Source organism: Equus asinus, chromosome 15 (assembly GCF_041296235.1).
Source record: "Equus asinus isolate D_3611 breed Donkey chromosome 15, EquAss-T2T_v2, whole genome shotgun sequence".
Taxonomy (NCBI): Eukaryota; Metazoa; Chordata; class Mammalia; order Perissodactyla; family Equidae; genus Equus; species Equus asinus.
Window position 1 is genome coordinate 49886659 of NC_091804.1, and position 140306 is coordinate 50026964.

At 52.0% G+C, this 140306-nt stretch overlaps 4 protein-coding genes across 16 annotated transcripts; 2 read left to right on the forward strand and 2 right to left on the reverse strand.

The window, feature by feature from the left end:
- Positions 1-15217: 15217 nt before the first annotated feature.
- Positions 15218-72841, reverse strand: DIDO1 (death inducer-obliterator 1). 7 transcript variants are annotated; one of them, XM_070486246.1, is made up of 17 exons: positions 72704-72841; positions 51171-51348; positions 50526-50609; positions 48690-49530; positions 47604-47925; positions 45032-45244; positions 43668-43881; positions 33763-34231; positions 33470-33629; positions 32283-32399; positions 32064-32168; positions 31434-31569; positions 30642-31173; positions 30059-30212; positions 29291-29380; positions 28216-28411; positions 15218-20012 (listed from the first exon to the last, which is right to left on the reverse strand). In XM_070486246.1, the coding sequence occupies exons 4-17, from the start codon at positions 49526-49528 to the stop codon at positions 16747-16749; spliced, it is 6813 nt and encodes a 2270-aa protein (XP_070342347.1). In that variant the 5' UTR covers positions 49529-49530; positions 50526-50609; positions 51171-51348; positions 72704-72841; the 3' UTR covers positions 15218-16746. The 7 variants fall into 7 exon arrangements, with proteins under 7 accessions (XP_070342347.1, XP_070342344.1, XP_070342346.1 ...); XM_070486243.1 differs by having other exon boundaries at positions 50526-50621; XM_070486245.1 differs by having other exon boundaries at positions 50526-50621; positions 72684-72820.
- GID8 (GID complex subunit 8 homolog) lies at positions 72494-79479 on the forward strand. Of its 2 annotated transcripts, none has more exons than XM_044748645.2 (5): positions 72494-73159; positions 75919-76048; positions 77098-77294; positions 77796-77993; positions 78806-79479. In XM_044748645.2, the coding sequence occupies exons 2-5, from the start codon at positions 75931-75933 to the stop codon at positions 78977-78979; spliced, it is 687 nt and encodes a 228-aa protein (XP_044604580.1). In that variant the 5' UTR covers positions 72494-73159; positions 75919-75930; the 3' UTR covers positions 78980-79479. The 2 variants fall into 2 exon arrangements, with proteins under 2 accessions (XP_044604580.1, XP_014704639.1); XM_014849153.3 differs by lacking the exon at positions 72494-73159 and adding an exon at positions 73226-73503.
- A 7901-nt stretch (positions 79480-87380) lies between these two features.
- SLC17A9 (solute carrier family 17 member 9) lies at positions 87381-104029 on the forward strand. 6 transcript variants are annotated; one of them, XM_070486250.1, is made up of 14 exons: positions 87451-87586; positions 90046-90188; positions 93852-94049; positions 94504-94643; positions 96725-96824; positions 98102-98232; positions 98782-98878; positions 99099-99195; positions 99872-99959; positions 100824-100858; positions 101293-101408; positions 102057-102112; positions 102281-102310; positions 102908-104029. In XM_070486250.1, exons 2-14 carry the CDS (start codon positions 90076-90078, stop codon positions 103069-103071), a joined length of 1365 nt encoding a protein of 454 aa, XP_070342351.1. In that variant the 5' UTR covers positions 87451-87586; positions 90046-90075; the 3' UTR covers positions 103072-104029. The 6 variants fall into 6 exon arrangements, 5 of the variants coding, with proteins under 5 accessions (XP_044604265.1, XP_044604267.1, XP_044604266.1 ...); XR_011494725.1 differs by lacking the exon at positions 90046-90188 and having other exon boundaries at positions 87381-87586; positions 101293-101538; XM_044748330.2 differs by lacking the exon at positions 90046-90188 and having other exon boundaries at positions 87381-87586; positions 99099-99225; positions 102800-104029.
- A 34279-nt stretch (positions 104030-138308) lies between these two features.
- BHLHE23 (basic helix-loop-helix family member e23) lies at positions 138309-139522 on the reverse strand. The gene has a single exon (XM_044748324.2). The coding sequence runs from the start codon at positions 139352-139354 to the stop codon at positions 138626-138628; it is 729 nt and encodes a 242-aa protein (XP_044604259.2). The 5' UTR covers positions 139355-139522; the 3' UTR covers positions 138309-138625.
- Between the last annotated feature and the right edge of the window lie 784 nt (positions 139523-140306).

A 140306-nucleotide genomic window follows, 5' to 3' on the forward strand; every position in this document is an offset into this window, starting at 1 on the left:
CCCGGATGGCGGGTCGCACGCCAGAGGCGCCCGTCCACGTGGTGGAGGTAACGCTCCCCCACGAGGGGTGCTGTGGGCCCCCAGCAGCGTGCGGGGACGCGCCGTCTGGTGCGCCCTGCAGTGGACGGCTGAAACTGCCCCGAAGGCCGGTGTGCCGAGGCAGCCTGCAGGCTAGGGGAAAAGTCGGATGAATGCATCTCGTGTTTTAGAGTTTATCCTAGAAGAGCGCAGGGCGCGTATAATTAATGCGCTTAGCAAATGCTGGCCAAGGATTAAGAGATTCTTTTAAACAGCTTTATTGAGATATAATGCACATGCCATACATTCATGCATTTTAAGTGTGCGATTCGGTGGTTGTGAGTGTATTCGTGGTGCTGCCGATCCATCACCACGGGTCAATCTTAGAATATTTTCATCACCCCAAAAGAACATCCCCATACCCCATCCCCGACGCAGGCAACCACTAATCTCCTTTCTGTCTCTGGGTTTGCCTATTCCAGGCATTTCACATAAATGGTATCACAGGACATGTGGTCTTTAAGAGAATTATTTTTGCAGGCTCAAGATAATTGCTGGGCCCACCTCTCATCTCTACCTCATCTCAACCAGAGGTTGGTTGTTTTCGTGTAGGAAGTGGGACGTTTGAAGGGCTGTGACTTAGGCACAGTTTTTTTCCCAACGGCTCTGAATCTTTGGCTTATTCTATCACAGCTCAGACAACATTTATCTTTGGAGTGCTATTCATTTCTTTTGTATTATCTTTTTTTTGAACAAATGTAAGATCATACTATGTATGTGATTTTATAATTTGCTTTTCTTTTTCCCCACTTAATATGTCCCCAATAGGGACTTAATGGATACTCAATAAAAGATATCAGGACAGTTTATTAATTATTTAGGAAAAAATTAAGTTAGAGCACTTTTTTTCACACCTAACATAAAAATTAGTTCCAGATAATTGAAATACCTACATTTAAAAAGCAAAATTCTGGGGCCGGCCCGGTGGTGCAGCGGTTAAGTTCGCATGTTCCGCTTCTCAGCGGCCCAGGGTTCTCTGGTTCAGATCCCAGGTGCGGACATGGCACCGCTTGGCAAGCCATGCTGTGGTAGGCATCCCACAGATAAAGTAGAGGAAGATGGGCACGGATGTTAGCTCGGGGCCAGTCTTCCTCAGCAAAAAAAGGAGGATTGGCAGCAGTTAGCTCAGGGCTAATCTTCCTAAAAAATAAGCAAAATTGTATAGAATTATATGGGTAAATTATTTGACTGAGAGGAGTCTAAGCATGGCACCAACACAGACCATTTGTGCACAGAATCACCCTAGGGATCTTGTTAAAACACAGATTCAAGTTTAGCAGGCCTAGGGTGGGACCAGGAACCCTGCCTTTCAAAGGAGCCCCCCACTGATGTGTGTGCTGCTGGCCCGTGGACCCTACTTTGAATAGCAAAAGCACAGAGTACAAGGAAATTTACAACGTTTAAAAAGAAAAAATAAAATCAAGATTATATCCAATTTGGCTTCTCATTTATCAGAAACTGACATTGTTTCTTGTTTTGGGTAGAGTTCTGGTGGATAGCAGTTTTTGAGCCTTCTTTTATTTAAACATGAAACATGATCATGACCTGGCTTTGCTGGGGCTTGCATTATAAATAAATAAAATACGAGGAGAACCGAACATGCTTTTCCAAACTCTCAACGTGGCTCCCAGAGGTTCTGGTCTGCCCCTCGGGAGGCAGCCCTCCTTAGTTGAGAATGCTGACGAGGAGTCAGGTGGAGCTCTAGTGAGCAGTTTGCGAGAGAGAAAGGCTTCTGCCATGGCTCCCTTGAGCAAATAGCAGGCCCTGCTCCAAACATGCAGAAGAAAAAGAAAAAGCGGTAGATAGCAAGCACAGACCCATGCCAAATTCGACAGGCACCACGAAGGAAGGATGGGCTTTCAAGGACAGAAGGGGCAGCACTGTGGACAGGGACAGGGACAGGGTCGTTTTCTAGGGGAAGACCCAGAGCGGGTGGCACAGTTGGTTTAGTGGCTCTGGACCACAAAGCACACCATCGTGTGAATCATGTGGAACGAGGATGAGGGTTGAGGAAACTCATACAGAGCTGTGCATTCTGTGAAGCCCCAAGACTCGAGGTCAAAATTAGATATCACAGGAAAATAAAGCTACAGAACAATATGACATGAACAGATATGCAAAAGTTTTTAACAAAATCTAGTACATTGAATCCGACAAGACTTTAAAAAAAGAATTATACATTGTGACCAACTGGAGTTCATTCCAGTGAATCGTTTTGTTCACATTTGAAAATCAACCAATGTAAATTACTATATTAACAGACGAAAAAGAGGAATCCTACAATTACCTCAAAAATGCAAAGATAAAAAAGTGTTTGACAAATCCAACATCCATTCCTGGTAAAAACTCTGCAAAGCAGGACTGGAAGGGAACTTCCCCAACCTGATAAAGGGCATCTATGAAATAACGACCGCCAACATCACATGTGATGGTAAAAGACTGAATGTTTTCTCCCAGATTAGGAAAAAAGCGAAGATATCCACCATCACCACTTGTCTTCCACATTGTACTGCAGGTTCTACTCAGTGTAACAAAGCAAGAAAAAGAAAAGGCTTTCAGATCGGAAAAAAGGAAGTAGAACTCTCTTGCAGACAGCATGATGATTTATGTAGGAAATTCTATGGAATCTATAAAAAATAATAAGTGAATTCAGCAAGGTCACAGAATATAAGAACAGCATACAAATGTCAATTGTATTCCTATGTACGAGCAATGAGCGCATGTACATTAAAATTAAAATATAGGCCGGCCCCGTGGCCAAGTGGTTGGGTTCACGTGCTCCACTTCGGCAGCCCAGGGTTTCCCGGGTTCGGATCCTGGGCGTGGACATGGCACCGCTCATCAGGCCGTGCTGAGGTGGCGTCCCACATGCCAAAACTAGAAGGACCTACAACTGAAATATATAACTATGTACTGGGGGTATTGGGGGATAAAAAGCAGAAAAAATTTAAACATAATACCATTTACAACCACTCAAAAAATATGCTTAGGCATAGATTTAACAAAACGTGTATAGGACATATATGTGGGATATCATACAAGTACTTTCACTGCCCTAAGAATCCTCTGTGCTCTGCCTGTTCAGTCGCCCCTCCCTCCACCCCCAGATGCAACTGATTTTTCATGCTCTCCAAGTTTTGCCCTTTCCAGCATGTCACACAGTTGGAATCACGCAGTATGTAGCCTTTCAATGGCTTCTTTCACTTAGTAACATGCATTGAAGTTTCCTCTGTGTCTTCATAGGTTGACAGCTCATTTCTTTGTTGTTGTTGTTAGTGTAGAAACAGCACATTAAAAATTGACCACCTTAAACTGGTTTTGCTTCCTTAAAACAGGTAATTGAGTAATCAAACCATGCTCAATGACAGAGGGGGGACTGCCCATGTGCCAGGCGGGAACCCATAGTCCCAGGATGACCCTCACCTTCAATGAGGAAAATCTGGCTTCCAGCAGCCCAAGCAGCTTGATCACCATAGATGGGCTGATTTGAGGTTAGCCTGTCAGCTCACACGGGCCCAGCTGCAGCTTAGTAGCCCCTATTTCCTTACATTTTACCCTAAACCTTGGATAAAGGAGACAGGTTTGCTTCTGTCTTCTTACCAGTCAACCTCACAAAAAAACTCTTTTCTCAAAAGCCAATGCCATAGTATTGGCTCTCTGTATGTTGGGTAACAAGCCCTTACTTGGTAACAATTTCTGGTGACCATTAAGGGACCAACGTCTTGTGACCGCCTGCCTGAGGCACTGTGGCCCCCAGTGGGATGAGGGCCCTCACCACTGACCCTAAGTGGCCACCTAGATTGAATTTGCCTAGAGGCTCATGGTTGGGTTCCTGCTCCCCTGCTGTGGCACTCCAGGCTCCTTGGGGCTTCTTTCACTTTTACAAAATGAAACTGCTTCTGGATCAAGATGTCTCTGGGCGCTGGGTTAGTAACCTTATAAAGCGACTGTCCTCACATCGTCTCTCTTGTCTGGACCCCTGGAATATAAGTTTGCCGTGTATTCTAGGGAATCCTGGTGGGCTGAGTCTGGGATGTTGGGACTGGACCACCAGAGCTAATTAGAGACAGGATAAGATGTTCACTCGCAGGTTACTCCTGGTCATCTGGGCCTGAGCACTCCTGGTGGTCTGGTTCTAAGCACTCCTGTAGTCTAGCTAGCATTCTGATTTCTGTTATATGTGGAATCGTATTGTGTGTAAATGGTATATTTTCTTTGGAAATGTGGCCTGGCCCCAGTACTCTCTAGGGACAGATGAGGTGTGGCCTGAGAAGGGGTCTTTGAACTATAATACCATCTTGCACTTAGGTCTACTATGTAAAAGGAAGGATGGCTATAGAAGCACCCTAGCCCCCAAAGCTAGCATATTAATCAAAAATTTAACAGGAGTTGTAAGGTGTGTGTCTGTATTTGTCTGTGTTCATATATGTCTATATGTATGTCTTGTAAATGTGAGATTTTTCTACCCCTGGGTGGCATAATTTCTCAAAGATCTCTATTACTTGGCTTAAAGTAAATGTCACAATAACTAACTGAAATGTCTTTCAAGTTAATGTGAAATAAAACAATCTTTGGTCAGTGAAAACTTGTTTAAGTTTGTTGGTTTGATTAAAGTAAATGTTTCCAGAGTTATCGGCATTGGGAATGATACAGACATGTTATCTCCATTACAAAATTTCTCAGCAAAGAAAATAACTTAAAATAATAGCCGATTTTGCCTAATGTCTCAGGAAGTTTTGTAGGCAATCTAAACAATTATTGAGAACAAGTAAACTAAATAGATGTGAAAAAGATGCAAGTTCTGGGTGAACTTTTTAACAATAAATATGTACTTAAGTTCAAAACCTTTTGGTAACTTGAAACCTTATACTAAATTAAATGCTCTAGCTCATTGCCACATAGGGTGAAATATTAGATATTGATTACTAAAATAGATTTATCTATATCTGACTTCTTATTACAGAGAAAGTAAATGTTATGTTTGGATCTATTAGGAAACACGTCTTGTATTTTATTGAAAGATTGTATATGAAGTAGCATATTTCTAGAAATTATAAAAAGTATTTTTAAATTTGGCTAATGTTAAAGTCAGTTCATAATTGCTTACTTCTTAGTTTTCACTAAAATTTAAGGTTTCTAAGGATTAAGAATTCTAATAACATGTGATTAAAGCTATTACAAATTAATAAGGAAAATATCTTTGTATTCAGGGAGAGTAAGATGTACATTTTCAGTAAAGAAGGTATAAAGAATGGAGATATATTTGTTTTGTTAAGAAAGGTAAATTTGTCCTAAAGTACTAGGAAGGAGGGAAGACATGGAACAAATTCTGAATGTAAAAAAAGAGTTATAGAAGTTTTGTAGAAGAGGAACCTTGAGAAAAGAGTTTTGTGCATGGTCAGTTTGGCTAAGATTAAAATGAATTTAATTAAGTAAGTTTTAATATGAAAAGTAAGCTGCTGCAAAATTAGAATTTGTTTTTCTCTCTCTTGAAAGGATAATTTTCTTGAACTTTTAGTCTGCTCTTGATAAATAATTATAAAAGCTTTCTTTACCTTTGCATAAATCGACCTAAAAGACAAAGATTCTATGTTTCGTCACAATAATTTCGTATGTTCAAAAAGGCTGAGATCTCTCTATTAAATTTTTTTAAGCTGTTTAATAACTCTCTCTGTCTTTAACATCTCCTGTTGTCACTTTGTTAACTGGATAACTAAGCATCGTTTATGTTCCTATTTGACCAAGTGTTTTAAAAGCTTCTGATGTTAAAATTGCATTGGAAGCATCGTCAAGTAGATAATAATAAACCTTCTTAGGTTATATTGTGTGGGTAAATGTTATTAATATAACTGCTTTAAAAATTATATAACATTCCTAAAATTTTGATCTATCCTGATTATAAAATGTTATATGTCAGAGAAATAACCAAATTTCTTTGTCAACTGTCATTTTTAAACCTTTTGTTATTTACAGACAGTTATTGTTTCACTCTGATGCTTTTTCAAGTATGTTTCATCTTCAGGGAGATTCATGGAAAGGACTCTGACCCTTAATCTAGAATCAGGTTTCTGATAAACTCTCAGATCATAAAACTGAACTGAGTAAGAAATTACACAACTCCAGTGGAGAAACTGATAGCTCACAAAAGAGCAAGATCAATAGTTGATTACACAGAGCTGAATGAACTCATGAGGATGATTATAATTTTTTTATGACTTTTTGTTTGAAATATTGCTGACTTTTTTCTTTCTTTTTTTTTTTAAAGATTTTATTTTTTCTTTTTCTCCCCAAAGCCCCCCAGTACATAGTTGTATATTTTTAGTCGTGGGCCCTTCTAGTTGTGGCATGTGGGATGCCTCCTTAGCGTGGCCTGATAAGCAGTATCATGTCCGTGCCCATGATCCGAACCAGCAAAACCCTGAGCCGCTGAAGCAGAGTGCGCGAACTTAACCACTAGGCCACAGGGGCAGCCCCTGACTTTTTTCTTTCTTTTTTATTGTTAAAGATTGGCACCTGAGCTAACAACTGTTGCCAATATTTTTTCTTTTTTCTGCTTTTGCTCCCCAAATCCCCCGAGTACATAGTTGTATATATTTTAGTTGTGGGGCCTTCTAGTTGTGGCATGTGGGATGCTGCCTCAGCATGGCCTGATGAGCAGTGACATGTCCATGCCCAGGATCCAAACCAGCGAAACCCTGGGCCACCGAAGCGGAACGCACGGACTTAACTACTTGGCCACCGGGCTGGCCCCTGCTGAATTTTTTAATGTTTTGTTTTTCCAGATTTAAGGCAAAATTAAAACGTTTATCTTTTTCTCCCTACCTGTTCTCTTCAGAATTGAGAATGACTGAATATTCTCATTTTCGTAGCAATATGGTTATTTGCATAAGTTCAATAGGAATTTGTTCTCCTTATAACAGGACACAATTGGAAACGTTATATTACCAAGGCTTTGACTGGAATGTCATATTTGGGAAAGACATTCATAGACTCAGATATGATCAGACAGCTTTAAGGAACAAAGTTTGACTTTATGGACCAAATAAAGCCAGTTGGAAATATTGGCCTGGTACCTTGCTTACAGGGTTCCCAATAACCTTACCAGGTGAGTAAAGAAGGTCACTTCCGGGCAGGTGCAAGAACCTCAGGATACTTGGGGGACCTCGAGAAGAGAGGATTGCACCCAAATCTATGGGTATTGCTGGCGGAGTCTGATGGCAAGTCCTTGGCTTGGCTTTCCTGGCCTTGAGAGGGCTTTAAAGTTCAATTTGAGATCCCTTATGAGAAGTTCCAGCAAAGCAGACTTAAAAGAGCCTGTATGATCACTTGCCATTCTTGCTGTACTTATGTAAATAATTGGTCCAGGTCTCTTGAAACTAGACTTATTTTGCAAGCCAATGAGTGTTAATTTGGCTATCTTTGATAAAAATGAGGATGATTTTAGAGAGAAAAGTTATGTTTCAGTAGAAACTATAATACACATTCTAGTTCTGCTAATTGTCTTTGGGGTTTTTGTTTTCTACCTGTAAACTGGACTGGATCCTGAATTCTTCTAGTTGCCTGAAATATCTGTCTACAAATCTCCAAACTAACGTTTTGCCTGATTGCTTGCTTACATGACACGGGACTAACTTTGGGAGCCCACCTGCATCCCCACCTCATGAAATGAATTTAACTGGATGGACCTATTGTGAGGACTAAGAGACTGGTTGGTGTATTCAGTGAGATGGAACAATCTACCAATTCAGCTTCTGGACTGTGAAACTTCTTGAAGTTTCAAAGTAGGGGACCAGAATTTGACACCCCAAAATGTGTCTCTTTGGCTTGATTATTTTTAAGAACAAAAGGCTCAGGAACTTCCCCCTAAAAGAATTAAGATAGCAGGTCTGTTCCAGGAAGTAACTGGAATGGTTGTCACCCTATTTCCCTCAAGATTGAGGAATGTACAAAGCAAAGGAGGAAATTGAAACAATACATAAAACATTGACCAGCTCAAACTAGTTTTGCTTCCTTAAAAAAGGTAATTGGGTAATCAAACCTTTCTCAATAATAGAGATGGCACTGTGCATGTGCCAGGTGGGAACCCATAGCCCCGGGATGACCCAGGCCTTCGATAAGAAAAATCTGGCTTCCAGTAGCCCAAGAAGCTTGAATACCATATATGGACTGATTTGACACTAGCCAACTGGCTTATATGGGCCTGGCAGAAGCTTGGTAGCTTCTAACTCCTAACATTTTGCCCAAAACCTTGGATCAGGAGACAGACTTGAGAGCTTGCCTCCTGTCTCCTGGCCAGTCAACCTTGCAATAAAGCTCTTTCTTTTCTCAGAGGTCAGTGCCATAGTATTGGCTTCTGTGAGTGTTGGGTATGAGCCCTTGCTCAGGAACAGTGCTGTCAAGTCAATTCTGACTCCTGGTGCTGCCATGGACAGCTGAGTGGAGCCCTGCCTGGTCTTTTCGCACCATCCTCATATCTTCCTGCACTATATCAGGCATTGCTCTGCTGTTATTCACAGTGTTTTCATGGCCAATTTTTTTTTGGAAGTGTGTGGCCAGGTCCTTCTTCCTAGTATATCTAGGCTGGAGGCTCTACTGAAGCCTGTCCACCATGGGTGACCCTGCTGGTATTTGAAATACTGGTGGCAGAGCTTTCAGCATCACAGCAACACAAAGCTGCCACAGTATGGCAACCGACAGAGGAGTGGTGTGGTTCCCTAACTGGGAAAAAAACCTGGGCCACAGTGGTGAGAACACCAAATCTTAACCACTGGAACTCCAGCACTGACTCATTTCTTTTTAGTGTTGAATATTATTCTACTGTCTGGATGTACCCCAGTTTATTTATCCATTCACCTACTGAAGGGCATCTTAGTTGCTTCTGAGTTTTGCCAATTATGAATAAAGCTGCCATAAACATCCATGTGCAGGTTTTGTGTGGACATAAGTTTTCAACTCCTTTGGGTAAATACCAAGGAGCATGATTACTGGATCATGTGGTAAGAGTGTGTTTAGTTTTGAAGAAACCACCAAACTGTCTTTCAAAGTGGCTGCACCATTTTGTATTCCCACCAGCAAAGAATGAGAGCTCCTGTTGCTCCACATCCTTGCCCACATTTGAGTGGTCAGTGTCCTGGATTTTGGACATTCTAATAGATGTACTTGATGGCAGTGCCAGATGGGTGATAACACCGTGTGGGGCTGGTGCGATGTCTTCCGGGATACAGTACATGCTCTAAGTGAGCAACCAATCAATGGTGCTCTTTCTCCACAGTCAGGATTCATGGACCTGGGAATCAAGATGTGGAAATGGATGCAGCTCCTCTCACTGTCACCTCTACTGGCCACTTGCAAAATCGGTGCTTCCTGCTCCTGAAACTTTTTCTTCTAGAGGGTTCAGTCCCAAGGGCAAGAGTGCTTCCTTCAGAGGACACGGGATGACTTCCATAGGCTGTCAGTCGAGGCTGTTGCCTGGCCACTCTGGACTCCTCATGCCAGTGAGTCAACGGGCAAAGATGGGAGGCTGCTGTGGCTGGGGTGACCGGGCGGGCCTGACTATCGAGGGGAAGTGGGGCTGCTGCTTCCAGCGAGGGTAAGGAGGAGCATGTGTGGGATGCAGGAGAACCCAGGCACCTCTCAGTCCTCCCCAGCCCTGTGATTAAAGTCAGGGCAAAACCCTCATGATGCAGTTCAGGCAGGACTGCCGATAGCTCAGACCCATCAGGGTGAAGGTTTGGGTCTCCCAGCAGGCAGGGAATCTTGACCAGCTGAGGAGTGTGGACTGCACAGTGGAAGAAGGTCATTACAAATACCAGCTCGACCACATGACCAGCTGCAGAAGTGTCTCTTCTACTTTTGAGATGAGCATGCTTGTGTGTTTGTTAACCACACGCTTTTGTTTTCTTCTCCTCTCTTGTGTGCTCTCATATAACATAAGATGTGTGAAGAGTGGCTGCAGGACCAGGCAACACTGGGAAGTGCGAGCCAGTGGAGGAGACTAAACACGGCCTAAAGAAGGGGGAAGGGGCTGAGTGTTTTCAGGACGGTTGTGTTGTGTTAGGAGGGAAAATGACTGTGTTATGTCTTCATTTGGAAATTATGGCTTAAAGAGCATTGTAAGCAAGGCTGGTGTGCTGGAGGCCACGGTGACAGGGCAGGATGGCTGTGTGGCTTGGCTGGACCACTTTTCTCAGAATCCCCTCTCCTGCATATTCCTGGTTATGGGCATCACCAGAGACATTTCTGCATGAGATCTGGAGGCCAGAAGAGAAGCAGCAGCCACATCGCTGTTTATACTTGGAGAGTTGAGCTGGGGTCATGCGCATGGTGCTGGCACAGCTCCCCACTCCCGGAACTGCCCAGCCTCCTGGACTTGGGCCAGATGCGTGTCTACCTTTCTGACAAAGTGCACCAACTTCTCAGGCAGGACACCTGTCTCATCAGGGTTGGAGGTGGAGAGGAATGCGTGAGTGCTCGTCCATCCCGGTGTTTTCTGGCTGTATGCTCTTCCTCCCACTCACCCCTTCCCTCTGCCCATCCTGCAGACCTCAAGCTCCTGCCTCAGAGGCAAAGACAGTAGCCTCCCAGCAGCAATTGTTCAGCCAGCTCCCATGATGCCCAGGGCAGATGCCTGTAAACAAAGTCTGGAGGCATCTCTCTTCCTGCTGTTTCTCCTGCTGTGTCTCTCTGTCTCTGCCTCTCTCTCCTCTCTCCCTCTCTCTCATCTGTCTGATCTCCTGGATGGTCCTCCTTCTCAGCTGCACCCTGAGTGACCCGAAACAGAAGAGAGAGAATGAAGAAACAAGTCGTGCCCATGGCACCAGCAGTCTGGACTCCATTTGCTACACATCTTGTTGTGGCTGTGATTTGTGAGTTTCACTGGCCCTTTGAGGTGTACAAGTACTACATGAAATCTGATAAACTTTTGTTATATATGTGATTTAAATTAGCTGCTTAGGAGAATTTGATTAAATACCCTTTCATCGATACCTAAATATTTAGAAAGTTTAACTTCGTTAAATATTTAATTTGGTGTTTAAGTGTTTCATATGCAATGTTTAAATACTTAAAGAAATATCATTTGATAGATTTATAGGACTGAGAAATGGGACACTGAAAAAAGTAGAGTTCCTCAGCTATTAAAGAATTGATTAATAATATATATATTATATACACACATACACACAAGGAAAGACAAACCAAAGGAAGGTTTTAGGCAACTGCTTTGAACTTCCAAGTCAATTAAAGTGAGCACGAGCTCACAGAAGCACAAGATCAACACCGCTGTGATAAAGGGCAGGTAACAGGCAGGGACAGAGTTGAGTCTTCAGTCAAAACCTGCAAAATTACAACAACACATTACAAGCAGCAAGTGGTAGACCTAATGCTGAAGAAAATCCAGGGTGGAGAAATTCCAGAACAGCCCTGGGGAAAGGCAGAGCAACCAAGTAGGATGCCGCAGTGGGGGACCGACAATGAGACTGAGAACAAAGGAATTAAAATTTCCCTCAGTTAGAGCAAAGAAAAAGGAAAAAGAAAATCAAGACAAGCTTTGCTAACTGCGGCTGTGCATACTCAGCTAAAACCAACCATATCTTTCTGTCTGTTTTTCCCAGGAAACCAACGTCCACACCGTCAAGAAGAAAGGAGACAGCCTCACGGGGCCAAATGCAGGGGTGGGAAGGCGCCAACAGCCAGGCCCCATGCCCCTCCCCTACCTAGAACCCCAGATAGAAACCCCTGCCTTTTTCCCTTCGAGGAGGCGGATCTGAGATTCAACTCCCATCTCCTCGTCTGGCTGCCTTTTGATAATCAACCTCTTTCCTTGTCTCAAGATCGACATTTCAGTGATTGGCCCCACTGTGTGTCGGGTAAACAAACTTGCATTTCTGTTTGGTAACAACAGAGGTGTCCGAAGATTGGCCGTCTACGTAGTGGAGAAAGACAGAAACAAAGGGCGGAGGAGAATCTGAGATCTAGGCCGGAGGGTCTGTGGGTCATCTGCCATGTTTCTCTCCCCTCCCTCCACCTCTCCCCCTTCTCTTTGTTTTTTTTAAACAAAAAGAAAATATTCATTTATTACTTAGGTAATTACAAATATGTGTAATTGCTAACTGTGGCTTTTCTGAAAATACAGATGAGCCTGTCGTTGCAGAATGAAAGAACTTGCTGTGTTCCAGAAGAAAGCGTGATCGACGTGTTCACCTTCCAGAGCTGAACTTGTTTCCTTCTGTTCCTGATTGGGGTGTGTGTGTGTGTGTGTGCTCACATGTGCTGCATGTGCTTGTGTGTGCATGTATGGGGGGGTACCTGGTAGCTGCCAACCCAGCACCCAGCCTCCCCTCCATGTCTGGATTCCTGGGGTGTCACTCACATAGTAAAAGTCACCTTTTGGGGGCATCACTGTATGAGTTTTAACAAACGCAAGCAGCCGTGCAGCCAACACTGCCCTATGTGCCCCAGTGACTCCCACATGCTGCCCTCCCCACACCCTGGCCCCACACCCCGTCCGCTTTCTGTCCCGAGTTTTGTCTTATCCAGCATGTCATGTGATGGGATCCCATGGCTGGCGGCCTTTGGTCTGGTGCCTTTCCCTCATACGATGCCTCTGAGACTCAGGGGGCCGTCATCCCTATGGCGCTTGCTCCCTTCTTGCTGCTGGGCTGTACTCTGCTGTATGGCGGGGCCATGGTTTATCCACACACTGATTGAAGGGCATTTAGGTGGTTTCCTGGTTTGGGCAATTGTAAACAAATCACTATAAATATTTCCTTACAGATTTTTATGTGAGCAAGTCTTCATCTGTTTAGGGCAGTTTCTCAACCTTTTTAAAATTACTACTCCTTGAGAAGCCTCTTTAGACGTATTTTTCTTAACGGTCCTCCTCTGCCACGATGCTTTAATACCGCAGACGCACTGTGCACCTGCCTGTGCATGTTTTGAACAATGGGAAGATGTAAGTAATGCTTTTGATGAATATTTGATGCCTTTGGGAATTGCCTAGGATATAACAAACGAAAAAAAGATACAAGAATGTATAGAATCCCGATTTGGGGAAAGAAAGTTTAAGGGAAAATGTACAAATGTTAGCAGCAATTCCTGCTGGATATGAGGTATGGGTGGCCTTGGTGTTCTCGCTTTTCCTAACCGTCCCGCAGTGAGCATGGATTCAGCCATTTGCAGCCACAAGCCCCAGCAGCTCCGGCCTCCGTCCCTGCCACTCAGGCCCAGTTGGCTGCCTGACCTGTACACACTGGCGCCTGCCTCTCCTCCCCTTGTGCTCAGGCCCCTTCAAGGGCATGGCCACAGTATGGGCCCTGCTGCTGTGACCTCCTTGGGGCACTGTCATTGGCCTGTCCCTGGACTCACTGGTGTGGGGTGAAGAGGGAGAGTGCCCAGCCCTTTGGGGGCTGCCCTCCATTGGAGGTCCCAGCCCCTTCGAGCTCCCTGGTGAAATGCCTCCTTTCCTTCTCCCTAGAAATGCCCCTGCAGCCACAGCCGAGATCCCTGAAGTGCAGGGACTGGAGTCACAGCTGAGTGGCAGCCCCCGCTGGGTGCTGCGGCTCTCGCACCCTGAGAGGCGAGCCAGTTGCTGGGAGCCAGGCTGTGTCCTCAAGCTGGTCTCCTCACCAGGCAGGTCTGTAGAGAGCCGAGCACAGCACGGTGCTCCCTGTATGGTGGATAACATTGACTAAATGGGGTCACGGCTGGAGTTGTCAGCCTTGGTTCTGGAAGAAAGCCGGGGGTGACAGGGGCGATAGGGGTGATGGGGGTGGGGCAGGATGAGGACAGAGCTGCCTGGTGCTGCAGGAGGGTTTCGTGAAGCATGGAAAGAACAGACTTCAGGGTGAATGTGAATGAGACTAGACACTCGCAGAGCACATGGAGGCCGGAGGGTTTTCAATGGGGGCATACTTCGCCTATGTTTTGCAGAAACTGCTCTGACAGCAGTCTGCAGGCAAGAAGGGCTCACGCACTTTGGAGCCAGGTGCCATGCCCAGTGCTCCTTAGCATATGTCCTGCCAAACTTGGGGTTTACTGTCTGGTGGACCCTCAGCTACCAGGAGCTCTCTGTAGAGCGGCTTCCACAAGGTCAGGGCTAGCCCTTGGGGTTACCCGCAAACAGGCGGCCCGCTTCTGTGGGCCTTTGTGGGTCATGTGCATGCTCAGCTGGCGCGTTTCTGAGATGACAGTAGTCTGCATAGGGCGGCCCCACCCTGGGGTCCCCTTGTGGATCTCTGCTTTGTTGCACTTGGGTTCAGGAGCTCTTCCCTGGTTTGCTGTACACTCGGCCGGAAACCAGTCAGTTCGTGTTGAACTGACCCAACAAGAGTCAAGCCTGTCCTGCCCGAGGAGCGTTTTCTCTGTGTTTCTGCTCATAGTGGAGTCGTGAAAGCACGTGCTTGTTGAGAAGCTAAATTCCAGCACGAGGTTCCCCAGGTTGAGGTCAGTCACACATAGCCACTGACAAGCTGGAGTTCAGGGGCAAGGCTCACCCTGTCTTCTCAAGTGGCCAGGCATAGGTCCGGGAGAAGCTGCTCCCCTCAACCCAAAAGCTCTGTGTCTGCCCGCTGGCTTGGCCACCGCCAACCCCCACCCTCGGCACCCATGCCACCAACCCCACCTTACCACATGCTCCCTAACCAGCCTGCTGGGCAGCCAGATGCTCCTTTAAACGAGTCAGCAGCTGGAACTTCGGGGTTAACTCCTGATGAAGCCTTCCCCCACCCCATGCCCGCCCACCCCCATGCACCCACCACTTGGCATCCTCTAACCACACACTTCTTGGTTCTTTGTGTGGTGGCCTTGGGCTTCCTGCTCTGACAGCCCCAGACCTGCACACAGAGCTGTAGGGTATGGGTCACCTAACCCAAGGAGGTCGGCTGCACGGGGCAGGCAAGAGAAACATCTGCTGTGTGAAGGGAAGGACGTGGAGACCTGCACGGGGCAGTGACTGACACCGTCCCCTAAAGCAGGTGCACCACCCACCTCGGGTTCATCCCCAGCTCAGGGAGGGGTCTGTGGGCCAGATGGCACCCCCTGCTTATGCCATGTCCACTGGCAAGAAGTGGGTAGCTGAGGCATCGCTGTCCAGCTCCAACTTTCCAACATAGAAGAGGTCAGTGAGGACACGAGGCAGACAACCTTCCGTAGATGTTTATTCTACTTCAAGTAACAAAACCTATGAAGTTCCACGTTTTAATGTACAGTGATATACTTTGCAATATAAAATACAATTTACAGAAATTTCTATCAAGTAAAACTAAAGAAACACACTTGATTTTTACATTTGTGTATTTAAATTAGAAAAATTTGTTTTACATGTAAAAAACCTTCACATCATATTAAATGTTGGGACTTGACACCACCTTAATGTAATTTAACCTACTGACACTTGGTTTATAAACCGATCATCCCAAATTGCTACGTTCTCGTTTCATAACTTAAACATTTGTGCTAGGAAGTGAAAAATCTGTAGTGATGTACAATGGAATAATAGACTCCAAACAACAAATGAAATTCTCTAATTTTACATTTGTAAAAGTAAGTTTATGAAAATATAAAAAATTATCAAAGTGTATTTGTACAGTCAAATAAATTAGCAAGGTTTTCTCCATCTCACACTTCAGAAGTACTTGAAAAATGCATGACAAGAAGCAGTGCACTGCATGTCACAGTGAAAAGCTTTCTAGTTTGTAGTTCTTGAACTAATATCACTATTTTTCATCTCATTTTATACAAATATTGTTCCATTTTCAATGACAAACTTTAAAATTTACCACCTGACACATAGAACGGTCTGGAGCTGTGCACTTTCCCGGGACACAGGAAGAACTGCTGAGATGGTGGAGTTCCACGAACACGTTCCTGATATTCAGATCAAAGAAACCCACCCCCGCCTTTTAAAGTACGCTTAATTGGTTTATTTCCTCACTTTCTTTAGGCTGGTAAAATTTGAACTTCTTTCAATAAATTGTTATTTAAAATGCAACAATTTCTACTCTAGCAGATGTTGCTTTTAATCATGTTTTTGAAAAAAATGTATGAGGTGATAATAAAAACGGAACAAAACTAAGAAATGTGTTTTGTTTCCTGGATGAAATTTGTCATTCAAATTTATGGCAAAAGAAAAAAGCATTTGTAAGTTTTGTGTTTCTCACCATTCCAGGGACGAGCTGACATGGTTCTCCCACAGCCACAGCACACTGCCCTCTGGGAGAGCCTGTCAGACCTGGACCAACAGCTTTTGGAGCACAGAAAGACAGGAGACGTCAGCAAAGATATGGCTCTGAGCTCCACTGAAATTCCCCTAAAATTTACACTAGTCAAGTTATTGGAAAAGATAACTCTATAATCTGAAAAAGCAATATGCTTTTGTAGATACTTTCCCATTTTAGTAATTTTAAATGGAAACATTAAATGAGTTCTTAATTTTTTTAAAAAAGCATCAGAGTTGTAAAGATGTGAAATTTTGTAAGAAACCATTATACACAAAACTACAGTAATTTTTGAAGTCCAGAATATTCTATTCTGCATCTAAGTTTATAGCTATTTCAAAGACGATTTGTTGAACACATTTTATGAGCGTGGCTTTTACAGAGGCTGCTGCCTGCTGCGACACACAGGCAAGGACGAGGGAGCCCAGGCCCCTGTCGCAGCCCCCTCACCGGCCTAGGTCTGGGCGGTGGGGTCGGCCCGCGGGGCCTCGGCCTTCAGGTCCCGAGTGCTCTCCTTGCTTTTGCTGCGGTCCTTGCGGTCTCGGCCCCGCTCACGCTCACGGGCCTTTTCGCGGTCCCGGTCTCTGCTGCGAGACCGCTCGCGCTCCCGGTCCCGTCTCCGGTCCCGCTCCCGGTCCCGGTTCCTGCTGCGCTCCCGGCTGCGATCAGACTCCCGCTCCCGGTCCCTGTTGGCACTCCGCTCCCGGCCACAGTCCTTGTCTCGGTGTCTGTCCCACTCGCGGCCCCTCTCCCACTCACGTTCCCGGCTCCAGTTCCGGCTGCGCTCTCGGTCCCAGGGCTTCCCATGCTCCCGCTCCCGCCGGCGGTCTTCGAAGGCCCGGCCCTGCCGAGTCTCTGGCAGCTGAGCTTCAGGCTCATCCAGCGGTTTGTCTTTGGGCCCAGCTTCAAATCGCTCCCTCTGCCTCCCTTCAAAAGTCTGGTTTCTGTATTCGAGGCCTTTGCCCTCTCGGAAGTCAGAGGACGCCCACTGAGCATCAGCCTCGGGGCCCTGCCCAGGCCCACCAGAGGGCAGGGAGGAGGGTGGGCCGGCCTCGTCCCACCTGTCCTTCCTGTGCTGTGGCGGGTGGCTCGGGAGCTCCAGCAGGGGCCGGGGAGCAGGCTTCATCCCCTGTGCAGACTGGCCCTGGAAGTGGAAGCGGGAGGGTGCAGGGTCATTTTTTTCAGGAAAAGGCGCAGAGCCCCTTGGTCCACTAAACTGAAGGGGTGCTGGCGCCCTTTGGTTTGCAAATCTCGGTGGTGAATTGACCCTTTGTTCCTCAAACTGCTGAGGCTGAATCCCCCTGGGCCCTGGCATGAAATTCGGTGCTTGGCCTCTGGGTCCTTCAAACTGATTGGGATGAGGACCCCGGGCAGTTTCAAACTGACTAGGATGTGGCCCCCTTGGGCCAACAAAATGGCCAGGGGGTGGTCCTCTCTGACTTCCAAACTGAGAGGGAGGAGGTCCTCCCCGGGGTCCTTTAAACTGAGACAGCAGAGGCCTTCTTTGGCCTCCAAATTGGAAAGGTGCTGGGCCTCTATTTCCCATGAACTGGGCTTGTTCTGGTCCTTCAAACTGCGCAGGAGGGCCAGCCATCTCATTGTACGGGGCATCTTGGAATTCCCTTTTTTCCCCATGGGGATCCTTGCGTTCTTCGAATTGGGGTGGTGCTGCTCCTCTGGGCCCACCAAGGTGAGAGGGGGAGGGCCCCCTGCTGTCCCCGTAGGGAGGTGGCCCATGTGGCCCTGAGAATAGGGAAGGAATAGGCCCCTTCTGGGCCCCGAATCTGGCTGGCGGTGGCCCTCGCGGCCCATCGTTGTTAGAAATGATATTCTCTTCTGAAAACGGAGGGACTGGTCCCCTTGGTCCTGGGAAATTTGGGCCATGAAGCCCTGACATTCCAAAAGTGCGTGGTGTGGGCTCACGCTGGCCCTGAAACTGGGGCGGAGGGGCCCCTCCTTTCTGTCCAGGTGTGGGGAATGTGGTGGTCCCATCGCCAGGTCTGGACTGTGGCTCTCTGTCTCCTTCAGTTTCAACTGCCAGATGGTCACTTTTTTCAGGAAACTGAGCATTTCTTGGATCCTCATACGGGGACGAACCAAGGGATTTTTGCTGAGATGTAAATACTGCACTTGAGAAAGGATCCCTTCCTCCAGGAGAACTAAAATTCTGCCCCTCGTTCTGCACAGGGAGGTTAGGCTGCAAGGAGGTGCTCGGGGGCGTGGGCAGCAGCACCTTCCGGGCAGGTCTGGACATGCCCTCCCCACCTGCCGTGGGGTGAGTGCTCTCCACGGGCTGCTGGCCTGGGCTTTCTGAGGACTCACGCTGGGGGCCGTCCTGCTTGGTCAGGAGGGGAGCCTCTTCACCTGGAGGCCACAGCGGAGCAGCCAACTCCTTTTCTTCCTGAGCCGGCACAGGACCCTGGCCGGCAGCGGGCCCTCCGGGCGCGTCTCTCATTGGTGGGGCGCTGCGTGCACTGCTGGCTGGGGGCTTTGAGCCCGGCTCACTCTCGCTGCTCTCGGCAGCTAATCGCCGGGCCTGCCGGGGGTCGCGACTCTGTCTTGGGTCAGAGCTTGGGCCCGCTCCCTGACTGGTGGCAGGGAGCACAGCTGACTTGCCTGTAGCCTGCGGCTCCTGCGGGAACAGCTCGGCCTTGGGCAGCGAGGACTTTGGAGGCGGCGACATCAGCGCGTCTGACACGGAGAAGTGAGCCATGGAGACCCCGACGGCGGCCCTTTGCTGTCGAAGAGCTTCTTCTTGCTCTTCGACTTGTCTCTTCTGCTCCTCGATCTGTTTATTCAGCTCTTCTATCATTTTTTGTTGCTCAACCAAGGAGGGAGTTGAGACGTCGGCAGCATACTCAGCAGGCCTCTCTGTTGAGCTGCCTTTCACGTCTGCACACATTCTATTGGGCAGGTCGTCAATCGTCACTTTGGCTTCTTCTAAGATCGTCTCGTCCTCCGGGTCGTATGCCACCTCCTCCCGCTCGGCGGCCTCAGGGGCCCTTTCCCCGTCAGGGCGTCTCCCTCGCTGGCTGGCCTGAGTGTCAAAGGCTCGCTCAGGTCCATACTCCTCTTCAGGGTCATACGGTCTGTCATCTTCCTCTTCCTCCAGAGCTTTCTCCTTTGAGAACTGACCAAACTGCTGGACGATTGGATCTAGTAAAGGCGCTGCCGGCAGCCCGCCCTCAGCCTTGGCCCTGGAGTCGTGGTGGGAGGCTGAGGCGGGCTCCACAGGCTCTTTGGTGGGAGGGTCAAATGATTTCTTCTTTCCAAAGAGAGTCTGCAGGATATGTTCTAGGGGCGAAGCTGTTTTCGGAGCAGAGGAAGTGACAGAGGAAGCGGCTGCTGTAACCGTCGCTGGTGCGGGTGACACCGTGACGGTGTTCGTGGCTCCTGGTTTGAGGGATGACAGTATTTTTAACACCGATGATGAAGTTGGTGCAACTGGTGGTTCTGGCAGCGGGGGCGGGGGTGGAGGTGAGCCCGGGGGTGTGGTGCTGACAGCCGTCTCCCCAGGGCAGAGCTGATACTTGGGGGGCTTCTTCTCAGACGGCGGTGCTGGAGGCATTTTGGGATAGGCTGAAACATCCATTTCTTCCTGTGCCTGCAGTCTGGTCCGCTTCTCCTCTGTCTTGTCTAATTCTCCAGCATTTGAAGGACGTTTTATTTTTTGACAGATTACTAACCCAAGGATTATGTTTGGACGTGGTGACTCAAGACCTGAAAAACAAAGTATTTGTGCAAATTTTAGAATCTAAATTCAGCTTTTGTCCTTCAGAGTTAAACTTTATTAAGTGTGGTAGTGGGGAATGTTTTAATAGGTAGAAGGAAGAAATTCTGAGGCAAAATAAAACCAAATGTTTGAAGAGCTTATTGTAAAAGGCCCACCCAGCCCGACATGGGCCTTCTGACAGGAGCAGCTAACCCGAGTCCCAAACCACAGAACCAAGGGCTCAGTTCACAAGTAAACTCATCCCAATTGCCGGCATTTATGTTACAGATTTAAAAATTACATACGATGCTAAAGCAGGAGTGTGGGAGGAGGTGGGGAAGGCCTGATGTGAATGCTTAATGTCACTAGCCCACAGGAACGGAGGCGTGTGGACCAGGATGCTTTTTAAGCAACATCTCCAGCTGCGCTCTCTATTCGCCTCTTGCTACATACACATCAGGAGGCACAACCTTTCTGTCCTTAACTTAGGAGTTGCAATACATAAATTAAGCCAAATATACTAATATTAAAAGTTCAATTAGAAATCAATTCTATAACTCAATTATAGTGATCAATACAGCACACACCATTAGGTACATTCACAAGTGATTGGTGTCAAAATCACAATTAATGAAAAAAACGAAGCTGACTGAAATGGCTAAAATAATGTTCTTTTAAGTTTAGAAAAAGCTTCAATGAGCATTAACTTATCAGGAGCTACCTAATGCTCAAGTCTTTGTAAACACGGGACCCGGCGCTTAAATAAAGTGCAGAGGTGATCAGAAAACTGGCCGCAGAGAGCAGACCCCGTGGAAGACACCCTGGGAGCTCAGGGCACAGCAGAGCTCTTAAAAGCAATGATTTACTACAAAAGGATTATTCCAAACATGCTACACTGTGGCACAAGATATCAGGGATGCTAACACTTCAGTAATGACCCCCACCCCCACACTCATAATAAATTCAGAATACCAAAGGGAAGCAAAAAATCTAAGTCACAAAACAGCAATTTAGGGAGAAATGATATACAAACTTTGTCTCAATAGCAGGAGGTATTTAAAATTAAGCAAATTCAATTTATAGATATTTTTAACATTACTATGGTAAAGATATTCAAGCCGCATGATTCTTTTACTTCCTAAAAAAGAAAATCAGTACTTTTTTTCCTACTCTTTTTGTGATTTTAAAGATGATTACAAGTCACTTCAAATAAGCTGTTTTTGGACATCATTATTTAATTCTAAAACATCTGTTAATCTTCCTAAATTCCAGTGGAGACGGGTCAACAGGCTGACACACAAGGGTGGTGGACATCCCAGCCGCCCCTGAGGAGGACCAGGCACGCACTGAGTTAGGGTGAGCCAGCACACACTTGGGTGACAGGGACTGCTACCCTCCCTCCCAACTGTGTCCTTCACAGGCTGGTAGGCAAGAGCTGAGATGCCCAGTGAAGACAGCCATCCCAGGCCCTCACCACCACCTTCCTTAGAGAAATGCCTTCCAAAGTCCTCTCCCTGCCCTTGTGATACGCAGCTGTGTATCAGGGAGAGGAGGGAACAGAGACGGGACAGTTAGGCAGGCTACACTAAGTATCCCACCCAGCTGACTCTGCTCAGCAGATGTGAAGGGTAATCTATCAGGTTCACTTTCTAATTAACATGAATTAAGGATATTCTAACTTAAAACAGTACTTCCTTCACTATAATAGCTATTTACTGAGTACTTTATAACCTATTCAAATCCAGTTTTGGGGTATGATGAATTGGCTCTTACAGCCTTTCTGGACCAAATGTATGTCGACAGTGGTCCCAGAGCTTGCAGAACAGGTTTCCGTGCTGAGCACTCTCGGGGCACACAGCCACAGCTGAAGCTGGGGGACAGCTCTGAGCCTCCCTCTCCCTGAGCGCCTGACACCAGGAGCAGAGGAAAAGAATGTGCTTGCCACGTGGTGGGTGTGAGCCAGGGCTGGGGGGCCATAGCATGGAGAAGCCCACTCGAGCAGCCAGGACCCACGTCTTGTCCTCAATGCAGAGGGACTATACCACCCCATAAGGAAAAGCTCCACTTCTAAAGTGCCAACACTACAGCTTGTGGCACGAACCAAGCTTCAGGTCACTACACCGTGTGTGTGAGGGGTAAATCGTCATGGCAGACCCGGGAAAACATGGTCTCTGGTCTTGTGATGTGCACCACTCCAATGAACACTTTCAATGGCTTAATGTGCTTACCAAAGGAAATCGTCAGTATATCCCAGCCTTGGCAAGAGCCTTCAGATTTTAACCTTTGTTGTCATACTCATCACAGGTAAGGTCATGCTTAAATTACTTAATCTTTACGTCTGTTTTGAAAACTGCAAGCTGTCTGGAGACTGGCATCTAATTAAGCAGCTGGTATTTTTAAATGCTTCAATTCTCGCCCACCTCACCTGAACACACTCCTAAGTGTCTAATCAAGCTCCAGAGCCAGCTCAGTGTTAGTTCTAAATTTCCCCACTAATCTCCAAGATTTTAAATTTAAATTGGGCTGTCTCAAAATGTGTACCCCTATCTTGAAGCAGTCAAACCTTATCATCTGATTTATATGTTCTTGTTATGGTTGCATGAACATTTGAAATGTAACTAGCATCTTGGAAAGAACTTATATTCATGGAAGAAACAATAAAATTCACACTGATCTATCTTGGGCCTTGGAAGCAATCTCTCCTGAGATGAGAATACGCCCCAAATTGGATCCTGCTCTGCACCGCGTAAGGTGGATGTCTCACAAGGCGACCACTGACAGGAGATGATGAGGTATTCACATCTGGGGAGCAGCAGAGGGCCACCTTTCCTTCCCAGGCTCCCACTCCTGGCCTGGGGCTCTCCAGGCTCACCCACTTGGGAGCCTTACCCTGGGGAGAGGACCGGGTGCCCTAAGAAGGTGCAGCAGCAGTGACCATGCTGGCTCCAGCCTAGGCACAGGGATGCTTCTCTGGTTTTGCAAAATCGCTTTTTTCCATTATTAGGAGGAGGCATGCCTACTTACCCACCTCCCTTCTGCGGGTTGTTGTGAGGTTTATAACTCATAAAGCAGATGAAAACAAGCAACTAGACAGGTGGGATATGGAAATGCCAGCTGCAGCTAAATGTGCCACCCTCCACTTCCACACAAGGAGTGTCCATCAGACTAAGAAGGGTGGTGGCACTACTGGTCTGCCCTGCCTCCAAAACACGAGAGCCAATGTCTGTCTTCAGAATGCATCGTGTGGAAGAGAACAAGCCTTTCTAGCTGCATGCAGGCATCCTCTGAGTTCTCACAGTAGAAGGGTCTAGCCTCAGCCCCAGTGGTTAGAATGAGACCACCCATAGAGAAAAAGTGGACAAACCCAGGGACAAGGGGACATCTGAAAAGATGTGTGCCAATTGGTTTCCTGAGACAAGACCAAAGTCAGGATCCGTATATCCAGGTGTGTCAGCAACAGAGATGTGAGGGCAGTGAAGTGGCCGGGAAGCAGTCCTCTGGGGCCTCCCTGATGCACCTCAAACTTGGCATATTGCAGGATAAAGTTTAGTTCTAATAAATAAGCCATCTGAAAGCTGACTCCTTAACTCTAAAACTATTAAAATGATGCTTCTACCCCTAAATCTATCTGGTATGCTCCGTTATTATTTAAAATCAAAACCCTCAGACCCTCTTATGGTCTGAGTCCGCCAAAATTTTCACACCTGCTGGAACAGAAACTGTGCGGGAGTTAACAGGCAGTAGTGCTTAAGTATGACTTGGCTAGAAAGAACCTTGGCAAACACAGGGGAAAGAGTGTCCTCCCCCTCCACCACACACACCCACTCACACACAGACACACACAACTCTCCCTCTTTCCAACTTTGAATCCCTAAGACCTGTGCGAAGCCGGCGCCAGCACGTGTTTCAGGTAAAAGGAGAGCGTTGTCCATCTTCATCCAGGTGCCCCCAGAGCAGTGCCAGCCTGCACGCCCTCAGCTGGGCTGCACTCCCAGAGGTATGTCACGTTGGCTCGTGAAAAGCAAAGGTGGAGACTTTTGTCCTCCATCTCACTGGATCTGTGATAGGTACCAAGAGCTACCAAACGGTTCAAATTCAAACAAACAATGACCAGTTTCCATGAAATATTTTTATTGATATTGAAGAAGAGCAGTACATTCCATTCGATACTATATGCGACTTTGATTACAATATCTACGCACAGCTATTGATACATATGTACATGAAAATTGAAGAAATGCTTACCTGACAATATTTCAAGTCACAGAATTTTTCACCTAATTTAGAAAGCAGTTAAAGTGAATACCGAAAAGACGACTATGGATGACTTTCCATTTGAACTGTGAAAGTTCAGAGACTATCTGAGAAACGGCCCTCTCCATCAGAACCCCTAAGAAGGTAGAGTTCCTGCCCTCTGCGTATTCTGTGCCTGTCTTAGAAACCCACTGTCACTCCACAGGCCTTCTGAACGGAAAACCCGAGCCCTACTGACTGACTCGGGAGTGACGGGTGCCCGGGCCTAGGTCCAGTGCCGTTGGGGTCACACAGGGAAGCACAGAAGATGAGTGTCCAGTCTGACTGGTCTTCCTTCCATGAATAAGGCCCCAAGACGTGTAGACCATCTGAGCCCGAGTCCCCAGCGGTGAAGCCCCATCCGTGTAAGCACCATCGAGCTGGGCTAACATCCAAAGTGGAAAAGACGGTCAGCTGGACTCGAGACTCAGGCTTTCCAGCTGTCCTCTGAAATAACGCTGCCAAGTTATTAAAAAATGCCACTGTGTGACAGAACAAGATAACCTGGCATTTCTGTGCACAAATGATAAAAATATGCAAGGACAAAAATGTCCCGAGAAACAGCCCACTCTGGACATGTTCTGAATGCTGTGTGGGAACCCGGTGTGTGGAAACCATTTCCCCTGTTTACTGTTGATAGAGCATAGCTGAGATAACAACAGGGCACTGACCCAGGGGCAGGCCACTGCAGGCTTGACCGGGTGAGGACGTGGTCTAAGCACACTTGCTTCTCAAGTGTGAACAGCAAGAGCTGGAGGAGAACACTATGTCATCAAAATCTCCTGGTTCCTAAGGTCAGAAGCTGAGGGACACCTGTAATTTTCTATAGGTATGAAATGGATTTCAAGCTGAGATTACGTGTACGAGATGGTCACTCTAGCCTGTAACAACCGCTCGACCTCCAACAGAACCTCCTACATACCCTCTCACAGCAGAGGACTCCATCTGCTCACGTATCAGTCCCTTTACACAGACTGGCAGCTCCCCAAAGCTGGAGCTCCATGTCCCACCCAAGGCCTGTGCTTTGTGCACCGCACAGAGAACTGACGGGCAAAAAGGCCTTGGGACAGAGAGCAAGGTGTTGGAATGGAGACAGGACCAGGTGCAAACCCTGGCTTGGCCACTTACTGGATGTGTGACCTCGGGTGAGGGACGGCAGTGGGCAGTGCAGGTCACTCCCTTGGAGAACAGGGGTAAATGCTCCCTCCTGCAGGACTGCGGTGGGAGCCATGGACGCTCCTGTCAGGCTGTGGGGCACTGGCCATGTCCTGCTGGCCGCTCTGCTGAGGGACACCATTGCTACCCTCAGATTGGGTCTGTGCCTTTGAAGGATGCTGTGCAGAGACTAACTCCATGAGGACAAGGACCACCACCAAGACGGGAAAACCATTTCCATGCCCAGCCTTCCAAACACATGCACACACACGTGACATACACAAGCGACACACACATCACAAAACCAGGACACACGCCCAGCCTTCCACACACACACCATGAAACCAGGACACACAAGCATCTGTAACTAGAGAACGCCAAGCCTCACGATGAGTACTTGAGGCAGGGTAGGTGGATTAACCTGCCTGGGATCAAGTTTGTTGGCTCACGTGGAGTATATAAAACATACATAGATATTAATGTCAAGCAATGGTATCAGGAGGATAGAAAAGATAATACACTAATTAAACAGGCTTAGATTTAGAAGAAGATCTTAAATTTTAAAAAAAATCTTTAAAAGCTTACTGGCAAAATTTCATTCGTTACTACATTTCTAAAACCCTTTCTACTATTTTAACAAAACACTTTTGCTCTTTTCTGTGGATGAAAATCTGTGGGTCTTTTGGGTGTCCCCTTCGGGCAGCGTCAGAGCCTCAGGAATGTGGGTGGATGAGTGTGAGGTCCACTCCGTGGTCACCAAGTGCGTCTGGGTGGTCAGCGCCCATCAGACTTAGCAGATAAGGCAAGCACCCCTGCCCAGACCAGCCCTCTCCTCTCCTCCTGCCACTTGAGCTGTCACCCAGGACTGTACCCACGTGACCCAACTCCCGCTGCGGCTCCAATGAAAGGTCTCCTCTGGTGGCTTCCCTTGACTGACCCCGCCTGTCCAATGCAGGGAACCAGTCCCTGCCTAATCGTGAACCTAAACTCCTTCCATCCTCGTCACAGCAGGGCCTGTCATGGTACCCCGGGGCCCGTTCAACACACCTTATGACCCTGCTCCTCTGCCAAGATGCCAACTGGGATGGTCTCAGGGAAGCTCACACTGCTGAGTTTGCAGACGGAGTGGCAAGAGGAGCTCAAAGACGGATGAACTAGTGCTTTAATTCTGTTTAAAAGAGGCGGCTCAGAATTTTCTAACTTGCGTTTCTGTTATCAAAAAGTGCTTTAGCACTGAGAGGAAGATGTCTGTGTTAGTGGGAATCATGTGCTTACACTAGATCCTGCTCACAAGCTTCTACACGTGTGACTGACTGGAGGTTCTTCAAGGGCACCTGAGAAGTCAGCTTCTTCATCTTCACCTCAGGAACACAGGACGTGTCTCCCTCCACGGTCGTTCAGGGAGCTGGCCCATGTGCTTCACACAGCTGCTCACCAAGAACCTCTGAGACTCTTTCTGCCACCCATCAGGTGGTCTTTCCTCACCCCAAGGGGTGTGAGATGATACCCTGAAGTACTTGGCTTTTCAAATGTATCTGGTATTAAGATAATTTAGTGTATCAAGCCAGTATATATTTAACCCTGCAATTATTGACATCAACCAATACCTTTGTGGGTGCAATTCTAAAAACTGGCACAAGCTGAGCCCACCTCAAGTACTAAAAACGTGCACCAGTCAGGACGTGAGAGCGTGCTTGTGGGTGGTGGGCTCTAGCCCTAAGCAGGGCCAGGCAGAGCAGAAGCCCTATAGGATCCTAGCTGGTTTAGGTGTGGTGGGGGGTCAGCACGTGGCTGTGGCAGGAGCATTTGCCAAGGCTGGTGCCGGGAGCCAAGGACACGTAGGTGTCAGGGTCTAGGCAGCACAGCGACGGCTCAGGGCGTTCAGCCACTGCCTCCAGAACAATAAGGCACTTCAGCATTCAGCACACTTGGACACCACAGCTTTCAGGTAGGATCAATCCTGTGGGGACTGCATGGCCAAGGAGGGGCTTCCATCTAGGCACCTTTCGCCAACTGCGTAACTTAAGTCACATCAGCTTCTTCTCTGGGGCTAAGAAAGGGCAGGGGCCTCACAGACCACTGCCCTCGCAATCCCCCTCAAACCCTGGACAAGTCTGAACTCTCTCTTTAGGTTAATTTTAGGTAATCCTTTAAAAGCAGCACTTCCTAGGAAGGAGGAAACACAAAGCAGTTTGCTAAAGATAAAAGAACTTAATAAAATTTGAGCAGTAGATCTGAAAGCAATTATTTCTAGAAATATTTTTCTATTTTACACTATCTTTTGTAGTTCCTAGAAATTAATCCCTGTTAGAGGAAAGAAGCCTCTGACTAATCTTTGTTCATTCCTGAGCTGAGGATTAAGAATAAAAATCCCATCTGAGTGAAGACTGTGAGCGACAAGCCAATAGGCAGTATTACCTTTTCTTCCAGCTCTTCTCCGGGTTCCTGGGCATTTGAACATTCCACTGACCTGAGGCCGTGACAAGCTGGTTGGACGCTGGGTTTTTCTCTCTTCATAAAACTTTTCTAAGACAATTTATGTCAATGATAAGGGTACTCCTAGTGTCACCCTCCAATATCCCATAAGCTGAGTTCTATAGCTAAATGTTGCTTCATCCAGACTGCTAATTCCTGGTCCTAGAAGTCACAAGTTGGCCAAGCAGCAGATGTGCCTGTGACAAACTCAGCAGGACTCAGCGTTGGTGGGAAGGGGACGTGTGGGATCAGACGTACCTCAGTACCACCCAGTAAGTGGGCGCTTACCTGGTCCCTCAAAGGGCAAGAGTTTGGATGGAACGGGGTCCTTCGCACTCAGTGGGATCAGATAGAGGTCCTTGACGTGCCTGCTGTTATTAGCTACAACGCCGAAGCGGCCACGGCTGCTAAAATAGGAGTAGAGAGAGATATAGGCCACCTCCTCTTCCTCTGTTGCGGGGTGAAAGCGGATCAGACACAGCTCCTACAACAGAAACCAGGACAGAGAGCATTGACCTGCGGCTACTCTAGAAGGCATCTGCTGTCATTTTGTATTTAAACCACAAATGCAATCTGAAATGAGAGAAACGAGCAATTCTCTGATTCTGATTTTCACAGTCTTATGGTCCAACATGTTAAATCAATGACGTGGGAAAGAGAATCAGGCTCAAGTATCAGATTGCTGGATTCAGATCTTGGTTTCAGAAGGACTCTTTAATACTTCTCTACTCACAGCCCCAGTGTCCTCAAAACAGTGCCCATCTCACGGAGCCCTCGTCCCGACAAGGTGACCCACGTGCAATGCTAGCTTAGTGCTGTGTCTGGTACAGAGTAAGCTTTCACTACCTGTGACAACTGCAGTCACAATCAACTGGCTGTGTGAGCTACCAAAGCCAGAAACGGAAGGGCTAACCCAGACAAGAGGTCCACACCCTTCTGTGAGCCCAATAAAGACTTAAAGCCCCTTCCCAAGGGGCACAGTGCCTCCAAACACAGCGCAGCTCCACCTCAGGGTTCAAAGAGACCGAGCCCGGCAAAAGCCCAGGCCACACACCCCAGCCAGACCAGCTCCCGGTCCCACCCCTACTTCAATCACAAAACACTAAGGAAACAAGGTGTCTACACTTCTTACGAACACTGAACTGCATATATATTATTAAAATAGGAACAAAACTTGCATCACGGCATTACCCAGACACACTCTCCCAGTTATCCAGCCATAACTTAAACATGCACCTGGAAATATCTAACTACAGGCTGACATTTCTAGTATTAACTCATCAAGATGAGAAGTGAAAGAAAGAGCTGTGTTTAAACAAACACCTTCTTCCACAGGAGCAGAGACGAGACTGGGAGCAGGTACCTTAGACACGGAAGACTTGAGTTTGCCGACATAATCCCAGACTGTCCTGGGTGCAATCCTTCCACCGATGTGAATCGTGTCCGGCAGGTCCTAAACAAAACGCACCTTGCATAAATGACTGGTAAAACCGTAGCATTCACAAAAACTGACATAGTAATTTCAAAGCACCAACTACTCGAGATTCAGGAAAACCATAACTACTCCAAAGAAAACGGTAGTAACAGCGTTGCGTGCTGCTGGGTCCCCTCACAACCAGGGTTATGAGTAGCAAACCCAAGGAGGGCAGGACAAAAACCTTCTCCAAACAGAATTACGTTTGAAAACACGTTTACGTTCCCTTTCATGAACACATACGCACAGTAATAACTCAAATGCTGGTCAGAAATGCCTAACTCACTACTCTTTGCTAGTGCTGCTTTCATTAACTTTGAAAGCTACAGGAACTATCGTGTGTGTCACTCCACACCCATGGCTGGGTGCATGCACACTCTGGGTGAATGCCCCAGCTGAACAGGGGGAGGGGGGAATGAATCAGCTTTTTTATAAAAGCTGGAATGCCCGATTTCTCATTCAAATTTCCGCCACTGTCCAAACTGCTTCACCCGCTGACTCATCGCAGCAATCTCTATTTTGCCGTCAGAGATGCTTACACATCCAGACGCTCAACGGGAAGACTGTCAGACATCTGACTCCAGCATGTGATGAGCACTCCTGTGAAAGACATGCGCGTGCACACACACAGACACACTACATTCTCTCGGTTCTAACCTCACTGAGATAATCAAAACATCCAGAGACAGGATATGCCTTAGTGACAAATTTCGCTACACTCTGCATGTTAATAAATCCTTTCCAAATGGTGCTGAGTCGAGACAAAAAGAGGGTTGTATCTCCTTCTGGAGGGGAACGTGACTCTGAGATGCTGTAAAACAAAACCATAGAAAATAAGTAAATCTCTCTGCACAAAGAATTTCCAAAGTTTGAAGATTCTATATATTTATAAAAGCAAAAGTGAATTCCTGCCAATTTTGGTAGCTTATTTTTCCAAGTTAACTTCTTTAATCATAATGATATAGACAGACATTCCAGTCAAAGAAAAATAAACTGAACAGGAACGAGGCAGATGAGTATAAATGTAAATTTCAGTTTCAAGATTTGTACTTGTAAAATGATAATTAGGCATCCTAAAACTGGGCCTTTAGAAAACGCCCTATAAAATATTATAGAGTAAAGTCGTATTTCTGGATAGATTTTGGAGCTGCACCATTCCATCACTCATGACTACTCCTTCTGTTAATCTAAAGGAAAGGAGAGGTGCTGGGCTCCTTCAGACCACATGTGGAAGCCGCACCTGATGCCTGGTGAGGGTGGGACCGACAGGAGGTATCTGGGCTCGGGGGACGAGGACGGCTTGGCTAGTATGGACTTGGGCACCGTCACAGAGGTTGCCGCAGGCTTCAGGACGTCTTGTCGAGGTTCCACCGGGTGGGTGCTGTCCAGGTGGGCTGCTGTGGGGACTGCGACTGTGCATGACCCGCTTGGTGCAGTCCTGGGGTCTCGACCGGACACAGTGACCGTGGTGAGCACCCCACCCCCACTGGAGGCTGGGCAGGAGGAGTGGCCTTCCAGGGTGGAGGGCTCAGGGTGGCCATCTCCTGGAGGCACAGGGCAATACTTTCTCTCCAGGTGTGCATGAGACGCACTCTCCAGGTCGGGTTCAGAGGCATTTTCAGGCAGAGTGTCTGGCATCACTTCATCAGCTGAGCTGAGAACCAGGTCGGAGGGAGAAGCGTCACACTTGGATTTTGACTCTTCCTTCTTAGCAGAAGCTGACAACTTTTGTTTTTTCGGAGCTGGTTCGTCTTCTGATGATGGAACCTGACCTGAAAAATTTAAGGAAGGCCTTCGTGAGAGAGTCGAGACATTCAAGGGCACAGCTTGCCCACAAGTAGATAATTTCTTGCAAGAATAAAGAAATCAACCCTGTAAAAGTACAGCTAACTTCAACAACTTCAGAAAACCACCCAAGCCTTCTAATTTCTTAAACTTGGGCCAAATACAATTGCCATTAGAAGTATGAATGACTTTAAACAAAAGCTAGTTAAGTCTCATCTCTGAAGTTTCCTCCCCAAACTATGCTCACCTGTACAAATTTTACAGTTCAGATCAAACAGATGTGCCCGGTGCTGGCTCGTTGTGTCCTTCAACATACTGCTGAAGACGTCGAGAAGGGGCGCTGTGCTTTTCTCAGGGGCGGCTCGCACTAACTCTTGCTGTTCCTAAAAGGAAAAGAAACAACAGAGTAGGTCATTTCTTTCCCAATCCACCTCCAAATTCACAGCACGTATGAAAAAACAGCTCATGTGATTAAGAAACACTGAGGGGAAAAAAGGACCACTGAGGGGTTGGCCCGGTGGTGCAGCGGTTAAGTTTGCATGTTCCACTTCAGCGACCCGGGGTTTGCCGGTTCGGATCCAGGATGCGGACCTATGCACTGCTTGTCAAGCCATGCTTTAGCAGGTGTCCCGCATATAAAGTAGAGGAAGATGGGCACAGATGTTAGCTCAGGGGCAGTCTTCCTCAGCAAAAAGAGAAGGATTCGCGACAGATGCTGGGTCAGGGCTAATTGCCCTCAAAAAAAAAAAAGGCCACTGCATATAAGTTCTTGAGAAATAATGCAACCACACATATTGTGATAAGCGCAGGCACCTAAAAATACTTGGAATGGGCTCAGTCTAGCTGCTTCTGTGACCATGGGGAGCCCGATGCTTACGTCTGAGTCCGACACTGGTGGCGAGTCTTCCATGTCGGGAACCACCTCCTGCTTTGCAGCAGTCTTCTTACTTTCATTGTGCAGTTTAGGGCGGGGTTCCATCACCTGAGAGGAAAAGACAAACACAAGCCTTAAGCCTTCTTCTCTGCGACTCACTCAGGCCAGCAGTCTGCTAACTCACTTCTGGAGAGCCAAGCAGCCACCTCCCTCTGCACTCACAGGTTTTGTCGGCCTCTCTTTCCACACGGAAAGCTCTTTAGATACAAGTTCTTCTGGCTTCATTCTCACAAGTTTTGCCAAAGAGATTTCTTCACGTAGAACACGATGGAAGAGTCCCTATAAACAAACATGTTTCATTCATTCATGTGCCTGTTTGTAAGACACTAGAGAGGACATGGAAAAAAGAGAGCATGAGAAGTCCCTGCCCAGAGGCCTGTGACGGCAGGACAAAGGCCTGAAGCTTCAGATCGGGTGGAGCAGGGCCTGACCTCATCCAGCTCCCCAGCAGCCCGGAGTACAGCCTGGGGGCCCCCACTGAAGAGCAAATGAGCCCAAAAAGCATGGGCACTAAGTTTGGAGAGCTGACCTCAAGGCCTACCCTGCACCGCCTGCGAGGAAGCCCTCCTCAGAGAAAACAGAATCAACCCAAAAAGGCAGTGTTAGGTATAAAGCTAGGAAGTGCCAGGGGGTCAACATGGCGAGGTGGACAGTCAGAGTACTTGACCCTGTTTCTTAACAGAGGTAAGAATTTAAGAGGCTGATGGAGAAGATGCCAGAAGATGGTGACCCCACTGTGCAGAAGCCACACTAGGAAAGCAACTAACCCCTTTTCCAGCCTTAACTCCCGCTGGATCCCACACACAGCTGCTGTGAGGACTAAGTGTCCCACACACCAGGTGTGAACAGCACCTGTCCAAGCGGTGAGCCCGGCAGGGATTGCTATTACTTATCATCAACCTAAGGAAACCCAAGGTAGCAGGCTTGCTCAGCTGATGCGGAATGATGATAAGGCAGGAAAGGTTGTCTGAAGCCCAAATATGGAGATACCCATTTCCTAGGATTAAGAATTTGAACTTTATTCTGGAGCCCATGAAATGAGAGCAATGTAATTTTACAGCCATGCTTAGAAGAGACTAATCTGGTGAAATAAAAGTGGACTTCAAGGAGCCAGAGACCCCCAGGATGCCAGTTAAGAGAAGGAAGGGAAGGATAAAGACTCTCCACACCAAGAACATGGGGCCCGCAGCAAGTGTCGCAGAGGACAAAAATACCCGTTAGCTTTCACTAGGATATAAATGTTCAAAATGCTGTATTTGGTCCATTATTGTGAAGCTCAGCTAAAAGAAACTAGCTGCAAGTTCACCTCCGTGACAGGAATGTCGTACCTCTGAGCAATCGACACACACCTGGTTTTTGGGATCCTTGAGGTTGAACATGATGCTGCGATATTTACTCTTGTAGCGATTGTCTGTAACTCGGAACAAGTTGAACATCTCCTTCTCGATGTGGAGGGCGATCTTGCCGACCTCGTTTTCTGTCATGATTAAGTCGTCACTGTCACTGACTCTATACGGAATCCAAACAGAACTTGGTAAACCACTGCACCTGCACACATCACACCACTTACATGGTGGGGCAGTCCAGGATGACCACACTTTAAGTGGAAAACTTTAATAAGCAAATCAAGTAAACAGCTCACCTTTTCCACAAAATCTCCTTCAGGGAGCGTCTTATATTTTGCCGAATTTGCGAATTTGGCTGTGATGGGGCAGGGCTTGAGGTCCCCAGGCGTCCTGGGGCTGTAGAGGCCAAGGGAGCAGAGCTTGCCACCGGCTTCCTGATGGCTCCCACCAAAGCAGCAGAGCCCGGCAACTTTTTAGAAGCTGCTGTGGTAGTGACAGGCGCCAGCCCTGCCTGCTTGGCAGCGGAAACACCGCTGGCGGCCGGGAGCCACGGCCTCTTGGGTATGGTACCCTTGAAGCCTGAGGGCGACTTTTTGATAGCTGATTTGGCTGCCACCATGTTTGCAAAATGAGGTGGCTTCTTTGGTACTAGATTCCTGGACGAAGGCTGTCGGCTGCCCACCGAAGACCCTGGAGGAGCCGTTTTCTTGGGTGCTGCAGCCGCCATGGCTGTGTGCTCCTCCAAGCGTCTGTCCTCCTTCATGGCTGCAAAAGACACGCAGCAGGCTTAGTGAGGCGGGAGGACACACAGGTGTGCTTTGCCGCTGCCTTGAAAAGCACGCACCCCTTAAACTAGCAAAAGCTTACAGCATTACTGGATGAGATTTGGAGAAAAGGATTTTTAAAGTAATTATTAAATTCAGAAATGGAATGTGAATAAAGGCTGATAGCAATATTTATGATAGTGACGATACTTTATTTCAGAAAGAAATGCTTTATTATTTTATTAGATTAAGCCTTTTACTTCAACCAACAAACTTTAGGTATCAAAGGCTTGATTTAAATCATTAGCTAAGCTTGAAAACTGAAGGCAAATTTCAAATCATCAGAAAAAAGGTGTTTGGAAGAGCCCTTTCATTAAGAATTCAAGTGCAATGTGTTTGTAAACATGAGTTAAAAAAAATCTTTTCAAGATGGATCAAACAAATTCTCTTTAAATGCATATCCTCTCCCTCCCCCCAGGGCCTTGGAAGGACTACCAAGTCCATTCTTGGGGGGAGGGAGGGCACTCAAAGGTGCTCACCATTCTCTTGGACAAAAGTCAATTGATCATGACGACATTAATAAAAGACAGAAAGCTGAGAGAAATTTGCAACATGGGGAAGTTCAATCACTTTTATACTGAGAGATAACAAGAATACAATATGCTGTTATATAAATGTTCCCACTTACAACCCTCTAGATAGAATAAATTATGGGTAAGATGATACGTTAGTGCTTGTAATCCAAACAAGGATTGTAATCAAAAGCTAAAACAAGAACAATATCAAAACCTCTCAACTCATACAAAAATCGTTATACGATGCTAGTACTTTCTTTACAGAGAGAGACAGCAGGCTAGAGGGCTGATTATGTTCAACCCTGTCACAGACCGTCGGAACAAAGGTCTTCGGCACAAGGACGACAATCCTAAACCAGCACCGCGGCCCCTTGCTCTCTGTGACACGTGGCCAACCAGAGCCACGCTGGGGAGCTGTGCTCAAGTGCAAGTGGCACCTTTACAGATGGTCCTCACTCTGGCATGCCACACAGAATGGCAGGAACCCAGAGAAGTAAAATGGCTGGGAAAGGGTAGCCCAGTGAGTGAGCGAGGACACTATGTGGAGTGCCACCTAGGGCAGGCAGTCAAGTCATACAAGGGACAGACAGAGAAATCACCTCCCTAGGTGCAGGCTTTTCTCAAACTACCCACGCAGCAGGGAGCATCAAAACTCCCAAACACTGAAGTTGGGGACTTAACAGATACTCCAGCAGTCTTTCAATTTTACCCAGGGATTAAAACCAACCAATTGATCAATCATCAGTCAGCTACCAGTGCTCCTTTTAACTGTCCCCAATGACCAGGGAGAAGGTCTGAAAAATCTGGGAAAAGAGGTGAGACTCCACCTACAAATAACGCCTGCCCCAACAAACAGCCCTCCGGAGGCATTCACAGCACCAGGGGCCCCAGCTCAGCCAATACCACCAGCCTTGGCCATCTTGGCAGAGGGTCAGAGCAGTCACCCTCAAGGAACTCCCTCTTTCAGCAGCCAGCGAGGCCAGTTCAGCAACGGGCGCTAAACGGCTGGGGACCTCAAGTTTTTTCCACTTTATAGTATAATTGAAATTACCTAATTTTATGAAGTTTCATTACATGGATCCAAAACTTATGACAGTGTTAGAAGTGCTTTGTTATTATCAAGCATCAACTCTGACATTAAACCTCATATTTTCATCTCACAAAGCCTCCTAACCTCATGTCCCTGCCCACCCCTGCCCAAGGTGGCCTGTCCCTCGGACACCAGTGCTCCCCCACATTTCCACGCTTCCCAAAGACCACTGTGCTCTCCCAGTGAGCAGCCGGCTTGTACTCTACGCCTGCCCTGCTTGTCATTACTCATGTCCACTGTCTCCAACAGTCACACTTCTGAAGGCTTCATTCCTTTAGGAGTTGGGTTTCTAAACAAAGCACACTATAAAGTAATGACAACGTCTAACAAGATAAAAAATAGGGACACAATAGGAACAAAGATAAAAACTACACTTCTACCTGTATTATTTCATCAGATCAAGTTTACAACCTTAAGGAGTTAGACATTTGGAAATTTATTTTTGCCAACTCAGATTTGGGTAACAAGGTCCGCAGCATCGAAGCTGTGGGACTGCTCAAGTTCAGGTTAAATAAAATGGATGGAAGCCCTTTTCTTAGGGGAGGGGGCGGGAGTGAGGGAGAGGAAGAAACAAAGATGTAGCACAGCAAGAATCCAGCGCTAGCCGACACCAGGAGTCCGCAGGGAAGCCAGCCATCAGCAGTCAGGAAGGAATGAACTGGTCAGAATTAAAATCGAGACCTAAAGCCAGTTCAGCCGCGGCCTTTCACAAATATACAAGCTTTGCTGAGTACCCTAGTAGCACACTTTTAAGTAACTCTAAGAAGCTGACTTAAAGTGCTTCCAGAGACCTCCTAAGATGCCGGACTGTAACATACAGGATACTTGCGTGACAGAGCCTGAGACAAATCTCACCTTTTGACATTTACGCTGTTAGGTGACAAATTCGTATTAACTTCAAAAACGTTTGCTCACTCCAGGTCCCCAATCAGAACCTAAGATGAGTACTTCTACTGTTCTAAGGGGTGTTTTCTCACTCATTCAGGGAAAACCCAGTCAAGAGATTATTTTTAGGACATTCCTAATACACATGATTAAAATGACCTATTATCCAAGAGTGGTAAGAGTAAATGAATGTAATCTATTAACAAACACGGCATGGCTTTCCTTAACCATTATGCTGTTTTATAAAATCAATTGCTTCTGCTTTTTTAAAGTCAACTTCTGCTATCCCTTACCTATGCCTCATATAGAAACAGGTATATATTTATAAATGGGTAAATCAGACTATATAAATAGGTATAATTAAGCAAATTATTGGTGAAATGTTCTCAAACAGCAACTTGGCTATGGCCCTCTTCTACTTTGAAGGTAAATATTTACAACATGTAAAAAGTTCTATCCAGCAACTGTTACAGATGCTGATCCAGTTGGTTCCACTGTAAGCTGGACTTGGGTTGGCTGGAATGACAGTGATGGCCATACAGTGCTGGAACGCTCTGACAGTAAAAGAAACTATCATTTTTGAGCAGACCATAATCAAATTTGCAAATCCTTCATTTAAATTCATTTCTAACTGTATCATATTGTGTATAAATTTACAGAAGGGCAAGGACTAACTTTGTAACCAACCAGAAAAAAACGTCCTCAAAAGCAGAAGCACGCTTGCACTCCAGGGTGGCTTCAGGAGACAGCTGATTCCCTCCACTGCTACAGATCCTCTGCTGGTCAGCAACAGCACTGTGCTGGCAGCACCAAGCAGAGTTAACTGCAGTGTGGACACAGGCACAATGCCCAAACCCCACCCATATCTGCCTACGTCCTGGATGGAGCCGGCCCACCGGGAACGTGTGCCAAGTCTGTGCCATTCTGGCAGCAAAGCTTTCTTGAGCTTCCACATCCTGGGGGCCTGCTTGTCGGAGAGGAGCGCTGCCTCATTTCCAGGCCAGGTGATGACTTAGGGAGAAACTATCTCCAGGAGGAGCTGCTCCAGTGGGCCAGCCCAGTGTCCTAGATAGTTGTTTCTGAGAGTCTGGCCATTTGTCTGTAATGGAAATGAGTTGTTTGGGGTAAAGGCTGGCAGAGAACTAAGCAGGCCAGCGTGCACAGGGATCAGTGCCATTCTAATTGGCTAATTTCCCAAGCGTAAGACTGGGTGCCTCGTCACACTGCAATGTGGGCTGTGGTGTTACAGCATCGCTGGCCACTGGGTGGCACTGGAGGGCCTCCATGGAGAACTGGGAGGAAACAAGTCTCCACCAGAGGAATTGTGGTGCTGTGTTCATCTGGATAGAAGCTGCACAGCTGCCCAAATGAAGTTACAGCCGGACAGGGTGTAGACACGGGGCGCTTTATCAAGCCTGAACCATCCCAGGCTGTCCCAGATACCACATCTAGTGACGGCCCCTCACAGGTACAGTGACTGGTGAGAAACCAGAGGAATTGCAAATTGCTTTATACCTTTTGTCTTGCCCAAACTATGTGCCAGTTTACCCTAAACATCCCCAGACAAAAGACTTCCAGTCATACTGATGGCTGGGGTGGGCCCACTGCTTAAGAATGACTGGCTGTAAAAGCCAAGGAAATCAAAAAGTGAGCTTCTGGCATGACAATGAGTGGGTCAGAAACAGTGGCCTCTTCCGCAGGTGCACCACATGGCGCAGGGAAGTATCCTGCAGGTCCCAGGCCAGAGTGACCGCAGGCCTTTGCACAGGTGTCCCCTCCCTGGAACTACCCACTGACTCAGGACCCAGCATCCTGCTTCACACCATCGGTGACCTCCAAGCACCACCCACTCCCACTGGCTCCCAAATATGCTCCGCAGGAAGGCGAAGGCAGCTATCGCTGTAGGGACCGTCTGTAACAGGAACTGAAAATGAGGGCAGGGAAGACACTGTAGAGGAGCTGTGGAAGTGACAGAAGCTCTATTTTCAACTCCGCATGACATGTGTACAATGAGGCTTCCCACCTCAACTTTCTTAACTGTGTGAAAAATCAAGTTAACAGTAGCAGAGAAAACCATTTTGCTTTTGTGCCTTTTCTTAAATATTCTGAGTTGTTCCTCTAGAAGTACAATAAAGAACTGATTTGCTTTTACATCAGAAAACATGGATAATTCCCAAATAACCTCAAGTAAGCATAAGCTACTTCCCTGATGCTCTAGGACATTAGGATGTCCTTAGATGCATCCATAACCAAACTGTCACAGTTTGGCTACGTCAAGCTTTTCCAGGAAGACTTTGTTCTCACTCATGTCCAGTTTGAGTGACCTAACGGAGAGGTGCATGTAGCTCGCTGTGAGAAATTGGCAGAAACAAGGATACATCTGGAGGCCGTTGCCCTTCCTCCTTTTAACAGTATCACACGCAGTATTTTGAAAGTTAACCCAAGGCCTGATTCACATTGGATTGGTAATATGTAATAGCACTGCTCAAACTGTCCTTCAACATGAACCATGAGAGGGAACTGTGAGCAAGGCCTTGTGGGGAGACGGGCACTTTACCCTCCCTGAGCCCGGCTGGAACCCTGGCGAGCGGTCAGCTGTGCAGTGCGCGAGCCTGGCTGCCAGACTGGATCCACCTGGGAGGGCAGCTGCTGCTTTCCCAAGACCTCGAAACCAGTTTGCAGGCCCACCCATCCCTTTAATAAGGTTACAACATCATTTGTTGGTGCCCCGACTGCTTACTCCAGCCAACACGCTAGGGGCACGTTAAGAGTCCCTCTACCCTCCCCCGTGAGCCCCTAGTCCCAAAGGGTCGCTGTCAGCAGGAGCCCTGGGCTGGGCACTGTGCCCACACGGCCGGGCTGTGCAGCACGGTTACCTTTGTGTCCTTCTCGCTGAACTCCTCCAGGCTCCCAGGAACGAAAGCTGCCCAAACTTTCATTTAAATAAATGAAAGTGGCAAAACTTCTCAACAGTCTTCTAAGTTTACTTCTTTAATTTTCAGAAGAATGTAACTGTGTGCATGGTGATGTGTAACACACAAAAAATCAAGAATATTAAGTATTTTACAACTTTATACAAATATACCTGAAACTTGTGTACTGGTATTGGAGAATTACAGCAGCCTCTTCAGAGGGGACCTTGGGATCTTTGACACCAATAATGCCACCAGAGACTTCCCTATAGTACTAGTCATTAAACATTATCGAGTAGTTCCACAGCTCCAAAAGGTCATGTGAAGGTCACCGAAGAGCAGATGAAGTAAGGGGGACATCCTACTAGAAACTTCCAGCCCACCCTTCCTCCCGGGGGGCTGAAGCACAAGAACTAAGGGGCAGCCCAGAGCACTGCTGAGGGGTTTCGTCTCCAATGTTAAAGTTTATGTACGCGTGGAAACCTTTCCCTGACCTAGTTTTCTGAACTGCTGGCTTTTTTTCAAGCTTGTAAAAAGTAAAAGACTTAAGAATACCCAAAGACTGCCACTGCCAACCCAGGAAACTCCAGCTGTACGGACAACATTAAAAGTAGTTATCAAGCCAAATCCCTTTTCAGGACAAGTTTTGGTTGTTCCACTAACTGGGGGAAGAAAACTGGTTTGGATGTACAGTCTGGTTTGTCCCCAACCACATTTTATTGCCATGACAATTCTGGAAGAGACAGATAAAAATGGCTCATGAAACTGATAAAAACATGACTCGCCCTCCAAGGCTTTAAATTTCTCCCAAATATTCTTGGGTTCTAGCATCCCCCACATATTTAATTTTATTATGGGAAACTTGTTTCCTCTTATCATTTGTGAAATGTGCTTTGGGAGCCCACACCATCAGTTATCCTTGTGAGAATCTGTCTTCTCTTTGATCCATTTCACCACAGCACGTGGACTATCTGCGAGGCATGCACATGAACTACAGGGCAAATTTTGTACCTGAGTAAGATGCTTAAAAAATCACCTGGACTTGGGATTATGGGTTCTGTCAGAGTTTTCCATTTGAATTTTCATGGCTAGATGAAAACTAGAGAAATCTCATTTTCTAGTCAAAATTCGTTCAAATCCCCAGTGTTTCAAATCACCTAACAAGCCATTTAGGGAGTCCACAATACTAGGAAACTGGGCCTATCAATACGGATACCAGAATTCGACTTCTAAATTCTGTCTAATAAACCAGGATGTTTTAGAACAAAGTTTTTACCCTTCTTCATGCCTTGACAATAATGAGAGGTGAACCAACAGTGGAAATGAAGAGAAAAATAAGAATCAGGCTACAAAAACAGAGAAATATCATGATTTTGGGAGAGAAATAAAATGGCAATTGTTTCCATAAGTTAAAAAAATTGTACAGATATCCTCAAAAACAATTTTAAAAACAAATCAGAGGAACAACTGTATGTTATTTGCATCAGCCTGAGAACAAGAAAGATCTACTCATACTTTCATGGGGAGAAGCAGGGAGGAGCTTCCATACCCAGCAAAGTCTTGCCCAACATTTAACAGGAGCTCCCCACCACTGACATTCACTGAAAAGTTGTCCCTCTACCCGTTACCCCAGGTCAGCACCAGTGGCCTGGGAAGGAGAGGGAAGAGCGCCTCCAGGAGCAGCGTGTCGGCTCTTTAAACAAGGGGCACAAGGAGCTGAAGGGATAGGCCCAGACTGGATACACACCCAGGTTAACGTGGAAAACGCCTTCTCCTAAGAACTGTGCCAGCATCAGCTGCATCCTGAATCTCATCGCCCTCCACGCGGAAAAGCATGCTGGCAGCCAGCCAGGGAAGCAGGTGGGGGTCCTCGTGGGGACGCGGAGCTCTGGTGAGTGGATGTGGTGCTCTGTTCCCACACCTGAGGCGATGGTGTGGGAGAGGCGGGGAGACGCTGCCACCCCCAAGGCAAAAGCGGATATTCTACCAATGGCCTTTTACCCTTCTCCCAATCATCTTCTGGAAAGATGACATTCTGGATAACAAAAAATGATCAGAAGCAACTCACTCAAAAATACGTCCCTTAAACACGCTACAAATCTGGGGCACCCATCAGTTTTGATTTTGAGATGCAAACGTGCTGGGAAGAGTCCTCAGTCATGAGTCCGCTCCGACCTTCTGCCCACGGAAGCACGTCAAGCTTCAGCAAGGAGCTGAGGCGCAGAAAGAGGGAAGCGGTGGAGAGGAGAAGCCCCAACCTGTGAGCAGACACGGGCCTTCTCAGGATCTCTCCCCGCAGTTCCCTCTCCTCCCTCAAAACTGGGGTGAGGAGGACTAAGAATCAAGGATGAGCGCCATTCTTCCCATCTTCCCACCAACCTTCCACCCCTTATGCGCCCACAGCTCCACACTCAGGGTCTCAGGGCAGCTTTCCAGTTCCGGTTAATAGAGATGGAAATTACTGGACTGAAATCCATCACCCAGGGGTTTTGTGGTTATACCCCGGCCTTCCTTCTTTTTCTGTTATGTGCCTGTAAGAGCACTTTAGCTCTAAGTATTCCAATGCGACTCCTCCCCACCTGTTCACACGTGGATGAGGCTTATTTTAGAGATGTTCATGACCTCTATAAAAGTGCTACTTTGTAGAGGTGCTGTAATTTCCTGAAAATTTGAGACACGTTGTTAGCATGAAATTCTTAGCTCAAACCATCTAAGGTGTATCGAGACTCATTTTAATACACCATTTAATTCTGTATTTAACAACTCATTCCTAAAATTAAAAAATAAAAAAATCCAGTATTGCTTTGCAATTTACTTGCAACTCCATTTCTTAGGTCTTGGGCTGTTTACGTTCCCAAAATGAGTATTCAGTTACCCGTTTTTCCAACCACACTCGATCCAGAACCCACCTACACAAGCCCCCTCCCTTGGGTGACCGGTCAGAAGGCGACTGAAGGGAGAACACAGCACAGCTCTGTAATCCGGGGAGTGAGGACCGGTCAACCTTTCGGTGCTTTTGAAAAAGGCACAAAACAGTATAAAAGACAGTATAAATAAATGCTGAATAAAAAATAATAATAGAAGAAGAAGTGCCCTGTGGATCAATTGAAATTTCCAAAATTTAATTCTGGGGAGTTAGAGTGAGAAATTAGAATAAACAGAAGAGACTCAAGCTGCATGATCTAACCTGGGATTTCAAAGATCTGTTTGAAACGTCTTGATTTCATTCACTAGCACTGTGGGGCACGGTGTGAGCCAAGAGCCCCAAGAGGGATGCCAGTTACCCTTGGCCATGTCCCTCCAGTGAGGGCACTGCTCAAAGTGTATACACATCACACTCACTTACCTTGGAACAGAGGTGGCAGCAGGAAATGGCCTTCAAAACACCAATGTGTTTGTGTAGGTGTGTAGTATGTGAATTGGACATGAAAAAAAATTCCTGTCTGGTCAAAAATAATTTAACTCCTGAAAATCCTACTTAAGGAGAGTATTAGATGCAACACAAGTTTGCAGAAACAGACTTCCACAACATACAGAAGAAGTGATGACTGCGTGTGCTGGAAGTGATAATGTGGAAAAGCCCTGAAGCGAGTGGGGCTGCAGAAAACTGCGAGTGAGGCTGGGACATGGCATCCTGAGTGCTGGGCAGAGTGTCTACTCAGTCAGATCTTGTTGGAGAGAACACAAACACTTACCAGAGCCTGACAATGAGAACAGAGATTAAAGACATCAATCGTCAGGTGACACATTCAGCAATGAGGTTTGTACAGCTTTTTGGAAAACACTGACAGGAAGTCTCAACAGACTAAGGATGGGTACAGGGGCTCGAGAGGCATCTTGGACTCAGGCATTTGCTTCGATCTTTGGAGGTGCAGCACTGCACACGGCTAAACTCCTAGGTCTGGACGGCCCAAGTGGACGGCCATCCAGAAAGACTGGGGAGGGTCCAGAGGCCACCCCCTAGGTGATACATACATTTATACAACAGTGATGGCCAGGGGGCAGCAGTCTGTTCTGGCTTCACTGCATTGTAATTGTGGTCGCTTGCCCAGGACGGCGTGCTGCTTTCACAAGTTGTTTCCTTAATAAGGACCTCACTCCTAGAAGGGGCCACCATCGCCTTCTTCACGGCGTTTTCTTTCTTGTCTGGAGCTGGTCTCTTGTGCACAGAAGAGATTTTAACGCCTGCCTGGATAATCAGTAAAACCCCAATCATTAAGGAGGTCAGAAATTAACCTTCGCTCATTTCACTTTGCAATGGAGGTCACCATACGCTCTATTCTTGAGGTCATTTCAAGCCCCCTCACCACCCTGAGCTTGTGCATTGCATCAGGTCAGCAGCAGGCTTTGGCTACACCTGCACATCCAGCAGACCCTCAGCATTCCAACGTAATATCCAGGACTTCAACACTTGAGCACTGTGAAGGTCCCTGACACAGAGGAACCTGTAACCCTGTTGAGGTACAAGGCTGCTGGGGTAAGAGAATGAACCACTTGAGTGAGGCAGTGAAACACGGCAAAAACAAAGTGGAAAGGGCCTCAGTGCGAGAATGCGCCCTACGAACACTGCTTGGCGCGAGGAGCGACACTTGGAGAAGAGACGGAGTACAAACGCCGTTTCCATGTTCTCCATCAGGTGCTCCCAGTGCTGTCATGCTCTTACGGTAAAGAGCAGCAACTGCTTCTCTGGCAGTTCTATGATTCAAAATTACCAGCCTTAAAAATTAAGCCATCGAAGGCTAAATAAGCCCTTAAAAATATTAAGAAAACTCTCTGAATAGCACTAGTTACGCTTTGTTTCTCATGAATTTAACAGGGACCAGAACGCAGCTGCATCAACCTGAGCTAAAACTCAATGAAGGGTCTTCAAGTGTATCAGTGCCTGTGATTTCTAAAACAACCTGGATTCTTCCCAAATCACACGTAGTATAAAAATGAGACAATTCTGAGAGCTAGGTCTTGAAGTGCAGCACACAGCCTTGCCTAGGAGCGCTCTCCCTTCCCGGCCCCCACCTGCCCGAGTCTACTTCCACACCAAACTCTCCTCACAGGACTGCAGGCGCATGGACTGCAGGCTAGCAGCCCTGCAGCAGCGAGCCGCCTGGGTCTGCTTCACTGCATTCAGTCACTCATCCCTCAGCTAAAGGGCAGAGAAAAGAAAACGTCAGAATATATGCTCATCTGTAATTCTGACGAGAATGCTGGTGGGAAAGGTGGAGGACACTGTGCGTTACTTCTGTGCCTGCTGTCCCCACACTCCACAAACCAATCAGCCAAGACGGTAACATTTACACACTTTTTGCTTCAACTGTTCAAACAGTTGGTCTTGTGCAACTTACCTGAACACTACATTTTGGAAGAATGAGCTTTTCTGGCTTCGTCTTGGTCTTTTCTTTAGGTTTTGGTTTTTGTTCTTTACCTGAATTTAGAAATTTCATGGTAGCTGCAGCATGTTTTAGAATGCAGTCATTGCTGCAGTAAACCGAGTCAGGCTGCGCCACGCTAGAACACCCAGGGCCAATACACTTTGAGGCACCAGGAGCCTCTACAACCTGCAGAATAAAACATGTGACTTCAAACAACGGACTTACCAATTCTAGCAGTTAAAATACTTTGTAAAAATCACTACTTATAATACTGAGATCACTGTTTTTAATCAAGAGACACTAACAATATTCTTAGTATAAATAAAAATGTGTCTTTGTTTATTCAAAGTACAGGAATCTATTTCCCCTGTGTAAGGCGCACACATTCTTAACTGCCCTTCACGCCATCTGTGGTGGCAGAACTCTAAGAGGACCCGAGGACACTGCCCCTGGCGCACACGATGGGATTTCACATCCACAATTAGGTTGTTATACGGCAAATGGGCAGGGATTTTGGAGATGTAATTAAGGTCCCAAACAAGATGATTGCTAGTTAATCAAAAGGGTCTGAGTTAATCAGGTGTAAACCCTTAAGAGGGCCCAGGCATTTCAGAGGAGAGGAGACTCCATTGCTAGTTTTGAAGAAACAAGTGGCCCTGCTATGAGAGGGCACTGCAGCCAGGCTCTGAGGTACAGCTGCCAGGTAAAATCCAGGACACTCAATTAAATGTGACTCTCAGATAAACAACAAGTAACTTTTTAGTATAAGTATGCCACAAAAATTGCATGGGACATATTTATATACCAAGCCATGTGAGAGCTTGCTTTTGGAAGTGGATCTTTCCCAGCTGAGCCTCTGATGAGCTCTTCAGCCCCCACTGACACCTGGGGTGCAGTCTGTAAGAGCCCGGGCAGAGGGCTCAGCTAAGCCAGGCCCAGGTTTCTGACCCATGGAAACTGAGCTGGTGAATGTGTGATGTTTTAAGCTTCTAAGCTTATGGTGATTTGCCTACAACAACAGGAATCATTTATACACCACAAGTCTAGGTTGCTCTTGTTCACAAATACTAAAGTATGTTTTGGTGGTCAAGACAAAATATACAAGAACATATCCTTCAAATGTACCTGAGCAAAATCTTATTTCTCAAATTAAATATTTAAGATAATTGTTTTTCCTCCATAGAATCCAAGTTTTACTCAGAATAAAATTTAAGCTTATGTAATCTCAAAAACATTGACAATAAAGATATGAAATTAAGACTTTTCACATTAATTTACATTTCCATTAACTTTTCTTAATGACTAAATGGGCCATTAACAGTTACTATCACATTTCCGCTTAGTAACTCCTAATACCTCCATGATAGACGTACTTAAACGGCCCAGCCCTCACGGCCCTTTCCCCTTGCAGCAGACAGTGCAGGGTGCTACGGCACAGCTGCTTTCCGACGCAGCCACCTCAGTCTTCTGCAGGCCCAATAGCTGCTAAAGGGCAGGCAGCCGGGCTGGCCAGGAAGCTGTCCTCTCCACCAACCCAGCTGACGGCAATAGGGGCAGGACCCCACTTCAAGGCTGGCTAGGGCCTCGGGAAGGCCCAGAGTGAAAACATGGTCTGGGTAGGACCATCATGAGTGCCTGAGACGGTTCTCCTCAACAACAGAAGCTGAGGACACGTGGAAAACATGACCAAGAACTGTGGCCCTGAAGGGGCCTAAAAACCAGTTGGGAAGGAGAAATGAGTAAGAGCTGGGAAAAGAGAAAAAAGAGCTGGGACAAGCACTAGTGAGTGTCTGGGACTATTCCAGAGGGTAGTGTAGCAGATGTGAGAGGAGCCTCAGACGCCGGGGCAGAGTTCCCTGGCCAAGGCTGTTCCACCACCACTCAGTGTCTCAGGGAGGCAGGCACAGGACCACTAGTTCTCAGAACATGGTGTCAGGTGATATATGTGCACATTTACTTCAGTAATTCAAAAATAACTTTGTTCATAACTGTACATCAAGATCAAGATTCCATTAATAAGAAAACTTAAGGAGGTGTCGGCCCTGTGGCCGAGTGGTTAAGTTCGTGCGCTCTGCTTCGGCGGCCCAGGGTTTCATCAGTTCGGATCCTGAGTGTGGACATGGCACCGCTCATCAAGCCATGCTGAGGCGGCATCCCACACGCCACAACTAAAAATATACAACTATGTACCGGGGGGCTTTGGGGACAAAAAGGAAAAATAAAATATTAAAAAAAACCAAACAAACTTAAGGAAAGACTAATTTTCAAAAAGTGAGTCCATTTAAGGAAAAAGTTAAGTCAGCATTAATAGTACAGGAGGTAGATATGTTCCCCGATGGTGGCACACAGGAGGGCCCGTGAAGCAGAGCACAGGACTGTTTTTCCACCAGGGCTCAGCCCCACAGCAGACACCACGCCAGCTGCAGGGAACACCTAACTTGTTCTACAAGAGAAAACATCTTCTAGTCTTCACGTTTCTGTTGATAAGGAGTCTGAGCTCTCTAAGGTCACCCTCCACCACCGACCTTGGCAGACAAGTACTTACAGGCTGGAATATCTTGAGTTTTTTCTTGCCGCTTGGGTTTGCAGCTTTCTCAATTCTACCCTTTATTCCTTGGTCTTCGCTACATTTCTGCTCTACTGTTCCTATACTGGTAAAGTCTGTGCCATCAGCATCTGCAGGTCTAACTCTCGTGTCCTGCTGACCTGCGGTTTCTGTGCTGGTCTCATCCTGCACTTGCAGAATGGTGCAGTTTGGGCAGATGTAATCTTCCCCGTTCCTTTCCAAGAGCCTCCCTCGAGCCTCAGAAATGCCCACACAGTCACCATGAAACCATTCTTCACATCGGTCACAGCAAATCATAAACCTGAAATTACAAAATCATGGTATACTATGAATGCAAAGCAGAGATAACACTCAATTTTAGACATACTAGCAAGTCAAACTGGTTTCAATGCTGTATTAAAGTAGAGAGAACAGAATAAAGAACACTCATAGGTCTTCTCTTGATTTTATTAACCTCAACCAGATTTGCTTCATATTTTTTGGCGAGTGGAGACTTAGTGAACTGTAGGCTTCATGGCATCGCTCCCTGGACACTTCAGCACTCACCTCCACAAAACGGGAACAAGGCCTTTATCCCACCTGACGGAGCCAACAGTGATTCCTCACACTACCTGATACCTTATCACAGCCAGAGGCTCTTGAGATGCCCTCAATGTCCAAACTATGGTCCAATCACAGCTGCAAGTGGGCATTACGCTAGGACAGTCTAGAGTAGCGCGTCTCTGAGACGGCAGCAATGTCCTAGTCTGAGCTGCCTTGCATGCTCACCTTGATGCCCATGCTCAGCCTTGCATGCTCACCACTGGCTGCGTGTGGCTAGTGTGATAAGGCAGTGAACGGCCCTGTGGACAGAGGCCACCAAGGGAGAGTGTGTGGCTCCAGGCAGTCCTTACCCACTCCTTCTGTTTCTTTTTTGACAATGACTTACTCATTTTTTTCAACAAAAGTTAATCATTCAGCACAGCTTTAGAACTCTTTAAATCAAATGAATGGAAAACTCTGCTGTTTCCATTACTTGTATCTCTCTCAAAGTGGGGTGGCCAACACCCCCTCTCCCCAACCTACCTGTTGTTGTGGGGCTGACGGCACATGCAGTACAGGGCGTTGGGGTCGTAAACCTCACACTCGGGCTTGTGTCTGACCGAGGCTCCAGGTTCTTCATCTTTCATTCCCTGAGCTGCTTTCCCTTCCAACTGACTCTCTCTATCGTCCTTCGCCCCCTGGGACACGGGCCCCTGGGCAGCCTCGGGCTCCTGTGTGCCAGAAAGTGAGCTTCCCGCGGCATCGCCTGCCTCCACGTCCACAATTTCCGCAGGATCCTCCTCCTGACGCTTCTTCCTCAGGCGATTCTGGATACCCTTCAGGGGCCTGTTGGCAGGCTCTTGTTCTCGCTTTCTTCGTAGGCGATTCTGAAGTTCTTTCAAAGTCAATCCATCACTGTCGCTATCAGAGGTGTCGTCCTCATCATCACCTCCTTTGGCCTTTGCAGAGGAGGCTGGTCGTTCCTTAACACCCCTGGAGCCAGACTTGGACCCACTTTTCATTTCAGAGGTGCTTTCTACGCTCCCTTCAGAGGCTGTTTCCACATCTGTAACTGGACAAGATGTTGGCTCACTGGAGTCCTCAAGGGAGACAGGAACATTCTTCCTTCCTCTGCGTCGGACTGTTGTGAGAAATTCTTCCACTCTCTCAGTCCGCTTTGGCTGTCTCCCACTGCGTCGCAGGGAAAGGCTTTGTTGTTGCTGCCGGGGCTGCTGCTCCAGAGAGTCCAGCTCTGCGTCCCCAGCGCCCTCCCGCTTAGCAATGGTGGTCCTTCGAAAACCCCATGTTTTCCTGAACTCTTTACTGGTGGGTTTGATGGCCTTGGGTGCGTCCTCATTGCTCGGGTCACCTTTCTCATCCATACCTAATGGTGAAACGCAACCAAACCACAACCAGTGTTAATGAGGTCACATTTCTTAGCCAATGACCACTAAACCCCTGAGCTCAAAGAGCAGACAACCTTTAATCGCACATGAGAGGGAGCACCACCCACAGGAACGGACGCTCATGAACACGGATGAAATGGAACAATTTTCTACCTACAAAAAGTGAAGATGTCTGGTAAAGCAAGTTATTTTGACCAGTGTTTCCTAAAATGTGATATATAAGGTGATTCAAAGTGATTCTTGAAGATTTTAATAGTTATATGTCTAATGTTTAATAGAACAAGACAGTAAGCATATCAAATCTATAATTATGTCATTTAACTGCTTGGAACAGGGTACCTGTCTCATAAAACAGGTAGTGGGGAAAACATTAATGAGTAACAATATAAGTGGTGCAAGGACTGACTGGAACAGTGTTAGCGTAGTGGATGAGAGGTGGCTGTGGGCTCTCTGGCCCTCTCAAGTGGAGACACGGGGCCCATCTGCCTCCCTGTGAGTCGGGATCACTGTGCACACAGAGCACAGTGGACAGAATGCTGTGCCAGTTCCCAGCTTAGCATGTAAGAGGACTGGCTGCTTCTCTCCTGGGTTGTGAAGCCCTGAGCTGCCACGTAAGAAGTCCAACACCCTGCTGGAGAGATCACGTGGGAGTGGGTGTTATGTTGGACCCTGCATCCAGCCCTGCTTGTGGGCTGAGTGCCAGGTGATCCCTGTGGACACCTTGTGGAGATAAGATCACCCAGCTGAGTCCTGCTCAGCTTCCTGAGCCTCAACCAAGGATACAAAATGGGCGTTACTGGAGTCCGCTGGGTTCTGGGGTAGTTGTTATGCAGCAACAGATAACTGGGACACTCAGGAAACACCGACCTAGGCAACAGCTTTGATGTGTACTACTTCTTTCCAATAGATCATTAAAAGGTCATGTTTGTGAAAACTTTACTCTTATTTAAAACCTCAAAAAATTACTATATACCTTGAGAAATTTTTTTCCAAGCTGTCCAGGCTTCAATCACATTTAACTGCTAATAACGACTCAGATTTTATGCCGTGTTCCATCCTAGGGGAAGGACTGGTATAGAATGAAAACATTCAAAATATAAAATACACAAAATTGGAATCACATACAACCTAATTCTTTTTTCTGCTTCCTACTAAGTGTTGTCACTTCCCATTTCCCTGGTCCAGCACTGCAGATCCTGAATCCTTCACTCTCTAACTTGGCCCACATGCTCACAGGCCACTCAGAAGCCTAGCGGGAGTGGCTGTGACATCAGGTGTGCCACCAAGGACCAGACCACTTTTCTGGTCACCTGAGATTTTCTGCAGGAAGAACTCTTCTCTACAAAATACAGTTCTAACCAAAGAGACAATATACAATGTCAATGTATATGCACTAATATATAACCAGTGTAAAAATAAAGGGACACTCCAAAGCAAATTCTTAACACATGATTAAACGTTCATCTAAAAACCTTAGGGCTAAAGTTTGGATTATTTCAAACAAATATGAATGTTATATTGTATCAGTTTCTTTACATATAATGCTACTTTAGCAATAACACATGATTTCAAATCTAAGTTAAAATTCTGTTGATGTTTAACACCACTGATACTTTACCTGCCCCAACACTGAAAGCCTGGCCACTTGTTCTGGATGTCCTAAATACCACAAAAACCTGGCCAATACAATCACTTGGTCCAAGTAAACAGCCAGGCCTCAAAACACTGCTGCTGTCAGTCACTGCTCACAAATAACAATGTAGATTATCTTGAGAATGTTCCCAGGGAGTGGGCTCCTAAAATAAAATAAGAAAACAGTTTATAGATCTTAAGTACAACCGAAACTACATTTAAAAAAAAAGGGCACCAAACTTCCCAAGTAATCTATTATTTGAGGGTACATTACGTGACCTACAAAGACATTCAGGGAGTCAAAAAAAAAAAAAAAAGCACAAAACACGGTCCCCTTCCTTAAGGACTTCTAAAGAAGGGAAGATACTATGACCACTGAACAAATGGGAGAACAGGCCTGGGAGGGAGCGGCAAGCCTTGGCTGGCACCCTGGGGCGGCAGGGGGAGCTGGTGCTCAGACTGCAGAGGCCTCAGTAGGGAGGAGGGTCTCAAAGAAAGCAAACGGGTATCAGCTGCTCTCCAATTAGGATCCTTTACTTTTGAGATGGACCCAGCTCAATAAAACCCAACGCTTGAAAGAAACACCAACAAAACGTGAAAAGGCTGAACAACAAAATTATTACGAATGTAATTACTTAAAAATCCTTAATATTGTAGCTATGCCATCACTTTAGATTAAAACCTAAGAAAGATTTTAGAAGACTAATGTTTATGATTACTGAATATCAACATGGTACAGTTCATCCATGTGTATTTAAAAAACACGTCCCCTCCTATATCCTCTTTCAAACAGCCACGCCTAGTTTACAGGCTCACTAACCATGCCTGTGTTCCTAGATAAGTCCTCAATTTTAATCTCTTAACACATTTCCATTCTAGCCCCAAATCCCACTCCCCTGAGCTGAGCATGAATCTGGCACCTCACCTCTTCCTCGCCTCACTCCAACTGCCTTCCCTGTAACCAAGGTCTCCTTAGTGACCTCAGAACAAAGACAAACATTCTGAGGCACCTCCTTTTAAAGAGACAGTGGCCACTTCACCCTGATTAGCCAAATCTGTAATCACGGCCATCACATCTCTTGAATGTGGTAAACCTATCTGAAAATGAGGCTTCACAGTCCAGAAACTTTACTTCTCAGAAGAAATGGTAAATAAACCATACTTCTATATTCCACAACACTGAGCATTTATAAATTAAGCAAAGAAATTAAGATGCTTTCAGGAATGAAAAATTTTTTTTTTTAAAGATTTTATTTTTTTCCTTTTTCTCACCAAAGCCCCCCGGTATACAGTTGTATATTCTTTGTTGTGGGTCCTTCTAGTTGTGGCATGTGGGACACTGCCTCAGCATGGTTTGATGAGCAGTGCCATGTCTGCGCCCAGGATTTGAACCAATGAAACACTGGGCCGCCAGCAGCGGAGTGCGCGAACTTAACCACTTGGCCAGGGCCAGCCCCGAAAAAATTTTTTTGAATTTATGTTAATCCGAAAATAAACATACTTCTGGATTTTATTTTAGCTCTAAATAATTAATCAGAAAAGGAAAATCTAGTTATTTCTGCTAAGTGGAATGGGATAAAGTACATATTCAGAATAGATCATTTTAGATAATTTGGTTCATTTACCTTGACTTTCTATTTGCAAAACTGATTTTTCATAATTATCTTCAACACAGAAATTCTAATATAAAATTTCAGCTGAAACAAAAACATGTATATCAAAAGAAAAAACAAAACCAACTATTTATAATCACGGCAAAAGTAAAGGAAAAATTGTGTTACGTTTCTAACACAACCCAGGTTTGGCGTGTAAATTCTACACTACAGCACCTCACATGAGGAACATGGTCATAAAACCATGATCACGTCATATTAGTAACAATTTTTCCCAGAAAAGAAGGTGTGCATCTCTGAAGCTGGGAGAGTCAACACCACAGGTGAACAGCAAGCGGACTGAAATAATTTAATTATCTTTCTACATCTGTAAGTGGACATATTTTCTCAGCTAAAACCTGCTCCATTTCCTATGCTATGAAATCTTAGGTTTAAAAATATAAATACAAGCCGACATTTCACAACTGCTCTGTTAACAACAGAGTCTGTGAGGTGACCCAGGGCACAACCAAATGGCTGAAAAGTGATCAAGAAGAGGACACACGGCCCCTCCCAAGTTCTTGAAGGCAGCTCTCAGAGCCCGTTTACACTAAAAAGTCGAGGACCTCAAACAGTTTTTGTTTATGTAGAATATATAAAAATTTCCAAAATTCAAACTGAGAAAAATTTTCAGGTAATTGGGGATGTTCTTTGATACCACATCAAACCTCGGCAAGTAGTAGTTTCATAAAACTTAGTTGCAGCATGGAATCTGAACCGTATCAAGGAACTTTCCACACTTTCTTACATGATAATCCACGGGCCTGCTTGCACTGTGAATGCATCTCTCACCCCAGCACGTGCTGGTCACCTGGAAAACCCGGGTTCACGGACGTCTGCAGAGCCACGTGTCCACACACTTCATTAACGTACAGACGACACGCCTGTAACGTCAGCACCCGTCTCCCAAAACATCTTTAATTACTGGGAAGGCATTAAGCTCACAATGGCAGATATAAGCTTTCCAAAATTCTACTCTTTGATTGAAAGCTCAAATTTTATCATTAGCAACAAATACTGTCAGTTGCTTTCCTCAAGACTCAGCTCATTCATCTTCGAGAAAATGCCTCCCAAAAACCAAGTCTGAAAACTGTAGCCCTCAGTTCTTTCACGTACAAATGGTGCTCCATGAAAAGGGGGCTGGACTCCACTCCTGAGGGCTCCTCCTGGAGACAGCCATCCAGCTCTGGGGTGCAGCAGGAGTGTTTTATGTGTGCCTGCCATTTCACCACAGGAAAGGCTAAAAAGAGGTCTGCTGGAGGGATGAGATTTAACGAAACCAATTATCTTTACTGCCTCAGCAAGGACATTCTTAAGGGAAGCCGGCACATTCTAACACTGACTGCACGGGGCGCACGCACACTTCATGCCACTGTCCTAATCTGCTTCCTTCTGCACCACCAGGGCCAACTATTACTGTGGAAAGAGTTCTGCCCTCTTTGTCCCCAAGAGGGGTTTGGGGACCCCGAGGGGTCCATGGAACACACTACGAGAACTTCTGTAACATGCCATTTCTATTAGTTTAAGAACACATTGGATATGTGCAAAGCAATAATACCTATCTATTTTTCCTATCAGAAGAGACTAAAATTTCCTTCCGGACAAAACTGTTCTACAAAAATTCTAAAGCAACTAAATTTTCCCTTCAGATTCTCCAACTCTTCAAAATGTTAAACTGTCAAAAGAGAATTTGTTAAACACAAAACCACAAATACCCTCCCAAAATGTTATACATTACTTAAAAAAAAAAACCCAAACTACTATAAATGTTAGTGACGCAGGACTCCACAACCACTGCCAATCTGAAGGCTCAACCTCCCGAGTGTGCTCAAGGCAGTGACTGCAGAGAGCCGTCGACAGCTGTTCGTTCTACAAACTTAGGAGACTAACTTCTCTAAGACACTTCAAAGTACGACGACAACCACAGTGAAGCTCCTGCTTCCGCAGCACGCCGCCGTGGAAGACAGCTGGGGCGTCTCAGGATACCGCACCAGCGCACGTGCCCCACCTGGCGGCCAAACAGTGTTTCTCCAAACTTCACGTCCCCCTGAAGCAGGATCCAAAACTACCAACTTTCGCTCTGAAACAATTCTCACCAGCAGTCAGAAATTATATCCAACGCTACAAAACAACCTCATTATTCTGGACTCTGCTGACTCAGAATTTTTAATTCTGACAGGCTAGGCTAAGTTTACATTTTATATGTTCTGTATTAAGGGTCTTCCCTCTCACCACTAATCTTTGCCGTGGCTGTGGAGGGACTGAGACGATGCCAGCTAAAAGTTCTTTCCATGACTAAGAAAGATAGATTTCTCAATTAAAGACTCTTTCACAATTTAGTTTTTATTAATGAAACGGTCACTAATGATAATATGCCCAGAAATTCCAGACAACTCAATACATCCCGAAAACACCAATGTTCTCCTACGATCAGCAATGGCTGCTTTCAGTCTACGTTGACTTGATGGCCCACGGGCCCGCTCTCCTCTCCTCAGTGAGCCCACAGTCTGCAGCAGCAAACACCACACTTACCCGTTAAACAGGGAGAGAAGAGCGGTTTGGGCCCACAAAGTAAACTAAGAAATCCAATTTTTGTTTATTTCAATATCTATACAGAACCTGACTCAACCGTAAAATTACATTGAAGTCCTTCAGATGGTGAATTCAAAGTTTTGCTGCTTACCATATAACACTGTCATTATTAAAATTATTCTGATGACGTGAAGGCGTCCACAACAGCATAAGTTTCTCAAGAGGTAAATAGAGAAATCTAGAAACAACCCTCCTGTTTAAAATTTCTTAGGTATTTCTGCTTTGCAAATATGCAGAGACAAAATGTAAAACTTGCTGAGGACTGATGCCTTGGGCCAGGCTCTGGTGTGAAGCCAGGCCTCCAGCTCCCTTGTCCCAGGTGTGCAATCGGTACTCTGGTTTCTCTCAGTCCAACACAGGCTTGTGACCTTGGTGGGCAACTCTCAATCAGCGCCAGGAGCCAGAGCAGCCATGAATACATCAAGGTTAAGGAGAAGGAAACGAGGCTTTCGACTGTGCTCTATTTAATCGTGTGGACACAGTCCCCTAAACAGCTTCTGCGGATGGGTTTTTGCTGTGGTCTGCACGTTTGTGTCTCCCCAAAATTCATGTTGAAACTTAGTGCCCAAAGTGATGGTACTAGGAGATGGGCCTTTGGGAGGTGCTTAGGTCATGAGGTCCGAGCCCTCATGAATGGGATCAGTGCCCTTAAAAAGAGACCCCAGAGAAATTCTTTGTTCCCCCACAACCCAGAAGACGTCTCACCAGGATCTGACCATGCTGGCACCCTGTCTGTGGTCTTTTGTTACAGCAGCCCAAGGGACTGAGCCAGCTCCCCTCTCATCTCTCAGTAAACAAAAAAATATGGTTTCAAACACTGTGCAAGGGACTGTCTGAATCTTACATCCTGAGGGATTGGTACTCTTAGGACAAGGCCACCACCTGGTTCCTCTGAACTGTACAGGTTCCCCTCATTAAAAAATCTGCCATATGGGACAAGTCTGGCTACAGCTAAATGCCCAAGGACAACACTGGGATGGGTTCCCAGACAGGAGCCTCCCCTCTCCTTCCCCAACCAAGACAGAGAGAGAGAGAGAGCTCTCACGCACACTCACAGGAGACCTGTAAAAACAGAGAGGATGCTGTCACTTCCCAGGACAGTACAAGGTAAAGTGCTGAGTCATCCTTGTTGAGCACTTCAGGGGCTCCTTCCCCTTGGAATCTGCAGATCCTGTAGCTGTTAATTAAGAAGCTGATCTCCCAGAGGACCACCCCCTCCTGCCTACCCCAACCAGCCACTCTATTGCTTTGATATCCAAATTCGTCTGTTTGGGCCCCAAGTGCATCTGTGCCGGCACCTACAAGGCACTGCGGCAAGATCCCTGCATCCTAGTTTGGTCTCCTGGGGTCATGCCATGAGGGGCCTGCATCATTCCACAGCCCCCAACACAGGTCACTCTCTCCCGTCTTCACCACGGCTACAGTTGCTTTTAAGGACCCAGTGAGAGGCTGTGTATAGTGAAAGGACATTCTACGATAACGCAAAGTGCCACTCAACGTTTCTCTCCTCTTCTGGCATCTGAAACAAGAGGCTGCGTGCCCTAAAGCCAAAAGAAGTCTTGGGCCCTTCCCACTCAGCAGGCACCCTGGCCACGCTCTGGGCCTCTGGTTTCAGGTGGTCCACTTGGAGGAAGAAGGTGTGCACTGAAACACCCTCACCTGTGATGACAAACTAGCCTTATTCCACGTTTTTCCCAAAAGGTACACATTTGAGCCAATCACAACAGTTCAAAGACACTGCCTATCTTCCCAAAAGTAATCCATTTTCTCAGGTGTTACAACTTGGAGTCAACTGTTTTTTAAAATTCTCATTTCTCTACAAGAGCATTTCTAATCATTATCTAGAGCAGAGGTTCTCAAAGTGCGGTCCACGGTCTCTTTCAGGAGGTCCCCAAGGTCAAGTTATTTGCACAACACTAAGACATTATGTGTCTTTTTCACTGGTCACTCTCTCAGGAGTATGTGGCAGAGTTTTCTGGGAGCTAAATGACAGTGATATCACAACAGTTTGAATGCAAAAGCAGGTGCGAGAATCCAGCTGTTGTCAGTCAGGCCAGACATTAAAGAGATTTGCAAAAATGTAAAACAATGCCACCTTTCTCATTAAGTTGTCTTTGTCTTGGAAAACAGTTTCCATAAAACACTATTCACATTAATATGCAGATGTCTATCATTATGATTTAAAAATGAATATAAACTTAAATATCCCACTTTTAGAGCCTAACATGGTAAATATCAATATATATATAATATAAATAAACAAAAGCTCTTTGGGGTCCTGGTAATTTGAGGTGTCAAGAGGTCTTGAGTTTAGCTGTGTAAACAGGTCAGTTTGAGAACGGCTGACATGGGCACAGACTTTACACTTAGGGTAACTTTGAAGGGCTGCTCCTGATGGGCCAAAAGCAACTCTGACGACCTTGCCTGTCAGGAAGACTAAAAGACAGTGGCAGTACCGCTTCAGTATTAGACTCTTCCAGACCAACCTCCCCTGCCACACCCCCGCCCCTGGCCTTTCCTCAATCACAGGTCCACATGACAACTGAGAAGGCGCTGATTTCCAACTATGAAACTGACTGCAGCACTCCCAGAGTGACTGCCACCTAAGTTCAAAGAGCACGTGCTAGGAGAAAAAAACAAAGGCCTTCTCTTACAGGCGTCTGCTTCTTGAGTGAAGCTGCATCTTATGAAGGTATTAGGATCTCAAGTCACAGGCCAAGAGGCAAAAATGCTTGGGGACCTCGGAAACTCAAAAGTCAAGAATGAACTGTGGTTTTTCAGCTGAAATCTTCCTTTTTTTCCCTGAGATTAGCAGACACCAATGTCTAGTTTTGTTTTTGGGGATAGTGGAAAAGGTCTGAGTTTAATACAGGAGTTTCTGTATCCATTTTTGCAGATCCATACAGAGCTGACGTGACAGTCAGGCTGTATACAATGTCACTTGACAGACTTGTACCACTGCTGCATGGGTTGGACGAAGTGCAGAGGAAGGATGTCTTACTACTAAAAACATGCTGTGAAAGGGAAAACAGTTTAAATGACAATCTAACCAACCCACAGTCCCTGGCTTGCATCCACCTAGCCCTGTATCTACATGGGGTGGCCAGGGGCATTTCAGGAGGGACCACTCTTCTTTGTGCAGGCTCAAGAGTCTCTGTCCTGACCAAGGCAGCCAGCAGTGCCCTCCCCGACTGACTACAGCGTGACACCCCACCATTCACAAGTGGGGTGAGTCCTCTAATAAGCAGATTGGGTGTCAGGAGGCTCAAGGGGTGGCACCATGGAAGAATGCAGGCTCCATGTCAGACGTCCCTGTCTTCCTTCCCAGCTGCAAACAAAAACAGCTTGGCATGCTGGGCAAAAGCACCTCTCTCTGGGCTGTACTTTCCTGCCTGGGAAATGGGGACAATTGTGACCTCACAATTTCCTAAAAGACATCTGAAACTACATCTTGTCAAGTGCCAGTCAGTGCTTGCACACAGCAAGCATGCAATACATGGTGGAAGTCATCTATTAAAATGACAATGCCCATGTCAGTGAGCATTTGGGGAAACAGGCCCTCTCAGGAGAGTCTGACAAATATTTACCAAGAGCCCCTATGTGCTGGGCATGGGGACAGAGCAGGCAACATCCCTGTTTCCATGGACCAGGTGGGCATGCTTCATTCACTCTGACCCAGCCGAGATAACTGGGAAAGGGGGGGGCATATTTATAAGAGTGCTCCCAGGCATGCATTTTTTTTTCCTGGGAAAGATTCACCCTGTGCTAACTTCCGCTGCCAATCTTTCTCTCTCTTCCCCTCCGCAAAGCCCCAGTACATAATTGTAGGACCTTCTAGTTCTTCTCTGTGAGCCACCACCACAGCATGGCAACCCAGAGAAGACTGGTGTGGTTCCAAGTCCAGGAATTGAACCTGGGCCACCAAAGCAGAGTGCGCCAAACTTCTACCCACTAGGCCATCAGGGCTGGCTCCCAGGCACTTTTTTTTCCACAAAGGAACACAAACTGATGTCCATTTTCAGGAGACTGGTTTGAAAAATTAAGAAACATCCATATAATGGAATTCTTTAAGACTGAAATTAAAGGATGATGACCCCCACGGCCACTGCCATGGAAAGAGGCCCACACACGTGAGTGAAGAGGCAGATCACAACTCAGTCCTGCACAGTGGCTACATTCCCTGAACACATCCTGCCATACACACACCCATGTTCACGAACACGTGAAGAGCTGTAATGTCAGCTTCGGGATGGCGCCATTTCTGGTGTTTGTGCTATCCTCTTTATATTTTTTATATTGTTTTAAGTTTCTATATATGTATTTAACTTTGTAACCCAAACACAGTAAAGCTATCTTTACACTGGGGAAAAAACCCCTCATGTACCTTCTTATAAAGGTGTATTAGATGCCACTTAAAGTATCTGTATCAGCATAGGAAAACAAAACCACAGCATCTAAGTTTGACTCCCAGAGAGAAATATCTGCTTCACAAATTACACACAAGATAAACACTGCCTACTGATTTAAGTACTGATTAAGTCACTGCTACAAGAATTCTTATTAAAATATGTACAATTACCTATTCAGCTTCAGATAACAACTTACCCTCAGTATTACTACTGAAGAAATAAAATAAGGCCTAAGCAAGAGACTACTGTCCAGGAAGTGTGGGCACTCAGACCAACTGAGCTCGCTTCAGACTGCTTCTGATCTCCTCTTCCTCTATTAGTAGATTAGTACGTTTCCATTAAGTGTTAATCATAGAGCCTTTCTAATGGCATTCACACACACCATGTGATAATGGCCATAAAGAGAGTAATATTAGATATCCACTGTAACAGACCTCATCATTTAAACAAGAAATGCAAAGGGGAGACTCCATTTAGGGAAAGCTTTCTTAATGGACTTTCAGTCCACCAGGCATATGAAAAATCAGGCCTCCACTGGACACCCTATCACTGCAGGGACCCGAGGACAACAGTGAGCTGGCCCGTAAACACAGCCAATCTTTGCTCTTGCAAGAGCCAAATGGAAGTCACTTGGTACCATGAGAAAAGTGCATAAAAAAAGGTAAAACGACGTACCATGTTAATAGAAGTATAAAACAATCAGGACCTGGAACATGTCACAAACACAGAACTAAAAAGAACCAGTTCCTGGGCTGCTCAGGAACACACACTCAGTGACTAAGACCCCTACGTTCGTACAAAGACTTACAGTGTCAACAGCAGGACCAAACTCCACTGCCAAAAGAAAATGGGAGCCAAAGTCCCCACAAAGGAAACTCCACAAAAGAAACTCACCCCAAAGCCCATCTGAAGCACTGAGAGTGCCCATCTCTAAGCCTCCATGACACATTTCCTCAAAAAGCCATTGTGATGTTCACACACGCATACACACCGTGAACAGCACTGTTTGCCAGGAAAGAAACCGGTAACCATGGGTACTAGCAGAGAGGAAGGAGCTGAGGGGAGCAGCAACTGCACAACTTTTTTTCTTTTGGAGGAAGACTAGCCCTGAGCTAACTGCTGACAATCCTCCTCTTTTCGCTGAGGAAGACTGGCCCTGAGCTAACATCCCTACCCATCTTCCTCTACTTTATATGTGGGACGCCTACCACAGCATGGCTTGTCAAGTGGTACCATGTCTGCATCCGGGATCTGAACCGGAGAACCCTGGGCCGCCGAAGCGGAATGTGTGAACTTAACCACTGTGCCACCGGGCCTGCCCCTGCATAACTTTTTATTTGTGCGTTTTCTTTTTTCTTTTTCCTAAAGATTGGCACCTGAGCCAATCCTCTTCTCCCCAAAGTCCTCCAGTACATAGCTGTATATTCTAGTTGTGAGAACCTCTGGTTGTGCTATGTGGGACGCCGCCTCAGCATGGCCTGACAAGCAGTGCCAGGTCCAAGCCTAGGATCTGAACCGGCGAAACCCTGGGCCGCCGAAGCAGAGCGCACGAACTTAACCACTCGGCCACGGGGCTGGCCCCTGTGCCTTTTCTTGTCAGAACAGAACTCACTTTGCTTGCAATAGCCTGAATTTAATCAAATGCTAATAAGGGACAGCTCTAGGCAGAAAATTAAAAGTAAATTAAAGAGAGACGTTATTCCTAAACTCACTGTTAAAGTAAGTGTTCAAAAACACAGGCAAGGAGGGTAGAGACAGCACTTAAGAAATGCCTTACGCGTAAAGTTTCCAACAGGGCTGGGTCTGTGTCTCCCAGGTGACACTTCTGAGATGTCTATGCCATGTTTAAAATGGGAAACTAGCGGACTAGCCACAGACACATATATATGTATACACCAACCCCAAGTGCCACAAGGGCTCTAGACTCCAGGGCACATGGATGGCAACACTGGGTTTCAGTGAAAGAGCTGGGATGCCCTCACAAGCCCCCGCTACACTTGTCTCCAGGACTGGAAAGACCATCTTTCTGGTCGCTGCTACAGCCAGGGTGTTCAGCACACAGACGCGATAAATATTTGCCAAATAAATCAAGGAACTGTTCTAAAGGTTACGGATTTTATGTCCTTGAAATGCACAGCTAAAGTACCTTTCTTGGATGCATTATTTCAGTTAGGGTCTATGTAGCTCTGGGGAAACCATGGGACATTTGTCTGGGGTGGCTCGACAGTCCAGTTAGAACCCAGCTCAACGATTTCAGGCAAGTTCCTTCCCCGTGCTTCACCTTCCTGGAGGTTCGAATGCGTACAAAAGCACTCGACTCATTAAACAAGTTAGCACTCATGAACTGCTCAGAACAGGGTCCACCTTGGTGGAGTAGCCACCGTGAGCTGTTATTGGCGCCAAATGGAGGCAGCTTCCCCCTGGCACCAATCTACAAGTACACTGAGAGTATGTCAATATACTGAGAAGATCTTAAAATCCACCTTTTCCTTCTGCAAAACACCCAGATACATTAGGCTCAAATCTCATTCTATCAGTGAGCAAATAATATGGATATTGTTATCTATGGCTAAGGTAAGAATTAAAGAGTACCTCCAATTTAACTCGTGCCCTGTTGTTACCTATGATCCCAACTCTAAGCTTATTTACTGAGGTGCTAGATTCAAAGCAGAAAACCTGGTCCTAACCTCCAGCGTCTCACAATCTGGCCAGGGAGCAACAGACACAGAAATACAGGGAAGCAAAGGGGAAGCCGAATGTCAAAGGCGTGAAAGGAGAGAAAGGGAACGGCCAGAGGCACGCCTCCCGTGGAAAGCAAAAGTTGCCCCTTTCACTTTCAGGACAAAGGGAGAGTAATATGTGACACAATATACATCAAATTGGCAAGTCCCACAAAAAAGACACTAGAAATCAGTATTTTACGGCTAGGCATACACTCTTTAAGAAAGTGAAACCGATTCTCTGAAAGCCTTCTTTGCTTACTATAGTGCCAAACATCACAGAACTATCGTAATGTACCCTCTACAAGAGCAGTCGGCCAGAAATCAAAACCATCAAGTTAAACGAAAAGCAACAGAACCCAAAGTTTAAAATAGGATCCTAGGATGAAACTTCATGATCCTTCAAGAATGTCTTGAGGAACTAACTGGGGTTGAAAACAAAAGGATCCAATCCTACCAGCTAGTTACTTGAAACAGAATCATTCCTTCGTGTAACCCAGCGAGCCTGAGAACTTCCAGGAAAGCGCATTTTCCCTCCTCTTGGCCTATTCCGCCCCCTACGCTGCTGATTGGGCAACATTTGCTATTATCCCTTCGAGTCGGATCACACTGTGAACAAACCACCGACTAAACACCCCTCGCGGGCTGACCAGGCCCCAGGCCGGCGCCCACGCATGGAGACCATCGCCGGGCCCCTAGCCGCCCGTCACCCAGGCGTGGCGCCCCGCAGCCCCCATCCCCGGCCTGCCCTCCCGCCCTCCGTCTGTCCCCGCGGCCGCCGCCATCTTCTCTTCCCGGCGGGAGCGCAGCCCAGCACGGACGCTGCGGCTCTGCGCGGGCCAGGCTCGGGCGCCGCAGCTGTCCCCGGCCGCCCGCCTACCCCCCGAATGCGGCCGGCGGCAGTCGGCCCCTCCGCCCGGCGCCCCACTCACCGCGGGGCGCAGGCCTCTAGGGTCTCGCAGCCATTTCCTCCGAGCGCCACGGAGCGGACAGGCGGGCGGGGTCGGCGCCGGCCACCGAGACATGGGGGCTAGAGGGGCCGCCCGCGCTCCGAGCGGAAGCGGAGCCACAGCCACCGAGGCCCACCGGGTGCTAGAGAGGCCGCCCGCGCCCCGAGCGGCGCCCCCGCGTGGCGAGCGAACGGAGGTCAGGCTCCGCCCCCGCCTTGCGCGCAAGCGCCCCGTGCGCCGCCCGGTTCTCGGAGCCCAAGGGCCAAAGCTGGGGGTGGAGGCGGCGGGGATCCCAGGCTGTGGGGCCCTGAGGACCAGCCACCCCAGGGAGTGCACCGTTGCCTGGGTCCCCTTGTGGCGGAGGGGGCGGGGACGAGGATCAAGCAGCAGGGCGCAGCGCTCTTTTCCCACCGACTCGTTCTGTTCCCCCCCGCGCTCAACCTGCACCCACGCGCCCAGCAGCGCAGCGACCCGCCTCAGCCTCCCTACACGCGGCCACAGCGAGCGTCTGCCCACGGGACTGCGGGGGGAGGCCGGTCACTGTCGGAAAAGGGAGAGGGGCGCTGGCAGATGCGTAACCCTCCACCTGCAGTTTCTTGCCAGTGCTGACTACTGACACCCTGCACCTGGCCTCCCCAGATACTCAGCAGACAGACCTCGGAGGGAAAGAGCTGCTTGCCTCGGGGCACCGTGGACACTGGACATTTGACCTGCCAGCAGCAGCCTTGGCCGGGCCTTTGCCCCCATTACTTCCTCCACAGCCCTCTTCGGAGCTCCTTAGAAACAGGACCCCTTGGCCTTTGTTTTAGGCCCAGCGAAAAGCGGAAAGCTGCCCTGCGCACAGTGAAGCAGAGATGCTTCCTTGTGCGAGAACCAGGGGCCTGGGAGTAGGCATGCTTTTTGATAAACATCTCTAAAGATCACAGGGCCCGCCAGTTTCTTTCCGAGAGAGACTGTCAGTTTTCTCCAAAGGAATACAACACAGCTTGTTTCTGCTGGCGCAGTTCCCATAGGACCACCTTCATTGAATCTTGCAAGGATGGGCTCTATACTCTTCCATCTCGATGTGGCTTCAGGTTTGCCCTCAGGTAGGCGTAGCGGGAAGTTTACAGACCCGCCAGATGGAGTTGAAACCAGCTTGAACAAGCAGTTTGATCTTGGGCAAGTTGTAAAATGGGACTCACATACTGTAACTCGGGGAAGATGACTTGAGGCCTCCCTACAAAGGGCTCCCTAAACAGGAGTTGGACGGGAAACTCCACACCGCCTCTTTAGATGAAGATCTTTAAAGAAAGCAAAACCAGCAGTCACATCTTTCTGCAAGGTGAGATTTTAACACTGGGGTGCAGTTCCAGGCTGGGGGCTCAGAGGGATGAAAGGCCCTTAGGAGTGGGCGGATAATGGAATAGGAGAAGGAAGCATGAGAAAGCTCAGAGTGGAAAACCAGCAGACAAAGGGGAAAACCCAGAGAGCAACAGCAGGAAGCCCCCACTCGTTGTCACTACAGTCCTCAAAGATCCTCAGGATGCCTCCCACAAAGCAACAGGAAAGGAAACCACTCAGGCCCCTGGAACTGAGCCTCCCCTTCGAATCTCTCCCAGCAGGACCTGACTCTGATTGCTGGCTCTGACTTTGGCTTGTGGGCTGAGGGGCACTTGCCACCCTGGTGAGGAGCCAGGCCCTCCCCCTGCGACCTCTTCACGTAATTCCAGTTCACCTGTTGTCACTCCTGATGGAAGCTGCTCTTCGCTGGTGAAAAAGGCCTTTCTGGAATTGTAGATTGGGTATTTTTTGGTTGAACTCTACTAGCTAAAGAATATTTCCTTCTAACAAATGTACTTTAATAGCTAAACCCAGAGGATGAAACAAATTTTTGAAAGGGGCTCCGGTTGTCTCAAATTCTTCCCTTAAATATCCCCAATGCACAAACGAAAGTCCCAAAGTCCTGTGGACTGACAACAAGAGTGGCTCAGAGGGTGGAAGGGGGCAGGAAGCTTAAGAGGCTTCCATGCCTCAAGGAGGTTTCAGAGTCTCCATGAAAAAAATATGATTGGCGCATCACCAACACTTATATACACCAGGTCCTGCCACCCCCACCCCATGGAAAGTTCAAGGAAGTTTATAGAAAACTCAGCAATCCTTTACAAAAACTGCTTCTTGGTGCCCACTCTTCTCACCCCTGAATTAAAGCCCATTGAAAAGCAGGGTCCTCAGCAGAATACCCTGATCCCAAATGAAAATCCTAAAGTAAAGTGCGCCTCTCCTTGGGGTCAAATGCAATCACCACAGGCAAAGCGCACCCTCAGGGCAGCTGTTTCCAAGGACAATTTAAAACCAGGCGAGGCAGCAGCAAGTACTTTTATTGTTACTCTCACTTGCAATTCAGACAGAGAGCAGCCCGAGGCCCTCTCCATGGGCGGGTCGCTGAGAAGTGACTTGAGGGTCAGGGTCACAGGTGAGGGGCAGCCCCTCAGCTAGCAGTGACCCCCATTGGACCCCAGGCTGGGTCCCAGGTGGCCCTGCATCGTACTCAGATGGACCTGGGGCAGAGGGGAGGCTCGGGCTGAGGGGGTGGCCCCGGGGTGGGGGAGGGGAAATGGGGTGAGGGCAGGGGGTGGTGGAAGGGACAAGGTCAGCAGCTCTTCTCCTCCCTGGCCTCAGTTTGGAGAAAACCCGCAGGATTCTTCCAGAATGGCCACCGCTGCCGGTGCCCTTTGATGCAGAGGTCAAGGACTGCAGGGCTCAGACCTCACACTTGCCCAGGCCCCAGGCTTGCTGGACAGACAGCATGTGGCACACTGTGGAGAACTATGCATTACTTGCAGATTCCCCAGTCTTCTGGGGGCTGCCCCAAGGCTGGGCCTGGTGCTCTCAGTGACAACAGCATCTCCCTCTGTTTTGCTTCTCACCCTATTCTGGTCCCTGGTGCATGGTGCCTGGCACCCAGAGGCTGTGCTCTTAACTATTTGTGGAATTAAATAGGTGAACGGAAAGTTTATTACAAAATACACCCCTGCCATTCCCCGGGGATACAATGTAGATTCCCAGGAACAGACAAATCTAGTATTTTTTTTTTTATTGCTAACAAAAGCTTTAACCACTGTATTCTTTTTTTATTTGAGAAACTGATGAATTTTCATTACTTTTACATTGTATAAAGCCAGCTAACTTTAACAGTTAATTTTAGATAAATTCACTTGGACGGTCCTGTCATCTCACAATCAAACTGGCTACTACTCTCCCAAAGCAAGACCCAGCACTAGCCTTTGGCTCTCCTGTAGGGCAAACAGCAGGTCTGTCTAGCAGAGGCGCAGATCCTGCATTTGTGCGTCACCATCAGAAAAGCCCGCTTCACTGACTACGAGAGTTCGGCTAGATGCTGCTCTGAAGGGACCAACTGTCTCAGAAGCAGAGTGCTGTGGTGGCGAGGGTAGAGGTAAGTCAAGGGGGCTGGCAGCATGGAACAGGGCCAGGAGACAAAACACAAGGTGAGGAAAAAGTTAGAATTAGGGGTTAAACTTTGTGTCCAATCCTGAAGACTTACAGAAAGTCATCTGCGCAATGTGATAGAGCTAAACATTCAAAGTAGCAAATGAGAATCATACCAATCTGTCTTTTAGGGAAAAGAATCAACAAAGGTGAAAGACTAGGAAAGGGAATAACGTGGGAGGAGGGAATCGCGCCCACTAATGCTGTGCCACGTAATCTTTCTACACTAAACGTCTGTAGCTGGCATTGGGATGGTGTCCCATCATTTGAACAAGAATGCCATAAACCACCGCTATGACTATCTTAATTAGAAAAGCAACAAGCCACGGCTCTTGGGTCCCTTCAGCCTGTGGAAGTGGCTCCAGACAAGGTGGCTGTGGCCTCACGACAATGATCTAACACTAGGTACAAAGAAGTGCAGAGGAGACAGGGCACTGAATCTAGATGTGTTCTCGGGTCTTCCACCCTTTTCCAGAGATCCTTAGAAAAAATTAAGTCCAAGTATTTTTCTCTCTCCCTCTATAATAAAGCCCTAGCTTTGTTACCTAAACTAGAGCGAACACATTCAAATAGAACAGTGCTTGTTACTCCTACCTTCTAGGACAGTTCCTGTTACTCTGAGAGTCTAAGTTTCCCTTTGAGTTGAGTGAGGAAAGGAAATAAAGTCAACTTCAGAAGAAATTAATATTTTAATAAGTATAAGGCATAAAAATCATATTTCCTTTCTGGTTGGTTTCATCTCTTAACAGTCTCTAAAGGAATACACCAAATAAAGAAGCCAGAAAAAATCAATGCCTTTCACAGATCTTGACAGAAAAGCAATTTAAGAGTAAAGCAATTGTGCCTAAATGGGCCCTTTAGCCTTCTAGGCTAATCGTGCTGCTAAGTATGTAACAGAGAAAAGGGAAACCAAGCCCACAGACCTTCCTTGAATTCCTAAACCCACTGGGGAGCATGAAAAGAAAGCTCCAGAACCTCCCCAAGGTGAGAGGATGGTCAACCTAAACCAAGTTCCAGGGCAGGGGCAGGGCACCAGGCCGCTGGCGTGTCGGGCTTCAGAGGGAGGGTGCAGCTACAATCGTACAGGCTACATTTTAAGAGATTATTTTTTTTCCGCAAATGAAAATACTTAAAAAGTGAAAAAGATTGTTTAAAAGTCAGGTCTAACAGTGGCTTTCTGGATTTGTCCAGAATAGAAATACTGTATAAATTCCTGCTCTTGCTTGGCTCACAAAAACAAAATGGTGAAAGTGAGAAAGAGTGTATTTGAAGGAAATACCAACAAGAATAACAGAAGCTGAGCTTTAGGGTTTTCAAAAGGACACCCAAAAGATTTTATTCTGAATTTCAACAAAATCAATACCCATAAATTACCCTTCTGATACCAGAATATGTTTGAGTTCCAGATTGAACAAACTGCTTCTAAAATTTAGAAATCCAAGGAAAAACAAGATCTCCCCCAAATCTGTCAACAGAAGGTGAGAGGCCAAGAATGTTCCCTGTTATGGTTGTGCAGAGAAATGAAAAATCTTAGGAGCCTGTCAGACGTACAAAAGTTCCTCTCACTCCAATAGAAAGTAAGCTTTTAAAGAGTAAATGTAAGAGGACTTTAAAGTCAAAAAAGCAAAAAACAAAAATTTTGCAAGTGTGTTTTAAAAAAGGAAAATGTGAACACGGACAGAAAAAATGTCTCATCTTCATTCAATGCTTCTAACTTCCAGTTAGACTTCTGATCCTAACAGCGGGTCTCATACAAAAAAAATCCTTAAAGCATACATAGATACAACTATACACATATCTATTATATATGTGTTTTTATATGGATATACATGTGTATATCTATATAAATTTTTGTTTAAATTTATAAAAAGAAAGAAAGGTCCAATCCCAAACTGATGTGTATATCAAACTCTTGACCAGTCAGGTCTGACGGGCAAAGTCAAATTCAATAGGAATGGTCCACAAACAGTCTGCAAATGGGCAAATTAAACAATGCCACTCCAGCGGTCTGCCCGTGCCCTCCTGCTGGCAGCCCCCACACCACTCATTTGTTTCAAGGAGCTTGATGCTGGACACAGTTTATGGTACAACCTCAGCAGGAGTTAAAGGTTAAAAAGAAAAGGATCAATAAAAACATTACTCTTACTTTTACCCATCCAAAGAAACGTCTGACATAGCCAGGCTTTCTGATTTAGTGTATGATGTAGAAAGAGATGGAGAGGGAGGGTGACCATATCAAACAACCCCATGACATGCTCCACGGGGGTCTTAGTCCAAGTAAGACGCATGGCATCTGAGTATGTGCAGCAACTACATCGTAATAAAATTCTTCCTTACTCCTTTCAACATCTCCATGAAGAAACTTAGAACACTGAACAGCTAAGCCTGTGGAAACTGACTCCCTGGTGTTTACTGCCTGCTTGTGGCAATGATTCTGAGCAGCAACAACCAATTCGTTTATTCATTATCCAGAACAATCAGGTTTGTTTTTGCCAAATCTCTTTGAAAGCAGGGGCTCCAGTATGCAGGGGTTTGATTTTATGCTTTTGGGTTTTTAGAGTAAGACAAAAATACCCACCGAAGTACTGTGGTTCTCTAAAACATGGCTGATATCCTAGTTGTGGAACAGTCTAGGATTTGAGTAAAGGAAGCACCGTGTATTTTATTCTCAAAATACTTTTCCCTTTTTAAGAACTCTTTAATGTTCTTTTAAGAAATAAACCGTTAACTCCTGTCTTTAAAGAACTGCTAATTTGTCAAAACAAAACTCTCCACCTGAGCCTGGAGAACACACTGGACCCCTGGCTGTCCCCCCCACAAAGGTGCCCCTCTTTCCTACCAGGAAGTGCAGCCAGTTAATGATCCCACTGGGCTGAAATCTTAGTCAGCCTGGTCAATGCTACAGATGGTGGCCAAAGTGGCCTAGAACCCACCCACCTCCTTCCTGCTCCCACACCCTCAGCCTCCTCGCTGCAGGCTGGTGTCTTCAGGGCTCCGGCCAGGCTCGCCTCCATCTTCACTCCATACACTCTCCACAGGGGACCTCAAGCACACCTGGCTGTGCTTGCCTTTACCTTGATCTGGATGCATCTACTCACCTGTTCCCCTAACATCTCCACTTGATGCCTCAAGTGCACCTCAAAACCTAAAGCATGCAAAATGAGCTCATGACTTCTGAGCCTCCTCACTAACCCAGGCCCTTTCTTGGTGTCTCTATTCAGCGATGGTCCCGGCCGTAACTTAAATGCACAAGCCAGAAGCCTGGAGATTCTCCTTGACAGGCCTGCCTCCCTCCCCCTCAGCCACCAAATCCTGCTGCTTCAGTGTTTAACGTGATCAGTTCCACCTGCTCACTTCTCTGCACATCTGCCGCACAGCCTGAATCACTTCTGAAAGTGGTAAACACATGAGCTGACTTCACCTAACCCCCATTCACCTCTCAACTCACCGCAGTCTAACTGCCACCCCACCTTGTCAGTGAACTTACTCTGTCACCAGGAACTGTTGGACAGTTGTTGCTGAATGCCGTACTTGCCCACCCTGCTGCATCTGACGCTGCTAATCACATCTAGAAACTATGCCCCACAGCTTCGGGAGAGCCTGCTGAGGCCCTGGTCCTTGTCAAACCTCTCCGGGTGTTTCTTCTCTGTTGCCTCAATGGACAACTTCTTTCGCTAATGCCTACATGTTGCTGTCCTCCTGGATTCATCCACTCCTCCTCTCTATGGAGTTTCTCTGAATACGTTTATCAGCCTTCACACACAAAACCCTCATCCTTCTCTTGAGCTTTAAAGTGTCCCACAGGCACCTCAAACTAAACAAGGTCCACAGTGAACTCATCATCTTCCCTTCCCTTCCATCTCACTCCTCATCATGATGGTTCTTTCTCAGTTGGCACCACCACCATTGACCTCATCAACCAGGATCCACATCTAAGCGTCACTCTTGACTTCTTCCCTCCCGTACCTCTACAAACTGTCAGTCACCAGGGACTGCCAGTCTTCCCTCCTCAGTGAAGGTCTCCCTTGGTCCATTTCCAGAGGCTGCTTCCAGTGAAGGTCTCCATCATCACTCACTCACTTATTCCTTCACCTTCTCAACAAATCTCTGTGAACTCCTACCACGTACTAGATGCTTCAGTTCCTGTCAAGCTCACGTTTGTGAAGCATGACATCCTACAGGCATCAGTGATACAGATCAGTGTGCCAAATGTTACAAAGGGATAATTCAGAACAGCACATGAGCACAAAAGAGAAGCAGCACATCCAACTTTGATTAGGGAAGGTTCCCACTCTGAGAAGTCAGCCTAGCCAAGTGTTTTATGTGAGAGCCCAGAGGTGAGACAACCTGGTTGAGTGGGGAGAAGTTCAAACAGGTCGGGATGCTGGAGCAGAGAGGGAAAGGGCAGGAGCGTGCTGTTTTTAACTGTGCTCACTTTGCACAGGCAGCTGCACAGTCCAGGAAGGGTGTGAGGGGGACAAGGAGAGATCACCCTGCCTGCTCCGAGGGTTTCAGAAAGGAGCTGGCAGGACCTCTGGGAGGGCAATCCAAGGAACAGAGAAGACAGCCTCAATGTTCTGAGGGAGAGGCTGGCACAATAAAAAGCAGCCAGTCTTTAGACCTAACCAAGGAGGTAGAATCTGCAGGACTTGGTAACTGGCTGGCTGCTGAGGGTAGGGGCTGTTAACCTATGACCCACCGAGAAGGGGCGGCTGAAGCCTCTGTGGACAGGAATACTGTATTTCCTTAGGACACTGCCATGCATGCTTTTTGCTTGTGTACCATTGAAAAGAATTTTTAAAATCCGCAACCTATCGCACACTATTAAGGTGACATTTAAATTTGTTTATAGGGTCAAGCAGTTGCAAAGAACGTAATCATGGACACGTGCTGCACCTGCGTTTTAAATACTAGATTTGTATCAAAGCTTTGGATCTGCAGATTTAGCTCGTTCCACTAATGGAAAATGTCCATAACTAGTCATCGCTCTTAAAGCTATCTGCCAAATTAGACTTGGTTTCCGGGAGAAGTCTGAGAACACTTTCGCGTTATTCAGTTCACTTTTGAGCAATCACATGAAACCATCTAACTCCTGACTTCTAAATGGGGAAGACGTCGGATTTCCTCGGATGAAATAAGAGGCTGCCACTTCAATTTCCTTCCCGAAGCGCTCTAACGTCCTTTAACATTACTCTCCGGCAATAGGAAGACGAGACCCTCCTCTGAGCCGGTCTGCTTTCTTCCTGAGCAGACGACCAACAATAAGCAAACGCGCGAACGTGTATTTCTGCGTCTCCGCGTCCCCCAGGACCCGGCTGCGGCACAGGGAGACCCTCCGGTCGCCGGGCAGCGGCCGCGGCACCCCGGGGCCCTGTCGCACACGCCTGCAGCCCCTGCCCAACCTGAGCGCGGCGGAGGGCGGGCCGGGCCCCGGGGGGAGGGAGCGCCTGGCCCCGGGCGGAGGCTCCCAGAGGGCGGCCCGTTTGTTGATTCATCTGGCAGCGGGCGAGCAAGCGCTCCCCGCCACGGCCGGGCAATCCCCGGACCAGCCTCAGCAGACGGAATGGAGCGCTCCCGTCGGCCGCGCTCGGGCGGGTCCTCCCGGGCCTGTGCGAAGGCGGGCGCCCGTTCGGGGGCACTCCGCCTCGGGGCGACACGAAACACCGGCGACTGTCTCCCGCCCTCACCCCATGCCCTCCGGGCTCACACAAACGACGGAAGGGACGCTGGGACGTTCGCCTCCGACTCAGTCTAGATGTCGCCATCCCGGCGCGAAGTTCCCCCACACGACGCTTCAACGGCGGCCATCTTGCCCAAAGGCGGCCGACGCCTTTTGACTCTCGCGCCAACCCGTAGAGCGAGGGCGCCGCGAGGGGAGTTCTGCGCAAGGGCGGAAGCTGGGGGTCCCCCGCTTCCGGGAAACTGCTGCGCCCCGCCCCCTCGCGGGAGCACTTGATTGGCTACCGGATCGCGATCTCGCGAGAAGTGGCTGAGGGGGGCGGCCGCCGGTGCGTCTGGCCTCCAGTTCCCCGCCCCCGCCCCCGCCTCCGCCGCGGCCCCCGCCTCCGCCTCCCCCTCCCCGGCGCCGCCGCCGCCCTCCCCGCCCGCCTGGTCGCCCGAGCTGCCGTGGGGACCGCGAAGCGCGGGCGGCGGGATCCGCACGGTAAGATGGCCGCGGCGGGCCGAGGGGGCCGGGCCGGGCGTCTCCGCGGGAGCGCGGCGGACGGGGGAGGAGCCCGGGGCGGGAGGAGACCGGGGCGGGGGCCGGCGAGGAGACGCGGGAGGGGCCGGGCTCGGGTCCCCGCGCCGCCGGTGCTTCCGTCCGAGGCCGCCGGCCCGCGTTCGGGCCTTACGGTTTGCGGGTCGCCGCAGGTGTCAGAACCGGGCGAGTTCTCGGGGGAGGCGGCGCCCTCCGGACCTGCAAGTCAGACTGTCCTTCTCGGCCGCGGTGGGGCGGGCGCGGTGGAGCGGGCAGCTTAGCTCGGCGTGTTCCTGGAGCGCGTTCCGGTGAGGGCTCCGGCGTTCACAAGGGCCGCTGGTCAGAGGGCGGTAGTTCCTGGAGATGTCGCACATGTGTCTCTGCGAGGAGAACGATTTTATCGCAGGACCGCTTCAGAGCAGGAACTGGGCTGCCCGGGACGTGCATGGCTGCTTGCACGTCTTCAGAATTGGGATTTTGATTTGAATCAAACGTTGAATATTTAACAGCTGAGTTCTTCTTGCAAGAAACAGAAAGGCCAGTCCTCCAAAGTGGTTGCTTTCAAAAGTCGCTCTCCCCGCCAGGGAGTGGTGCCTGGGTGACTGCTGGTTACCCAGTGGAAGCGGACAGAGGGTGCCTTCTTTGTCCTCGGTTATGTTGAATTGTTGTCTAGACATCAGAAGAGGGCCTGAGTGAGTCGTGCAGTTGGCCGTAGCAGGAGATGGGTATTTGTGTGCGGGACAGCGTCTCTTGGTTTTGCCTGCCCGGCCAGTTTTCTTCTGCTGCGCCTCCCCCCTGGGCTGATCTGTACGTTGCCGCGTCCTCCAAGCACCTGAGGACTTTGTTTTGTGCCCCTTTGCCTCCCTACCCACACTATCTCCCTTGGTGATCTTTGCCCAACTCTTGGCTTCTGGTATCATTTTTTGGCAGATGTTTTCCTAATTAATGTTTCCAGCTCTGAGCTCCCGACCTGCAATCCAGGTGCCTGCTTGACTTCTCCACCTGCGTGTCTCATAGCTCAGACTTGCCTTGCTCCTCAAACCTGTTTCTCTCCCGGTCCTTCCCTCTCATTTGTGGCCCCACCCTCCTAGACCTCAAGCTTGAAGCCTCTGGTCGATTGTCCTCGGGTCTTCCCGCTCTTTTATCCCTCCATGTTCAGTCCAGCAGCAAGGCCCATTGGCTCATGTCCACAGAATGTCGATCTGCTGTGTCTCCAGCTCTTCTGCCGCTGCCCTCTCTTGTTTGGCTGGCTCCTTATCTGTCTTCCTGCTCAGCTCTCACTACCCCACATTTGCCGTCTTTTATTTATTTGTTTATTGAAGTAGTTTAGCATGTGCTTAGCTACGTATAGTAGTACCCATAATATACATATCAGTTACGAAGGATTAAAATGAAGTGGACAGTGGTGGGCTCACCACTTGTCTCAAGAGCCCAGCAGGTGCTCCCAGGGTGGGCACCTACCTATCTGCCTGTCCTCCCACGGTAACCACCTGCTTAGTTTCGTGTTTCATGCCCTTACTTAATACAAGACAGTTCTGCCACGTGTGTATTTATTGCCAAAGTACACGTTATGTAGTTGTCTTGTTTTTGTTCTTTACTAAACTGTCTGCCATGCTTGGGCCTCTGCTGCAACTTGCTTGATTGATCCAGCTCATTTTTAAGGGTCATCCATGTGCTTGTGTTCCTTTATTTTAAGCGCTGTAGTGAATTCTGTTATGTGAATACACGGTCACAATGCCTTCTCAGCAATGCCAAAATCCAAATAGCTCTGAAAATGAAAGGTATGTGATGACAAAACCTGACCTCGTGAAGGCTGTTTAATAGCCTGTGTTCCACTCAATATGAATACACATACATTTCACTGAAGAAATACTTGTTTATGAGGTGCTGTCCCAGACCCCAGTGAGGATGTCATATACTGTGTGGTAAACTGTGCCATATAGTCTTTGTACAATCTGCAAAATTCTGAATTCTGAAACATGTCTGCCCAAGGATTTCGGGCTTGGGATTTTGGTTCTGTGAACCACAGTTCATTTGTCCGTGCTGCTGTTTAAATGAACATCTGGGTGGGTGGCTTCCATAGTTTGCTGTTTTGAGCAGTTTCTTTAAACAGGCTTGTCTGTGTTTGATGCATGGTGAGTTTACGAGGGTCTCAATCTAGCAGGAGTAGAATTGCTAGGCTGTGAGGAGCACACGTTTTCAGCTTTACGAGGAATGCCAAATGTTTTTGTACCACCAGTCTGTTCTGACAGCAGTGTAAAGAGTTCAAGAGAACCCCACGTCTCTGTTAACACTTGGTAATTTTTGTCAGTGTGGTGGGTATGCGATTGTGGGCTTCTTTTGAGCACATAAGTTGAGCATGTAGTTCTTTAGCTTATACTTTTCACAGGTGCCCTTTGTGCTGAGAGGAGTCTCTGTCTACACTCCTCCTGCAGCCTGTGAGGCCTTACTCACTCTGACCCCAGCTGACCTCTTGACCTCTTAGTTCTAAGACCCTTGGCTCTTACCTGCATTCATCCTAAGTTCTAAATACCCCAGCCTTCTTTCTGTTCCTGAAACCTGCGTTTGGGTCTCAGGCCCATTGCAATTGCTGTTTTGCAGATTTAAATTATCTTCCCACTCTCTTCCTTTTACTTCTTACTACGTCACTGTGTTTATTTCTGAAATGAGCACAGTTGTCATAGAATTCTTTACCAATTTCTTAAAATTTTTTTTTCCTGTAGAAATAAATCAGAATGAGTTATGCAGAAAAACCCGATGAAATCACGAAAGATGAGTGGATGGAGAAACTCAATAACTTACATGTCCAGCGAGCAGACATGAACCGTCTCATCATGAACTACCTGGTCACAGGTAATTCTCCCCTTTTGTACACACAATCAGAACTTTAGTACTGAAGTTCCGTGGTAAAGATATGTTGTGTTTAGGCATTATACAAACACGGTGCTAACTTAATAAACTTGTAAATTATCATGTTGAAGATATTCTCTTCTGAAGATAAGATTCTCCCAGGTCTCTGAGACCTAAGGCAAAAACCTCTTTCTTGGCCTTTGACGTTTTTACAGTTAATCAAGATAATTAAGAATGTTCTGAAGTACATTTAAAGCCCAAGTAATGGGCTTTTGGCCAGTCTGATAGATTATACTGGACTGTTTCTAGAAGGTGTGCCCAACTGAAAAGAGGAAACGGGGAAGGGCAGAAGCCTAGGAAGGAAAGAAACGTGCTCTATAGCTGACCCTCAGTCCTCCTTGACATGGGAGAGGAAGGGGCAGTTCTGTACCTGGAAGGAAAACCCAGATGTTTCCAAAGGGTGGAAGTCTCCTTCCTACCAGTTCCCAGCACTGGGCCCCCCACATTAGTCTCTGTGAAGACCTTTTTTGAAAGGTGATGAAGAAATACCAGCCTGTAGCTCTGTGTGTGTGTGTGTGTGTGTGTGTGTGTGTGTGTGTGTAGAGAGAGAGAGGGACACAGGCTGCTTTGATGTTGAAGAGAACTGTAGACTCACTGAGAGGTGGGAGTGGCCAGGTCACTGCCGGCTGTGACAGCGTAGCCAGTGTGCCTTGCCTCACCTGGACCAGCTCTGCAGCTTCTCTGCATCATACGTGGAATTGCAGCCTTCTTCAATGAGCCCACACCAACACTTTGGGCTTCCTGGCATTCTTTCTCACCTTTGGCTGGTGGATTAGAGTTTGTTTGAGTGGAGTAGAGCGAAATGAGCATGGTTTTCTCCTTTTCTGTATCTCACAGGCGTGACTAGTTCATCACAAAGCTGTTGATACCAAATCCCTAAGAAGGAGTGGGTCACATCGGAGGGGATTTACTCAAGGTGAACAGGCTTTCTAGAGATAAAAAGGTTTAACAGGAATGATTTTCCAAGCAATGAAGATGGTTTTCATTTTCAGAGGGCTTTAAGGAAGCAGCAGAGAAGTTTCGAATGGAATCCGGGATCGAACCTAGTGTGGATCTAGAAACACTTGATGAGCGAATCAAAATCCGTGAGATGATCCTGAAAGGCCAGATTCAGGAGGCTATTGCGTTGATCAACAGCCTCCATCCAGAGCTCCTGGACACAAACCGGTATCTGTACTTCCACCTGCAAGTGAGTTTCTGTTGAGAGGCGTCTGGTTTGTGGACACTCGTTAAATTAAGGTTATTTGCAATGATTCAGAAGTAATGAGGCTAATCTGCATCAATAGACTATTGTTTTAATTTACATGGGGAAGGGGTTTGACGTAGCTATTGTCATATATTTCAGAAGCTGTTTCTTGCTTTAAAAATGCCAATTTAGGGGCCGGCCCTGTGATGTAATGGTTAAGTTTGGCACACTCTGCTTCGGTGGCCCGGGTAGGCGGGTTCAGATCCTGGGCACAGACCTAGACCACTTGTCAGCCATGCTGTGGTGGCATTCCACATATAAAGTGGAGGAGGATTGGTACAGATGTTAGCTTAGGGCAACTCTTCCTCAGCGAAACAAGAACAACAAATTTAATAACTCAGAGATGCTAGGAAACTGTCCTTTAAGATGTCCTTCTGACTAGAAAGAAATGCCATACGACGGGGTGTGTGGTGTGTAAACCTGTCTGCCTTTGCCGACGACTAGCAACAGCACCTGATCGAGCTCATCCGCCAGCGCGAGACAGAGGCAGCGCTGGAGTTCGCTCAGACCCAGTTGGCAGAGCAAGGCGAAGAGAGCAGAGAGTGCCTGACGGAGATGGAGCGCACACTGGCCCTGCTGGCCTTCGATAACCCTGAAGAGTCACCCTTTGGAGATCTCCTCAATATGATGCAGAGGCAAAAGGTAAAGATTGGTGAAAGGAAAGTCTTCCTTCTCACCTTTAATGGATATGGAGAATGGGATTTTCAGAAAAATACAGTGTGTGTGAATTTATGGTGTAGAATGAGAGACAGATCATTTCTGGGCATGTATGGTATGATAGCATCAATTCTGCCCTAGTTTTTAATCGTTTATTGTGTTAAACGAGGAACAGCAGAGTGTTGTGACTTTATTGTCACATATTCGAGCCTGTTTGCCAATTTTTCTCATTTGTCTTAACCTCTTTCCTGTTTATTTGGAGACTTTTAGAGATAGGTGTCCTGAGTGTTTTTTATTTAAATTCCCATATTTGCTTCTTAGACTTGCTCCTTGCTCTCCTCACTGCTGCTTCTGTATTCCAGCCCACGTGATGGCTCGTCACTCCCAGACACAGCTCCCTGTCTCCCCGCTCTCCTCTGTGCTCGAAGGAGTGTAGCCCCGAGGCCCACGCCAGGTGTCCTCTTGAGGCTCGCTGGGATGGATCTCCTGTCACTCCCACCCTGGTCTTTCCCCTCTCCCTGTCCCCTGGAGCCTGGCTTATGGCATTTAACTGCTATCCAGGCCAGATGTGGTGTTGCCGACCAGACATGAACCCCCTCTGGGCAAGGAGTATATGTTTCAGCTCCTCCAGGGTCCTGCATGGTTCTGGGCTTCTTGTTTGTTTAAATAAATCACAACCTTCTGATGTAAGCTTCTCATGTAAAAATGGTTTTCGAGAGGTGTAAATGATATTATCACAGACTCTTGCTGGTGCTCTGCATGTGTGGTTGTTTTTATTGGATGTATTTATTTTCTAGGTGTGGAGTGAAGTTAACCAAGCTGTCCTAGATTACGAAAATCGTGAGTCAACACCCAAGCTGGCAAAATTACTGAAACTACTCCTTTGGGCTCAGAATGAGCTGGACCAGAAGAAAGTGAAATATCCCAAAATGACAGACCTCAGCAAGGGCGCCATTGAGGAGCCTAAGTAGGGCTTGTGCAGCGGTACCGCGCCCCACCCAGCACACTGGTTGGCCCATCTGCGACTGAAACATTTTTACTGCAGTAGAGAACTCTTTCCCCCTTTTACTTTTTTTTGACCCGGCATCTTTTTTGAAGGGAAAAATGGCCCTTTGAAGCCCGGGAAGACTCGCAGTGAAAGACACTGTCTCTGGCAGTCTGATCCGCATCCGCCTGTGGTGCAACCTGGAGGTGGTGGCGGCTGGCGCTGTCGCTCTGGCACTCGGTGTGTCGGCTGCTGAAGGGTTCCTTTGCCTCGAGAGCTGTTGCTGGGGACTGCCGGCTACACTGGGACTCCACCGAGCACACGAGAAGCACTGGTGGCTGCTTTGCTCTCTGCGGGCACGTGGGCAATGGCGCATTTCTCACTTCTCCTGAGTCTCCTCAGGCCTCGTGCGGAAGTTTCTCCTTCCCCCTTGGTTTTTGCTTTTTCATAGAAAAGACTATATAAATTTGTAAATCCTAATTCAAACACTTCTTCCGTGTGATGGTGTTGAGTTTGATTTGTTTTCCCTTTTGGTCTGGGTTGTGTGGCTTTTGGGGAGATGTGTGTGTGAGGGGTGGGTGGTGTGTTTTCTAATTTTTTAAATATATATCTTGGTGCTGTATGTGGTGAGAAACTTTCCTAGAGGATCAATGAACCATCTCTTCTAGGCAGTTTTGTTGAAAATAAAGGTTTCTCTTTGATTTCAAGAATGACCAAAACGGCCTCCAAAAAGTTTTAGTCATCTCAAACAAACCTTTTGTTTTGGCGGCTGACTTCCCCATGGTGATGGTAGTGACATCATCTGGTGCCTGCAGCTGGAGGACCAGTCCCCTGCTCTGTGTGCTTGGAGTGGACTTCTCAGAGGGAGGGAGTGCCAATGCTGACGGCTGTGTGCCTTGGTGTGGTGGAGTCCTTGGCTGGGAGTGCCCAGTGGGGAGCTTGAAAGTGGCAACCAGTGCAGCCAGTGAGATGCGAGTGCCATGTAACTTGGAGTGGAAACACGTGTGTTTGGATTCATTGCAGAGTGTCACTGAGCATTGGTGCTAGGAGTCAGTTTTGTGGAGCATAACAGAACCACTGATCCCTCAGGGCGAGTCTTGTGGAGGTGGCGGTGACGGTGACCAAGAGCACAGAGCTCCTCTTGCCTCTGACAGCTCATGCACTTCGTTGGGTGTGGGCTGCCAGCTGCTGGAATGGCTGGGACTAAGTTCCCCCTCAGTGGATTCCTTGTACTGGCACAGGGTGTTCTGGTACCCAGGGCTTGGTGGAGAGAAGGACCACTAGCAGCTGAATTTGGAGGAGTTTCTTTCCTTGACAAGCAAGGTTAGGCAGCTTGCAGGTACTCGGGTTGGTCAGGTGGCCTGCCTCTGATTGCTGGGGCCATCTTTGTCCAGGCCCTGCGCACCCTGAAGCTCCGTCACGCAGTGTCTGCGATACAGCTCTTCTCTGCCTGCGCTGAGGGGTCTGAGGGTGCTGCTGTTTTGAGGGCAGGAGCTGTGGGCAGCATTTGCCTTTGCCAGGTGGCGGCTGTCCTTCAGTCACGGAAGCATGTTAGAACTCCTGCGGCCCCTGCAGACCACTTTGGGCTCCAGACTGTCCCCTTGTGCTGCCTGGTTCATTTGGGGAGGGTGAGGGCGTGCCCCTCACCCCAGAAGTGATGTGTGTCAACTCTGTCTCCATAGTCGTTTTCAGGTGTAAACTTTCTTTAGGATCATTTCCTCTGAGCTTTGAGGATAAAAATAATTTAGAGGGAAAGAGAGTTTTAATATTCAGGTAATTAGTAGTTAAATATAGCAGAAGCTGGAAGAAAAATCTTAGAAGAGAGGTAGAGATAAAGCTGTACGTTTTTTGAAAAGCACCAGATAATTCAGCATGTTCCTATTTCTCTTTTATGATGGGTGTATATAAGACCGTTTACCTGCCTAATTAATATATAATCAGTTGGACGTATTCTCCAGATTAGCAGGTGTGAGGTGTGTAGTAATGGGAAGTCCTGTTCTCAGGAGTTATCCACAGACTCCTGGACCTGGGTGGGCTTTGTCACGCGTGTGAAATGTCAGGAAGTGGCTGTAAGACTCAGTGTTGGTGTTTCTGTCCCAGTTCAGCCGTTGAGTAGCTTCCTAAGCTAGTGCTGAAGACCAGCGTGAGCTCCTTGGTAGTGGTACTTGAAGGGTTCAGCTGTTATCCTTGTTTTCTTTACTTTGGTTTAAGAGGTTTAGTTACTTTTCCTGGGATCTCTTAGTGGACTAGAAATCTCCTCCGAAAGGAGCGGCTTTACAGACTTTGCCTGTTTGCCACCTTTTTGCAGTTTCTGCTTTTTCAGCAAGCAAACTAAATTAAGCCACTTCAAGATAATGAGCATTAAGTATAATTTGATTTTTCAGCTTCGTCTCATTTGGATTTTACTATCATGTTTATTAAAATGTAATGTTTTACAGAGGTAGTTACTTCTGCTTTTTATGCTTTTTTGTGGAAAGTGCCTTGAAATAAATAAAATCTGAGAATATTCTGGTACTCTATGTTCCTGATATCATGAAGTCATGTGAGGAATAACCCCTGGTTTGGAATCTTTCCAAAGCCTTGGGACTATTGCAAAGCAAATGAGAACTATATTTTTGCCATTTGAATTAAGGTTTCCAGGTTCTAGAAAAGGCAGATGTTTTTTGGACTGGTGTTTGAGATGAGAGTCTCCCCAGCACGTGACTGAAGACCCCGTGAATGAGGCCCCGGGGACACCGAGGCCCTTCTTTCCATCCAGTCAAGACGCGCTCTGAAGATGTGAGGAGAAAACACGTTGAGGATGGTTTTTCTAAGGCGATGTGATGTCTTTATTTTCCTCTTTCTGTACAATATTAGTTTTGGGGAGTGGCAGAACCAGGGGTGTCAGAAAGAATTGTGCACATTTTCTGTTAAAGACAGCGACGTCTTCGGGATAATGGAGCAGGACTCCCCTCCGAGTTGTTGTCGTCAAGTCTTGTGAACAGAAGACTAGATTAAAAGCATCAGGTGAATGCAGTGGTCTGCTTTTCTGCTGACCGAAGACATCGAGTGGGACATAGTAGGGCGTCATGTGGCGCGGCCACCTGCTGCATGTCCTCATCAACCTGTGTAAGTCCGGCTTTTCGACGTGTTTTACTCTGACACCACGCGTGTCATTTTTTACAACGGGTATGTTTTTGTTTCAGAAACATGTACTGCTTTTTTGGATTTATAGTAAATTGTATTGTCAGCGTCAGTCCTGTGAAATCCTGTATGGGACCATCCCTGCTGTAGTCCTTTTGTACGCCTCTGATTCTGTAACTCCGCTTTATTGTTGTGGGCCGATATGTGCTGCCCCCACCAGCATCTTGAAGAATGCAGAATAGGTTGCCTTTGCTGCTTGTTCTTAATTTCACAGTAAAAGTTCTCACATTTTTGTCTCAGTGGTCATCTAAAAGCTCCTTCTTTTTTTCCGTAAAGATAGCCTAATAAGAACAAGGAATTGAATGTAACGCCTTTTTATTGGAAGTTGGCCTGTGGGACTGAGAAGGGGGGAAGGACACTGGTCTCATTACTCTGGGCTTTGCTGTTGCCTTGTCCCCACTCTCACCAGCCCCTTTTCTTGTCTGGTTGGTGTGTGTCTGTTCATGTCTGTGCCTTTGCTTTGAAACCTGCTGTTTGTCCTCTAGAGTTGTGACACTTAGCTTTCATTTTTGTGAAGGAAATAGAACTATTTGGGCTACCCACCACATGATTTTAAGCTGAATTGGAATATCCTAAGTAATTTCCTTTTGCTTATGAAAGTTCCCAAACATTTGAGGTAGAGGGACTGCTCCAGTGAGCCCCAGGTTCCTTCTCACTGTGGCGCTTGTTCCGTGTCCGTCTGGGCGTGGGTCCCACTCTCAGGGCCACGAGCGCCTTCACGTGTGAAAGGCGGTTGTGGGGCACTTGACAGAGACGGTACCTTCTAGTGGAGTCCAGGGCAGTGGTACTGTGGAGTGTAGAAGTCAGAGAACAGGAAAAGGAGCCTCTCCCATCACTGTCCCCACATGGCAATGACACCTTATGCCATTCTTCATGCCCATGCTCCCCACCTTGCAGGAGGGATGTGGTGGCTCTTGATGATGCACCCTCACAGAGGGCTGGGGACACTTGGGTTGCACTCATGAGAGTCTGAGGTGTTCAGCAGGCGCCCCAGTGTCAGGACGTGGCACCTACCTGTCTTGGATGTCCTCCCATAACTCTGAGATGCCATTGAAGTCCTTTTCCCTTCCTCGTGGTGAATTTGCTTACGTGTGGACACAGGGTTTGGGCGGGCCTTTGGTGTAACTAGCCTGGCAGACTCTTCTGCGATGGGTGACCCTGGAGGTGTGGTGTCTTGAGCTGTTTATCATTGCAGGAGGCTGGCCACAGCTCCCTGGAAGCCAGGCCAAGCCCCAGCCCCAGTGAGGCGAGGGCCTTGGTGGGGCAGGGAGGGGTAGTCTGGGTTCGTGGTTCACAACATCCCTGTGTCAGCAGGGTAGGTGAGTTCCTCACTGCAGAGGGTGTGGAGTTAAGGATGTGGGACTTGGAGTTGTTTGCAGTGTGTGGAGGTCTCCCAGCTGGAAGGCCAGGTTCACAGGTCCGGTCTGACCACAGTGCAGAAGACGGTCTGTCAGACTCATTTGTACCCAGCTCTATCCAAAACAGTCAGTGAAGGAATAGCTGGAGGGGCGTGGAATTTGTCCACGTGGGCCCTTCCGAGTGGCTGCATTTTTACCCTCCTGTCTGGCTCTGGGTACTGTGTGGTCAGGCTGTGACACTGTGTGGTGATAGTCTGACTCGCACTGAGAGCTTGGGGGAGGAAGACATGGGGGATGCTGCTGTTGGCTGTACTGTGCATGTCTGCCCGGATTCCTAGGTGCTCTGTGTGTTTTGGGGTGGGATGTTTGAGCTTAGTAACCGGAGGGAAGTGATGGAGCTGCTGCCAGTCGACATGTTCTCTGCCTGCCTGTGACTTCTCGTCTGTAGACACATCTGCAGGCTCTGCTCACACAAGTGAGGTTTTCTCTCCTACAGATCATGGTGTCTGACGATCATGATCTTCCCAACTAGCTTTAGAAAGCAAACTGAGCTGTCACCAAGGATTGCCACGCCAGGCCTGGAGGGGCCAAGGAGGGAGGTGGGGGGCAGTCAGCCGGAAGCATGGAGGGCTGTTGACCACACTGGCCCAGGTGAGGGGCTAGGGTGTTGGTCCCTGCTTGGCCACAGACTCGTGGACGGGAGAGCCCTTAATCCCTGGGCGTTCTAGTTGTGTTCTTAGTGTATAACAGGAGTGTTGAGAGCAGTGTTGGTAAGATTCAAATACTGAGCTCACCAGCACTTTGAAAAGAGTGAACTCTGGGCCCGGCCCGCGGCTGAGTGGTTAAGTTCGTGCGCTCTGCCCAGGGTTCACTAGTTCAGATCCTGGGCGTGGACCTAGCACCGTTCATCAAGCCACGCTGTGGCGGCGTCCCACATAGAAGAAGTAGAATGACCTACAACTAGGATATACAACTATGTGCTGGGGCTTTGAGGAGAAAAAAAAGAATAAAGAGGAAGATTGGCAACAGATGTTAGCTCAGGGCCAATCTTCCTCACCAAAAACGTATATAAAAAAAAACTTGAAAAGAGTGAACTCTTCCAGAACCTTCAGGAATTCCACTTGTAGAGCCTATATTGACCAAATCCATTTGATACCATCATAAAGTCCATCTTTTCTGGTTCCAATGAAGTTGTACACAGTTCTTCGTCCTTGTTTTCCTCTGCCTCTTAAAATACGAATTCTGCTCCAAAGGGGGCTGCCTCCTTCCGTCAGCCAGTCCCTGCAGACTGTGTCCAGAGCTGGGAGTTCGTTTCTGAGTCTCCTGTCTGTAATGGCAGAGGGGCCATTTGTCAGTCTCTTTCATGGACTCATCTCTTCAGGAGAAGGAATTGTGCCTGTTTGGCTGCAAAGGGGGCAGAGGTGACAGGGGCCAGAGGTGACAGGAGAGGGGGCAGAGGTGGCGGGGTGGCATCTGCATTTTATGAAAAGCTGTGTGAGGTGTGATGGCTGGTCTGTACTTTGCCTGCCTCGTGCTGTGCAGGAGGGACGGCTCTGGGGGCCAAGGAGGGAGAGGTTACAACATAAGCAGTGAGGCGTGAATTAGCTTTAAAAGAACCTTTACGGCCTGTCTCGGTGCAGCAGCACTGGAAGTAAACAGACGTTAGGTGGGCAGGCCCCAAACAAGAAGGGGGAACCAACGCCCTAAGCCAGTGGGTGTGGCTGTGACAGCTCTGTCACCAACAGCAGCCCTCCATCTCTTGAAAACCAGCTGTTAAACTGTCTGCGGCAGTTCTCTCTGTACACATCCCACCCAGTCATTTTCCACCTTGAAACTCAAGGAGGGTTGGTTGGTTGGGTGTGGGGTAGCTCACGGAATCAACTAGAAGCCTGGACAGCATGTGTCCACCCTGGCCACTGCCAGCACCAGGTTCATAGCCTCCCCTTAGAATGTGACAGTTGGTCTAGCAGCTTTGGCTGCCACCCAAACCTTCCACCTCAGTGAGGACTGGGAGTCCTGCCGAGCTCAGGGGTCTCGGGAAGGTGTCCGCTGCTTGCCCTGGAGCCATTTCCCGGCCCCTCTTGCACAGCCTGTGCACTGGGCACCTCTTGGCCTCACTGCTCCCACCCTGGCCAGAGCCCCCTCGCCTCGGGCCTGGAGTATTGCAGTGGTCTTGTCCTCCCTGCCTCCACCCTGGCCCCTTACGCTGTCCAGACAGCAGCCAGGGTGGTCCTGTGACACTGGTAGCTTCCAACCTCAGAGCCCTGGCTGGCCTCTACTTGGCCTCCAAGGCCTGTGGTGCCTGCACTGCCCCCACCACTGTGACCTCGTTTCCCTTCTCCCCCTCCAGCCCCTCTGGGCCCCTGTGGTCCTGTGCACCTGAGCCTGGGCCCCTCCCGCCCCACCTGTGTGGCTTGCTCCTTCACTTCACTCAGGCCTCACTCACGTGTCTTTTCAGGGACACTCCAGCCCGGTCTATGTGCAGAAACAACCATTCCCGACCCTTTTATTCTCCTTTTTGTGCTTTGTCTGCCCGCCCCAGAACGTCAGTCAGCTCCAGGAGGAAAGGGACTTTGGGTAGTCAAGAGACAAATGTCCCCTACACTGTGATTCTAGGTCTTTGTCTAAAATTATCATCATCAGCCTCATGCAGTGGGTGGAAGCGAACGACCAGGATGACAGTGGAGTACTGTTGGTAGCAAAGAGTTCAGCAAGAATGCTCAGACTTTCCTTGGCTGTGGGCTGGGGCTATTTGAGGGCATACAGCTCTCTCCACACCATCTTTCTGATCCGTTGAGCGTCAGATGTTGACGAAAGGATAGCGATCTGTTCAGCAAGCGTGTACGGAGCTGGGCAAGTGAACCCCTGGGAACACAGTGCAAAGGCCTAAGGTAGACACAGCTGTTGAGGCCCAGAGAGGAGGCTGGAGCCGGGAAGGCCGGCCCCCGTGGTGCAGGGACATTTTAGGTTTTCTTCTAAGTGCAGTGAGAAGCCTTTGGAGGGCTTCGGCATGGTGTGACATGGCCCAGTTCGCTAGGCTGCTGTGTGGCAGGTGGATGGAGGTGGGTCGGGGTGGAGGTGGGGGGAGGATATGCAAGGAGGCAGCAGCTGGTAGAAGCAGAATGTGGCCAGAAATCCAGTCATCATTGTGTCCCCACGTTCACAGCCTTTGTGTGTTGCCTGCGTCCTTCATGTGGGCATAAGATCCACGTGCTGCAGGCTTCTCAAGTCACACGTGGAGCCCCTGAGAGTGAGGGCCCCATGGGACACAGCTCGGGGCCCAGCCTGGATCCATGCTCAGACACCTGTGTGAAGAACTCAGCCCTTCGGCAAGCATCTGCTGCGGGCAGACTGACTGCACTGCGCCGCTGGTGCCGGCAGGCTGGTTCAGGGTCACAGGGCTGGAGCCCACCTCCAAAGAGCTGTCTTAAAAATTGGTTGACCCTGGAGTCTTACTGTCATTGCACTTAGTTAAGATTATCCCTAACTTTCACTTGATGTGAACACAGCCCTGTGAGGTGGGGACCACCATCATCCCCCAGATTTATAGGCGGGCCCGCAGGCTCCCGGGCTCAACAACGTGTCCAAGGCCAGTGCCATCACTCGGCACTCGCGGGGGCCAGGATCATACCGGCTCAGCTCCGCCAAAGCCCCACCCGTCCGCCCACCGCAGGGGCAGCGCGGCGCCACACGGGGCGGGCTGTCTGCCTGCTCCAGGAACAGCGGGGAGGCCTGAGCGGGGGTCGACCATCGCGCCGCAGACCCGCGAGGCCCGGCCTCCCCGTCGGACGTCCGCGGGGCGGGGACCTGATTGGCGCGCCCCGCCCCGCCCGCCCGCCAGCCGCGGTAGCCGTCCGGGGGCGACACGTCCTGGGAGCGCCGGACGGAAGCGCCGCTGGGACTGACACGTGGCCTTGGGCGGCGCTGCCCGCGTGGGTCGGCCCGGCCGGGAGCCGGCTCCTGACACGCTGCGCCCGCGGCCGTCTGCGCCCGATGCAGCCGCCCCCGGACGAGGCACGCAAGAACGCGGCCCAGGACGCCCAGTGGTCCAGGTGGGGCCGCGGCGGGGGTGGGGTGGTTGGGGAGGGAGCGGCGCGTCCTGCGGGAGACGTCTCCGCTTAGGGCTCTGCTGGCTGCAGGGCTGCACGCCCAACACTCCCTTGGGTAGGGGCAGGAAGGAGCACACAAGTACCCCTACTGCCAGGGACCCTCTTCCCTTCCATCCAGTCCCAGGACCCGCGAGTACCCCCGTAGCCCTCTCCAGGCCAGCTGGGGTCCTGGGGGTGGTGTAGGCAGGGGGCATCCTCCGAGGCCTGTCTGGGGCAGGGAGCATCCTCTCAGACAGTGAGGAGAGATGGCTCACAGGCAGAGTCCGGCATCCTGGAACTGATCCTGCTAGGTAAGACCACACCCATTTACAGGCCTGAACCCCCACTGGTGACCACACACCAGAGGACAAGGAGTAGCACTGCAGGGTCACCCAACAGGGCAGTCGAGACTGGTCAGGGGGGCACACGCTGGACCCTGTGGCTGAATGGCTGAGTTCCAGTTGTGTGATGTGGACAGGGTCCCCTTGGGGAGAGTCAGTGGTCAGGAGGAAGGGCTCAGGCGGGTGACCCACTCCTCTCCATGTTCTGTTTCCACTGTCTACTGTCAAGTGCAGAAGACTCCTGGGCAGGGGGTCTGCTCACGAATGTGACACACACAGCAACCAGGGACGAGATGGGAACCCCAGAGCAGCCCCTAGACCGCCCGTGGCTCAGCCCTCGATCTGGTTCCATGGGCTGTGGCTCCTCGGCCGAGCCTGCGGGGCCCTGGGCCCAAAGTCAGGCCCTGTGATTGCAGAGCTAGCGCAGCTCCAGCTCAGCGTCCCAGAAACCTGCTCTCTGGGGCCAGCCCCTGCTGCCTGCAGGATGATGGCACCTTCCTGCCATGCCTCCCGGCAAGTCCCCTGATGTTGGGGCCCAGATGAAGGTAAAGCTAGCAGGGAAGCCAGAGGCTCCCATGGGACCGGCATGGTGAGCAGGGAGGAGAGTGCGAGCCACAAAGCCCAAATGTCAGCGCTGGCCTAGTCTCCCCAGCAGGTGCCTGCCAGAGCAGGGAGGGCTGCCCTGCGCAGGTGCACAGATGGGGGGGGTCTTGCAGCCTGCCTCTCACTCACTTCCTCCCTCCCTACCCTGCTGGTTATGGAGGGGCACAGCCTTGCTCTGAGCCCAACCCGTGTGTGGCAGGCCAGCCAGGCAGAGGGTTGTGGCCCAGGGCTATAGAACATTCTGCAAACTTCCCTCTCAGGTTATATTTTAATTGCTCTGGCTGGCTTTGCCTTTACTCCCCTCCCTGCTCAGTTTAGAGAGGAGCACGTGCAACAGCCAGGCATTCTGGAGGGGCCTGTGGGATCCTGAGTGGAGTTGGGCTCAGCTGGGAGAAGGTTTTCACACCCCTGAGTGGATAACAGTGATAATGATCATAACAAGTGCTACTGTTTATTGCTGCCGACTCTGCCTGCGCTCTGTGTGGAGAAGCACTGTCTGCTCAATGGGCAGGGCTGCTCTTCAGCCACACCCCAGTGCAGGGGGTGGGGGGCAGCCTTGGCCGGGCATGTTCCCTCCAGCTTTCTGCCCTCCTGGCCTGTGGCACGGGCACATTTCCCTTTTCTGAATTGAGGGAACACGTGACCACATATTTGCTCAGCCATGGATGCTTCTCCAGCACAGGCGCTGTTTGCAGGAAGCACAAGGTTCTAGAAGGTTCACAGGAAGCATCCTGATGAGCTGGGGACACTGACCTGAGGCTCAGGGCCCATCAAAGTGGGCGGGATGAAGCCTTTCAGGCCCTTCCTGACCAATCCTGCCAGAGCCTCCGGTGTTCCACCAGCCCATCCACAGGATCAAGGATTCTGGTTCTGACATCCTAATCAGCCCTCAGGCAGCTGGCCACATCTGGGTCGCCCTCTCCAGCCAACTTCCTTGTTCTGTTTCCCCAACGGCTGTGAAGGAAGTCCCTCTGCCCACCTGGCTGGCACTGCCCTCCTGCTCAGGAACGGGGCTGTGGGGGCCTCTGGGGCCCAGGGAGAAAGCAGACAGCACCTTGCCCCACGCAGCTCCCAAGGGAGCTCCCGGGCCAGTGCCTTAAGCTCAAAGTGGACTGGTTGCCTGGACCTCACGGGCCTTTCTTGACCCCTTGTGGCCATAAGGAGGCTAATGGGCAGCACCACATTCTCAGTAGCCGCCCAGCCTTCCAGAGCAGGTCAGTGTCAGCTGGCCTCCCGCTGTTTCTCACTGGACTTCCCACCCAACAGTAAACAGAGCCCAGCTCTCAGGGTCACCAGTAGGGTCACCTGAGGGAGGGGCAGGCTGCGGGGGCGCAGTCCCATCTGGACGCAGGTGACCCTTCACTGCTTTGACCACATAAAAGAGTCACGCTCCCTTTCAAAGGCACCTTTGGACTCTGGCTGCTTGTGGGAAGGTGAAAGGCTTGCTCCCACGTCCCCACCTCTCTCTCCGTCACTCAGGCTGTGCGTGAAAATCAGAGCCATGCACACATGTGCTCACAGAGAGCGCGCCTGCAGGGGCACAGGGAAACCGTGGGCCTGTGTGGTCCCCGGGACAGCTGTCTGGAGGCCGCGGCTGGGCTGTGGAGCAGACGCGCCTGCAGGTGGGTGCCCTGCCGGCCCCGTCGGGTGGGCTGACTTTGACGGCACTTTGGACTGCGTTGCTCTGTGCTTCCCACGAAGCCCAGTGGGAGTGTTTGCTCAGAGGGAACAATGTCCCTGACAGGCCTGTAGCACTTGGGACGGAAGCAGGCTGGGAGGTGGACTGGTGCCCTCGCAGGGCGAGCTTCGTCAAGTCCCAGGGGTGAGCTCTGGGGAGAAGTCAGGGCATCGTCCTCGTGTTTGGAGCCCTGGAGGAGACGGGTGCCTGAGCCTGTAGTGGCTTCAGCGCCTGGGGTCCATGTCGCAGATTCTGATGGGCATTGAGCCAGCGCCAGCGCCAGCTTGCGGATGCCTGGACCCCCCAACTGCCTCACAGCCTTTGGTTCTGCAAAGAAAACCAGCGTTTGGGGCCCCCAGGCCCAGAGCAAGAGTTGGTGAGCCGCCCCGTGGGGTTCTGCCCCCTCCACCTCAGCCTCCAAGCAGGGGAGGCCACCAAGACCTGTGCAGCCTGCCGCTGTGCTGTTGTTCCCATTGTCTCAGCTTCTGAGTCGTTCCAGTAACATTTTAAGAACTGGGAAGTGGGATCAGGGCATGATGGCCAGGGTCCCTGCTCTAGCAGTCGCTGAGGGGTCACTAGGCAGTTTCCAAGTGGAGCGCCCTCCCCTGGGCTCAGCCAAGGCACAGCCAAGCGGCTGGCTCCTGGAATTGCAGCACTGTGGATATTTTTAGCATGGGATCCTGTTTCCCACTGGACACCTCTAGGAAGTTTCAATATATAAAGCACATAGCAGCAGAGGGATGCCCTAGAGCCACACCCATGCACCCCTCTGAGCACCCAGAGACCAGCTTGAAATCCGTGGTGCAGTGCAACCTCTTCTGTACACATGGGGAAACTGAGGCCCAGGGAAGGGACAGGGCTCTGGAGTCATGCCGGGACCCGAACAGCACCCACGTCTCCTCCTGGAGAGTTCTTCAACGCAGAAGACCACTCGCTTCGTCGGGAGCTGACAGCACTTTGGAAATGTAATTCCCAAACTCTAGGTGGGGCCCCGGCCTACAAATGTGGATCTGTTTGGGGACAATAGACCAGACTGTTTGGAACTCAGACTCATTCACTCCAAACCCACGAGTGATGGTCTTGAACCTCGAATCATCTGTCTCGGCTGGTGGGACTGCAGGACTCCGCACCGGCTTCCTTGGCTGTGGAGGGCACTGCTGGGGGTGAGGGGAGTGTGACCCTGGGGCCCCCACGATGAGGTCCCTTGGCCAGCCCGAGACAGCAGGGGAGCTACAGCCTCTCCATCTCGCCCCCCGACTGGAAAAGTACACTGTGGTTTGCAAAGGGGGAGTGCACCGTGTGGAGATGCCGGCCAGAGGAGGTGGCCAGTCACAATGGCTCCTTGTTGGGGCACTAGGAACTTGTGGGTCACCCTGCTGTTTACTGAGCATGATGGAGGCAGGCATGGGCACAACCCTTCTCCACTGAGGAAACTGAGGCTCGGGGCAGCCAGGCAACTTGTCCCACGTGCCTCAGGCCTGTCCACAGCCAGGCACGGCAGGCCATGGCTGCTGCAGTTGCCCCAGGGTGGCAGCAGGCCCTGAAACAAACCACCTTCTCCTGAAAAGCTCCTGGCCAGCAGCGCCTTCTGGTCCCGCATTTTCACCCAGCTCCAGTGCTTAGTGGTCCACCCTGCTGGCGGGAGGGCACTGGACCATGGGCGTAGCCTCGGCTCGCTGCTGGCCGCTGCTGCCCCGGTGAGGTGGGCCCCGTTCCAGGTCGGGTGCTGCCTTTGAGACAGCGGACACATTTTGTTGTGCCTGTTTATCAGGCTCCTGGCGTGTGTGCCGCCCACTGTCTCTGGGCCAGCTGGCAATACCTTGAGGCATGAAGCTACCCTTAGGGCCTTATCCCCCCAGGAGGCAACCAGATGAGGACTCCGGCCCTCCCACGGGTGCTCCTGGCCTGTCCTCCTGAGTCGGACTGGCAGCCCGAGCATGGAGAGGGCCAGCGGGTGGGAAACATGCCCATGTGTCCACCGCAGATCGAGTCCAAACTTCCACCACCCCTGGCCACTCACTGTTCTCTGGTAGATCCCCACCAGGGCAGCCCAGGGGCAGCCCCCGCCAGGGCTAGACAGAGGTCTGAATGGGGGTTTGGGGGGCAAGGGAGAGACTCCATTGTCCCCCTCATCCACCAGGCAAGAGGTGTCCTTCCCCACTCTGCTCTGCAAACTGCCCTCTGAGGCTCTAGCCAGCCTCCCCTCCTGGACACCCCTTCCTTCCTTTTGGTTCCTGGCTCGTGGTCCCTGCCTTCCTCTCCTGGCTGAATCCCGCCATTTTCCTGGGTGACTTTGATGTCTATGAGCTGGCCACCTGGTGCCCTGGCCTCTCACCCTTGACCTTCTCCTCCCTAGTGACCTCCTCAAGGCTTGGCAGTACCGATGCCTCGTCCTCCTTCATCCAACCTGGCCAGGCCTCAGATCCCCAGGCTTGGAACCCCTGCCCGTGTCCTTCCCACAGCCCAAGCTTTCTCCCTGCAGCGTGTCACAGCCCCAGGGAGAACCCAGCCCCCTGTACCCACACCCCAGCCGGGGGGCGAGTCCAGGTGCAGCAGGACCCCGAGCCGTCTGCTGGGACTGCTTTAGGCTTCTCCATTCTCCTGACAGCTGCCCCCGTCACCACCCTCACTGCACACAGACATCGAAAGTCCCTAGAGCTGCCCCCTCCCCTGGGCCATCCCCCATGTGCCTCCCCGACGGGGTCTCTCCCGCACGGACAGTGCTTGAGGCTCCCTCTCTCTCTTTTTCTCTTCTTAAGAATAAACGTTGTCGTTTAGAAGAGTTCTAGATTTACAGAATCACTGTGAGGGTAGCACACCAGCCTCCCCAGATTAGTGCCCTGCGTCTGTACCATCAGTGGACTGATAGTGACACAGGATTGTTCTGATTTCTGCAGTTTCCCCGAGGTCCCAGGACCCCATGCAGGATCCCACAGGCCCTGAGTCGCATCTCCTGGGCTCCTCCTGCTGAGGCAGTTTCTGACTTCCTTTGGTTTTGGTGACTAATATCGAGGAGCACTGGCCAGGAGTTTTGTGGACTGTCCCTCTATGGACATTTGTCTGGAGGCCTTCCCAGGCTGCCAGGGCTGCCTCACCCCTGCCCAGGTTCCTCCAAGGGGCCACCTGCCCCCATGGCACTGTGTCCCCTGCTGGCTGCCACCTGCCCCCAGGTTTCCTGGGGACCCTGTAGGGGGGCCCACCGTGCTGGTCTCACCCGGTCATGGGACCCTCCCTCTGCCTCAGCTGGGGTCCTCTTGCCCAGCCCACTGCTCCTTCAGTGGGTTATGAGCTGCCGGCTCCAGCCTGGTGGCTTCCTGGGCCCCCTCAGTCCGTGAGAAGGTGGGTGCCCTGGTCCCGGCTGCCGGTCCTGGAGAGGAGCACCCCTGCAGTGGCTTATTTAACCTGCCCTATGGCTGGCCATTTGGGCTGTCCCCAACTCTGACGTTCTGAATGATGTCGTGCATCTTTCTAGTATCTGCTGTGTTCTCCTAGGAGTCAATAGACAGGGGCATTTAGACTTTGAGACATGGCTGAGCCGCCTCCTTCCAACGTGCGTGAAGGAGGGCTCCGCCTCTTCTGGGCCTGACCAGGCCCTCCTCTCCTGCAGGCCCGAGTGTCAGGCATGGACAGGGGCACTGCTGCTGGGCACGTGCCTGCTATACTGCGCCCGTGTCAGCATGCCCGTCTGCTCCGTCTCCATGAGCCAGGACTTCGGCTGGAACAAGAAGGAGGCCGGCATCGTGCTCAGCAGCTTCTTCTGGGGCTACTGCCTGACTCAGATCGTGGGCGGCCACCTGGGGGACAGGTAACCACCTCTCCCTGCAGGGCTGGGGGCTTCTCTCGGGAAGGATGGGCCCTGCTGGCACACAGGGTGAGGCAGCTCCTGGGAAATGAATGTGGGGAGAGGCCTCACACAGAGGAAGATGTGAGCTGGGAGACCCGAGGTCCACGTGGGAGGTGGTTGGGGGGCCAGCACACAGCTCCCCTTTGGGGTGCTCGGCACCCCAAGGAGCACCTGGCATCCTCATGAGGCAGCTCTGGGGGCTGTGGGGACAGACGAACCAGGCTGGATCCTGCACTCTCACGCAGCCTCCTCTGCAGAGGGGGATATGGCAGCACTGCCCACCCCAAAGGGCTTCTCTGAGCGAGGCATGGTGCAGGCCCTCCACCCGAGGCTCCTCCACAGCAGGATCTTCTGGACCAGCCCATCAGCCCAGGCGCACAGCTCTCCCATCACCGTCCTTCTGTCCCCACTCTAGGATCGGGGGTGAGAAGGTCATCCTGCTGTCAGCCTCCGCCTGGGGTTTCATCACCGCTGCCACCCCGATGCTCGCCCACCTCGGCAGCACCCACCTAGTCTTCATGACCTTCTCTCGCATCCTCACAGGCTTGCTCCAAGGTAGGGCTGCCTCAGGCTGCTCCCTCACGCTGCCGGCATTCAACTCTCGTGCCAGGCGTGGTAGAGCAGGGGAGTGTGTGCATGTGTGCTTACACACCTGTGGATGAGTGCATGTGTGTGTTCACGCAGGTGGGTGAACGTGTGCATGCATACATGTGCTCGTCTGTGCCCCTGTGTATGATGTGCTTTCAGCTCTGCCTTAAATCAGAGCAGGTGTATCACACCTCAGGGCTATCGCTGAGAGGGTCCTGGGGCCCTCAGCCTGGCGGGTGAGCAGCTGTCCTCGCCGGCAGCGCGGCCCTGCGCAGGGCCACGGGAGGGCAGTCCCTGTTGGCGGGTGCTGTCCCGGCTGCACTTCCCTACAATGACTTGGCACCTGAACCACTTTCCATTTTCTATAAACACTTCAAAGTCTGGCACATTCTGATGTCAGTTGTCCTCCTCTGCCAAAAAGTCTACTCTAGGGACCTGGGTGGCAGCCAGGTTGCTACGTGATATGTATTAGTCCCACTGGGCAGCACAGTGGGGACATGTGGCGTTTCTTTGTGTTGCTGGGCAGAGGCCACGACCCCACTAGCCAGGCCAGCAGGCTGAGGAGATGCAGGTTTCTTAAGACTTCTGTCTCCCATGGTTTGGGGGCATTAGACTTCTGGAGAGAGCACCCCCCAAAGACGCCCAGTGGCCTAGCTGATGGCAGGTGGTGCACAGCCCACCTTCAAGGGAACGGGGTGGCCTTCTGAACTCCTGCCCTGTACCAGCATGGCATCGACAGCTTCCATCACCTGGATGCGATCTGAGTGGGTGGGATCTGGGATCCTTCCTGAGTACCTCTCCCACTCACTCTGGAAGGGACCTCCACTTCCCCTCTCCCCTAGAGCCTGGGGCAGAGCATGACCCTGCTTCTAGCCTGTGCCCCCAGGAACCCAGATCTCCTGGAATTGGCCCCTGCCTGTTTCCTGACCAACCCCACCAGTCTGGCCCATGGTTGGTCCCACTGGTCTGAGTGGTCTGAGCGGTCTGGCTCCTGTGCTCCTGCAGATTCACCCCACTTGCTCCTCATGTGGCCTCTGGCTGGTGCTCTCTGTCCTGCAGAGGAAGGTCCCAGGACACCTGGCTGGCTCTCTGGGTACCCAGCTGGGTGGCCCTTAGCTTGGGCTGTTTCTCCCCATCATCCTGGGAGGCAAAAGGACTCCTCTGTACAGCTGGTCTGTGGCCAATTATGGGGGACAAAACAGGGCTCAAGGGGCAGCTGTCACCCTGGGTGACTGGCACTTGGCGTGGACAGGGGCCCAGGACCCAATGGGAAGGCAAGGGCCATGTCCTGTCCAGGGCCCCTGGCCTCTTAGCTTCCCTGGGTGTTTCTGCAGAAAAACACAGCGTAACAGGCAGGAGCTGCAGAGCTCAGGGCAGGGTTTTTTTTTAACTAGATTTTGAAATAATTGTAGATTCTCAGGAAGTTGCAAAGAAACATACAGAGAGATCCTGTGCTCCCTCCCCCACCTGCCGTGGTAACATTTGGAGTTGCTACAGGGCAATGTCGTGTCCAGGACCCAGCACTGTGGTTCCACAGGGCTGTGCAGGTCTCACTGGTTGTACATGCATCTTGTGTCCAAATGTGTATGTGAGTGCGTGACCACGTGAGTCAGTGTGTGCGAGTATGTGTGACTGTGTGTTAGTGTGAGTTGGCGTGTGTGCTAATGTGATCAGTGTATGGTGTGTGTGTTTGTGCACGTACAACTCATATGTGTGTGCGCACATGTGCATATCAGTGCCAGGTCTCAGAGCTGGCATGGCTCCGGAAGCCAGTGTGACAGTGGCAGGAGTGCCAGCTTGGACCCGAGTCTTCCTGCTGCCCACTCTGTGTTGCAACCTGGAATGCTCTTCTCACCCAAGCTGAGTGTCTCCTTAGCCGAGTGTCACTGGGAGCCCAGCCCTGTTGGTCCCTTGGGGGTGAGGTGGGCATGAAGAACGTCCCAAGCCCAAATAATCCAGGATGGGCCCCGGGGAGCTTCCCAGCCTGGCTCTCACCCCTCAGCTCGGGGATGTGGCTGTGGGGCCTCTGCATTCTCTGCTTGTTCCAGGAGTTTACTTCCCTGCACTGACCAGCCTGCTGTCGCAGAAGGTGCGGGAGAGCGAGCGAGCCTTCACCTACAGCACTGTGGGGGCTGGCTCCCAGTTCGGGTAAGTCCCAGCCTGGGTGGGCAGGGGAGGCAGAGGCAGTGCCCCTGGCAAAGCGGCCATAGGTCCAGGCAGGACAGGCCACATGGGAACATCTGCAGCTCAGGGTTATGTGGGCCTGGCGGGTTCTGTGCTCCAGGAGGCGCTGGCTGTCACTCCCCATCTCTGAGCACAGCGCTTCTCTTTGTGCGTGTTCTGTCCCCAGTGCCGGTGGCACGTGGCGTGGGCTCTGGGGTTCTGGCACAGGGCAGGGGCAGTGACTTCTTCATCAAGTCCCCTTTCATCTGTGCAGAAGGAACCTGGTGGGGAGGTGGCCTGTGCTCACCTGTCACAGCCCAGGTGTGAACACCCTGTGTCCCTCCTCCCTACGCCGCCCCCGAGCCCCAGGCCCTCATGTCCAGACCTCGCTAGGGGTGGAAGGATGTCCTGCTGTCCTAATGGGGCTGCCTGTCCCGGGGTTCTGACTTCATTGCTGCTGAGGTCTAGGCAGGAATTCAGAGGGGCAGGGGGTGCCTGTGATTGGGCCAGAAGGGCCCAAATGAAAACCCAGGGCGCCAGTGAAATGTCAACTTCAGATAAGCGACATGGGACATGCTCCCACAGAGAAACATTCCTTGTTAATCCAGAATCCCGTTTCCCTAAGGCCCAGGGAGAGATTGTGTCCACCCCATGGTTGGGGGAGCGAGGCTCAGAGGGCAAGGCCACCCCCAACAGGCTCACTGGCCTCAATGGAGAGGAGCTTTTTTCTTCTCTCTTATTCCCCTTTGTCTCCTGGCCAAAGCTCAGCAGATGAGGGGCAGCAAGGGGGAGGGTGGGCAAGGACTTATTTGGGACAATAGTGGGAGTTGGGCTTGGTTGCTGTTCCGTCCTCTCTGACCTGTGAAGCTGAGAACAGCATGGAGGTTTCAGTTCAGCATTGGCAATACGTTCTTCTTGTTGCCTTTTTTTGTTTAAAAGTATCCACACCACGATTGTAGGCCAACGGAGTGCCTGGAAGCAAGAAATTGCAGCAGCACAGGGCCCACAGCAGCCACCCCTGTGCCATGTCACACCCACGCAGCTGTGCCCACGTCCACCCTGGCCCCTGGCATCTGAAGCCCCTCCTGAAAGCTTGCAATCCTTAACAAAATACGCTGAGACTGGGGCTTCTGAGCAGCTGCTTTACAGGCACCAGAAACACCTTCTTTACTAGGGACTCAGTGCACACCAGGTGGGGGTTCTCTATCTGCTTGCCTGAGTGAAGCCGAGGGTCATGGCCACACTCCTCTCTGTCGTTCCAGGACCCTGGTGACGGGGGCTGTGGGCTCCCTGCTCCTGGACTGGTACGGCTGGCAGAGCGTCTTCTATTTCTCTGGCGGGCTCACCCTGCTGTGGGTGTGTTACGTGTACAGGTACCTGCTGAGCGAACAAGGTAACCACAGCCGGGTGGGCGAGTGCCAGCCAACACCACTGCCTGGGGAGGGGCCAGGCCCAGAGCAGCCACGGAACTTCTGCAGAGCATGCCAGATCAGGGGGACCCAGGGCTGCCCCAGGCTGTGAAAAGAGTCCCCTAGACTAGGGGCTCAGGAAACATGTCTGCCACCGAGCTCTCGGCCCGGGTGTGGCTGGGCTCAGTCCTCAGAGCTCCGCTCGGGCAGAAGCAGGCTCCTAGGGAGAGCTGCCGTGGGCACAGGCAGTCTGCAGGGCGGTCGTGGCTTCAGGTGGCAGGAAGGGGGCTGGGGGATTCGAGGACAGGAAAGGATCGAGAAAGAAAGCCTCAACACACACGTCGACCCTCAAAGGCAAATGCTACCAACCCAAGGCGCTGGCAGAGAGGATGGTGCCCAGCCAGGGAGGGTATGCAGGGGTGTGGGGGCCTGCTGGCCCACTGGAACCATCCCCGTGAGTGGTCTGTCATGAGCAGGCACCATCCTGCCAGATTCTGATCTGCTTTTGCGTGGTAACACCTTGCTCCCTCTAGATCTTATCCTGGCCCTGGGCGTTTTGGCACAAGGCCTGCCAATGTCCCAGCACACCAAAGTGCCCTGGAGACAGCTCTTCCGGAAGCCTTCTGTCTGGTGAGCTTGGCTGCCACGGGGTCGCAGTGTGGGGCAGGGGCGGCAGGATGGGGGTTGGAGCCTGGCGGGCCTCACGTGCTCCCTGGCACCAACTGACCACAGGGTGAGTACAGCCAGGGGGTCAGATCGGCCCATGTTGGGGTAGGGCCACTCTTGGCCCCTGGTGAGGGGAGGGGGCTGGGGGCTCGTGGACCTGAGCCTGGCGTCTGCTTCCCTGCAGGGCGGTCATCTTCTCCCAGCTCTCCTCCGCGTGCTCCTTCTTCATCCTCCTCTCCTGGCTGCCGACCTTCTTTAAGGAGACATTCCCCAGCTCCAAGGTGGGTTGGCCGCCTGGCAGCTCGTGCAGGGTAAGTGGCGCCACGAAGCCAGCACGTGGTGTGCAGATGGGCCCCTGGTTCCACCGGCCTCGGTGATGGTTCTGACACCACAGGGGCTAGTGGCTTCACCACTCTCGGGGCTGGCGCCCTGGGTCGATGCGCCTTGGAAAGGCCCGGTGCCATCCTGCTAATGCATTCACACCCGGGACCGTGTCCAGCTGCCCCAGCAGAGTCCCCACCATACAACCCAGCCGGCCGATCTGTGGATGGTCGTTCCTGATGAGGGCCAAGCAGGGGCTGTGATGTGGACAGGGCTGTCACCTGCCCATCCACTCAGCTCGCTCCACCAAGGCTGTCCGGCCACCCTCCCAGTTCTGGTGACCAGGACCCCTGAGCCGCACATTCCCAGGGAGGGGTGCGTCCCCTAGCTCTGCCCCATCACAGTATGGGGAGCCATGGGGGAGACTCGGCCTGCAGGGGCACAGTCCTGGTGGGCCCAGCGCTTGGCCAGGGTGGCAGAGAGGTTAGGGCGAGGGAGATCCCCAACCCCAGAAGGTCCAGCCTGCGGGCAGGAGAGCCTTACTGGGCAGTAGTGGGCATGGGCAGCCACTCTCCCTGGTGGCTGCATGCCGGCTCTGGCCACCTCTGAGGCCCTGTTCCCCCCCTTCCCCAACAGGGCTGGATCTTCAACGTGGTGCCCTGGCTGGTGGCGATTCCCGCCAGTCTGTTCAGTGGATTTCTGTCCGATCATCTCATCAGTCAGGGTGAGCGCTAGGGCAGGGGCCAGGCCAGAGCCACACCGGGCTTACCTCACTTTTCGGGGGCAGGGGGGCACCCCTCCTGGAGGTGCAGGTACAGCGATGGGAGGGGGCTTCACCCCCCTGAGGACCAAGCTGTGAGACTGGGACCCCCGGCTCTTGGGCCTGTGGGAGCTAGCTCCCCGCCTGACTCAGCTGATGACTGCCTTAAGCCTGTCGCCTCCCCCAGCCTCAGTTTCCCAATTAAGGGGGTATTGGGGCACAGTGAGAGGACCTGAGTCCCGCTGTGATGGTGGAGATCCCCTCGAGGGGCCAGATTCAGCCCCCAATCCTTTTCAGAGCAGGAAAGGGCACCTGGTGGTGTCAGAGGTCACAGACCTGGGGCGGGCTGTGCGTGTCAGGTGCCCGCCCAGGACCCGAGTGCGCACGCCCCGAGGACAGCGCCCTCGCACACACACATGCTCCCCTCTCCCTCCGCACACTGCGCTCTTTCTTAAATGCTAGTCTTTTCCTAGTTACAAAAGTACCGCACACCAGTTGTGGAAAAATTATAAACTTTGCAGAAACACAAAGAAAGCACATTTGTAACTGTCCAAGTGGCCTGCCTCCCATGCGTCTGCCTGGCCTCTGCTGTGGGAACCCTCTCCATGCACACGCACAGCAGAGTAGATGCACGCACATGCACCAACACGCATGTGCACACATCTCACCACGACACAGGATACCCCATCTTGAGCCAGGGCCCGTCTCTCGTCTCCCCTGCTGCCTCTCCTCAGTGTGCTGGGTGGGACCCCCACCCCCCGCCACCTGTACCAGTGGCATCAGTGCAGATGGGCCGATGGGAACATCTGCCGTATCCCCTCTGTTCAGGTTACAGAACCATCACCGTTCGGAAGTTCATGCAGGTAGGACCGTCGGCGCGTGGCTTCCTCTGGGCACCCCTGCTTTGCTCCTGGGAGCTGAGGGGTTCTGTCCCCAGATCACCTGACCCAGAAGGCAGCTGTTGTGGCAGGGCAGCTAGGGGTGCTCCGGGTCAGTGCTGGGTCCACTTTGGCTGAGCTGAGGTCTTCCCTGAGCTGCGTACACGGGCTCTGCCCCTCGGAGCCCTGGCACCCATTTTTGGGCCTGGGTTTGCTCATGCAGGATGGGGCCTCTCCCCTTTAGCTCCGACGAGCAGGGCTGGCTTATCATGGAGCCTCTTCCCACATGTCCCCTGGGCAGGCCCCAGCCTGGGAGGAGTTTGCTCACCGACCCTTGTTCGTTGTGCCCCAGGCCGCCTGGGGAGGGGACTTGTTGGCTGCCGTGGCTCCTGCCCTGTCACCAGTTGTCTCTCCCGCAGGTGATGGGCCTCGGCCTGTCTAGCATTTTTGCCCTGTGTTTGGGTCACACCTCAAGCTTCTGTAAGTCTGTGGTCTTTGCGTCAGCCTCCATCGGTCTTCAGACCTTCAACCACAGGTGAGGGCCGGGCGCCCTGTCCGCTGGAGCCGCTCCCTGCTGCCCACAAGCATCCCCAGCATCGTTCGTCCTGGGCGTGAGGGAGAAGCCGCCTGGCTCAGGGGCCACGTGGAGGGCGGCTGCATGGCAGGTCCCGTGAGTGAGCCACGGAGGCAAAGGGTTGTCTGAGCTGGTGTGGACCTGGGCCATTTGAAAAACAAGAACCTCACCTGGGGAGGGGCTGGGAGAAGAGATGCCATCTCCAGGTAGCATCTTTTGTCCCCAACACGTGAGGGGTGAGCTGCGTCTGCATCTGCCCCTCCCGATCTGCTCAGTGGTACTAACCTTTAATTAGGAAAACTTCACTGGGAGTTGTTTTGGGAATTGGCAATTCAATGTCGCTTTCAAATTAGTGAACTGCATTTGAGCAAGCTTGCTTCCCCATTTTTTTTGTCCCGGGAGTGGGTGCCTGTGCTGTGCCAAGGCCCAGATGGGAGAGCTGGGGCGGGTTCAGACGGCCTGGCATGGCCCGGCACCCGGGCATGGCAGGGTGGGTCCCAAGTGCTCCCTGACGGTCTGCAGGCTCCAGGCGCTCAGAGGGCTGGCTGCTGGCCTGGCAGGGTGGTCTGCCCGTGGTCACTGGCCTGCCTCCCTTCCCTTTTCCCACAGTGGCATTTCTGTGAACATCCAGGACCTGGCCCCGTCCTGCGCTGGCTTTCTGTTTGGTGAGGACCCTGCCGTTTGGATAGGAAGCAACTGCTTCCAGCCCAGGCATTGCTCACCCAGCCTCGTCCCTCCTTGAGCTCCCAGGGCTGCCCCCGGGCGGGTGAGCCAGGGGTGGGTCACAGTCAGTCTCCTCTGACCAGTCCTCCTTCTCTCTGCCCTGTTCGCAGGTGTGGCCAACACAGCTGGGGCCTTGGCAGGTGAGAGGTGCCCTGGGGTCCCTGCCTTTGGGGCTCAAGCCCAGAGGCCTTGAGGTGCCTCCTGGCTGCTACACCCCTGTGTCCTCCCACTCCCTCTGGCTGCTCCAGCCCTGCGGGTTCGGGCCGGGCACCTTCAGCAGGGTCCCACAGTGTCAGACCAGTGTGGGGAGAGTGCAGACCCCAGAGCTGGCCTAGGGAGAGAACAGAGTGTTCGCTTCTCCGACGGCACATAGCCCCACTCGCCCCCTGACTTGACCCCCAGATGTGAGTCAAATCCCCATGGTCCAGGGTCCCCGTGAGCCCAGTGCCTGGAGGATGATGACGGGACTCGTTCCCCAGCCCAGCCCCTCCCCAGTGCCCCCGTCCCCTGTGGAGGATGTGGAGGGACCCATTGGGTGGGCGATTTCCTGGATGGCCCCTGAGGTCTCTGCCCCCTGAGACCCTCGGCCCGGCAGCATGGACACCTGAATTTGGCTTCTCTCCTTCCAGCCCCCACCCCAGCCTCTCCTCCAGGCACCACCCCCCTAGCTTCTCATCCTGGCACTGCCCTTGAGACTGCCTGTCACTCAGCCCCTCGGTCCCCTCTCCTGAGTGCAGGTATCGTGGGTGTGTGCCTGGGCGGTTACCTGATCGAGACCACTGGCTCCTGGACATCCGTGTTCAACCTGGTGGCCGCCATCAGCAGCCTGGGGCTGTGCACCTTCCTGGTGTTCGGACAGGCCAAGCGCGTGGACCTGAGCCCCGCCCACGAGGACCTCTAGCTGCCCAGACCCCACAAGCCCCGAGGACCCAGCGCCATCAGCCTCGGGGCAAAGGACTCAGCTGAAGGGACACTCGCTCTCGACCCCAGATTTATGAGCAGGGGAGAGAGCCAGCCTCAGCCAGGCCGGCGGGCAGGGCGAATGCCAGAGCCAGGCAGCCCTGGTTGGGCCTCAGTTTCCCCACCTGCTGGTGGGGCGATCGTGCCCTCGTCTCAGGGTTGGCGAGGCTGCCAGGGGTGCATGGGTGTGTTTTTAGTGGCATCAGCTTCATAACAGACACAGCCTGTCCCACGTAGACCCACAGGCACCCTCTACAGTCGGCCCCCGACGTAAGCCAGTGCAGTGGCCATCCCAGGCTCTTCCCCTGAAACCTGCTTCCCTTTGTTTCTGTGCCCTTGGGGCTGGATCATTCTCTGTGGGGGGCCTCCCTGTGCACTGTGGGATGTCTAGCAGCATCCCTGGCTGCCACACAGTAGATGACCCCCCAGTCATGACAACCAAAACTGTCCCCTGACATCACCAGCTGTCCCCAGGGAAACTCCCGAGTGAGAACCATGGCTCTAGGTGAAGGCTGTTGGGGGGCTTCTCCGAATAGCCAGGCTGAGACCCCTGTTCCCTGGGTAGGCGGTGGGCCCAAGGCCTTTGCCCGTCTTTAGGCTCCCCCCGTATGCCCCTCTCGTGGATCCCTGGGCACTAGCGATGTGATCTGCTTCCCTGGTGCCTAGTGACTCCAGCTGAGAGGGGGGTGGGCCCCTCCTGCCCAAGCTGCTCCCCAGAATCAGGCGAACCTCCCTTTCTGAATTGTCTTTCACCCTCCCAGGTTATAACAGAGGAGCTGGCCGGCTCATGAATTAATAATAGATTCTGCAAGATGTATATGTAGAGAAGAGAAACTATAAAAATGTGGAAAATCACACCAAAGCCTTATTTAAATGACTATTAAACTATTTAAAAGGAAGACCGTTGTTTTATTTAACATCCTTTTTTAAAAAAAGAGTAAACGTGTTAAAGATTTATTTAACTCATTCACAAGGAAACCAGCAAAGTGCTGCGAACAGGTCAAATGAGAATCCAAGGGACACGTTTGTGGATTGGGAATGTTGAAATGAAAGTGCCAGTAGAGTAGAGCTGGCGCTGGGCTGCTCCTCTGCTGGGCAGGCCCGCCGTGTGCCTGGAGAGGAGGATTGTTGCTATCCACGGAGCTGTGCGTGCGGCTCCCGCAGAATCAGAATCAGAGTCGTTTTCCATTTAAGCACAAACTTTCCCTGACCGTCTCCCCACTCCTGACCAGAAAGAACCTGAGAGAAAGATTCTTGATGACAAAGTGAGTCTGACCTGGGTGGGTTTGCTCCGATGGTTTACAGAGGTGCAGCAAGAACGTGGATTTGCCATAAAGGCCTTTACGTCTGCTCGCCTTGGGGTTTTGACGAGGAACCTCAGGGGGACTCGAGCTGGAAGCCCAGCCCAGGAAATCCCTGCGGACCGTGGTGTCGTGCAGCAGCCACGCACCGCTGTGAACTCCTCGGGACACACACATGGGGTCTATTGTCGTAGCCACTTGTAAGCGCACAGTTGAGTGGTATTAACTACACTCATTGTTGTGCACCATCCCCGCCATCCATCTCCAGAACTTTCTCATCCCCCCAAACCAAACACCATTAAACACCAAGTCCCCACCCCCTCCCCCAGCCCCTGGCCCCCACCATTCTACTTCCTGTCTCTATGAATTTGACTCCTCTAGAGACCTCATGTAAGTGGAATCATACAGTATTTCTCCTTTTGTGACAGGCCTATTTCACTGAGCATAACGTCCTCAAGGTTCATCCATGTTGTAACAAGTGTCAGAATTTCCTTCCTTTTTAAGGCTAAATAATATTCCATTGTGTATATTTACATATATATGTGTATATACTTACACCATGTTCTGTTTACCCACTCATCCGTGAATGGACATGAGTTGTTTCCACCTCTTGGCTGTTGTGAATAATGCTGCTGTGAACATGAGTGTGTGATGAGCACCTTTGTTTTTAATCCACAGCAAACTGTAAACCCTTTGAGAGTCTGAGAGAGGAGACAGCCCTACCCATGGGAACCCAGAGTCGTCAGGTCTCAGTGCCTGGAGCCCCTGAGGGATGCAGGACCCAGGAGGTGATGGTGGGTTCTGCTCAGAAGGGGCCCCTGGGGCTCGCGTGCAGACTGTGGCCCCAGGCCTCCGGGACTCCACATCTGGCCACACTTCTGTCCCTTCCTTGCAGAACGGAGGAAGGAGGAGCCAGCAGAGGGGCCCAGCATCCTCCCATCACTGCTGAACCGGGTCTGGAATGTCACCCTGTAGTTGAGTGCCGTCTGCCTAACCCTTCCCAAGGCCCATGATGGACCCTGGGTTGGGGCTCCCCAGAGTCTGGGGGAGGATGTTTGCTACTGCAGAGGGCGCTAGTAGCAAACAGCGGGTTTCTAGCGGGGGTATAGGGCGGCCCTGGGCTGGGTGTTGTCTGGTACAGTCAGGCTCAGACACGTCCCCACACCCGGGGCAGCCCTGGCAGATCCCAGCGGCGGACAGGGACCCTGAGGTCGAGCAGGGACATCAGATGAAGCAGGAGGCGAGAACGTGGATCCAACGTCTGGAGGTTCCACCTGCCTTGTTCACCCAACACCAGACTGCGCTTGTCACCTTCCCTCCCGAAAGGAGGGGCCCCAGCCACCTGGGACGTGTGTGTGCACATGCGTGTGCATGCATGTACCTGCACGGCCCACAGCCAGGAGGAGGCTCAGGAGCCCAGGCCGCTGTCACCCCTCCTCTGGCTGACAGAGGGCGCCGTCCCACAGGGCTGTGTCCACTCCGGCCCCAGAGCAGCTGTCCCCAGACGCCGCCCTGGGACACCGCGGGAGGCACTGTGGCGGCCGGCCACTCAGAGCCCTTGTCAGTCAGTGTTCACACCCTCAGCTCCAAGAGAAGGGGACAGGCTGGAAGGACGTTCCGGGCGCAGGGAACCGCATGGGCAGTGGTGGGGGAGGCTGCACACTGTGCGAGGAGCGGTACACGGGGACGGGGGGCCTGGGGGCATGCGTGTCAAGGCGACTCTCAGGGGCAGGGACCCTCTCCCGGCTGCCCCTTGCCCAGACTGTCACCACCACAGTCCCTCCTGCTGGCCCAGGGCCTTGCACACGTGGGGCTTCCTGTCTCCACCCCCAACGAGAAGACAGAAGGCTGCAGCCAGGAGTTCGAGGTTTGAGGGCTTTGTCACCACTGGCCACAGTGTGGAGCTCCGGGGGCCGTGCCCTCCATCCCCTCCCTGGGACCAGACCGCGGGTCTTCAGGAGCACAGGGGTCTTCAGGGGGTGGAGCTGCCCCCCACTTGGTCAGGTGGGCAGCTGGCACTGCGGGCGTTTGGACTCTGAATGGGGTGGCTGTGCTCCCAGCTGTTCTGAGAGCTGCTCCCAGTGCCTCCGGCCAATGTCCCTCCTGCGTGGGGGCTGTGCCCGGTCCAGGCTCCCCTGAGGTCCTGTCCCCAGAACCTGACAGCCCCACACAGGCCTCCCTGGGCGCCCTTCTCCATCTCCCACTCACGTGTAGCGTCGTCCCCTCATGGTCACCCTAAGTGACACTTTCCTGTCTTCTCTTCAAAGTGGGGTCTCTAATGACCACTTAATATTCGTAATTAGCATGTTAATGGCCCCTGCACCTCTCTGGGCTGCTCTCCCTAGCCCCCCCATTTCTGCTTTGTCCTTCAGCTGTAGGACTGCAGCGCCCTGGGGGTCCCCACTTGCCCCCTCAGGGATTCTGTGCATCTGTTCCCCTGGTGGGTTGTCCCTTGTGGCCGGGATTTGCAGAGGCCTCCCCGGGGGCTGCCCTTGCTTGGGATGCCTCCAGGGACCACTGGCCTCTTTCTGTCCCGACCGTCCACAGTGGGGCCGCCGTCCCCTCTGAGCAAGCAGGGCGGCCAGCACGGCGTGGGGTTTACTCTATTGTGTTTAATTGAAAAGCATTGAAGCCGCGGTATGAATATTCAGCAGGGCGGCTGCTGGCGAGGGAGCCACTGTCTGATTGCAGGACGCACCCCAGCACGGGGCCTGTCAAAGTGGAGCGAAGTGGGGAAGCTATTAATTGAAATAGCTTCATTAATTAGTAATTAACAGCGGGGAAATGACTGTGTCACATGTCGTATTTCAGTGGATGCCCTTCATGTGTTATGGGGCCTTTAATTAAAGGACGCGCATTTTAATTAAAGGCAAGCCTGGCCCTTTGACCTTTGGAATACAAAAGACGCTCCCAACTTCCAAAGGAGATGGTGGGAGGCTGGCTCAGGCAGCAGGGGAACCGGGCGGCTAGGGCGTGCTGGGCCGGCAGTGGCCTCCCACCTCGGGACGCCGTACCTTTCAGACCCTTGTGGGGCAGTGGGCCCTGGCTTCTCCTCCTTGGAGTCCAGCTGACAGCCTCCCTGAGCCCAGAGGTGGTGGCCACGTGGGGTCATGTGGGGTCACAGGCCAGAATAGGAGGGTCCCCTGCCAGAGTGGAGTGTTGCTGGCCCTGACCCGGCACTGTGATGCCCCAGGAGCCCTGCCGGCCCCAAGTGCTGCAAGCAGGGCTGGAAGCCAGGAAGAAGGTCCCACGGGGCTGGCGCTGTCCCTGCGCCCTCTCCCGCCTCGGGGCTCCGGTCTCTCCGCTGTTCTGAGTGGGCAGCAGAGAGGCCAGAGACAGTGCTCATTCAGAACTGCGCCTGGCAGTGTGGGGAGGCCCTTGGCCTGCTCCTAACACCCTGTGTGCGAGTGGGTCCTCTCCTCATCTCACCTTCTGGGTGAGCAGCCCAGGGACACTTGAAAGTGACCGAAGCTCAGCAGGCGGACCCCGGATGCTACCCACAGCCATGCCGACCCTTGCAGACACCTCAGGATCCCCTCCTTGCCACCCCTGCCTCCTGCCAGACAAAGGAGCAAACAGCCATCTGGGGTCCCACGTCCCTTTCCAGCTTCATGCTCTCTGTCTGTCTCTGTCTTCGTCTCTCGGTCTTTCTGTTTCTCTTTCTGCCTCTGTGTCTCTCTGTATCATCTCTCTGTGTCTCTGTCTCTGTCTCTCTCCCCACAGGGGTCCTGTGCCCGTCACCCACACCATCTATTGAAATGGCTCTAGCTTAAAGGTCCCAGAGACGACTAAATCCAGCTGCCGCGCGGGGCCTGCTGCCGAGAGGCTCCTGCTTCCGCCTCTGCGACACGAGGCTCCACATCCGCCCTGGTGCCCACACTTGCTCAGATGCACCTGTCCTCTGCCCTGCCCCTATTTTCCCTCCTCGAGACTGTGGCCCTGGCCTCTGTCTCTGCCGGGATCACCTCCCCACACACACTTCATCTACACATGTGCACACACGTGTGTACAACTCACATACCAGCATGTACATGTACACACATGGAGCTTGTGGCGGGGGGTCCCCTCTAGACAAGAGCCCCCAGCACAGGGCTCCTGCCGGTGCTCCTCGTGGAGGGTGCCGCCTAAGTGGAACACAGAAGACCTGGCCTGGGCGTAGGGAGCACCCACTTTTCTGCCTGGCAGAAATACTCAGCATCAAGGGAACAGGGCACCTGCACCCCACACTGGGTGGCAGAAATCCGGGTGTGCTGGTCTCAGCATTGATTGGGCACCTTTCTGTGCCCATCTCAAGTGGAGGCAGACACAGGGGAGAAGACCCGCCCTGCTCCGAGAAGCCCGTCTGCATAGGATGCTGAGGCCGTTTCAAATCTTGGTCCCCAATTCTTTCCCTTGAGAGGTGAGCCTGGGTCCCCTCTGCGGCTGTCCAGTCTCTGCTCACGGTCGCTGCTGGGAGGGAATTTCACCGAAGCCGACTTTCTACCCCCTCCAAAAGCAGCGTCCTGCCTTTGCCACGGTGGGAGGTGCACCGAGGAGCTGCTTTAGGAAAGAACCAGGAGAGCATCAGCTTCAAGGACAGGCCATGGACATGCCACTAAAAGTGCCTGGGACATGTGAGTGACATACATTCTGTCCAATTAAATTATTTAACACGTTGGCATCGTCATCCTGCAAACCTGTGTGTCGCCCTCTTTTCCCTCCTTCCTCAGCTTGGACACCTGCGGTTAGCGCTCGGGTGGGAGAGCATTCTCACGTTTTCTCCTGCTCCCGTGAAAAGGAGGCCAGGGGGGCTCCCCATGCTGAGCCTGCACTGCCTGTGCTGCCCCTGCCCCGTGCCCAGCAGGGATGTTTGTACTTTTTGGCTGCCTTTTCTTCCTGTTGTCTATTTTACACCTGCCTGTATGAGCAGCTTTATTAGCAGAATCAGGCGCCTCCCCAGTGCTGTCTGGAAGGCCTGAGGTGGCATCCTGGCATCCTGGGACGGCCAGAGGAAAGTGCTGCAGACGTTGGGGCTTAAACAACAGAAACCGATTCCCTCGCAGCCTGGAGGCTGGACGTCCAAGACCCAGGTGTGGGCAGGGCTGGATTCTCCGAGGCCTCTCTCCTTGGCGCACAGAGGTCATCTTCTGCCTGTGTCCTCACGTCTTCCTTCTGTGTATATCTGTGTCCTGATCTCCTTCTTATAAGGACCTCAGTCAGACTGGATTACAGCCCATCCAGATGACCTCTTTTTAACTTAGTTACCTTTGCAAAGACCTTATTTCCAAATGCAGTCACGTTCTGAGGTCCTGGGAGTTGGGGCCTCGACATACGAATTTGGGGGGTACACAGTTCAGTCCCTAACAGTGCTACGCTGTCCTTTCCACCTGTCCTGAACCCAAGCCCCCAGGAGCCAGCCGAGGCTGCCCCGGAGAGCACAGCAGATGCTGCGGGCTGTCCATCCCCTTAGGGACAGGGGTGAGGGGTACTGGTGCTCATAGCTGAGTCCCTTTCCCAAGGTTGACCTCCAAGGGTCAGCCTGAGTCCAATGACTTATCAGCATGGTGGCAGAGGCCCTGCCTTTGGCCTCAGTTGGGGCAACCCTGAAGGCCCTCAGGCTCCAGAGCTCGCCGTGGGGCGGCGGAGCCTCTGCTGTGGCTGCATCACCTCCCGACTTCTCCCCTGCCCTGTCTTGCCCTCCCTGGTGCCAAGAAGCCCCAGGATTTCCTGCAGCAAATCTCCATCTTGGCATCATCTGCATGGGCCCAGCCTGAGGCAAGGCCCAAAACTCCAGCTCAGGGGGTTCCCCGCAGCCTCTCTGAGCTTGGGACAGACCCATGCCTTCCCTGTTTGAGACTCTTCATATGTTAAAAGAGAAGGACACGCCAAAGCAGGGTTAGGAGATGGCAGCTTAGATGAGACGCTCACAACGCCCCAGCCAACAGTATTCCATAAAAATGATGAGGCAGCTCAGTCCTGCTCACCACAAGGAAGCCACGGGACCTATAAACCCTGAGGGACACGACGGCCCACGGAGAGAGGGGCAACATCATTACCCCTCAGGGAAGTCCAAATCAAACCACTGTGAGGGACCACCGCACACCCACCAGGACAGACAGACAGGAGCAGGCGTTGGCCATGCTGTGGAGAAAGCAGAACCCTCACACAGGGCTGGTGGGGGTGAAACGGTGCAGACCATCACAAGGTTAAATACAGAGTCACTGTAGGACCCAGCAATTCCACCCCTAGGTACAGACCCAAGAGAAATGAAAATGTGCTCAGACAACACCCATACGTGAGTGTTCACAGCAGCACTGTCCACAATCAGCCCAGGTGTCCATCAGCGGGTGAATGGACAAACCAAATGTGGTCCGTCCACACTCGGGAATATTAATCACTCATAAAAAGGAATGAGGCACTGACTCAAGCTATGCAGTGGGTGAACCTTGAAAACATGATGTTCAGCCAAAGAAGCCAGACACGAAAGCCCAGGGCGCACAATCCCACTGATGTGAAATGTCCAGAACAGGAAAGGCCACAGAGACAGAACGCAGACTGCTGGTGGCCAGGGGCTGGGGTGGGCAAAGGGAAAACGGGAGTGACACCACCTGACATGCGGTCTCCTTTTAGGGGATGAAAATGTTCTGGAACTGGATAGATGTGGTGGTTGAACAACATTGTGAAAGTGCTAAACGCCGCTGAGCTGTTCACGGTAAAACGGCCAATTTTATGTCCTGTGAATTTCACCTCAATTACAAATGTCGGGTGCACAGGTGAGGAGCAGTACATGAGCGGCCTTTCCTTCCCACCCCAGTGCCCAGGCATGTGGTTGGGCAAGTGTGGGGCGCGAGTGGCCCTCCTTGGGTCAGCCCTCCTCGAGGCCATGGAAGGGTCCTGGGGCCCGTCTGTGTCCGAGAGCTGCCAAAGCTCCTTTGAGAGTGGGGAAAGAGGGCCCAGACCCCCGAGTGAGGTGCCATCCACCACCGCCATCCCAGGATCCCCCCGGAGGCGGGTCCCTGTGGGAGGTGGAGGAGGGGGACTCAGAGCAGGTGGCGGCCTGCCAGGGGTCACGTGGCTCCCGGGCAGTGCAGGGGTGCGTGCGGCACCAGCGTCCTCCTGGACCAGCACCTGCTTCTCTCCCGCAGTGTGAAGACGTTACCCTGAGAGACTTCACACCAGTGACACAATCTTTGCCGGGAAAGCAGAACTTACGAGTGGGGATGAGTGACCCCAAGAGTGGATGGCTAATGTTCGGCGACTGTGCTTAGGCCATTGTCGTGAGGGTGTGCTGCTGCACGGGCGGGGTCCTCTGTGCCCTCTGCTCGGAGACTTAGCCCCCACCGGAGCCTTGCAGCCCCTTGTCCAGAGCAGTGACCGTGTTGCTCCCTGTTTGCCGGAGTCCCTCTCGGGCACCTCCCTCCCTGGCTCCCTGCCCATGGACGCTCACCGAGGGGCCGCTCCATCCCGTCCCAGTTCAGGGTTCCAGCCCATGGTCCTCCTTCCTCTGTCCCCCCAGGACAGCGTCCTCCTCCCTCCCCTCACCCCCCAGGACAGTGGTCCTGTTTTACGGACTGAGATTAGAGGCTTGTTCAACAGTATAAGGTGCAAAAGTCTTCTGAAGGTCATTTGGGGCCAGGGCATCCCCTCCCCTGGTCCCCTCAGCAGAGAGACAGGTAGAGGAAACCCCAGCCCTCTACGTGCCTCATCAGCCCTCATGTCCCCATTCCATGGGGCTGATCCCAGGTGGCTCCTCTATCCCTCGGGCACCCCTGAGTCCCCATGGCTGAGCCAGCATGAGGAAGTTGGGGCCAAGCCCCCAGGCAGCCCTGGTCTCCCTCCTCCGTGGGACCTGTCCTGAGCTGGGCATGGGCGGCACTTCCTCCCGTCGGCCTGTGGGGACCAGCTTGGCGGGGTGCTGCTGTGATGGGTGGGGGAGCTCAGAGGCGGAGGACTGGTGTGTTCCTGATGGGCCCTCAGGATCACTGTGTCCTGACATTTGCTCCCCAGGCTGATGAGTTCTCAGGGAGTGAAAGCCGGCCCAGCCTGCAGGACGCCTCTCTGCTCCCCCGCCCCCAGCAGTTTTGCCCCAAATGGATGATCTGAGCACAGACGGATCTGAAGGAGCCAGCTCGTGAGGGCACCAGAGCTGCAGGCCACCCGGGACCCCCTTGACTCCAGGATGGTTTCCATCAAACTGGCAGGCTTTCCTGGAGAAACTTCCCTGGTTCCTTGCCGGGCCGGCTGAGCCTGGTTGTCACCCCACGAGGCCACACACATGGGTCCTTTCCAACATTCCCATCTCCATGTCTCCTTTGCCGAAATGACTCTCACCAGAGTTAATTCTTTTACGTGAAGAATGTACGACAGGGCTTGGCTACTTGGTCCCTGTCAAAACTGGCCAACAGTGGCGCCTGGTCTCTCTTGGGATCTGGGTCCCCTCGTCCAACTGCTCCTGGGTGGGTCTGAAGACCTAATTTTTGCTAAGCAGAGTTTTTTCTTCCATCAACCTCTAGTTAACACCACAGGCAACCCTGAGCTGAGCCCAGTGGCACTGTGCAGGCCTCAGGCAAAGATCAGCCAAATATTTGGGGCAAGAACAACATCCTTGGCGTCCAAACAGCTGGACCAGGGTCCCCAGTGCCAGCTGATTACTTGCTTTGGCTGCCTGTGCCTGACCCCAGCTTGACACCCCAGTCCCATCCTTCCTCTCCATCCAACGATGACCAGGGATGTGGCTCTGGCCAGCCCAGTCCTTCCTTCCCCCTCTGTCCTGTGGGGCTGAGATGATGAGATGATGGTGGGCCTTGCCTGTAATGGGCTTCCTGCCCTGCCACCCCCAATGCAAAGCCCTTGCTCATATTCAATATTCGGTCCATACTGAGTCGTGACTGTAGGCAGCAAGTAGCCTCAGGCCAGTTTCCGTCCTGGGACCATCTGCTGTTTGGGAGCAACGAGACTTGGGTAGCAGGCAGCGGGGTGTTGCAACTTTCCTGTGAGGAGACCCCTCAGAGCTGGCCAGGCCTGTTCTGGCTCCCTAATTAGCAACTCCCCCAGCCCCACCTGATGATCAGACCCCCACCCTGGGCCTGGGCCCATGGGTTCCTGTCACGGAGCTGTCTCCAGAATGGGCCCTAATTGGCGGCTTCGGAGCAGCTCTCAGTGAGACTGGAATGAGGGGCCTGCAGCCCCTCATGGGCGGAGGGCTGGCCTCTGTGGTCTGCATGGGGCGAGGACACCGCCGGGGGCGGGTGGGGGCAGTCAGGGTGGCTGGCCCAGCCCCTGATCAAATCTGTGGGACAGACTAAGCCAGAGCACTCAGTTTATTTGCAGAAAATCGAAGAGCAGAGAGAGGGCCCTAATGAAGGCGTCTGCCAGAGCTCAGTCCAGTCCAGCTGCCCCACGAGGCAGGGAGGGTCACCTCCTCCAGCCCCGGCCCCGGCACCTCGTCCGCAGCCCTGACGGACGCTTTTCCCCTCTCGCTTTGTTCTGTCGCTGTGGCCGCACTGGGGAGTCGCCTCCCTGCTGACAAACGCATGTCTTTGTCCCGGGCAGAAACGGGCCTGTCTTCTTGGCTCACCAGCAAGGTTCAAAGGGGCTTGAAAAATAAGTGTTTCCGTAAGTTTTAGCTGACATTCCATTTTAATGACTTTTTAAACAAAGTAACTATTAAACGTGTGCAGTTTACGGTCTCCTGATGTCTGACAGGTGTTTTTGCCCATGTGGGAAGCAGATGCTAATGGCATCCTCTTAATAGCTCACAAATTACAAGGACTTGGCACTTCCCTCTGTACGTGGCGCTGCCAATGGCCAATTTGTTCTTCAGAAGTGGCCACGTCGGCCTGTCAATCAGCTCTTGCCGTAGGCACTTTTTGGTGATTAGAAGCCCCTTAGAGAGCGAGAACTCCAAATTAGTTTTAAATAAAAAATAAGAATATTCATGCTGTTGAACATCTAAAGGTAAGAGGAACAACAGAATCCAAATCGGCTGGCTTGGGTCCTGGTGTTGCTGGCAGAGGGGGCTTCGGGGCCCAGACCCACCGGGGGTCCCTGGGGACAGAGGCGCAGCCACAGAGGTCGGGGTGACAGGTGCAGGAGGGATGCAAGTGACTGGAGGCCAGCCTGAGACGCACAGCCCCAGGACAGTGGGACTGGCGGGTGCCAGGTGGGCGCTTTTCATGTTGACTCGGCGCCTTTGCGGGGACATGAAAGCTCATCCTGAGGAGCCGGGGGAGAAGAGCCTGTCTCCTTGAGAGGAGAACAAACGCTCCCTTTGAAGGAGTTGATGAGAACACAGCATCGGGTGGGCGGCGTGGGCATGCCCAGCTGTGAGGCCCAGGCTCCCGTCCTCCTTCCACCCTCCTTGGGGCGCCGGCCGCTGCCTCTCCCTCTGGGCCCGGGTGTGTGGGTTCAGCCCTGCCGCCACCTCCTCCACATGGGTAAGTTACATCTCGCTGTTGTCCCCTCTGGGAATTGAGGTGACAACCGTGTGAACTGCTTCCAGGGTCCTTGCTGGGCTCCCTGGGCCCAGGCCCTGTCCAGGGTGCTGACTTGAGGTGTCAACTCAGACTCGGTCTTGCCCAGCTCAGGAAACAGGCCTGGATCACTTGTGGGACGGGAAGCGGGGCCAGCCTGGGCCGAGGGAAGTCAAGGTGGCTTCCCTGAGGAGGTGACATCTGGATGGGGTCTTGAGGGGGCAGGGAGAGTCAGGCAAAGGTCATTCGAGGCTCCAGGAACAGGGCCCGGTGGGTGCAGACTGCTGCAGGTTAATGCCTCGCTGTGTGGGCTCAGGGAACTGCTCCGAGATACCGTTGGGGTAAGTTGGCTGCATGGGAGCCTCCAGAACATCCTGACCCTCACTCCTCCGGCTCCCCAGAAAGTCCCAGCACAAAAGCTGGGGACAGATCCAGGGATGCACAGGTGCCCTGGCCAGCCTGCCGTGGGGTCCCAGGGGCCGTCTCCATCCTCTCCCACCCAGAGCCTGCAGACAGCAGGTGCAGGTGAGAGGCTGGGGTCAGTGGGCAGGCAGAGTGATGGAGGGGCCTGGGGTGGCTGGAGGACAATGAGCAGAGCTGGGGCAGGCTGGGAGGCAGTGACTCCACATGGGGCAGGGGACAGCCTCAGGCCTCATAAGAAAGGACAGACTGAGAGCAGAGGCAATGGGGTCCATGAAAGCAGGGTGGACCCACCCAAGGCTGGCGGGGCCTGGGTGCAGGGCACTGCTGTCTGACTACCAGCCTCTATGGGGCTGGAATGCATGACCAGCAGCCACTCCAGTCTCCCCAGAACGGGCCCAACAGCACAGACTCTCTCTGTCTCCTCCTAAGAGTATCCTTCTGGAGCCCAGGCAGACACTCCAGGCCCAAGAAGGCTCAGTTTCCCCTTGGCATCCAAGATCTGCCCCTCCACACGTGTCTCTCGAGGTGTCTCCTGGTCCTGGGGGTGGACTCTTCATGCCACTAGCAGACTTGAGGGCGCTGCTCTCTGCTCTGAGCTGTCCTGTGTGCTCAGACTTTGGGGAGGGGGTCCTCAGACTGTGTGCAGCCCGGGGCTGGACGCTGTGAGCCCAAGGGCCCAGGAGTTGAGGCTGCCCCAGGGGGTGTGGTGAGGAGCACTCCCTCCATCTCTGATCTGAGATCGAGTCCTGGGGCTGAACGTTCTCTGCTCTGGTCCAAGTCTGAGGGCAGTGGGACAAGCCCAGAGGAGGTCACACGTTTAGGCCAGAGAATGAGTGAAGTCCTCTCCAGCCTCCTTGCCTGGCCCCCGTGGTCCAAGGTCACAACCCCCAGCACCATTTTCACTGGCTATAACGCTTGTCCTCCAGAGTTCCCCTTAATGTGTCCTTGACAGACAAAGACAAATCCATTTTAGGGCCCCTTCATCCTGGAGCTGGCTTCCAGGACTGTCTCCCTGGCCTTCCAGAGCCCTGGGCGGGGAGGGGACAGAGCCCCAGTGGGGCCGGGGGACAGAGCCCCAGTGGAGCGGGGGAAACAGAGCCCTAGTGGGGGGGGGGGGGCACAGAGCCCTAGTGAGGGGAGGACAGAGCCCTAGCAGGGGGACAGAGCCCCAGTGGAGCCGGGGGACAGAACCCTGCCAGGGGTGGGGACAGAGCCCCAGTGGAGCAGGGGGCACAGAGTCCTAGCAGGGGAGGGGGGCAGACAGAGCCCTAGCAGGCAGGAGAAGGCCGCTGCTCATTGCACACAGGTCAGCTCCCAGAAGCAGACGGGGGCTGTGAGACCCAGGGTAGCCTCTTAAGGTGGCCCAGGAGAGGATCTGGGATGGAGACGCCTCCTCACCAAGGACGGAGAACTTTGCCCCAGTACTGCAGGCCACCGACCTCCCAGGCCAGAATGCAGCACCACAGCCCTGGGGCCCATTTCTCCAAACTTCTCAGGAGTCTTCATCCCGGGTCCTCATGGGAGCTGACACTTGGAGGGAGTCCCTGAAGCCCAGACGGGAGCTCTCCATCCAGACTCAGGCTGCAGGCCCTGCCTGGAAGCTGCTTGATCTTTACAGTGACCCACCCTCTCTGAGCCTTGGTGACCTCAACTGGAACGAGTGAGGGAGCATGGCGAGCCTCCCGTTTCAAGGTGTGAAATGAGTAAGAGAAACCAAAGTGGAGCAAACTGGAGTGGAGGGCCTGCCGGGGAGCCCTGGCCCATCACACACCGCCTATCACTCCAAACAGGAGACGGACTTGCACCTGGACAAGAAGCACAGCTACCTCACTGCTGCAGAAGATTTCTCTCCCGACCCGGCAACAGCCCAGCCAATGAGAAACACCGAAGCTCAGCCAATGAGAAACAGTACTTTTCAGCCAATGAGAAACAGTACATTTCAGCCAATGAGAAACGCCACAGCCCAGCCAATGAGAAACACCGAAGCTCAGCCAATGAGAAACAGTACATTTCAGCCAGTGAGAAATGCCACAGCCCAGCCAATGAGAAACGCCACAGCCCAGCCAATAAGAAACAGTACATTTCAGCCAATGAGAAACACCACAGCCTAGCCAATGAGAAACACCACAGCCCAGCCAATGAGAAATGCCACAGCCCAGCCAATGAGAAACACCAAAGCTCAGCCAATGAGAAACAGTGCATTTCAGCCAATGAGAAACACCACAGCCCAGCCAATGAGAAGCCGCAGCCGCCCATCTGTCCCTCCCCCAGTGGACTTCCGTCTGGAGCAGCCCCGCCCTCTCCCTTTTCTCTATAAAAGCGGCTCCTACGTTGCTCTCTCGGTTTGCCTGCGGTTCACCAGGGTACCCGCCCGAAGCTGCAATTCTTCTGGTTATTCCCAAATAGACTCGTTCTGGGGGTAAGGTAACCGGTGAGTGGTTTCCAGCTGACAGGGGCTTAGACAGCGCCATGTGTGCGGGGAGCCTCGCCAGGCGCGGACACGGACGGGCTCTGGGTTTGATCACAGCGCTGGGCGTTGCCCTCCAACCTGCCCTCTTTCTGTAGGGTGACCCGCTGCTCCCAGGGCAGAGCGCAGACTCTCCCACGGCTGGTCCTCCAGCCTGGACCTCCGCTCAGCCGGGACACCTGGCACCTGCCTCCCGACCTCTTCGTTCCCACCCACGTCGTCCTGCTCTCATCCCTGAGGGCCACGCTCCTGCCTCAGGGCCTCCGCACCTGCTCTTTCCCTGCCTGGGTCCCTCCCCCTCCACTCTTCTGAGTTCAGCCCAATGTCACCTCCTCCAGGAAGCCTTCCTTTGTCTCAGGCTGTTATCTGGTTGCTGTCCGTCCCTGTTCTCAACTGTGGATTCTGCCAGGGCTGAGGCCAACTGTTCTTGCTCATCCATGTGTCCTCCGCAGACAGCTGTGTCAGGCTCGATCATTAACGACCTTTGATAATCAATCAGGGCTAAAGCTGTTACAATCAATACCAGCATTGTCTCATCTTCGTGACTGTCTTTTACAAATTTACCATTTTAACCATTTTTAATGTGCAATCACCACCACTATCTAGTGCCAGAACTTTTTCATCACCGCAAAAGACACCTCATACCCACTAGCAGTGACCCTCAATCCCCTCTTACCCTCAGCTCCTGGCAACCACTAATCTACTTTCTCTCTCCCAGGATTTGCCTCTTCTGGGCATTTCACAAAAGTGGGATTACACACTGTATGGTCCTTCGTGTCTGGCTTCTTCACTGATCACAGTGTTTTCAGGGTTCATCCATGTTGTGTGAATCAGTACTTCACTACTTTTCATGGCTGAATGGTGTCCCATTGGCTAGAGAGACACATTTTGTTTATCTGTTTATGAGCTGATGGGCATTTGGGTTGATTCCACCTTTTGGCTACTTTTTAGTAGTGAACAGCACTGAACAGTTATTAAATATATGCATGCACAAGGGTCTGTTTGAGCCCCTGTTTTAAATTATGACTGTTGTTTGAATTCACAAATCCTCCCTCGGCCTTTGGTTACTCATGGTTTAGAGGGAGGGTGACTAAGTGTTCCCCTGGTCCCCAGAGGAGCAAATTCTAACTTCTCAGCCAGGAGAGAGCCACTCCCACCAGGACAGCCCCTCGCTATCGCTGCTGCCCGGGCCGCGGGCTAGCACGGCGCCTGTGCTTCTTTGCTGGAGCGGCTGGGCAGCCCAAGTCTCCAGCGAAAGCCCTGCCACACTATTAAATATTTTAGCGAATAAAATTTTGTTTTAAACGTGCGGCCAGATGTCCAAGTTGACAAAGTGCTCAAGGCATTTGACTGATGAAAAGCCGGAGCGCTTGGTGAGTGGGATTTGAAACAAGCCCTGAGGCAAGTGTGTGATATTAAAAACATCCTGGGCTCTCTCATGCGGGCTCAGGTGCACAGAGGTTTGAAGGCGAGGGTCCATCTGTCACCGCGATTGCGTCCTGACACGCAACAAAGCTGGGTAGATCTCGGAGCGGTGGCCACTCTGCAGCAGGCCCAGAGTGGGACGCTTGTCACAAAGGAAGTGCCATCAATATTCATGGCTGGGCCTGCTGGTGGCCTTGGGAGGGCCTGAGCGTGGGTTTACAGAGGACGGCAGCAGCCACGGGGCAGACCCCTTTCTGTGGCGTGGGCTCTTTGCTTTGGTTGATGAGGAGCAACTGCTTCCTGGCAAACTCTGCCTCCAGAGTCTGTGGAAGCATCCGAGAGACAGACGGGAACCCACAAGGCTGTGGTCCTCTTCTGGGGAGAGGGAGAGAGCAGCCCAGGCCCACAGGAAGGCAGACCTCTCCCCAAACAGAGAGGAAGAGAGAGAGAGAAGACCTGAGAGGGATGGGAGGCCCAGGGGGAATGGAGGCCCCGGGAGGATGGAAGCCCGGGTGGGGGTGGGAGGCCCTGGGGGGATGGGAGGCCCATGGGAGATGGAGGCTTACGGAGGGATATACAACCAGGCAAAACACTTTTAGAATTATCAGAAAGCCTGAACTCTGTTGTTTTTTTAAAATCCAGGGGCTTGATGTCCGACACTGCTCCCCAAGTGTTGCCGTGTGTAGGTTTGGACGGACTGACCGTGGTGAATCCAGGACGGTTGGCTTCACTGACACAGATACACACCTCTGTGCTGCTATGTCCTGCTTGTCTGTCCTGTCCTTATTTGCACCACTGATTTGATAATTTCGACTGTGATCTAAACAACTGTGTTAATTACTGTCTATTGCGTCCTTGCATCTGAGCTCCCCAGCCCCTCACAATTCCCACAGACCCTGAGGTCGGGAGGGCATCACCCCTTGCAGAGACCAGGCCCAGGCCTCTGGAGATGGGCTCTGGTCTGGGGCCCGCCCGGGGGACCTGGTTCCTCCATCCTCGCACTGACCTCGGGTGCTCACGTCCCTGCATCTGAGAAATGCGGCCGCCCACGTCTCCTCCCTGGCAGCTGCAAGGAGTCAGCCGGCAGAGTCAGCCCCAGGGTCTGGAGACCAAGGGAGGGTCCCAGATGAATCCCGGGAGCTGATCCATGGGGGAAGAAGACGTGTCACGTCCTCGAGAACAGCGTCATCCTTCAGGAAGTTGTGCAATCCTTCCTGCGCTGTCAAGGAACCACAAGTGCGTCATTTGTGGAAGGGCTTCACGCCTGCCTGGGTGTCCGTCTGCCCCGTCTGCTGAACCCAGGGGCAGCAGGAGCGCACCTCCCCCGGCCCGGCAGAGAGTCCTAACAGCCCTTTCACAGACCGGACGCTGAGGCTCGTGGTGGTCAGTGGCTTGTCAGGGGTGCCCCCATCTGCTGTTCAGCCCTCTCCCCTTCAAGCTGGGCCAGGGCGGTGGGGAGAGGAGGCTCTGTGGTGGGAGAGCCTGGGGGCGTGTTCCAGATCCCAGGATCTGAGCACCTTCTGTTCCCCAAGTGGAGCATGGGGGTGAGGCTCCAGCATCCCCTTCAGAACATTCTAGCACAACCTCTGCTTTGCCACCGAACAATGGAAACCCCCAAAATGCCACAGAGGAAATGTCATTAGTGCAGTTTTTGTGTAGGACCCAGAACAGCCACTCCTGGGCTGTGAAGTCCTCGCTACGGCTATGCCCATTCTCTTACTTACCAAGGGCGTTTAACGCTGCCAGTAAAAGGTAACGTCAGGGGGTTGACAGAGCCAGCGTGTCTGCATGTTCCCCATCCTGAGTGCTTGGGGAGGGCGTCAGGGGGCGGGGGGCTCAGTGGAGACAGGGGGACCCTGCTGGGGTCCAGAGGGAGACATCCCACTGACAGCTGGAAAGTGCAGTCATATCTGCTTGTTGAGTGACTCTCACATCCAGGTACTGAAGATGGACCTGAGGGGACAGAGGAGGCCCAGAGGGCAGAGGTCACCGTCTGCAAAGACCCCCAGAGAGAAGACAGCAAGTTGCTCTTGAGAAGGATCGAAGGAGGAGATTCCTTATCCGTGACGCCTTGCTGGGACATTCACATCAAACTGCAGAGCTTGGGGACTTGATGCTAAACTCAAAGAAATGAATGTCTAAAGGTTGAATTTAGACCCTGAGATTGTTTGTGGGCATGTTTTTATGTGTGTGTGGGAGGGTATCTTGGGGTGATTTTCTCTCAATCCCTTCAACTGAACTCTCCTAGTGGGGTGATTTTAAAACACATCCCCAAATTCTCTGACAATCCTCATCTCAAAGGGAGGCTTAATTCTTCTCAAGTGTGGGCTGGACTTACTGAGGTGCTTCTAATGAGTAAACTGCATGGAAGGGACGGTTTGTGTTTTCCAAGATGAGGTTCTAAGTCATTGCTCGCCCTGGGGGCCCCCCGCCCTGCTGTGAGGACGCTCAAGCCACCCTGTGGAGGGTCCAGGTGGGGAGGAGCTGAGGCCTCTCACCAAGGATGGTGTGAGGAGCCATCCTGGAAGGGGCTCCTCCAGCCCCAGTCCAGCCTGCAGATGACCGGGCCTCAGCCAATGCCTGGTCTGCAACCTCAGGAGAGACCCTGCGTGAGGGCCGCCCGGCTAAGCCGCTCCTCAGTCCCTGGTCCTCAGACACCGCGAGACGGCAGGTGTTCATGGTTGTTTTGGGCTAATTTGTCACGCAGACACCGAACACACCTAGGAAGCACCGACCAGATGCCCAGGGGGGAGAAAATGTTGAGGTCGCTGCAGAGACCCTTGCACCTGGTGTGGACCCCTCCATCCCCTGGTCTCTGCCCCCTCGCCCCACATCCCCAGCTGGCTCTGTTCCAGCAAAGTGTCTCCCACCACCAGCTCAAGCCGGCTCTCCTGTGACCCTGTTGGTTGGATCACGATTTACCCCTCGGGGTCAGAGGCCCAGGCTGGCCCCTCTCTCACCCAGCCCCTCGCAGGGCTCGGGGCCCCCGCTGAGCCCCTTCCTGGGAGAAATCACCCACCTCCTTCCTGGGCGGGGTTTGTCAAAGGAAGGAGGAAAGCGCATGAGACACAACCTGCTCTCTCTCCGGCTCCTCAGCCGGCAACCGAGTGGCCAGCGACGAGCCACTTGACCTTCCCTGTCCGCTCGCCACCTGTGAGACAGGAATGACAACGCAGTGCGAGAGAAGGTCAACACAGAGACATCCACAGAGCGTTTGGCGCGTGCACCCGCTAGACTGAGAGCCCACTGCCCGACAGCCCCCTGAGCCGGGCTCCAGGGCGGGCGGCACAGAAAGGCCCGTGCGTCCGCCTCAGCGGCCCTGTGGCTCGGTGTCTGGGGCCCGCCGGCTTACCTGTAGAACGGGACGGCTGTGCTGCCTGCACGCGGGCGAGCCACACAGACGCGGTGCGGTGAGGGGCCTGGAGCGGCCCCTTTCCTCTCCTCTGCTCCCTGGGGAGAACAGCATCCTAGAGGCCACCTGAGTGCGCCCAGCGAGGACGCGGGAATCTGCCGGGGAGTCCCAGCCTGCCGCAAACAGTGCTTCCTGTTGCTGCTTTACCGGCGGATCTTGGAAACCGCCCGTGTGCGTGAGTGTGGCGGTGCCCAGTGCCTGGTTGTGGCTGCATGATGTTCCACCCATGGGTGCGGCCGAGTGCCTTCCCGGCCCTTGCCGCTGGCAGGAGGTGATGGACAGGCCCTTGCTCTGGGAGCAAGGCTGCTCGTGCCCTTGTGCCCAGGTGTGACTGCGCTGGGGGGAGTGTTCCCACAGCAGGACAGCTGGCCCACAGTCTGAGCCTTTTCCGCGAGGATAGGAATTGCTGGATTGCCTGTCCACACAGAGGTTGAACCCATTCTGCTCCCATGGCCAGGAGTGAGGGTGACACTGCTAAACCAGACCTGTCGCCATGTCCCCAAACAGGCAAAATGTCCGAGTGTGTGTGTGTGTGTGCATGCATGCATGGGAATGTGTGTATGTGTGTATGCAGATGTGCACACGTGTGACTGTGCGTACATGGGTGTGTGGATGTGCATGCAGATTGTGTGCCTGGGAATGTGTGTTTGTGTGTATGCAGATGTGCACACGTGTGACTGTGCGTACCTGGGTGTGTGGATGTGCATGCAGATTGTGTGCCTGGGAATGTGTGTATGTGTGTATGCAGATGTGCACACGTGTGACTGTGCGTACCTGGGTGTGTGGATGTGCATGCAGATTGTGTGCCTGGGAATGTGTGTTTGTGTGTATGCAGATGTGCACACGTGTGACTGTGCGTACATGGGTGTGTGGATGTGCATGCAGATTGTGTGCCTGGGAATGTGTGTTTGTGTGTATGCAGATGTGCACACGTGTGACTGTGCGTACATGGGTGTGTGGATGTGCATGCAGATTGTGTGCCTGGGAATGTGTGTTTGTGTGTATGCAGATGTGCACACGTGTGACTGTGCGTACCTGGGTGTGTGGATGTGCATGCAGATTGTGTGCCTGGGAATGTGTGTTTGTGTGTATGCAGATGTGCACACATGTGTGACTGTGCGTACATGGGTGTGTGGATGTGCATGCAGATTGTGTGCCTGGGAATGTGTGTTTGTGTGTATGCAGATGTGCACACGTGTGACTGTGCGTACATGGGTGTGTGGATGTGCATGCAGATTGTGTGCCTGGGAATGTGTGTGTGTATGCAGATGTGCACACGTGTGACTGTGCGTACATGGGTGTGTGGATGTGCATGCAGATTGTGTGCCTGGGAATGTGTGTATGTGTGTATGCAGATGTGCACACGTGTGACTGTGCGTACATGGGTGTGTGGATGTGCATGCAGATTGTGTGCCTGGGAATGTGTGTATGTGTGTATGCAGATGTGCACACATGTGTGACTGTGCGTACATGGGTGTGTGGATGTGCATGCAGATTGTGTGCCTGGGAATGTGTGTATGTGTGTATGCAGATGTGCACACGTGTGACTGTGCGTACATGGGTGTGTGGATGTGCATGCAGATTGTGTGCCTGGGAATGTGTGTTTGTGTGTATGCAGATGTGCACACGTGTGACTGTGCGTACATGGGTGTGTGGATGTGCATGCAGATTGTGTGCCTGGGAATGTGTGTATGTGTGTATGCAGATGTGCACACGTGTGACTGTGCGTACATGGGTGTGTGGATGTGCATGCAGATTGTGTGCCTGGGAATGTGTGTTTGTGTGTATGCAGATGTGCACACGTGTGACTGTGCGTACCTGGGTGTGTGGATGTGCATGCAGATTGTGTGCCTGGGAATGTGTGTTTGTGTGTATGCAGATGTGCACACGTGTGACTGTGCGTACATGGGTGTGTGGATGTGCATGCAGATTGTGTGCCTGGGAATGTGTGTTTGTGTGTATGCAGATGTGCACACGTGTGACTGTGCGTACCTGGGTGTGTGGATGTGCATGCAGATTGTGTGCCTGGGAATGTGTGTATGTGTGTATGCAGATGTGCACACGTGTGACTGTGCGTACATGGGTGTGTGGATGTGCATGCAGATTGTGTGCCTGGGAATGTGTGTTTGTGTGTATGCAGATGTGCACACGTGTGACTGTGCGTACCTGGGTGTGTGGATGTGCATGCAGATTGTGTGCCTGGGAATGTGTGTTTGTGTGTATGCAGATGTGCACACGTGTGACTGTGCGTACCTGGGTGTGTGGATGTGCATGCAGATTGTGTGCCTGGGAATGTGTGTATGTGTGTATGCAGATGTGCACACGTGTGACTGTGCGTACCTGGGTGTGTGGATGTGCATGCAGATTGTGTGCCTGGGAATGTGTGTTTGTGTGTATGCAGATGTGCACACGTGTGACTGTGCGTACCTGGGTGTGTGGATGTGCATGCAGATTGTGTGCCTGGGAATGTGTGTGTGTGTGTATGCAGATGTGCACACGTGTGACTGTGCGTACCTGGGTGTGTGGATGTGCATGCAGATTGTGTGCCTGGGAATGTGTGTGTGTGTGCAGATGTGCACACGTGTGACTGTGCGTACCTGGGTGTGTGGATATGCATGCAGATTGTGTGCCTGGGAATGTGTGTTTGTGTGTATGCAGATGTGCACACGTGTGACTGTGCGTACATGGGTGTGTGGATGTGCATGCAGATTGTGTGCCTGGGAATGTGTGTATGTGTGTATGCAGATGTGCACACGTGTGACTGTGCGTACCTGGGTGTGTGGATATGCATGCAGATTGTGTGCCTGGGAATGTGTGTGTGTATGCAGATGTGCACACGTGTGACTGTGCGTACATGGGTGTGTGGATGTGCATGCAGATTGTGTGCCTGGGAATGTGTGTTTGTGTGTATGCAGATGTGCACACGTGTGACTGTGCGTACCTGGGTGTGTGGATGTGCATGCAGATTGTGTGCCTGGGAATGTGTGTTTGTGTGTATGCAGATGTGCACACGTGTGACTGTGCGTACCTGGGTGTGTGGATGTGCATGCAGATTGTGTGCCTGGGAATGTGTGTATGCAGATGTGCACACGTGTGACTGTGCGTACCTGGGTGTGTGGATGTGCATGCAGATTGTGTGCCTGGGAATGTATGTGTGTATGCAGATGTGCACACGTGTGACTGTGCGTACCTGGGTGTGTGGATGTGCATGCAGATTGTGTGCCTGGGAATGTGTGTATGTGTGTATGCAGATGTGCACACGTGTGACTGTGCGTACCTGGGTGTGTGGATGTGCATGCAGATTGTGTGCCTGGGAATGTGTGTTTGTGTGTATGCAGATGTGCACACGTGTGACTGTGCGTACCTGGGTGTGTGGATGTGCATGCAGATTGTGTGCCTGGGAATGTGTGTATGCAGATGTGCACACGTGTGACTGTGCGTACCTGGGTGTGTGGATGTGCATGCAGATTGTGTGCCTGGGAATGTATGTGTGTATGCAGATGTGCACACGTGTGACTGTGCGTACCTGGGTGTGTGGATGTGCATGCAGATTGTGTGCCTGGGAATGTGTGTATGTGTGTATGCAGATGTGCACACGTGTGACTGTGCGTACCTGGGTGTGTGGATGTGCATGCAGATTGTGTGCCTGGGAATGTGTGTTTGTGTGTATGCAGATGTGCACACGTGTGACTGTGCGTACCTGGGTGTGTGGATGTGCATGCAGATTGTGTGCCTGGGAATGTGTGTATGCAGATGTGCACACGTGTGACTGTGCGTACCTGGGTGTGTGGATGTGCATGCAGATTGTGTGCCTGGGAATGTATGTGTGTATGCAGATGTGCACACGTGTGACTGTGCGTACCTGGGTGTGTGGATGTGCATGCAGATTGTGTGCCTGGGAATGTGTGTATGCAGATGTGCACACGTGTGACTGTGCGTACCTGGGTGTGTGGATGTGCATGCAGATTGTGTGCCTGGGAATGTGTGTTTGTGTGTATGCAGATGTGCACACGTGTGACTGTGCGTACCTGGGTGTGTGGATGTGCATGCAGATTGTGTGCCTGGGAATGTGTGTTTGTGTGTATGCAGATGTGCACACGTGTGACTGTGCGTACCTGGGTGTGTGGATGTGCATGCAGATTGTGTGCCTGGGAATGTGTGTGTGTGTGTATGCAGATGTGCACACGTGTGACTGTGCGTACATGGGTGTGTGGATGTGCATGCAGATTGTGTGCCTGGGAATGTGTGTTTGTGTGTATGCAGATGTGCACACGTGTGACTGTGCGTACCTGGGTGTGTGGATGTGCATGCAGATTGTGTGCCTGGGAATGTGTGTTTGTGTGTATGCAGATGTGCACACGTGTGACTGTGCGTACCTGGGTGTGTGGATGTGCATGTAGATTGTGTGCCTGGGAATGTGTGTATGTGTGTATGCAGATGTGCACACGTGTGACTGTGCGTACCTGGGTGTGTGGATGTGCATGCAGATTGTGTGCCTGGGAATGTGTGTTTGTGTGTATGCAGATGTGCACACGTGTGACTGTGCGTACCTGGGTGTGTGGATGTGCATGCAGATTGTGTGCCTGGGAATGTGTGTTTGTGTGTATGCAGATGTGCACACGTGTGACTGTGCGTACCTGGGTGTGTGGATGTGCATGCAGATTGTGTGCCTGGGAATGTGTGTGTGTATGCAGATGTGCACACGTGTGACTGTGCGTACCTGGGTGTGTGGATGTGCATGCAGATTGTGTGCCTGGGAATGTGCATGCATGTGCATACGTGTGCACCCCTGTGTGGCATCTTTGGGGTGCTGGAGTGAGAAGGGGCCGTGTGGCTGGAGGAGGGGAGGATGGTAAGGAGGGTCTGTCCCAGGCCTGGCTTGGGGTGAGCTGCTCTCCATCCCTCCTCCCCAGCAGGGCCAGCTTGATGCCCCGAGACCTGAGTGGCTGCCCGGGCCCTGTGCCCAGAAGGACCCGCGCTTGGTTCAGTGCTGTGCTGTCACCGTCCTGCAGTTCTTAATGGAACGAGGGCCTACATTTCCGTTTTGCACTGAGACTGCAAATTCTGCAGTGAGTCCTGCCCCCAGGACTCTCTGGGCTTTGGAGGAAGGGATGCCGGGCGGGGTCTGCAGCCATGTGAGTGAACCTGGTTAGTGTGGCTTGGGGAGCCTGGGGGCTAAGTGTGCAGGGGCTGGGCACAGTGGCCAGATGCAGCAAAGAAGAATAGGATGGTCGGTTAAATCTGAGATTCAGACAAACGACAAATACGCTTCCAGCATAATTATGCCCCGAGCAATACTTGGGTACTAAAAATTAATTGCTATTTTTTAATCTGGCAATGCCAGCTGGGGGTGTCTGGCCAGGTGGGTGGGGAAGCTCAGTAGTCTGCAGGCAGGATTTGTCAGTGGGCACAGCCCGGCCACAGCCCCCCAACGGCTTTGCGGGTGGCAGACCCCGGGAGCGGCTGCCCTGTGTAGAGCAGGTGGGGCAGGGTGCCCTGCTGCCCCAGGCAGCCTCTGGGGTCAGTCGTCCGGGGAGAGTGTCTGTGGACCTCACCATCCCCGGAATTGGTTGCATTTAATATGGGTAAGGTGCAGAGAAGCGGGTCAAGGTCTCAGATTAGTGCCATCATGGAAAGAGGGCAGCGGCCGTCCATCTGGAGCCAGCTCTGTGTGCCCAGCCCACAGCTCAGCCCTCAGGCCTCGCCAACCGACGTCTGCTGGTCTCCATTTAATGAGTGGTTTTGGATTAAAATGGGAGCCAACAATAGGGCACCAATCTATATTAAATCTCTGCAAAATGAAAATTGCAAAGGTTTACTCAGGGTCGTTACAGGAGGAAATTTAATCACAGCCTCATCCACAGCGTCCCCTCGCCACCAGATGGACAACTGAGCTGCTGCTGGGGGAGTATGGGTGCCTCCTGTCTGTGAGGAGGGCTTCCTGCTGACGTCTGTGGCCCGGGCACTGCAGGTCCGGCTGAACAGGGCTCAGGGCCGGGCTGGGACACTCAGGCCACATGCACGTGGAGGTCCACCCATGACATCCGACGACAGCCCTTCGAGCTCACTTTGCTTATTAAAGACTTCTCTGTGTTATTCTCTATCCAAAAAGTACTACAAGAGAAAAAAGTTGTGACAAGATTCGAGCAGGAAGACGGCTCTCCCGCGCTCCCAGGTAGCAGGACGGTGATCTGTGGGGCCGCCTCCCGGTCCGTTTATCTCACCAGCCATGATCTGGTGGCGTCTTCCCTCTGAGTCCTTCCTCCTTTTCGAAAAGCATTTCCTGTTTCAGTGCGAGATTCTCATGTCTGGTTTACATTCCGTCCTTCCTCCACCTGAGCCCCGAGAAGGGGTCGGCTGACTCAGTCAACGCTAACTGACAGGCAGCTGAGCAGCAGCCCGGGGCGCTGAGCTTGCAGAAAAGTGATATCATGGGGGGCCCCCCGCCGGGCCCTCCCCAGGACTCCTCCCTGACCACTACTGTCATTTTTATTTAATCGGTGAGCTGTCCCAGGCCCCTTACAAGGAGGGTGTGTCAGCCCTCAGGCCAGCTCAGGGCGGTGGACTCGCTCACTCCCGTTTCGCTCCCCCGTGTCTGGGCCACCTCGGCGACTCCTTGCCCAAACTCTCCGCCTCTCATTGGGTCGGAGAAACCACCACCGACAGCCAGGCACTCGACTCTGCGGTTTTAGCCCAGAGGATGTGCTTTCAGGAAAGGGAAGCAGTGTGGGACGTAGTCAGACCAGCTCAGAGGGCCACGGGCATCGAGGGTGCACGGGCTTCTCTGTGTCTATTATGGGGCTGTCAGAATTGCAAGGGCCGTCTTCAGGCACCTCAACACGCCCGCCAGTCGGGTCCTCCCGGAAGGAGTAAGACTGGACCTCTCCTTTCATCCCCCAAAAGCCTCTTTCGTGTCATAGAGACTCACGCAGGGCTGCTTCTGCAAGAACCAGGGTGGCCCACAACTTTCAGAAGTCCGCTGGCACCTCCGTGGGGCAGCAGAACGATGAGGCCGCGGCGTGCAGCCCCACGGCAGGCACAGCCCTGAGGTTTGTGGAAACGTCTCACATGGCTCTCCCAGCTCTCATGCTGCTGAGATCACAGCCCCACCTTACAGAGGGTGAGCCCGAGGCACGGAGCGGGAACCGCGGTGAGCCGCAAATGCACAGCGCTGAGCGAAGGAGGCCAGACAGAAAGCTCCACGCCGGTGAGTCCATCCAGACACGGTCCGGAAGGGGCAAAGCTACAGGGCCACCACGTGGATCAGTGGGCGCGGGCCAGGCGAGCACGAGAGAGCTTTTTGGGGAGATGGCAAGATTCCCTCCTGGTTGCAGTGGTGGCTACACGCTGCTTGGTTTGTCGGCACTCAAGACTGTGCCCCTGGGGCGGGTGCACGTTACTGTATGTGAATTATACCTCAACAAGCCTGACTTTAAAAAGTCAAAGAGCAGGCGATAGATGGTTCTGGAAAGAGATGGTGGGGACGGTGGCACAACATCCTGAATGTCTTATGCCGCTGAGCTGTGCCCCCACAAATGGTTAAATCGGGAAGTTTTACGTGAAGTATGTTTTACCACAATACAAAGAAAGAGGACACAGTCTCGCGTAAAAGAAGAAATAGCCCCTTTAGCACAGCCACCCTGCCGCTCGTCCACCTGCAGGCTCTCCTGGCGGCCCCAGGGGTACGAGGATCTAGCAGAGCGCCACTGAGCCTATCGCCTGTTGCTGACATGGAGCCGCCGTGCAGCCCGCTGATCGTCTGGCCGGGAGGACGGCTGAGGCTGACACAGCAGCTCCAGGGCCTGGGGGCAGCGCAGCCGCTCGTGTGTGGCCCACTCAGTCCTCAGGATGGCTCCGAGCTCCCGGCTCGGCTCCGTCATCATTGTCTCTCCACGGGGGAGAAAACAGGGTGCAGAGCCCGCCCAGCCAGGGGGAGCTTTCCCCATCCTGGACAAGGGCGCCGGGCGGAGGCCCAGAGGGGCCTCTGACCTTGTTTGCTCATTTGTTAGGGTGTTGGAAACATTCTTTGTCCACCTGCATGGTGGGCGGAGAGGAGGGGCCGGGCGAGAGCAGAGCCTTCCCTTTCAAATGACACAGTTAGCAGTTCTGCGGCCGTAATGAGGCTGCTTAATGAAGTCAGTGCCCTTGAAAGTTCATCCACGTCCCTCATCTGTCAGCATGGCCACCTTCCGACAGAAGATTAATTAACCACCACGTCCCCTGCGGGGAGGGAGAGCAGCCCGACGTGAAAGCGGACAGGGTTAGGGGACGCACGCTTCCTCAGAACGACTTTTTAAACCAGCCTTTCACGCAGCAAGTCAGGGGAAACTGCCGGACATCGTGCTCAGGAGGCGCTGGCCCATCGGCGCCCATCCCTGCAGCCGCCAGCAGCTGCCCCTCCAGCCAGGGCCTGCGTCCTCCGGCCTCTCCCCTGCAGGGGCCTCCTGGGATCTCCTGAAGCCGGACGGCTGCCAGTTAAGTGGGGCGGGTCTGCTGCTGGGGGCGGCCAGGCTGAGCCACGCTGTCTTGGGGCGAGAAATCGGGGGCCCAGGAAGTGACCGCAGCTCAGGAGTGGACCCTCCCCCACTCCCAGTGGAGCTCCCGACTGGCCAGTTCGGCTGTCCTCGCTCCCTCTAGTCCTGGCTGAGGACATCCTCGAGCCAAGTGGAGACTGTCTCTCTCAGGTCCCGCCCGCTGACTGCACAGGGGCAGTCCCACCACCATCTGAGCAGCCTTGGGGCAGCAGTGCCTGTCACGCCCATGCTCAGGGGCGTGGCTTGGCCTTGGCAGTGGTGAAGGGTGTCCCCGGGGAGACAGGGGACGCCTGCAGGAGACTGTGGGACCCCCACCGCTGGAGCTTTTATTTACACTGCTTACCCAATCTTCTCTTTCTGAAAGGGTTGGAGACCTAACCCCTGGTGACCACTGGGTCCTTTGCCCAGGACTTGCCAGGTTTAAAACAGCCTGCGTTGCGGAAAACCCCCCAGTCCCAGCAAGTGGGCACGGGGGTCACCCTGCTAACCTCAGTCAGACACAAAGACCAGACGGTCGACAGAAAGGGAGGGGGTTTCAAACACTTGTCTTAGAGCGAGATGGGGGTGAGGAGAAACAGCAGAAATGGGGGTTCCGGAGGGTGCCGGGATTGCTCTGTCTCGCGGATCCAGGAACCCTCGAGGGGAATGAGACTGAGCAGAGGGTGACACGTGCACACACGCACTGCTCACACATGCACACGTGCACGCACACACAGGGCTCGGGTGAGTCAGGCAGAGAGAAGAGCAGCTGCCCCAGCTCCTCTTGCCCAGCGTCCACCTGGCTCCAGGCTGGGCTGAGGCACCGGGCAGCTCTTCTCCTGGATCGGCCTTTCCTTTCCAGACCAGCCAGCCTTCCCTGAGCCAGATGCAAGCAGCATCACGGTGGGAGCAGTGACCAGGGTCTTGAGCCCCCCAAGCTTGTGATATTTAAGGAGCAGGTGTGATGGTTGGTGGAAGAGGCTACCCAGAGGGAGGAGAGTGTCGTAGACTCTTGTTTTCTTCCCCAAAGAAGCTGCAGGAGTGAGAGGGACAGAGAGGGAGAGAGAGGCAGAAGAGCTATGATGTGTGTGCCGGGAGGGGCCTGGGGCGTGTTCTGTTCCCTGGGCGCAGGCGTCTCTGGAAGCAGCCCTTGGACGTCTGGGACGTTGCTTTTCATCCCATCTGGTGCCCTGAAGTCACTAAGGTGGAGAAGAAGGAGCTGAGAGAAAGCTGGAGGACCTACTCGTTCTGGACATCGCTGCCGACCCCACAGCCCAGAGGGAAGATTCAAGGGCAGATGCGCGTCTTTTTCAAGTCCTGGCAGTAGGTAAAAGGCTTCTAATTTATTTTGGAAACCCAGATTCCTGAACACAAAATAAACACCTTCCATTTGTGGATGATGCTTGAAATGAAGGCACTACCTTCACAGAATTCTCAACCATCCGAGAGCTAGGAAGGACGCTGTGGCGGTTGGGCTGGTCCTATCTGATGGGGCTGGTTACTGATGTGCTGGGAGAAAGGACCTTAAAACCCAAAGAGGCTTGTTCAGACACAGTTTCTGCCATCAACAGTCTGGCTGCCACGGGCCCACTGGCATTAACTGACTCACCAGTAGTGGGGTTTCTGAACCCCCACTATTACAACTCGCGGGCACGTCCACTCCTGAGCGATGAGCTGCTCCCTTACCAGTTTGCATTCCGTGGACGGCATCCAGGCTACTCCACACAAAACCCCCCAGGGACCTGGCGTGGACCTCGGCAGAGGAGACCTCCCTCCTGCCTTTGCCGTGACCACATGGCAGGGGGGGTCATGTGAGCCCCTCTCTGGTTGGCTCTGATCCCCGTTGGAACCTCCCGGGCAGATGCTGGCTAGGACCGGCCCTGGACTCGCTGCCCCAGGTGTTCGCTGGGGCCATGAAAGAAGGCTCTGTCCCGTGCAGGAGACGCAGAGACCCTTCCCAGGGATTCTGTGACTTCAGTGCCGTCTGTGGTCAAAAAGCAGGAAGGTGCTGAGAGGGCCGGGGACGCAGAGCTCTGGGTGGGCACACGAGCCAGCGGGCTGCAGAGGGATGACAGCGACAAAAATGCGTCCTGTCAGATGCCTCGTGGCCAGCAGAGAGCATCGCGGGTCCCCTTTGTGTCTCGGGGTTTGTGGCCAGGTTCCCAGACTGGCCGTGGCCTCGTTAGGGCTGCAAGAGCTGTCCACACGGAACTGGGGAGACTGGGTTCCCATCAGGCCGAATCAGGGCCCCCAGGAGAGCGACTGACTGTGGGTTCATTGCTTTAGACAAAAGGGGGCTTGGAGGCGAAAGAAGGCTGGCCAGGAAGGCTCGGCCATTTCTAACATGCAGGCGAGCTGCTCCTCTGAAACCCTTGAGCTAGGATCCTGCTCTCATCCCCGGAGGCACCACCATGTGGTCAGGCTGACCGGCATGGGGTGGGGTGGGCACTGAGTGTCACTGGGGACAGAAGCCATGGCCAGGTCCACGCATGGCTTTGCATTGCATTCTGGTGGCTGTGCCTCCAAGAAACGCAGACGGAGGCATCTGGGGTCAGAAAGCAGCTTCCCTTTGCATCCTGACCACAGCCAGGCGATAGCCAGCCGACTCCACAGGCCGACCACAGAGGAGCAGACACGTCGGTTTATTCAGAGACCCCTCCACACATGCACCTTAACGAGCGCTCCCCTCCGCTGGAACCTCCGGCATGATTCTGGCTGTCTTCCCACTCAGAGAGCCATGCTTCAGAATAGCTTTTATACATTTATATGAATACGCACGCCTCAGGCACTCAAGCCAGGAAAACGAGCATAAATCACTTTTTAAACCTGGGAAAACGCTGAATCAAAGGTAACTTTGAGAGCCTTTCTGCTCTTATGGTAACGTGGGTTCTGCTCCTTTGGGGTTATTTTGCAAATGTGCATTAACTTTCTAATTTTATGGAACAGACTTTTGGAACACAACATCCAGGGTTATGAATCCAAAGAGGTAATTGTTGGAGAAACGATTTAATACGTTGTAAATCCCTCTATGTCCGTCCCTTCAAATGGGATGCCAAAAGGGATTAAAGACTGAAAACGCATCACCGGCAAATTCACAGGATAAAATTGCTGTAATCATTCTCTGCTGGATTAACCAGGGCTCGGAGCCTCTGCACGGAGCTTCCATCGGAGCGCGCTCAGCCTCGAGGGTGAGGCCAGGCTGTGGCCAGAATGACGGTTTGCGCATCTCACCGATCATCTTAGGAAAACAGTGTTCGTCCTTTACGACAAGGTGCCTCTTCTTTTGACGTTCCCAACCTGCAAGGAGAACAGACACGCATATTTGGCAATGCATCTGCTCTGGACACTCATTAGCTCACCCGCAGGGCCCCCAGGAGTCTCTGACGTCTGCTTAAGTCAAAGGGAAATCCTGTCTTTGGGACAAAATCAACAGAATGAAACAGTTGGAGGCCAAATGCCTGGTGTGTGGTCTGTTGAACTCAGGTGGGCGATGGCCTCATGGGTCCACACTCCGGTCCCGGGGAGCAGAGCTGGGTTTGGGAGGGTCTGTCGATGAGCTCGGGTGGCCGATGGCCTTGTGGGTCCACATTCCGGTCCCTGGGGCAGCCTGGTTTCTGAGTTTGGACGCCGTTACCTGTCACTGAAAACCAGGGGTGCTGCTTTAGGTGAGCGAGTTTCCTAACGGGGGGAAAATGAAGATCTTTGGGCATAAAGTATTTTGGGCACCATCGGAACTGAGAGTGCTGGGGCCACGCCGGTCACGCCAGTCAGGGAATGAAGACAGGATGCAGGACCAAGGGACCCCTAAGGAGCCACTGGGCTCGGAGCAGCCAGCCCCAGGCCCCCATGAGCCTGGCTTCATGGGCTCATAACCTGAGTCTGAATGAGTCTTGCTCTGCGAGCTGCTCGAGCGACAGCCGGTGTGGCCGAGCTCTTCATTTGTGGTGTGGCTGGAGGAAGGAGGCCGCGTCGGCTTCCAGACAGCCCCTCGGCCGGAGTAGGGAGGACCCAGGGCTGTCACTACACCGGCTCTCCAGGCTTGGGTGTGCTGGGCCAGTGTGGGGCTGGATGGCCCGTGGAACCGGTGACCAGGTGGACACACGGCCACCACTTCTTGGTAGAAAACAGACAAAGGCCCTTCTTGCCACCCGCCTGGCCCAGCTAGCTCTGGTGAAAGAGGACTGAAGGAGGAACAAGGATGGAGCACGTCCTGTTGTCCAGCACTAGAATTTATTCCCTGAATCCGGGGCATTTCCTGCTTCCTCTCAAAGCGAAGGAAACAAAGGCCCTCCATGTTTGCATTCTTACCATCTAGAGCGGCAATGTCCATGGTGGGGGCCACGAGCCACATGGGCTGTTGAGCACTTGAAATAGGGCCCGTCTGAATCAGAACGGGCTCTAAGTGCAAGACGCGCTGCAGTTTGAAGACTTTGTACAAAAAAGAGAATGTAAAATAGCTCCCTAATAATCTAAAAATATTGGCTACACCTTGAAAGAATATTTTTGATGTGTTGGGATAAATAAAAGTGATTAAAATTAATTTCATCTGCTTCCATTTCCTTTTTTTACGTGGCCAGCAGAAAACGTAAACTTCCCCACGGGGCCTGCATGTTCCTTGCATGGCAAGGTGCCGGTCTGAAGGGCCATTGTTAACACCTCCGTCCTGGGGACACTTCCTCACACCTCGTCACAGCAGGTTTGTCTTCCTTGCCCACCACGGATCTTGAAAGGCTGTTTCAAATCCGAGCTATATATTTTTTTTTTAAAGATTTTATTTTTTTCCTTTTTCTCCCCAAAGCCCCCTGGTACATAGTTGTATATTCTTCGTTGTGGGTCCTTCTAGTTGTGGCATGTGGGATGCTGCCTCAGCGTGGCCTGATGAGCAGTGCCATGTCCGCACCCAGGATTCGAACCAACAAAACACTGGGCCGCCTGCAGCGGAGTGCGCGAACTTAACCACTCGGCCACGGGGCCAGCCCTCAAATCTGAGCTATAAACAAAGATCTTTCCTATTTAATTCCTCCCCCAAAGCTGAAAAACTCGAGCCCTGGGTGGTTAGACGCATGGAGATGAGTCCTCTCGAGTCGACCCACAGCAATTCTTGCCACCCTGCGGGAGGCAACGCTCGGGAGACCAGAGCCCCGTCACATGTTCCCAGAGTCTCGAGCTGGCAAACGGGCAGCGGACCGGCGCCCCTGGTTGTATTTTGGGCGCGGGAGCTGCCGGAGTCAGACCCTTTGTGCTGGGAAAGTCTTCCCGGCCCGAGGTTCTTAGAACGGTGAGTGTGCTGCGTGAACTTGTCAGAGGTCAAATGACATCTATCTTGAGAGACCAGATTGCTTGATTGGCGGCTGCCGGAGAGAAACCTCACCTCTGGTTTCACTTTGAAAAACGCCACTCGGCCCGTGAAAGGCCGCTGTAGACAAATGGCTTTGCAATTTTAGAAAATGTTTAAATTTAATTTCACTTTTACTTAAACGAAGTTACCCGAAGGATTTATGATTACTTAAATGGTTCTTTTTAAAAATTATTTTCCTCCCAAGAGGGGCACAGAGATTTTTTCCTTCACCTTTTTCTTATTATTTCAGACATTTGCCGGGCGGCTGTTTGCCGACCCGTTGTCCACATCTCAGAGACTTTTCAGACTCTGTGATTTAGAAGCATGGCCCCAACTTGACACAACTGTCTGAAAACTGAAATTACAAGTTCAGTCACAAATGAGCACTACCTAATCTGATATTAAAATTTAATCATATGATTTTTAAAAATCCAGTGAAATCTAATACTTTATGTTGAATATAAATGATGTACAAAACATGTCTGTTTTAACCAGAATAAGCAACTCTGTTTCAGATCATGATAAGTAAGTAATTTACAAAGTTGATTTAGGTCACTTTGAAGTGACCCAGGAGCGAATGACACCTGAGCCTCCCGCAGCCCTGGCTCAGTCTCCCAGAAGGGGCGGAAACATAGTTTCTAACACTCAGGTTTTGGGATGTGCAAAACTGATACACTAGTCTGTTAGGGGGAAAAAAAGACAAGGAAGAAATAAAAATGGAAATTAGCAGCAATCAGTATGAAGCATATATCTTTATGAATAAGACTTAATCACACACTTCATTTTGCAAATACAAAAGGGCCTTTTGAAATGCATTAATTAAAGTTAAACGCTAGAGACAGGCGCTTTGTGTGGCGGAGGTCCTCTCCCCATTAGCGTGGCATTAACGACAGCCGCGGAAATTGGGTTAATAAAGCCGGATGTCGTAGCAGAGCCGCCCGCACAAACCCGAGCGGACAGCTCGGTGCCCAGGGCGGCCGGCGGGCTGCGCGGCGCGGGACCCCGGATGGTGGCAGAATTCCGGGCTGCGCACCGACTTAAAAGAGACAGACCCTGTCTTCGCACCAACTTTAAAACAGACAGACCCCACCCTGCTCCAACCGGTCTGGGCGCCGCCCCCGCGTACTCACCGGTGGCCCGGCCTCCTCCCCGGAAACGTGCGGCCGGTTGGCGGGGAGGGGCTAGACCGGGCCCTCCCCTGACATCCCAGGGCCAAGTGAGGGCGCGGGCTGTGAGGACCCCTTCTCCGTGCAGCCGCCGTTAAGCAGAGGGCGAGCCGCAGTCTCCATCCAGCTCCACCCGGGCCGCGCCCGGGCGAGGATGTCCTGGCGGAGCGCTGCGGCTGAGTCGTCCAGGGCTGTTCAGGGGACAAATTCCGCAGACTTGGAGGCAGCTGGCGTTGGTCCATCTACCTCTAGAGGTAAGCGCCTCTAGGCAGACAAGTAAATAAACATCACAAACTCAGACTTGGGAAAGCCGGAAAGCCACTCCTCGGGGCTTCTTGCGTCCAAAGTCCAGTTCCGCTGCAAACGACAGTTGCAGGGCGGAGTCGGGGTGCGTCGGAGCGCTCGGCTGCGGGGCTGCGGGCGCGCAGGGGTCGTGGAGCCGGCAGAGGCCGGAGGCGCCGGGCGCCGCGCATCCTCAGGGACACGCCCACGCAGAGTGCGGCCCTGCAGTCTGGCCACAGCGGCCAACCCGGGCCGAGGAGGCGCCCGAAGGCGAGGGCCACGACCCGCCAAGCCCGGCTACGCTCTGTCCTCGCGCTCCGCGAGCCCGGGGCAGGCGCCAGGCAAGACCCCCTGTTCGGGATCGTGCTAGTCTTCGCTTCCGCTGCGGCCCTGGTTTTCTTTTTGAGGGTGAGCGGCGGTGCCCGGACCACCACTGTTGGTCACCCCCGACCTGTCCCCGGGCTCGATAACTGGGGGCGTCGGGAGGGTGGGCGCTGCGGGCTCCCCGGCATGGATTCCAGCGTCCCCGCTCTCCGGTTCGATCCAGTGCCGAGACAGGCTTTGCGCTTCCCCCAGCCGCCATCTGTTCAAGGGCTGGAAGGGAGGTCGGGCCGCCTTCTCCCAGTTGGCGGGGTCCGGTGGGGGCAGGGTGACACAGTCATTGGGGGCAATGTAAAATGGAGGACGTGCGCAGAAGGCGGGGGCCGCCCGCGACCCTTACGGCTTCTCGTTACAGTGTTTGCAAAGCGCCGAGGGCGTCCCGGAGAAGGAGGCGCACTTGTCTGGGCAGGGCAGCGCGGCGGCCGCTGAGAAAGGGTACACGGCGGCCTGGCCGAAGGGCGTCAAGGGCGCGGCGGCCACGGGCGTGGCCAAGCCGGGGCCCTGGTTGAGGAAGGCCACGAGGCGCCGCATCTCGTCCAGGGCCTGCGCCTGCATGAGGATGTAGTTCTTGGCGAGCAGCAGCGTGGCGATCTTAGACAGCTTGCGCACCGACGGGCTGTGCGCGTAGGGAATGACGGCGCGCAGCCCGTCCAGCGCGTCGTTCAGGTCGTGCATACGCCGCCGCTCGCGCGCGTTGATGCTCAGCCGCAGCGAGCGCTGCTCCCGGGGCCGCCGCCGCCCGTCCGCCGCGCCCCCCGGCCCGCGCCGCCGCCGCCGCTGCTCGAAGGCGTCGTCCTCGTCGCCGCTCTGCTCGCCGCTGCTCTCGGCCGCCGCGCCCGCACCACGGGGCCCGGGCGCCTCGGGGAGGTCGCCGCCCGGACCCGGCGCACCGTAGCCGCGGGCCGCCTCGGGCCCCCGGGCCGCCCCGTAGGCAAGGCCTGCCGCCGCCGCCGCCGCCGGGTAGCCGTGGCTCAGCGCCAGATACGCGTCCCCGGACAGCGACTTGAGCTCGGCCATGGTCGCGCCGCCGGGGCCCAAGGGCTGGCTGGGCGGGCGGGCGCTCATGCGGCCGTGCCCGCGCCGCCCCCGAGGCCCGCCCGAGCCGGCCGCTGCCGCCGCGGTGCCGCTGCCGGCTCCGCGCGTCCGTCTGGCTGGCTGTCGGTCCCCGAGCCTCCGCGCGCGGGGCCTCTCTGGCCCGCCTGGGCCCCACCTCCTGGTCGACTCCTCCTCTCCGTCCTCTTCTCCCCCCCGCCCTCCTCCACCTCGGCCATCTCCTCCTTCCTCCTCCTCTCTTTCTCCCCCCGCCGCTCTCCGTACTCCCCGCTGCCGCGCGCAGGGCTGGCCCGGGGGCGGGCTCTAGCTCCCACTCGCCGGCTCCGGTTTTAAGGTGCGGACGCGCCCGCTGGGACTTCGCGGCCATCCAATCAGAGGGGACCTGGTGACGGCCTCTTTCTGGAGCCTGGCTCCACTAGTGGCGCGGACCCACGACCTGGGGTGAGGGCACCGCCGAGGTGGAGGGAGCTGGAGGTCCGAACGGGGATAGGGAGGGGCGGCGGGGACCCGGGAGCGCATCGCCTGCTTCTCGGCGTCCCCTGCTACTACCGCCTGCCAGACCCAGGAGTTGCCATCACAGAACGCTCGCTTCCCCGTGGGCACTCTCCTCGGTCCGTGTCGCCCTCGGTCCCTTTCGCAGGGGCCGCCTCCAGCGTCGCGCAGGGCTCGGAGCAGGGAGCGCGCAGCACAACTGCGGACACCCCGACCCGCCGAGGCCGGAGCAGGTGCGGAGCGCACGCCTGGGGCCCTCCTCCGGGGTCTTGGGCGCGCAGCCCAGTGCGGGCGCCCTCGCCGAGCCGCTGCACAGCCTCGTGACCCGAGTCGGCAGACTGCGCGCTCCGGGCGCCCTGTGGGCCGGCTGGGCCGGGAGGCGCCGTCGGGGACTTGCCCGCCGCCGGCCGTTTCCTGGGCCTCCTGCTCCGCCACGCAGTTCGCCGGGACAAGTGCGTCCTGAGGTTTCTTC

Bases quoted from the DNA above. Each gene is read 5' to 3' on its own strand.
- DIDO1 (XM_070486248.1), bottom strand. From the start codon at position 49,528: ATGGATGAGAAAGGTGACCCGAGCAATGAGGACGCACCCAAGGCCATC. The intron at 32,169-32,282 runs GTGAGTGCAGAG...TTTTCCTCTCAG, and splicing joins AAGAGAGGCCGACAAAACCT to GTGATGGAACCCCGCCCTAA. The intron at 28,412-29,290 runs GTACCTGCTCCC...TTTCTGTTGTAG, and splicing joins TCAAGTCTTCCGTGTCTAAG to GAGCTGTGTCTGATCCGCTT.
- GID8 (XM_044748645.2), top strand. From the start codon at position 75,931: ATGAGTTATGCAGAAAAACCCGATGAAATCACGAAAGATGAGTGGATG. The intron at 77,295-77,795 runs GTGAGTTTCTGT...GCCGACGACTAG, and splicing joins ATCTGTACTTCCACCTGCAA to CAACAGCACCTGATCGAGCT. The intron at 77,994-78,805 runs GTAAAGATTGGT...TTTATTTTCTAG, and splicing joins ATATGATGCAGAGGCAAAAG to GTGTGGAGTGAAGTTAACCA.
- SLC17A9 (XM_044748330.2), top strand. From the start codon at position 87,528: ATGCAGCCGCCCCCGGACGAGGCACGCAAGAACGCGGCCCAGGACGCC. The intron at 94,050-94,503 runs GTAACCACCTCT...TCCCCACTCTAG, and splicing joins GGCGGCCACCTGGGGGACAG to GATCGGGGGTGAGAAGGTCA. The intron at 99,960-100,823 runs GTGAGCGCTAGG...CCCTCTGTTCAG, and splicing joins CGATCATCTCATCAGTCAGG to GTTACAGAACCATCACCGTT.
- BHLHE23 (XM_044748324.2), bottom strand. From the start codon at position 139,354: ATGAGCGCCCGCCCGCCCAGCCAGCCCTTGGGCCCCGGCGGCGCGACC.